The following is a 104,194-nucleotide window of genomic DNA, read 5'->3' as shown; positions in this document are numbered from 1 at the left end:
TAATGTTGATAACACACTAATATTTTAGTTGTTGCTAGGCGATGTTTACACCAAAGTAAAGATTTTTAGCTTCTCATACTGCCCTGCCAGGCTCGTGCACAAGAAACTGGGAAGGGGCATGACCAGGACAGCTGGCCCCAGCTGGCCAAAGGGGTGTTCCATACCATAGGGATCTTCCATACCATAGGGATCTTCCATACCGTATGATGTCATGCTCAGTATATAACTGGGGGGAGTTGGCCGGGGGTGTGACTGTGGCTCAGAAACTGGCTGGGCATCGGTCATCAGGGATGAGCAATTGTGCTGTGCATCACTTGTTTTGTACATTCTTTTATTATTATTATTGTTCTCTCCCTTATCTGTCATTTTAAACTGTCTTTATCTCAACTCACGAGTTTTACTTTTCCCCCCGAATCTCTCCCCATCCCACTGTGTGGGGGCTGTGTGGTTGTTTTAGCTGCCAGCCGGGTTAAACCACGGCAGGGGGCAAGGGAAGGAACACCGCAGCAGTGTGAAGGGCGAGGAAGGGGAAGGGAAATTATTACAGTCTGCTCTTAAACCCCCTAAAACCCGTGTTTCAGACACGCAGGCAGGTCTGCCCAGCCTTTGCAGCCTCCAGAGAGCCAGCAGACACTGGGGCATCATCCTTTGCCGAAACCAGCATCCCTGGTGCCCAGTGCGGCTCTCCCACTGCCGGGTCCAGAGCTCTTCATCGCTGCTCATCGCTGCGTTGGCTCCTTGCTGCTACGGGCTGATCTCTTCTCCCTGGAGACAAGCCCACAGCTCCAGCCTGTCCCACCTTGCTCCTCCTACTCCCCTGCCAAACAGTTATTACCATCTTGGATGATCTTGAGATGGTATTGAGAGGGATGTTTCCATATAGAAGTCTCCCTGTGATTAATCAATTACGAGATTTTGTGAAAATTAAAGCCTTTCTTCATACTTCACACCTTCAGCTCTTCAGCTGTTGATTTTTCCCTTCTGCTTCTGCACAGAAATCCCCGTGGGCCTTGCTTGCCCCATCCCTTTTGCCGATGTTTTCTCCCCACAGTGACCTGGAGACATGGCTGGCAGCACCTACTGCTCTTTGCTACCCAGTTTCCCAAAAGCTTCACCTTCAGACCCTGCCGCTCCTGGGCCAGCAGCTACAGAGAGGAGGGTGCTGTGAACACGATTTATTTATACACAAAACCAACCCAGGAGAGGGGCTGTAAATGCCTCTTTATTTCCATATTTATCATCGCAGTTCAGATGGATGAGGAATCCGATGGAAAGTTTAGGCGAAACAGAGAGGAAATGAAAAAGTGTCGGTAAGCGGCAGCTCAGCCAAGAGACTGGCAGCCTCGAGGGTTTCCAGCAGCAAAAAGGCTTTCAATTACCATGCCGCGCTGCTGCTCGATAACATCTTCATTTCCCCAGCTGTGCTGCTGGGATGGATGGGCCAGCGGGTCCTCGCTGCACAGCACCCTGTGCCCTGCTGTCGTGTGATCCCAGCTGTTTTCCCAAACCCTGCAGCCTGGTTGTTATGGGGATACAGAGCTGAGACCCTAAAAAACCACCAAAACCCAAATCACGTTTGGTTTTGTTGATGTTTTACAGGTCTGTGTTCTTTCCGGATGTCAGTAGGTGCCCCAAGCAGCAGCAGAATGTGATAAATATCTGCAGGTAACGAGTGTCAGGGTCACTCACTGGCACCATGGCAGAACGGAGCCGCAAAGGACAACTTCAGAGCATCCAGCGCTGGGCGTTGGCGATTGAGGATTTAAAGCCCATTTTTGCAGGGAATAACGGCTCATAACCGTCCCCTCTCCTTTAAGTGTGCAACACCGCTGAGATTTATGGTCTCGTTTCCACCTGATGAGAAGTGTTTTATTAATTGTCCCTGCACTTGCTCCCGAAGCCGCGCGTGCTGCAGTGTGGGGATGCTTCAAACGCAGCGAAGAGGAGGTGGCAGTGTGGGATGCAGCCAGGTCCCTCTGCCCTTGCTACGGGCTTTAGTCTCTTTTCTAAACCATTTGCGCATGGCTTCCTAGGAAAGCAGCTTTGAATTGATCACCGTTGCCACCTTATCTAATTTAATCCAAACCCGATATCAAACGGGAGTGAGGGAAGCCCGGTGGGAAGCCTGCGTGTGGCAAAGCACTTGGCTGTGATGAAAGGCGTCGTTAATAACCTGTAATGAAATGCTGGAGTCATCTGGCATTGCCGGGCTCTCAAAACAAGGCAGAGCCTGCCCTCACTCCCCCAGCTGAAGCCGCCAGGCTCCCACGAGGGCCGAGCCGTCCTGCGGATGTGTTCCGGAGGGAGAAGAGTTGTCGCAGACTGATACCTGCCGGGATCCTGACCCTGAGCTGTGCCACCGTGCCGGCAGCAGCCTACCCGGAAACCCTTGTGCTTCAGCGCCGGCCCCGCTGGCAGAGCCTCCCGTGAGCAGGGACAGCCCCTCGGCTCATCACATCCATTTACTGCTCTGGAGCCTCCGAGGGATTGATGGCAAAAGCCCTCGGAATGAGTCTTTTTTTCTTTTTTTGACAGCAAATGAAATAGTATTTGGGCTGGTGGTGATGAAAAGCTGCAAGTGGGACCCATCTGATTGTTACGGCAATTCGGAGAGGCTGACGCTGCCATGGCAGAACTGGTCCTGCAAAAGCCCCTGCGTCCCAGCATCCAAAATGGGTGAGAAAAAGCATTTTTAAAAGCAAGCGGGGTAACTCTGCAGCTGTGATTCCACCCCATCTCAAGCCTGGGGTTCACCTCTGCCCTCTCCAGATGCATCTGCAGTGCAAAAATTGTCTGCTCTGAACTCAGACTGGGTCGTGACTTGCTGCTTGAGTTGTGAAGATGTGTTTCATCATCTCAGCGTGGAAAGCGGCTGCCGCCAGCTCTCTGGCAGCAGCGAGGCCGGCCGGGGCAGGCTGGGAGGCGATGCAGCACGGCGCCGGAGCTGCAGGTCGTTAAACAATTACACCCACTGGAGCCTGGATTTCATTTAATTTTTTGGAGCTACAGCATGACACAAAAGGCTGAGTGGAAGGAAGGGAGGAAAGGCCAGAGGGGAAAGGTATTTCAGGCAACAGTCCTCTTCCCAGTGATTCTCTGGCCACAACTCCATCTGTTTTGGTGTGAGTGTGGAGTGCAAAGCCCAGACCTGCCACCTGGAAACTCGACCTAATGAGTGTCCTGCAGCCTGTGGAGTTTATTATCTGGGCAAACGACACTCTTCATCCCTCCTCATCGTCCTCCCCAGCCTGCCCTGGCCCAGGAAAAAGCTCCCCTGGATGCAAGAGATCTCAGGGGGAAAAGGCGGATCAAACCCTCCTGGTGACAACAACCTGGCGCAGTTGCACACGTTGCCACGGCTGAGCTGCTGGAGAAGCCGAACGGTCCCGAGCAGGGGAGGTGGCTGCAGCCGAGCAGGCGGCAGTCCCAGGCACAAACCCACACACCTTTCCCTGGGGAAAATCTGAATTTCTGATGGCCAAAGAGTCACCTCAGAACCATCCCCGCAGTGACGGCACCATCTCACCTCCAGCTCCTGCCCGGGAAGCAGCAAATATTCCTCAAAATCAAGTAATTAGGGCCAGTCACAAAGGCAAGGAAAAGTTTAATCGACTTTATCATGACAGTGTGGTGTCAAGCTATTGATCTGAGCTTGTGCTGAGCAAGGGCAAGTTTTCTATCATCCTGCTTTGCTGCTGCTTAGGTGTAGGACTGGCCCAACTGTTCCAGCCCCTCAGCCTAGTTCACTGTTAAACTTGCAAAGCTGTTGGCCAAGAAGACATCAGTACCGTTTTGCAGGGAATAACCCATTTCTGCATCCTCAGCTTTCTGATTTCTTCTTTCAAACAGCTGAGTGCTACTGATAAGGGAAGACCGAGGTCCCCATTGCAGGTTTTTGGGGATGCCAGCGGCTCTGAACTTGCAGGCAGCCCATGGGAGCTGGGCAGCGGTGCCTAGGGGTCTCTGCGTGGGAGAGGGGAGCGGGCAGGATGCTCTGCCCAGGGGGATCAGCCCCGAATCCCACCCTGAGCTCAAAGCCGAGCCGCTTTGAGCAAAGCCTGCCCTTAAAAGAAGGTATTTAGACACAAGGAATCAATTGCATTAAATGCAAATTCATCTGCTGACGCTGCTGTCCAGGGGCAGAGCGGCCGTTTACTGCGGAGCACGATGCTGCAGGGATCAGCGGCTCTGCGCTCATTAATGCTCTGGGCCACTAACGATGCCCACAAGTGGCTGGAAACAAAGACAACTGAAGTCTGATGGATTAATGCTGCCTCCCACCAATGCAGCCCGTGATCCATCAATTACCTATCTGCTTAGTCCTTTTCTTCATCCTTTTACAATCTAAATAGCACATTTTATAGTCGCTGCTAAGTGATGTGATCAACATCAATTACCTACTAAAAGAGAATCAAGTCTTGATTTAAAATTAAGTGCTGCATTTTGCCATGTTCTTTATATGTAGCCAACAGAATAATTGCAGCGACATAAAAACTAATTACACAACTCCACAATTAGGCCTCCCTCCTAGTGCTGCGATTGTCTTTAAGTACATTGATGAAAAATTACTCCCAGCCCTAAATTACTCTCTCACACCCATCTTCTCCAATACCTTTGGAAAAAACCCTCCATTCCATCAGATCAAACAGAAGAACTCAAAATGCAAAAGATAATACATGCAGAGCGTGTTTTCTCATCTCTTTGATGTGCGAGCGGTTTCAGACGGCGGGATTAGGCTGGTATCGCCCGAGGATGCGGCAGCGCTCCTCTCCTCGACGACAAAGCATCTCAGCAAGACTTCCCAAACCACCTGGGGCCGTCGTGGGGCCGTGAGGCTGCAACCGAGAAGAAGCTCCTTTTCCCTGTGCCCTAGCTGAAGTTTGGCTCTTGGGCTGCAAGCAGAGGAGAGGCCAGCCCTGCCCCACTGCCAGCCTTGGGTTTGGCTGCACGGAGGGGTTTTATTGCTCCTCCTGTGCTTGAAAGAGAGGGTTCACCATGGCTTCAGAGGGATGGCTGATCATCCTGTTAGTGCTGTTCCACCCGGCAGAAACAAGGGGAAGAGCTAGATCCAGCCCACCTGCCCCATCGGAGAGACCATGGTGGGGTTTGGACAGATACGGATGGATGAGCCCCATCCCGAGCTGGTGTCAATGCTGCTCCGAGAGGGCCCAGAACCCCAAAAGGAGGAGAAGGAAAAGGCTGGAGTATAGCAGGGCTTTCACGCATCCGAAGGCCAGGAGTTACGACTTGCCAGAAATCATGTAGCTGCCTGAAAAATCAGGCCATTAAACCCCAATAAATCTGTGGAGGGCTGCTGGTGGGCTTTGTGGGTTTTGCTTCTGGATTCCGATTTTGAGGTTATAACCAACCTGGAAAGACTGAAAACATTTCATTTACTGGAAATGAAAGCTAGCATTTGCTTACAATCAGTCTCCTGCCTCCAGGATCTTTGTGGGTGCCAGTAGCAAAGCACAGTGGAAGCAAAGCTCGGTGAAAGAGCAGAGCCGTGGGGACACCGGCCCAGGGGACAGAGTGGGCACGCAGTCCCCTTACACCGTGCTGCTTGCTGTCCTTGAGCATTCTTCGCTGGATAATTAAGCATTGCAGGTTTACTTTTGGGGCTGGCAGAGCGGTTTTGGCTGGTGCGTGGTGGAGCCCACGGGCATCCTTGTGCATCAGCTGCTCCTCAGCCGCAGCCCAGCCCTCACCGGGGAGGAGGGTTGCATAGCTTGTGGCTGGGGCTTTTCTGTCCTTTCTGCAAAGCCATCACTCACTCACTGGCTGGGAGAGGGGTGGCAGATGCTTTGGCACCCGATTTTAATCAGCACCGTGCTGCGAGCTAATGAGGCAGACGGAACCCCCAAGCAGCCCGGCTGGCCCTGTGCCTTCCAGTCCGACTTTCTCACATCTTCTTCAGCACAGTCCAGGGGACGTCAGGTGCCAAGGCTGTGAATTAACACCCTTGTATTTACCTGAAACTTCACTACCTCCCTCAAAAGGTGTGAAAAATAAGGGGGGGGGGGTGCCGAAGCAGCCAGCGGCAGGGAAGAGGAGATGGCTCAGGCCAACCACACCTCAGGAACCTCGCAAAGGTCACCTCCTTTTTCCCCACACCCATGTGGCACAGGGCACAAGCAGAGCTCGGCCCGCGGACCCAGGGCCCCTTCCCTGGCTGCACGGCGGCTGTGTGGGGACTCGGGGCTGTCCCCGTGCCCCTCCTGTCGCTACCCCAGCTCCCTCCCTCAGCGTGACCGGCTTTCCTCAGGGCTTGGCACTGCCTCGGCGGGGCCGGTGTCCGCTGTCCGGGACAGGCCGTTTGCCCACAGCTAGGCCGGCTCTTGAGCGCCCGGTGAGGCCCCGCTCAGGCCGCTCCCGCAGCCCCCAGCCCGGGCCAAACGCAGCCCCGACCGCTGCGACCGTGGCGGAGCCGCCTGACGGGGAGCGCGGGCGGGGCCCAAGGCGGGGCGGAGCCGTGGCATCGGCCAGCGCGGATTGGCCGGCGGCGGGGGCCGAGCGGAGCGTGCGCAGTGCGGAGCGGTGAGTGGGGGGGCGGCCGGGGCCGAGGCGGGAGGCTGGTGCTGTGACAGGCCCCAGTCTGGGCCGCTGCTCGGGGCCGGGGCACCGGGCGGCACACGGGCCCTGCGGAGCCGGGCAGCCGCCTCCCGCGCCGGAGCGTGTCCTGCCGGTGCCCTCGTTCGAGGGGAGCCGGTGGTGAGGCCTTGCCGCGGCGGGGGCGCTGCCCGCCGCATTGCTTTCCCACAGAGGGGGCCCTGTGAGGCTGTGAGGGCGCAGGGCCCGGAGAGCTGCTGCTGGCGGGGGGGGGGGGGGTAGCGGCGTTTGCCCTAAGCCCGGGGGGTGGCGGCCTGCCTTGGGCAGGCTGGGAAGTAAAGGCAGGTGCCTGGGCTGCTGTGGTCTAGAAGTGACCGAAAATCAGGGCCCTGTGGCGGGCACGTAACCCACAAAGAGCGGGGCAGGATGCCTGGGCAGGCAGGGATCCCTGAAGGGTTTCAAATACAAATTCAACAAAACAGGAGCAGTTTGGATGCTGCCTTGAGCACGAGGGTGGCCTGGGTGACCTTGGGCCCCCTTTGTGTCTGGGCTGTTGTGGAATAGAAGTGTCCTGGTATCTTTGGTGTAGCTCTGGGCCGTTAAAGTGGATTTTTCTTCAGGGTATGCACTCGGTAACATGAGGCCTGAATTTTAAAACTGTTTAATTATTTTGGTACAAGCTTGCATATGGCTCTCTTGCCAGAGAACTAGTGAAATTACATGTTGCACAAAGCCAGAGAGTGAAAACTGAGCAAATGGGATTTTGTATATAAACACTATTTGGAATGTTGCCTTAAAATGTTTAACTTCAGTGGTTGACTAACACTCGCATTAGAAGTAATCTTTGACAAATAATCAACACTACCCGCCTCTCAAGATGGCCTAGGTTTACACTAAGAAGTTCTGTAGACACAGTTTCTTAGGGGCAAGTTATTTATTTTACAGTGTTTTGCTGATAGAACTAACCTAGTACAAATATGGCTTAGAGGCAGAAAGTATGACTCCAGTGATGCTGTTTAATTTCCTTGCCAAAGGAGTATAATCTGCACAGGCGTTTCTGTTGGTAGAGCTGTCTGCACAAGGAGGCTGCTCCAGTGTACAGCTGTGGTAGGAAACCTTTTTAAGTGCAGATAAGTCTCTAAGGCGTTAGAAGCCAATGACACACCCTGTTGTTTACCAAACATGCTACCACAGTGTTTCTGCTCTGTGTAGTCCTTTTGAATTCATTTGTGCTCTGGGATTAGCGCTATTAAGGGATGGACTTCTTTCTTTCTCCCTTTCTTTCCCCAGACTCTGCCTTAAAATGACCAGCCTGAATGGTGTTGGTATTTTTTGGCAGCCTTTAAGGTGTTTCTATGGTGAAAGCATCCAAAATCTTGCCCCAGAAACTTTAATGTAGAAGTGCAGTTAATGGAGGTGAGAGCAGTGTCTTCAAGTTCCTGGGGTCTGCCATCTGTGTGACCACATATTTACTAGGTTTGAAGTGATACAAATATATTCCTTTTAAAGAAATAAGCTGGAAACTGGCAATTCCCGATAAGTTGTCAGAACAGCCCTTCCCTTGAACCCACACCACCGTCCCCTAAAGCAGTGGAAGACCAGCTCTGGTGCTACCGCTGCCACCTTCTTTTTCTACAGTTGAGAATTTCTTTAGCCTGAGCAATAAACCACCTGAAAAACTCTCCAGCACCCCCAAACCCTCTTTCTGTCTGCCCTTACCTGGCAAGGAAATGGAAGACTAAATACAGATGTGGTCAAGCAGGGCAGGTGTGGTTGAAAGCATGTCAACTACACCCTGAGACTTTGCAAGGCAGTGGATTATTGGGATAGATTTAGGGATAATAGTCAGCCTTTCTATGTGCTAATCCTCTGCTACTGACTCCCTCTGTGGCTTTTATAACCCACCTCAGCTCTCTTACCTCTCAGCTTTCCCCTCTGAGAAATAACGTTTAACTTGCACTCGTGAAGTAAGTGAATCAGCTTTAATTAAGATTTGTTGAGTGCTTTGTTGATAAGTTCCCTATAAAGCTAGTTATTATTTTTTATGAACACACAGATATTCTTAGCACCTGAAGTGAAAAATGACACAACACTGGGGATCTTCTGGGAAAGAGGCCTGTGAAAGGAGACGGTGCGTGCTAACGAAGGCTTTGTCAAATCTCTTCTGGCTGCGGTTCGTGAGGCAGCTTGCTCTTAAAGCTCTGACTCAAAGAAACCCAAAATCCTCTCAACTCACTGGGAAATGTTAAATGTTCCTGGAAGTTAAGCCCCGCTTTTACATAAGATTTGTTGATCTTGCCCCCTTGCTGGATTTCTCGCAGAGGCTTGGGTCGGGGTTTGGTGCAGCTGTGTGCATATGGCATCTCACCCACTTTGAAACACCTTGTTTCAATGATTTTAATTGCTTTCAGCAATCATTGCCTCACATAATTCTGTCTGGGGTAGGAGGGGCTTGCCTGCTCAGCTGGGTGGTAGCCCTTAGGGGCTACAGCTTGTCGCACGGGTCGGTGGGGCTGTTTGGGGGTAAGAGGGGAGGAGGGAAGCCTTGTCCTTCCCTACGGGCAGCCCAGGTCAGTATCTCTCACCCTGCAGCGTGTGGGAAGGCCGTCTTCACCACCACAGTAGCTTGGTGGCAAATTGAGCTGAAGAGCTTCATTTATGAAGGGTAATGAAGACGTGAATTGAAACGGTTACGGCTGCACTTGTTCTGCGTTGCTGTGTGGGTGCCCTTTCGGCAGGATGAGGAGCTCTATTGTATTTTGGGGAGGAGAAGGCTGTTAATTTAGCTCTAAGATGTCACCGCTGTAGTGGTGTAGGAGTGGCCAGATGGAGGATGCTAAAATGAAATGCAGGGCCGGAAAAGCCTCCTTGTCCATGCCTCTGTCCTGAGGCTGAGTGAGATGGCTCCAGACTGAACAGTGGTGGACGTTAGTGCAGATTTGGACAGGGGACAAGTTCCCTCTGGGACGTGATGAAATCCCGGTCTCAGAGCACCTGATACATCATCTAACTCGCCTGCGCAGCAAATTAAGCGGGCCGCTGTGTCTCTTGCCTTCGGAGGACGGTGGGCCCAGCAGATGGTTGTCCTCCTTGTAAACAGCTGTTAAATGCCAACCAAGAGCAGATAATGACCCCGGAGGGGAGCAGGGATGGAGAAACTCTTCAACAGCTGCTAAGGGGCTGTGCGTTTTACACTGCCAACTGCTCCACTTATATTCCAGTCCCAGTCTGCGACTTTCTTGGGAGTGATACCTAGCACTGAGCGCAGCCTTCCAGCCTGGAATTAGGAATTTTACGTTACTAAATCCCAGAATGATGTGTAGTTCTTTGCAGCTGGAGCTGTGGTGTTCTAACGCTGACACACATCGCATTTTTAGTCCAGTCCCCGATTTTTTTCAGTGTTACTTCTGCCCAGAGAGCTTTCCCTCATGCTGTATTTGTGTGCTTGATCTCTGCTTTTGCTGTTTCCAAGTGCAGTTCTTAGCATTGTTTTCCTTGCTTTTCTTTTTATTGATTTGTGGGTGTTTCTTTAACTTTGCTTCAGTTTATCAATTCTGATCATGACCTCCAGAGTGCTTACAGCTCTTAACTGCTGGGCAACCTTTCAGGTTTTATAACAGTACTTTCTCTTTCATTGTTCAGGCCATTAATGAAAAGGATGAATAGAAGCAGACCTGGACTGAGCTCCCAGTGCCCACGCGTGAGGTTTTCTCCCGTTGTGACAGGGGATCGTTGATAGCTACCCCTAAAGTGTGTGTGCAGGGGAGTTGCTTTGTTGGTTTTTTTTTGTTAGTTAGTAATGAGCACTGTGGCTTGTTAAGGTGAGCTCGCCTAGTCCAAGTTCCTCTGGTTTGCCTGAGAGTGTTGGATGGATAGAGTAAAAAGCCTACTTTAACACCATTGTGATGGACAGATATTTGTAGAGGGGAATTTCTGTCCCATTTCTGAAGACTCGGGTGATTTTTCAAGAGCTTTCATGAACCTTATTTAACTGGGCCTTCTCTCTGGAGTAGCATCACTCAGAGGCAATCGTCCAGTTGCTCAGCCCTGCTTTCTACCGGGAGCTCCCCGGGTGTCTCTGCTTTGGTAGCAGAGGGGTATGCATGGGGGTAATTTGTGTTTGTAGTGTCCTGCTCCCCTTTGTTTCTCCGTAGGTCTGTCCTCAGGGAGAGTTAGGCTTCTTTGTATGTGACTAAGGTAGTAAAAATACATTTTTCTCCTCAAGCAATTCAAAATTCCTTGTGTGGTTGCTCTGCTCTGGAAAAAAAAATTACTTGCTCTGGAAAAATTAATTACACTCATTTTTATCCCTGAATAGTGTGTCACTGTGGGAGCAGTTGCAGGATACCTCATTCCACCAGGGCTCTGCCGGTCACCTTCTCAGTACGAGCTAAGCTTAAGGAAGAGGAGTTACCTCAACTGAAATACATTTAACTGGAGAAAACATCACTGTCCAAACAGGACCAGCTCTAAGTGCCCCCGAGTTCTGTAAGTACTGAGCTGCTGTGTTCAGCTTTTTGAATGTTAAGAGGTTGTTCCTTTTCTGAAGTGCACTTCCACCTACTATGCCACCTTTCTTTGCACATCGGTGTAACTGTGGGGTGAAATTTGGGCCCTGCTGAATTCAAGGACCACAGAGGCTTCCTCTGTTTTTTATCTCTTGCACCTCTCAAGGCTGGTAACTTGAGGCTCAGGCTGTGCCTCAAGGACGTCATCAACGGGATGAAGCAGCTGTTCCCTGATTATTCTCCTTTATTGGTCCATGGCTAATGGTGGGTGCCCTGACCAAATTTCAGTTCCAGGGGAGAAAATTCAGCCTCCCTAAAGCATTCCTGTGGTTTCCTTTGGATTCTTCCTTATATCTCTCCAGAGGTGCTGCATGCTATAGTTAAATACTGATAGAAAGGTTGTGTTCCACTCTGGATTATGGTTGAATCTCAGAGGTGAATAAATTGCATCCCAAGTCCAGTTTGCAAAGCCCTTTGGGCTTCGTGGGATGCAAGAAGCTGTATTTTATTCTAGATGTGTGTTTGCTGATAATTCTGTAGGATTTTCAGTGAGCAGGCTGTAAGAGTCCTGATTATACTGGTTCTCTGCGCAGTCAGACTCTTTGCCCAAATAATGCATAAGTCTGCTGCAGAGAGAGGCAACGGAAGATGGGAGGATGATTTAGAAACCTCTGGGTCACTGGAATAGGTGGGAAGAACACGCATATGTTGATCTGAAGGAGATACCAAGCCAGGTATATACCTTTAAGCATCTAAAGAAAAGTCAGGGTATTTTTAATGGCTGCCTACTTTAAACCCAAATAATTTCTTTAATGAGAGTTTTTAAAGGTTTAACTGTTAATTTTAGAATTTTTATTTCAAGCATGCTTCCATAAAATTAACTTTTTGAACGCAGAAGGCTCTTTAATGTCTTCCGTGTTGGTGCTCATTTGCAAGAAATCTATGCGCAATTATTTCTTATGTACCAGTTAAATCTATCAGCCAACAGATGTCAAGTGTAGCAAAAATGCTATAATAATATTATGGTCTAATAATAGTTATAATGATTCTAATTACCTGGTGCAGCTTTTGAGAGAGGCAGACTCAGAAATTAGTGCAAATGGGATGTTTAACCTTGAACTGCAGAAGTAGGGCACTTTCAGGGGTGTTTGGCTGTACCCCTTCTTCCCTGTTGGACATCCCATTCCCTTTATTTGCTCCAGCAAACCAGGAGTAACAGTCCGGTCTGTTTTAAATGTTCAGACCTCATTCTTGGTATGTACAGAGGTGGAAAAGAGTGCTGACGAGCTGTAGACGAGCGCGTTTCTTGAAATACCTGTGAATGTGAAGCCCGATCATTTTTAACCTCGCACTGCAGTCTAGGCGCCCCGGTTTCAGCGCACTCCCGCTACCTGGTGATGACAGCGCGCACAGATTGCTCTCACCTCAGGAAGGCTGCGGGAGGCTCGGCAATCTTCATCTCTTATGCAAGCTGGTTGTGCTTTTAAGTGTCAGGGAGGTTTTGCCACAGCCTGGAAAGCACAAAGCCAGCCTGAATCTGAGTGCTGCCCGGCAGCTTTCACACTGTCCGCTGATGGGAGAGCAGGTGTGGGGATGTGCAGGCGAGCGGACGGGAGGTGTTGATCCCGATGGAGGCTTTGGTGTGAGAGGTAAGGAAGGCGTGGCAGCAGGTAGGAGCCAGCCGCCGTGCTGGTGCACGAGTGCTGCGCTTGCTTTGTCTTAGACTGTTTGGACCCGCGCAGCCTTGTTGAAGTCTCCATCCCCAGTGCAGGAAGCATGCTCTGTGTGCCAGCTCTCTTGTGTCACTCCCAGTGCCTCTCTACCACCCTATTTTTCCTTCAGGAAGGATCCTGGGCTGCATTTTCTATATTCCGGTGGTTTTTGCCCAACCTTGCTGTGTGCAGTGTAGTGTCTTGAGGTCCCAGTGCTCATTATTGTTGTAGGGCCGATAAGACGATGCATAATGGATCGCCCCTTGCCGCAGCTGTTCATTTTAATTTTGTGACATGAAGTTGGTGATGAGTCCTTGATTCACAGAGAAGGATCCTTTCCACAGAGGAAGCCCCGCATAGGCTGGAAGTTGACAGCTTTCAATGATTATATGCCAGGCCGAACGTTTTTCCTCTAAATAATAGATTCACATGCTGACGAGAACTCAGCGGGACCTATGGGAATTTGGCTGTCAGTTGCTGATCCCTGGCATGGGCAGCAGCTGTGAATCTTTTACTGTCTTCCCATAAAACGGATCCAGAGGTGCCCTTGCAAGGATGTCTTCTTCCTTTCCAGCCTGCCATAGGCCAGCATGCTGCGCTTCTCGCGAAAGCCCTGCCTGCCAGCACCGCGCATGCTTGACGCACGCAGCCCGCCTTTCTCCAGGCTCACGCTGGTGTGAGCTCTGCCGTCTTCAGCCTTTTCTTTGGGGACGTTTGCCTTCTTGCTCCAGTCGGTACCTCCAGTCCGTTGGTGCATTGCCGTGGAGATGAGGCCGCAGGACCCATAGGGTGCAGCCTTTTCCAGGCTCACGTAAAGAAGGATGCAGTAACGGGTTACGCTTGTTTAGGGAAAGTGATTTCTCGGGGTAAATAATTTGTCAAAGAACGCTTGGCATCGCCCCAGATGCTATTAAGCAAAAGACAAATCTTGGATCTCTTCAAGCCTGAGCTGTAAGGCTCATGTAATATTCACTTGCTTTTTAACATGCTGCTTTGCTTTGCTCAACATCAGGCATGTTGCTATGACCAACACTGACTCACTAACCTGTTTGTGCTTTTACTTACCCTGAGAAACCAAAGCTCCCTTTGTTTTCTGCTCCTGGTAAATATCAGCAGTGTATTTCTCATCCTGCCACAAGAACACCTTTCTGCATCCCTTTCCTCAGCCTGTTGAGAGTCTGGGTTTTCACTGCTGTGAGTCGGTTGTAAGGGTTTGCTTCCCCGTGACCAGTACAGCTCTGGCCGGGTTTCCAAAGGACAGATGGACAAATGCGTAGGGGCATTGGGCTCTCCTGCATGCAGAGGAGCGCAGGCACCTCCCTGGCTTGGCAGACTGTGCCAGAGCACCCCAGACCCTGAACGAGCTCATGCTGAAACCTCCTTGGGGGCTTGGGGATGCTGCCCTTTCTGCTCGCCTGGCACTGGCGCACTCTTTTTTCATCTAGTTTCTGGTACACAGAGAACCGTCTCAGCAAGGTCTAGAAGAGCCCTCCAGCACCTCTGCCTCATTGCCTCCATGTCTCATTTCAGACTTCATCTGTAAACATCTCTTTGCCCTTGCTAAACACTGTGTCTCTTAATTTCTCTCTGTAAGAGTATTATTTAATTTGTAAATGTTTTAGGATGTTATTTGAAAAATACGATATGAAGCTGTATTTCATTTACTGTAATGATCCACTAATGCAGGCATATTTCAAAGGCAGGCTATGCAGTACTGTGGGGTTTAATTAAATTTTGTTTTTCAAGTAAGCATCAATAGACAGACAGTAACAAATGGTGACAATATACACACAGAACAAAGTCACTCCATTTTCTTTTCCAAGACTGTGGAAGTGAAAATGTATAGCCCATAAAATGTACTTGGCCTGCTCATGACTGCTGCTTTAGTGCACTTACTTTAGGGGGAGTTTTGTCATCTTACACCGACTTAATTTTCTTGATCTCTTCCTGCCCACAAGACAAACTATTACATTATGGCAAATTTCCAGCAGGAGCCTTGGGTAAGCTAGGTTCTGCTGCAAGCTCTGGACTTAATTTTGAATATTGTGTTGTTTAATGCATTATGGCTTATAGAGATGGTCCTTGCGAGGGTTCCAAAACTGAAGGACTGGGTATGAGGTTCTCGTTCCTTCAGTGGGAAATGCCTGTCTCCGGTGGCTGGATGTGGTGTGTGCCAGCGCTGGCGCAGGGAGGTTACCAGCAGGTAAAAATGATGTTGTTGCATTCGACATTGTTGTACCCAAATCAGGAATAGGCAGGTGGCTCTCGAGTGCATTTCATTCCTTTTCTTCCAGCAAGCGTGGGGTGATAAAGTACAAAATGTATGCAGAGAAGCTTGGAAAGTCTGTTCAACGTCAGCAGGAGGCTGTTGGAAATCATAATGGCACTCGCAAGTGTGGCACTTGTACAAGTTTTCTAGGGGTAAAGAAATTCATTGGTGATGATGTAAATGGACTCCTTTGTTTGGGTTTGTGCGGAGTGTCACTTGAGGAGCAGAGTGAGATTGTTGGCTGGAGCATCGTTGAGTTCTGGCTGGTTTCTGGTGGCTAACGTGGGTTTTGTTCTCTCTTAGCATTTGGGAAATTTTCCATTGTTTAGAAACATAACCAGAATCTTCTGAAGAAGTCAGTGTGTGTGCCCTGGACTCCTGCAGCACTACAGCCCTTTGATTTCTCTGTGAAATCTCTCCAAGTCAGAGAGCTGAAGACAAAAGGTAATTTTTTCAGAGGAGGAGCCCCTTGTCCAGAGACGTGAGTTGAAGCCATGTCCTGAATTGATGCCTAAAGCTCTGTCTGCAAATGGATCCCGGGTTGCTGGGGGCGAGGGCTGGCTGTGCCTGGTGCTGGCTCTGCTCACCGCCAGCTGACCTGGTGTGGGTCACCGTCCAAAGGGCTGTTGGGTGAAAATTGGAGCATGTAAAACCTGGGAGAGGCTGTGGGAACCTGGCTGTCAACAGGCATCTCTGCAGCTGTAAACGCCTGAAAAGCATTGCTGTAAATGACAGACTTGTGTCTGCTAACCTCCTCCTCCATGAGATCTCGGTTTAACACTTCCTGCGTTACAGTAACAGCCTGTGTTTTGCTCCTTGCTGGAAAGCAGCGCCACGAGTACTTTACAGCTCTCCTGGTGCACGTACTGGCTGATGGTGTTTTCTGTGCTGCATGAGATGCTCGTAGGAAACAACAATCCTGTCCAAGTAAGGCTGGCAAGACGGTGTCCTGTGCTTGATGCCAGTCCCTGTGGCTGGAGAGGAGTCCTGATACAGATAAAATGGTGTCTAAATATAACTTGTCATGAGGCATCAGATGCTCTTTAAATAAATTCTGGAAGAAAACCCACGCAGCTGAGTTTTGTGCTGGTACTGCCAATACCAAGGGGAATGCCCTTTGCCTGCCACCTTGTTCTGCCCTTGTTCCATGCTTTAGGCTGCCAGGTTTTGCCTTTTCTCACTTTTTGTTGATATGCAGTGTCACCTGAGGCTTTGTTGCTGAGTTTTGGGGCAGGCAGTTGCTTTTTGGTGACTTGAGGCAGTATCTTCTACTTCTCTCATCCTTTCTTTGGATTTCCTGCCCTTCTCCCATTCGCTCTCCCTTTGTGGTAAGCTAACCTTCTTTGTGGGCTGGTCGAGCTTCCCATCCAGGAACCTCGAGCAGACAAAGTTTTCTGGGACCATTATTGATCTTCTGTGGAAGATGGAGTAGATGGAATTTTCCTGACCATGGTGGGGCTCAGCTGGCTGACCCCAGATGAAGCACACCGGCCTCTGGAACATCTGGAGCTGGCGGCTGAGCCCTGGGTTGCGGGATTTGCCCCCTGTGCAGACTAGTAAGCACTTAAGCCTGGTCTTTGCAGGAGCAGGTGAGTGCTTTAGGTTCCCCACGGTACTAGCTGGCATGACTGAACCTTGTAGGTGTGTGCAGAGCAGGTTTAGGGGCTTGTTCTCCTACCCTGCAGGGTAACAGAGAGAGAATGATGTGCCCTGCAGCAGAGCCAGCGCTGGAGAGTCCCAGGTCTGTGCTTTAATGGTTCTTGCAGGACCATGCAGCCAACGGAGGACCTGCGAGGTGCCTTGACACGAGGTCTGGAATGACACAAGCCCAGGGCATGGGAAGCTGTGATAGCATTTGGGAATGAACCAAAAAAAAAAAAAGCTTTAGGACTATTTAAAAAGAAAAACATAATCTGTAATTCAATTTTTGGGGACTTCATTTCTAGTGAGAGAGCGCGACGCTGGCTGGAAGGAGAGGAGCGCTTGCTCAGATGAATGATAATCCATGGCAGCACGTTACGGCACCAAGGCTCTTTGACAAATATTAGCCTTAATGCTTCCCTAGGATGAGCGAGATGCTGCACCACTGGATGAGGAGCGTGAAGTTTCTGGACTATGAGTAGCTTCAGCCCAGAGTGATAATTTAAACACTGAATTCTTTTTAATAATGGATATTGTTGATGGCTGCCTCGCATGGGAGTGCTGCACAGGAACAGATTGCGTTGTACTGATGTGTTTTAAAAATGAAAAGTGTGCTGATCTTTGTAAGCACTTGGGTCTGACACCGGCCAGCTAGGCTTCTTGGATTTCTCCTTTGGAGTTTGGCAGCCGTCTGCTTCAGGGAGTACAGTGGTCTCATAAGAGTTTATTTGATCTGACACATGACAAATTGTTTCTGCTGGCGGGTACTTCAGGCACAGTCTATTAGCTGGCAGCCGTGGCTTTGCGGGCACCAAGGAAGTTGGGGAAGGCAAGCCTGCCCTCCTCCTCCTCTTGGAAAGTGTGAGCGGAGGGAGCGTTGTTTTAGCCCACCTCCCATTCCAGCCTCCTTCTTGCCGGTTGTTAAATTGTGCTATTTGCATAGATTATTAATGTTGCTTATGTGCTAGGTGTTTCTGCAGATGCTCGTTGTGTTTCTCGTTGCACTTTGGTGTGCGGGGCAGGAGAGGAGAGCTTGCGTTTCTGGAACCGGACCCGGTTGCCATTAAAGATGCTTTGTTAAGTTGCTTTTTTTAGGACACCCTTTTAACTCTGTAATGAGGAGTGGAATATTACATTCCTCAGCAGAATAAAAAGTACACGTCCCCTGTGAGATATTGTAAATACATTTTATCTGTTCTATTACCTGCAGTTTCAAGAATATGTCCCCTAAGCATTTTAATCTTTTTTTTCCAGAGTTGTCTGAGGGTGAGGAATTACTCCTATTTGCAACTTTGGGAATAATTACTATGTCCATTAATTTCTTCTCTTTCCTGCTGTCCATCTATTATTGCTTCTGAGAGGAAAAAACCTCTCTGTAAATCTCCACTGAAACAGGACTGACTGCTTGATTAGAAGGAGAGTTATGCGTGCTAGAAATGATGTTTGTGAGAGAGCATCTTGTAGCCATGCACGTGGATGGACCCACCGGTGTGCGCTGGCTCCTCCAGCTTAGGAGGAGCACTTAGCCACGCAGAGCCTGCCAGATGCCCAGGCTGGCTTGGCACTCCTTACCCTACAATTAAAGAAGAAAGCACCGCAGACAGCACATTCATGGGCAGTCGTGGCACACCTGGACCACTGTGAGGAAGCAGGAGGCTGAAGGTCAGGTCTGCTCAACCACCCAAGCGGTGCTTTGCTTCCTGAAGTGCTTTGCCTGCAGTGCCTGGCTGCTGTTATGAAATAGAAATGAAACAGGACAATAAAGGAAGCGGTTCATCAGCTGGCCCTCTTTTGTCCAGCAGCTAAAAGCCAGTTCAGAGATTTTTGTGGAAGCGCTGTTTGGTTTGGTCCTTTTTTGCTCTTTAAGTACAGACTGAAAGAGCTGGAGACTGGAGGCCACTGTAATTATTATTTCTTCCTGAATAGCAGAATAAATGTGCCATTTAATGCATAAATGACAGGGTCCTTGCCTCGGAAAAAATATGCGGCCTGGCCCTGATGCTGCAAACCCTTCTACATGTGAGTAACTGTCCCTGCCTGGTGCTGGGTGCCCTGAGATTTCTCACTCCCTGGATTAGGGTTGGTGCCAAAACTTGTCTTGCCGTGTGACGTCTGCGGTCCCTGGAAGTCACTGTGGAGGCTGTCATTGAAACAGCCTTGATTCGCCTGGCAGCTGTATTTAGATGGCAGCTGATGGAGAAGCTCTGCAGCATAGTTTGGTCATTGTGATAAATTCTGCTTGCAGGAGGGGACGGCTAAGTCTGTGGTCTTCATGGGAGAAGCCCCCACTGTGCAAATGGGACCTGGCAGCCCTGTGATGGACTTGCCATCTCCCCACCTGATGTGGCAAGAGGAGGCAGTGGCACCACCAGGATGCAGAGGAAGCTGTTCAGGATGCTCTGCTGTCTGAGCAGAGAGAAAGGTGCTGCAGATGCATCTTTCATCAGAGCCTAAAGAGGGTGAGTGGGTAGCAGCCTGCTGTTAGCTCTCGCAGCAGGCAGGGAGATTTCGAGAGTCCTCCTTGACTTCGCAAAGAGTCGTACAGCAAAGGCCAAGAAACGGAGAGAGAAAGTCACTGTATTCTTTGCCTACTGCTTCCCACTGCTTGGCTGCGTTGTGCGGTGTTTGCAGAGGCAGCAGATGCAGTGACAGCCAGGACTGCCAAAGAAAGGACCCTTCGTGGACTGGTGCTGCTCAGCTACTGAGATGTGCCAGTCCACAAAATGGCTCTTTTTAGGGTCTGCTTTAACAAATGGATGTTCCTTTTAAATGGCTGGGTCTCCTGCCCTTGGTCCAAGCTCAAGATGAGAAACAGTGGATCTTCTCTTTCTGGACTGAAAGGTGCTAAGGTTACAAACACAGTTGTTGTCCCTTGGAAGAGAAAAATCACAGAGGAAAACTGCTTACTTCTGGTCACATCTCTGTTCTCCTTCCCCAGTCTAGTTTTTGGGCTGCTGGAGCCTGCCTTTGCTGTGGGATGGAGCTAAGGTACTGCTCCTCATTGAACCCCACAGCTCTGAAGAGCAATGAGCACAGTCACAGAACTCAGAAGGGACCTGTGGGCTGAGAGCAGTCCTACTGCTCGTAAGGTTTACTACTACTTGCAGTCTCTCTCCATGACCCTTCATTGTACGCACCTATAGGGCCCAGACTCGCAGTTCAAACGTCTGTAGTGAAGCGTTTGCTTGAGCCTTTCCTGCGGAGAGGAGCTGTGCAGACCTTGCAGCCCTCAAGTGCGGTGGCCAGTGTGACTGTGATGGCACACGCAGGCTCCCGTGGTGGCTACAGCATTTGCAGAAATGGTGTTCATAACCTCTGCTGGGATTCGTGAGACATACAGAGGCAGGTTCCCTGATTTGTCACCGTGTCATAAGAATTTAAGGTTGAGGAGCTCTTTGAAGCACCAATACAGCCTGTTCTGCCATGACAAGATGGAAATGAGCGCCAGCATGACTTTTCTTCCCCAAGGAAAACGCTCTTTTGCACAGATCAAAAGCGGTGGCTCTGCCGCTGTTTGAAGAGACCAGACGAATTGCAGAGACGGGTGTTCTGTGCAACATCAAAGTCTGCCCGTCTGAAGCTGAGATGCTCAGGAACTCCAGCTTGGCGTCCTTCATATCTAGGAGGCAAAAGGAAAAAAGGTCTCTGAACCAGGAGTCACTTGGGGGATCAAAGCTCTGCTTAGCGGAGGCTGATGAGGGAAAAGGCAGGATGGCAACAGGAAGGTCCCAGCCCATGCAGATGACTGGGGCCATCTGATAAGAGCAGTTTGGGGTTCCAGAGGGGTCAGTGAAACCTTCTCTGCTGGAGGACTCAGGCCTGCATCTACCCCCGAGGAAGTGGACGGTGCAGTGTCCAGTGCCTGCGCTTGGCCGGAGACATTCTGCAGTGGCTGAGAGATTGTTTAACTAAAAGGATGCTATGCTGTCACATTTTCAACTATTTTTTCTGTATGTTGCTACAAGTAACATCTAAAATAGCTCTCCCTATCTGACAAGAGATGAGAGAAGAAATGTATTTTTCAGCTGTGCACTCCTTGCATTTGATGGTGCTTTGTGTGCAGGCAGTTTCCTTCTTCCCTGATTTTTATTAAGCTTAAACCAGTGCCCAAGGACCAACGAAGACTGGAGCATCTTGATTCTAGGTGCAGTGTGAGCACATGTCAGTCTGTAACCATCTCACAGGCAGAAAGGCAAAAAAACACTTCCCAAAGTAGAGGTGGCAGGTCATGAAGGACGAGAGGGAAGGAATTACGTTCTCTTTCAGCTTCCTGTATCTGTGCATTTACTTCTGCATTTGCAGCCCTTGGAGTTCTTTGCTATTTTAAATTTCCTTGAGTAAAACCACTGCTGAACAAATGCTGCCTGCTGCTGGCTGTTCTGCTTTGGCTTCTGTCTGGGGAGGCCCTTGTGCTTGAGGAACAAGACTCGCTTTTTAATCTTAGTGGGAAATGCCTGGGTAGAAGAATGGAAATCATGGTGAGAGTTGCTCCTAAATGATTGTACTGGTAGTCTCTCCTTTCTCTCTTCATACTCATTTCTGTCCCAGGGCTTTTTTAATTGCTTATGAAAAGCATCCTCTGAGACCACTTTAAAAGTACTGATGCAGTGAAAAAAATGAGCAAACTCGAATAATGCCTCTCATCCATGCACGTCAAGATATTGCTGCAGACCTTAGTGGAAGGAGCCCCGCGATTCCCTTGGTTATAACCGTGATGTCTGTGTTAGGAGTGGGGCAACTGAGCCCCGGCGTGGGGAACGACTTCCCTGGGTTCCTGCAGAGAGTTGGGGCAAAGCCAGGAGCAGTCCCGAGGGAACCTGTTTGCAATAAGTTACGTTCATCCCCAGAGAGTTCCTTATTCTCCTTCAGAGAGGGTTTGAAATTGTCTGGTTGGGGCTTTATTCTGGGTTTTTGCAGTCAGCAGCTGATCTGGCAGCTCCTGGGTGGGTTTGGCCTATGAGGCGGATCCCAGTGGCTTTTCAACTGGGAACTTGCCACAAAACTGGAAGCGTGGGTGAGCCCAGCTCTCTTGGAAGGGAGGCACTGAGCTGGGCATCCTGTGCAATTAATCCCATGGGTTGTGATGCCACGTTAATCCTGGCCACGTAGCTGGAGCATGCAGCGGGCAAGCCACACATTTGCTGTTCCCTGCTGTGACCTGTGCCCGTGGGTTGTCACGCCAGATAAGAGCTGTCACTGCCAGCCGGTGCACGGTAGAGAGGTGAGGAGATGCATTTTTCATAAACTTAACAGCTCAGCATTTCTGGCGGATCGATAGAAGTGCTGGAGAGGCCCTTGGCTTGCCTGCCGTCGGGGCACCTCTGTGCTGGGCGCTCTGCTGGGCTGCAGCAGTGGGTGCCCTCGGCTTGGGAGGGATGGCAATCCTGATGGGAAGCCTTGGCGCTGAGCCGGAGCCGGCAGCGAGGGTCGTGGTGGGGGCAGGCTGAGATATAGACATGGGGGATAGATGCTTGTACCGGGGCAGGCCGTGTGGTGTGGATGCTGCTGTGGGAGTTGTGCGCCTGATAGATCAGCGTCGGATTTCTGTAATACTGAGCCCAAATTTTGCCTGTTTTTTTAACCTCTTAATTGAGCCTCTTTATAGGGAAACCGGCACCTGACAGGGGAAGGATGTTGTTATTCGATGTGAGAGCCACAAGTGAGCAGCAGGAACTTGGAAAATACAAAAAGCTGTTTCCAGAGAGTCTGGGAGTGTGCCAATTAAATCTTTGGCTCTTTGTGGGCCCAACTGCAGTGGGAAGTCAGGGTGCCCCGTGCCCTGGCTAGTGTGGTGTGCGCTTTCTTTCCTGTTAGGTTCTCCAAGCCTGGGAAAGCAGAGGGGGTAAAAAAAATACACTGAACGCTGGCAGACTTCCAGGTTAGTCCAAGCCAAGGGGTCACCTTGCAAATAGGGGCTGCTGGAAATGATAGACACACGTGGGGGGAAAAATATCACTCAGTTGTACGCGAATAGGTGCGGGCAGGAGGAGAGCTGTTTTCCACTGGGGTATGGGGCAATGGGGAAGGGGAAAGCAGTTTCTGTGGTTGAGGTCAGGCAGCGTGGCAGCTTTCAGAAAGATGTTTGTCCTGAAGGTCTCTGCGCATCTCTCATCTCCAGGCAAGTCCTAAATTGGTGCAAATCAGCCCCTGCCCTCTGATACAGACTTGAACGTGCTTGCAAGCACCCTCTGCAGAGCGAGGGTGTCGTGTGTGTGCAGGCGGTCGCAGAGCCCTGTAAGAGCGGCTGCCAGAAACTCAGATAGATGCATCTTTTATAAATAATAAATGATAAATTCAGTCCTCTGATCTCTGAGGCATGCTCTGCTTTTGCATGCTCCATCCTGAGTGGAGCAGAAGGTCCCCCTATCCTGGACCCAGGGCTCTCTGGCGTGGAGGGTCTGAGAACTGCAGCCCCTGGAATTGGGGATCTTGCTGAGCCACGGCAGAGGCTGGCCCCTCTGCCATCGCCGCTGATGAGCAGGTGGAGAGGATGACGGCAGCCTTGCTCAGACTTCAAACCACCGAAGTATAAAGCTCTGCTCTTGCCCTCTGGAGAGCAGTGTTTTCTGTGAATGCTGCTTTCTGAAGGAATTAATTAAGTAAACTTAATTGATAGACTAAATGATGTTTAATGTTAAACTGCACCAGGTTGTTTGTATAAACAACAGGGTTGGAATTGCTGTGTTTGGGTAGAAGGGGCTTTGTCCGTAAATGACCCGCAACAACCCACTGCTCTGCCCCTGCGTGGAGCCGTGGCCAATGCTGGTGAAGCCACCGGGTGCCGAGAGCTGCCATTGCCGTGCGCTGCTGTGCTGCCTCCTGTCACCGGATACATCCACGCTCTGCTCTCACTTGCGTCGGCACCTGGCAGCGCTCGTAGGAAAGGCCAACGTTAGGTGGTATCGTAGCTGAGCTGCTGTTAGAGGGGCTGATGTTAGCTGATGCCTGAGCAGGTAGCCTGTAGGGGTTATTAATATTTATTGTTATTATTTGTTAGTGATGGTTATAAAAGTTGCATGATTACATGGTAGATACCAGGCTCTGTAAGCACATTTCTGCCGTGGTTATCCTTCTCGTCCTGCCCCATCCCCACTGCCCCATGTCAAAATTTCTCCCTGTGCACTGGTCCCAGTTCAGAGTGGTGCTTCTGCTGCAGATCGGAGCAGGACCTGCTGCTTGGGGACAGGCTGTGCCTACCCAGCAGAGCTCGAACCGTGATTTATTCCTGTAAACCTAGAAGTGTGGCCTCTTTGCTGCGTGGGTTCTCCGTAGGCAGCCAAATACGGGAAGGTGTTCCCACAACTTTTCCCTTGTGTAGGAGTGTTTTTAACGTGCCAGAGCAGACTCCTGGTAGGAGTAAATGATGAGGAGCAAGCAAGAAGAATAAACTTTTTTTAAGCAATTTCCTAAGTGGCATCAACAGGACGGTCTGTATTGTAGCTGCGCCCTCTCCGCTGAAATCTTAGTAGTGTGAGGGTGTTTGCAGACATGTGGTGCTCACTGTCCTGTCCTTCACCCATGTGTGTGGGGGGCTTTGTGCCCAGGTGGGACTCTCTGGCTGGGGTTGGGGGCTCTCAGTACAGTAGGCTCCTGCATGGAACTGGGGAATCCTTGAGCGAAGCTGCACAGAGCCTGTGCCAGCCCAGTGAGGTGGGTCTGAACCTGGAGAAGTCTGTTCGTGCCTGGTTTGTCCTGGGAGAATCGAGGCCAAACAAATTGGGGCTCCATGGGGAACATTGCATGTGTCCCTGAAGGAAGCTCCTCATTATATTGGTTTTGCCATTCAGGGCTCTTCTCCTGCTTTACATAAGGTGTTAGGTTGGTTATTATTATTTTATTCTGTTTTTATTATTAATTTTTATTCGGATCCAGTTCTTTGATCAGTCAAGTGTATTCAGTTCTCTTCCAGGATCTTTGTAGTTTTAATATCAGCTTTAATGAAGAGGAAATTTCACTCCTGCCTCCTTTTGGAAATGTCGCTGGTCAGGACCTGTCCGTGGCAGCAGGGAGCTCAGATACATGGAGCAGGAGGTCCTGGGTGCTTCCTGGGTGTCTGTTGACCAGCCATGTAGAGCCACAGCGGCTCACCTGGGCACCACGCTTAGGGCAAGTGTGATTAATTTCTAAGCCTTGTCTTGGGGAAGAAAAAGCCTGAAAAGAAGATGTAGATGGTTTTTAAGGGGGGTGGGGGTGGGGAAGTGGGATCAGAGACTCACAAGTCCTGCTCTTAGTGAAGGCAGTAGGGCATGCTCACGTTGTGCAAGATTTGGTAGCTTGGTGTGGTTCTTGCAGCATCTTGCCTGTTGGTTCGCATCTTCCTGCTGGATCTTCCACATTAAAACATGCTGCAGGTAACCATCTCCAGGTAGACATGTTTGGAAGGACAGGGCCTGCGTGCTGTCTTAGGAGAGCTGTTGGGTTTTAATATGGACAAGTTGTTTTCTCATGGCTCAAATTTCCAGAGGAAATCCAAGAAATCCTGCGCTTCATGCCAGAAGCCATGGTGCAACATCCGAGTGCTGTCAGGGCATGGAGACCTGACGTGGGTCTTCAGGATCGAGACCTGCTAAGCAGACACGTGGTCATCTAGGCCTGTGTCCACCAGAACATGAGTATTTCCAGGCTGGCTTTTCTTAGCTTGGTTTGTACTTAACAGGAGCCTTTGAGTCTCTGTGCCTCTGGGTAGAAGAGAAGATGATCGTATTTGCAGGTTGGTCGTGCTCGGGGTTGTGCAGACCTGACTGCGATGAACAGGGAAGGGCAGAGTGTCCTGTGGCCTCCTAGTAATCCTCCGTTTGTCCACCAGCTGTTTCCTCTCTTATGCACAGGCTGAATTTCAGATTCAAACCTCCCCTTTCTCCTGTCGGTGTAGCTGTACAGTCATCGGAGGAGGACGGACTGCCGGCCGTGGGATGTTCCCAAGGCATCTGACTGACGCTGCACTGCTCTTCAGTAGCAAGTCAGCAAAAAAGAGTGCTCATTATAGACCTGGGGACTCTGTTGCACAGAGGAAGAAAATTTCAGGTCAGATCAACTAAATTTCCTTCTCTTTCTCTGTTGTGTTGCACATCACTTAGCACGTCATGCTGGTCTCGGCCTTAGATGTGAGCGTCATTAAAATGACATTGTGTTCGAACTGGGATCTTGACACTGATTGCGGTATGTGTCCTGAGTGCATCTCTTCAATCAGACAGCCCAATTTACACGTCTATCTTTAAAACAATTTCCTTAACTGTTATTGCCCATCAAACTTTGGCTTCTGCCTGAGAGGCTGTAAGTGCTTGGAGGTCTTTGTGTCACCAGTTCAGCTGAAGGGTGCTTGGGCTGTGTTTCTCAATGTCTTTCATTGTTTGGTTGTTCTCCAGTGGTGCCCTACACTCAGCAAGGGGAGCTCTGTGAATTATTTGTGCTCGTAGACGCACAACGTGCTGTTGGCACTTTCATTAGCACCGGCCATCTCGACGAAGGGTGACTGGACAGATACCCTGCCTGAACCAGTAAATTCGCACACAATTTTGCAAGACTTGTAATTCCTGTACTGCTCCCTCGATCCTTAGATGAGAACAAGGATTAGCTTATTGTTATTGCTTCCAGTTGGCTGTAAAACCAGTACCTGGCAAGGGGGCTGGGGAGCTCTCCAGGATGTGCGTGTGCTCTCCCGGAGCAGCAGATCAGAATTCAGATGAGGCTTCAGATGGATTTATTGGAGTGGCACAGTATACGCAGCGTGGGCTTTGAGTTAAGACATGAAAGAGTGGTGCGTTCCCAGCAGCAGAAGGCATTAATGAAATATGTTCTTCGTACTGACTTGCTTTGAACTGTCACCTATGACTACGGCAACTGCATTCACCGGGCTGTGCAGCACTTATTGATGCACAGCTAGTAAAATCGGTGAAAATGTCCTGGCTGTTAGTGAACGTAAGGGCAATGCTATTGTTTCTGTGGCTGCCAGCGCAGACGGGGTTTTCTGGAGCCACGGAACAGAACCTCCCAGCACTGCAAAGCCCAGAACATCGCCTGCTCGGACGGGAGGACTGCTGCCAGGAACGGAGGCTTCTTTGAGTCTGACCCTTTGCTCTTTCCCTAGTACATGATTTTCTTTGACAAAAGATGATTATTGGGGGGAAAAAAAACCCAGCCCACTCTGCACAAGGGGAATTTGTGGTCCTCCCATAGCAGTTCTGGTGCTGACCAGCTGCAGCTGTATGTGGGTGCTGCTGGATCCCAAAATGATGTCCTTAAATCAGAGCAAATGCTCCCCATGCAGGTGGGGTCACAGCTATCACCCTTTCCACTTCACAAGCTGCAAGGGTCGTTTCTAAAAATCCCTTGTATCCACGTAACATTTGGTTTGGAAATCCTCTCACACCCTCTGTGTACGTCTGTCTTGTAACGAGATGTCAGGCTGCACAGGCTTCTCTCCAGGAGCTTCAAACCCCCGTGTTTCACATGTTGGCTCCTCCTGCCTACCTGGGACCTAAGCAAACTGCTAATTGTTGTGCAGATGTCATCTTCCAGGCAGGCATGAGGTTGTAGGCTTTAAAGAGGCTGTACTGTCATTTGCTACCAGCCTTCTCGGTACACGTGAGCTCTATTTTTATGGGAGCGCGCGTTTTCTTTCAGCCGCTGCTTTGTTGAATTTCTTTTTCTTCTTTTTTTCTTTTTATTTCCAGGCTTGCAGGTAAAGTTTTAGGGATACATCTATTTTTCATTATCCCAGTTTTGCTGCTTGTTTTATAACTAATAAAAAAAAAAAAAAACAAACCCCCTATTTCCTATGTAAAAAGAGCAGTTTGTTCTGAGATGAGGGGGAACTGTAAGTCATGGTCGAGCTGAGGTCCTGACCATGGCATTGGCCAGAAGGGCACGTAGATCTTCTGGGAGCAGATGGGATTTGAGCCCGTAAATTCTGCTCTGGGTTTTCCAGATCAGGATCCTGGGTGTTGGTTGTAGCCTGGTTGTACTTGGCAACGCCCCAAGAGAGAGGCTTTGGCCACAGGGTGTCTTTGCCTGTCTTCTGAAAATAGAGAGCTTTTCTTCTACTCCGGTTGTAGTTTAGTAAGGGTTTTGTGGGTCCTTGAGGTGGTTCTTTGACCCTTTAGAAAAGAGGAGACGTGGAAGGAGGATATCAAGCACCAGCTCAGAAATGCAAGGTGATGCTTTCAGGCAGAGTGTGAATTAAGCAGGGGGTACTCATTGCTGAGGGATGCTGTGGGTGTCAGAAGTCCACATCTACTCCAAAAGCAATTAATGGGAAAAAGAAAAATCCAGTTGATCTGGATTTGAGCTCAAAGGTAGAGGCTGCTGTTCAGGAAGACCCTGGGTGAGGAGTTTTTGGAAGATGCAGAAGTGCATCAGATGTATTACTGTTTGTGCTCCCTGCTCTGCTGCTTTTTCCTAGATGTTGACCACTGGCCAGTGTGATGTGGTTTTTTTTTTGTTTGGTGGTTTTGTTTTTTTTTTTTTTGGCTAAAGCAGGAAGAGGAAGAAGTAACACAACGGAGTGGGGAGACAAGGTAGCAGTAAAGGGGTGGAAGGAGAGGACTCCACTCCTTCCGTGTCCCCAAAGTCTTTTGGGGACAGAGATGGCAGGAGTTGGCACTAGGTGTGCCTGTGAACGTATTTTCTGCTTTGTGGAATAGAAGATGGTTGCTTCAAAGAAGGAGAAAATCTGCGATGTGCTATCCTGATGGACAACAAAGGCAGAAAGAAAGATATTTAGGACTGTGTGTATGGGAGGAAATTCTTTAAAACCTGGATAGGAGTAGGAGCAGACTTGATGGAGGGATGAGTAATGAAGGAGTGTTTAAACGGAACTAATCAGTCCCAACTTCTTTCAAAAGACCTCATTTAGTTTAATTTAGCAGCATGTAAATTTAGAGCCAATCAAAGGAAATACTTCTCCAGCCTGTGTGCTGGCAGGCTGCTCCGTTCCCTACCCCAGCGTGAGAAGCAGCGAGCTGAACACTGTAGGTGGATTTAAAGCCTTGCGTTGCGAGGCAGTGGGGGCATGCACGTGCGTGAGCGTGGTTACGCACGTAGCGGTGAGGATACGAGCTCCATACCAGGGTGACTGGCAGCCACAAGAGCAAGACCCTTCTTATTTCCCCCCTCTTTAGTTCAGTAGATGGTCTGTGGTTGGTCAGGGCGGCTGTGTGCCACGGGACTGCTTTATGGGCTGCTGCAAGCATGGGCAGAGCCGGCTCATGGTCTGGAGGAGCTGGGTCTGAGCAGCAGGGAAAGCCTCACTCTGTAGGAACCGCCACGTAAACCTTGTTCACCTCTGCAAAATGTTGTCTTCCTCAAGCAAAGCCTAGGTATGGATTTAGATAAACTCCTGATCCTTTGACGGCTGCTTTTGTTTAAATTGACTTAATGCAGCTACTTCTGTGCTTAAAATGAGGCACAGGCATAAAAAGCCTTCCCAGGATTGGACTGATTTTTAGTTTTCCCTGTTGTTGTCATCCACGGCACTAACACAATGATTTTAAACAAGACTTACAGGTCTCTTCATGTTTTCTGGGAGAGATATAAGCCCTTGTGGGGTCAATATAAGCTACTTTGTCCTTACCTGCCATAAACTCCATTAGCAGTAAAATCGACACCCCTTGCTGTCAGCTGCCCCCGATGAGACCCATGTGCTAACACCTAGAGGTGTTCTGTGTCTTGTGGTGTCACACCCCTGAACCCATGCTGCGTTGCAAAATGTCACATAAAGGATGCTGAAACCTGTGAAAATGTGGACTAAAATACTGTTGGTTTTGTTTTCCTTTGCATTTCAGGCTGGTGGCAATGTCTCACTGGGTCGGTCTCCTCTCCACTGCTGCCAAAGTCAACCTGCTGGTCTTGGTGGTTTCTGCAGTGTTTTCCCAGTCAAGCCTAAGCGACAGAGTTCCTGTAAGTGTTGGCCACTCTGGCTGAGAGCTGCGCTCGCAGAGGGCTGTCCAGCCACTGGAGTTTCCAGTGGGGTGACAGCCCCTGTAGGGCTGAGCAGGGTGTTGCAGTGGTTGGTGAATCACCCCTCCTCAACAGTGGGTCTTCAATAACAACATTTCAGAGGGGCTTCTTTCTTAAGACGGCTTACCTCACCCCAGAAAATCCAGAATATGCTCAATCCAGAGGGTTTGCAACAGGAAGAGTGCGACTTGGGCAGCTCTCTTGTTTGCTAGATATCACTTTTTCTATTTAGAGTTGCCACACATTCCCCCCATGGCAAGAGGCAAAGCTAATTATGTGGTCTAGTGGCAAGAAATGGGGAAGAGGTGGCCTTGATTAGGTTCTTAGCTGTGCCTCTGTTGAGTCACTGCAAGTGAGTCAGGCTTAGAAGAGCATCCTCTCAGGCCTTTGTGTCCCACGTGTGTAGATTTTGCTACTTGCAGGGTTATTTTGAAAGTTTGGATTCTGCTGCTGAGCCCCAGGTGCCAGGCCCTGCTAGATTAACAGATCTGGAAAGCTTCCTTCAGGAAGTTCAAGCAGTAGCAAGTAATTAGTGTAATTAACGCTGTGGCTTAAAAGAGGGGGGCTCCCAGCAACACTGGCACGAGGGGATCACTGGACCCCATGTCCCTGGACACTCGCTCCTGCCTTTGCGTCACAACTTGCTGGTCTGTTGGTTGTGTGATGCAGCTGTTTGGGGGCTGTGCTGTTACCTGGTGCAGATCCAAGGGACAGATTACAGTCTAAGCATTGTAAGACAGTGCCTTGGGCCCACCCAGAGTCACTTAAAGAAGAGATAATTTGTCTTTATTTCAGGGAGGGAGAGGAGGAGGCTGGAGATAAAGCATAGTCAGCTGGAGAACGAGCACTGGGACAGCCACCCGGTGCCCAAACTGGCAGGCAGCCTGACACCGAGGTTCAGACAGGATTCGTGCAATGGGCGGTTAGCTCTCCCATCACCTTTTCCTGCACTCCTCCTACAGCAGCTCCATGGTGGCCACGTCCCTTCTTTATTGCAAACAGACTGCAGATTGTCTCACACCCTCCCCACTGAGGCTTTCCAGCTTAGAGCAGTTTATTTCAGACTCATAAAGCAAGGAGGCTTTTTGCCTGTAAGGAAATTTCCATTGTTCTTTAGAAAACATCTCTCTTTCTACTATTTTAATTACGAAAACAAACCAAAAAGGATCCTACCTAATTTCTATGTGAACGAAGAATGCCCATTTTTGCCAGAAATGTTAATGAAAATGGGGTATGGCAAAACAATTGCGGGCCAAGCAGTGGCAGTAACGTTTAAATGAACCGAGTTACATCCTTTTACCCTTACCGAACATTCAGACCACGACACTTCTCTTGAGTAGAGCCAGTAAACATCAGCCATCTCCATTATGTGTTTCAACAGATACAACGCTCAGAGGGCTGTTGGTAAATTTACAATGGCCTGTATCGTTAAGTCCCTCTTGGATAATAATATAGCAGCGTAAATAAGCTTAGTAATAACTGCTCTGACTCATTTATTTTAGTCCTGTTGGGTCTTGGCTCAGAAAATGCTAACATTGATTTTCATCTGCAGAACCTGGCTTTTTATGTTTATGATTGTTACTGAGCTTTAACCATTTGTCATAATTTTAAAAATTTCAAGCTTCTGATGCACTAAGTGAAAGCAGGAGTTAAGCTCTGTTTTTCCATGCGTTTCTGAAATTTCAATCCCTTTTGACAGATAAAATAAAAACATTCTATAGGTTTGTCAACCATCTTCATGTGTTACCACTGTTGTTGGTAACTGTACGTGTTTTGCTCAGGCTGACGTTTCTCTCGCTCAGAAACTCTCTCCTCTGCTGGATAATGGATATTTATATGCAAAGCACCCAGATTCTGCCAGAAAATATGCACGCTTTTTTTTTCCAAGAAGTGGAAGAAGTGAAGACAGAACATGGCCTAAAATTTCCAGTTAACCTCTTAATTGTCATCTTTTTTTTTTCCCCCGTGAAAACGTTCTAAGGATGAATATCAAAACACTTCATGAACTGAGCTGTAACTCTTATTCTAATTGCCAACAATTAGGAATAATCTTTCCCTATAGGCTGGTATTTGAAATTATTCGGCAGTGACGTTCTTGGCGATATCAAAAACTGATAATACTCCCTGCCACAGAAAGTGAGCTGTCTGGACGGTTAGCCTGGACCAGCTTACCTGTTTCCTGTGAAAACCAGAATAGCAAACAAAGACCTGCTTCCCAAGCAGTTAATAGCCTGGTGTGAGATAGTACAAGGTCGTTACTTACTATGCCCTCTCAATAATTTTATCCGTTGCAGTTTTACATGCCTCCCACCAGCTCCCTAGGGAGACATTCCAGTGAACAGCGAGGTTTCCCTTGCAGCAAGGATTTTTTTTTTTCCTGCTTTTCATCCTCATTTTTTCCTTTGTGTAATGTCATACGGCTCGTGCTCGCTGATCTACCACACCTCTTCCATTCGCGTGCTGCACTTGCAACGTAGGTGGTGATTAAATCGCTGCCTCATTGTTTTAAAAGACTTGGAGGACACCAGGAACGGGTAAAGAAAAGGATGCTCATGTTTTTATCATGTGGGCAATTCGATGTGTTTTCCCCATGTCCTATTTTGGAAATAGCTGAACTATTTTAGCTGAAATCTTCTCCAAGCCTGAAATAAGTGCATTTAAGAGAAGAAAAAAAAAAAAAAACCCAACAAACCAACAACCAACGCTTGAGGCGTTCCACTCGTGTGGAAAATTTCAGCTGAAAAAGTTTAAAGTTTGACATATTTTTAGGCAAGGGAAAACAGGGTCTTACAATGTTACACAATCCTAATAATAGTGAGAGCTCCTGGCTCTGAGCGTAATATAGGTGAGGCTCTGTGAAAGCTTGTTTTAAACCTGCAGCCTGCACTGGAATAGGAAATAAGCTGCATTGCTTTGTTCAGCACAAATGTCATGGTAGTTATGCATGTTTAACCTTTAATATACTTTAAATCTAAATTTAACCATGTGGAAAGAATCTCGGATGTCAAAAAAAAAAAAATCTGCTGGCGACGGGAAAAATTTTGTATTCTCAGCCGGCACTAAATTACCCAGATGCAATTGCTAATGAGCTGAATCTCTTCTATCCGAAAGGAGTTCGCCCTTACAAAAATAGAAGAGAGTGACATAAAAGATGACAGTGGGAAAGAGCCGATAACAGAAGATGATGCTGATCCTGAAGACCTGGAAGTGTTTTACCCCACACATCAGTGGCAAACCGTCCGTCCAGGTAACATGCTGATGACTAATTATAGCATCCCTCTGAAAGCCCACCTGACAGCACTGACATAAGCCTTGTAGGAACTCCAAATACCTGTTTGTCCCATGACAATGTGTTCTTTTGCTGGTGTTCAGACAGAGGTACGGACCCAGTGACCCAGTACAGGGACAGGAGACCGTCGCCAAACCAGCTGGCAATGGGAACGGTTGCTAAAGTGCTTTGAGTTCACTGGAGCAGGTCGAGCGGGCTGCCAGTCATGCTGCGGGTGGTGATGTGCCTCTGTCACTAGCTCGGAAGCCCTTTCTCTCTTTGTATGCTTGTCAAGGGACAGATTTTATAACATTTGTTGGCACGTGGCATCCCAGGTCTGCTGTGCTCCAGTGTGGGCTGGTGAAATGCTGCTCGGTGGCAACCTGATTAAGGATTGTCAATGTAACGCTACACAGCTTTTTAACAATGTTCCTTTGAAATGCAGCTTTTATCCCTATCAGTACATCCCACAAAAACATCTCTTCCCTTTTTTTTGGGTTGGTATCTTTCATTAGATGTGTATGGGACACATATGGTAAGAAAACACCAGCTGAGCAGGCTGGCTCTGCTGCAAAAACCCGTGCACTGGGAAAGGCTCTGGAGAGGATAAGCCCATTTAAACACACACAGATGCATGTGTGCACACATATTTCAGCAATTAGGATGATCAGTAAGCCTGCCTCTGGGGTCTTGGACGAGGTATTTAATCCACTCGTGCTTTGGTGTCCTCATGTATATGTAGGTGTTATACCTTCCCACCTCAGAAGGGTGAACTAAGTAGTAATTAATTTTTATAAAGTGCTCTGAATTTAAAAGAGCTTTATCCTCTGCTCAGTATTATCATTAAATGAATAAATACGGGATCCATTTGTCTTGAAATTTCTGCCAGATATAGCAGAATGACTTTTCCAAATGTAAATCTTTGTATAACATAAAAGTCTAGCAAAAGCCCCTAAATTTCAGAAAGCTGCAGTATATACTTATATTCCATTTTTGTACCATTATGTATGGAAGGCGTGTGGTGTCCCTGCTTAGTATTCAGACTGGCAGATCCCCACCACCCTTGTTGATGCAGAATATGTATATACTTGCAGTCATTATAAGCGTCGTTGCTGGTTTTATTCGGAATCACCTTCTCCATTGCTCGAGTGTCTTGTTCCGCTTTATTTTTGTAGCGATTCCACGTTGGGCGTGTACAGGGAAGGGCTTGTGGAAGTGGGGAGCTTTTCAGCATTCACAGCGTGCTGTAGGAGAAGAATTTCAGTTACTCATACTTTTAAAGGCTTAAATGGTGGCCTGTCTCATTGTCTGGTCACTGCAGATCCCCATTCCAGGTGCGTGTGCAGATTTGGGTGGAAACATGTCAGAAAGATGAGTCTTCCTTACTGTCCCCCTGGCAGCCTGAGGTTTTGTCTCCTGTGGGTTTCTCTGAAGCGAAATCCTGTGCGTGGACCGTGACTCGCACTTTTAGTGTGTGTATTACCCGAAGCAAGGCTGGGGAACCCGCCGCCTCCACGAGCCCATCCCTGCAGCCTCTGACCTGGACAGTTTTCCCTTGCTAGCACAGGTCCATGCTGGGGAGGCTGTTCACCCACAGGACAAGGAAACAGCCAGCGTGGCTGCGTGAGGGACGTGCCTTTCTGTCCTTTAACAGGCGTTGGCAGCGTGTCTAATCCGGTGGTGCTGCATCTTCCCATGTCTTCTGATGTGATTTCACTCGCTCATAGCCGAGCAGAGTCCTGGCTGGCGTGTGTCCAGCAGAGGCCAAAGTGAACCGCATCGCAGTGCTCCAAAGTTTGCTTTCTGCTGCCTGCCTCTCGGGGATGCTGCCATGCCGTCTTATGTTGTATGCCTGCAGCAAACGGGGCCAGTCTCTCCTGGGGAAGCAAATGTTTTGATTTGAAATCAAGATCTTCAATTCTGAATAGCGGAAGGGAGCTCAGAGTTGCGTTTCCCCCCGTCACACTCCTGTTTCATCTTGTTTCTCTGCTGACCTCAACACAGGATTTTTATGCTTCTGTCCAGTCCCGTGGTTGCTCATCTTTTATACGTGTATTTCCAATTTTATTCTGCTGTTTTTTCTAGTTCCCTGTTGCTAATTGCATCAAACCGTGTTTCTGCCGAGACTGCAGCAGTGTCATCAACCTGTACCCTGTCAAATCCCTCCACCAAATCCAATTGTTATTGTATATGTAAGGCAGCTTTGTGTGGCTGTTCTCTCGCTGTCTACAATGTGAGCTGGATTTTGATCAAGTGCTTCCTTGCACTTTGAGCACACTTCAAGCTGCTGGAGGTAGCTGGATGCAAACAGAGAGAGACGGTTACCCTAAGAGCTCTGCCGCCTGTAATCTGGAAGCAAGGAGATCAGTTGTCTCCTCTGCCAGGTTGATGAAACTTCACAAAGTCCTTTAACACTTTGTTAGGCATTCACTAGTTTCTCATTCAGCACTAAATAATGCACCAGGCATGGCTCGGTTAGAAAGGATATACGTTACTTGGAAAGTCCTCTCAGCGCTCCATTATTTTACTTTTTTTTGTATCATTTGAGGAAATGATGAAGACATCTGCAGGGCTTTTTGCTCTGTTCTTGGTTGGCATCCATAGGAACTTCCAGGCTACTTGGGTTTTAACGAGTGGGATTGCACGAAATGGCTGTTTATGCCCATGGTCACGTATCTGTTCCTCCACAGATGCAGAAATTTTTTTGAAGTTGTGCTTCCTCTGATGTTTTTTTTCCTTTTTGAATGCACTTTTACCAGGTGATAGCACCCTTGTGAGTTGGAAGTTCTCTGGAGAAAGATAGCAGAGGTGACTTGCTTTTGTTACTGCTTACGTTAAGCTCTTGCAAGCGCATGGAGGTGAGTCTGTCAGCACACAGAAACATCCCACCGCTTTTCAAGGTGATCTTTGCCTCTTGGTTATGGCAACCAAATACTGATTCCTGAGTCTTCGGGATGACAGAGATGAATAGAAGGATTGGACGGCATTGATGGTCTTCTCTGTCAAATTGACGGTTTTCTTCGGGGTTCTGCATATAAAAGCATTTTTTCCACGTCTGTAGGTGACCTCAAATCTGCCACGCAACATCCTAGAGCACATGAATGCTTCATTTCCCAGGAATTACCTCCTTTTGTTATTTGGGCACCTTGTTTCCCTCTGTTCATTTAGCATTCATGATGATGATCGAAAGTTGGATTGCTCTGACCATTTAATCACATCACTGACCAGCACATTTTCCACTCGACATTAGGGTCAGAAGTGGCTCCTCTGAGAAGACATCGCTGTGAAGATTAAGAAAAAGGATCTGAGAGGCAAGGGTTTAACTGGGAAAGAAAAAGAGGGTTAATCACCTCCTCGGCAGCGACCAGCACTGCGGGGAGCCCAGGCTGTGCAGTGCATCTGCAGACAGGCTCTGTCCACCCCCGTGGCAGCAGCACTTTCCTGCTCCCTGATGTAGCAGAAACTTGCTGGCAGGTTTCTCAGCTGACAGGTTGAAGCTGGGAATTAACGTGTCCAGTTTCCAAATCTGGATGAAGCAAGTGAGAACCTCATCTCCCTGAAATATGAAAATATTTACTATTTGCTCTGCATGCTTTCCGTTTGAGAGGAACCAACAGTGGGGCACAGAAAGGCTTCCTTGGTGCAGAGCAGCTCCTTGCAGGCCAGAGAAATGGAGCAAAATCTTGCATTGGTGATGGAAATGTTGCAGCATTGGATCTCTCTCAGATTTGGATAGCATGTCTCAGTATCTAGCTGGGCAGAGCGTGCATTACAGGAGCCTGACTGGCCTGTACCTTTAGCTGTGGTTAAGCTTCTGGCTTGCAGAGCGCTGTGCTGATACCTGCCGTTACTCTATAGCATTTGTGCTGTTCAGAGTCATTTTCATAAGTGCCTAATTATATTGCAGTTAAAAAATAAGAAGCCATGACTGCCGCTGTTGATCAAACTGCCAGAGCGAAGTTGATGTGAGCATGCTGTTGTTGCTGCCTCTGCAAAGATGAAACCATCTTATGTTCAGCAGGGAGCTGATGATACATTGCTTAGCATTTCAATATCCAGGGCTGCAGCTTCCAAGGGTCCTCGGGCTGCTTTCTCTGTCGGTAGCTATCTTTGCTGTTCATCCTTGTCTCAGGTCTTCCTCTGTCTCGTTTGCTGCACAAACAAGGTTTTACAGATATGAAACACAGTTCATAAAGCATTCACGTTGGGGAGGTAATTTCAGAAGCTGCTTTGAAGGACCTGCTGTGGTTTTGGAAAGAACAGGCCTCAGGATGGGGATTAACTCGGTCCAGTTTCGTTGCCAGTCTTTGTCTTTCAGGAGACTTGAGCGGCTGAATGAGGCAGCGCTACTCTAAGCCCAGAAGAGGGTTTTAAAGCTGGGAGGAGAAGGTAATGGCAGGAGGAACCCCTTAGGTCAGGAGTCCTGTGCTGGGGCCTGTCCCACAGCCCGTGTGGGTGATGTGGTGGCCAGCGAGGATTTCCTTACACCTTGTCGGTGGGTATCGTTCTCCTGCCGTTCACCGGCATGTCCTGAGCCGCGCTGACTCCTGCTAATTGCTGAATTAATGATCAGTCCAGACCATTGACTTCTGAGTGACCTAGACCTAACTCAAACGGTTGTGAGCAGGTCTCCGAAATATTTATGTCAGCACAGGCAACAGAGGGCTGTGAAATACGGCGTTAAACCACCAGGGTATGCTCATTTTTGCAAGGCTTGACGTGTGTAATCCAGGAAATAGGAGCCTCATCAGATCAGCACAGATTTGCATGAAGAAGGAAGGCAAATGGGATTTTACAAACCTCGTTTATACCAGATGAAATGCTTCTTGTCCAGTTTTTTTTTATAAAATTACTTGTTAGTGATGTGCAGAGGGGAAAAATCTCAGCTGTAGAATTATTATAATCTTCTCTGGCCAGCAACAGGGAGAGCTGCAGGGTGATTACAGCAGGTAGGAAGGCCCAGGCCGTCTCGAGAGCAATTGCAAACGTTCAGTGCTTGGAGGTAGAGTTATGGCCACTAGTAGCTCTCCTTCTGCTTGTTTTCCACCTGACCTCTCACATATGAGGCTTTTAATATCTGAAACGTACCTTGTGCCTGTCCTCCTGTTTATTACCGTGTGTCTTCACGCCCTCCTCTCTCAGCTTCCCCATCCCCGTGGGCTTCCCTTGCCTTCTCACCTTCGCATTGCAGGATGCGTGGTCTCCCTGACACTGGCTGGTGCTTAATTCCTCCTTACACTGAAAGTCTTCTCTGGCAAAAGTGCCAGGGCTGAAGCTTCATGTGCTGCTTCTGGCTCTGGTGTGGGATGGCAGACATGTAAAACAAAGGAAATTCTCTGTGCTGTACTCCTGATGCGTGTAAGAGGGATAACGGTGTTTCCCTGCCTGTTCTTGGTAAGAGGCAGGACTGAGCCTGCTCGGGAGATGCTCGGAGAGCGTGCAGACAGGAGGTATCTCAAACCTCTGTTTGAGTGGGGAGCGTTTGAAGGATTCAGCTTTTGGATGTGGAGATACTGTCTGTACAGCATCTTTCCCTCTGGCTCAGCTGTGCAGATGAGGGCAGTGCTGTTAACTGTCTCCAGCCTTGCTCTGCGTTATCCGTTTGGATTTTCCCTGAGCTGGGAAGTCAGAGGGCGCCCGCCGGGGATGCACACCTGGTCCTTGTCAAATTGTCTCTTCGCTGTGCAGACAAGGGCGCTGCAGCGCTGCACGGTGAGCAGGACGGAGCTGCTGCCAGCATCCCAACGAGATGCCAGTGTAAGTGATGCTGGGAGCATGGTAGGCTCGGAGCCGTATGGTCGAAACACTCGTGAAAGAGTCGTGAATGTTAGTGAGCCCTTGGACACAAACCTGACCTTTTCCAGGAAAGGAGAGACCTGCAGAGTCTTTGTCATTCACCCTAAGAAATGGGAAACTGTAGCAAATAACAGAAATTTATAGGCCAGTAACTGAACATGCATGTTAAAAAAAAAAAATACTCCCACATTGTAAAAAACACTCTCCTCTAATTTGACAAGTGTAGTAATGCAGTTTTGATTATATATTTCGTAGAGTGTTGTAAATGCAGTTATATATATTTTTAAATTTTAATAATGTGAGACCTCAGAACTGTATAGTTCCTGGTACTAAATCATTCTTGGGAACTGGGCAGAAATGGATTGTTGTGTGTCAGTACACTTAATTTGCAGGTTTTAATGAAGCAGAATTGCAGGGGTTGGTGCTTAGTGGGACGTGTTCAGCTTGGCCAGGCACCGGTCCGACTGAGTGTGTTCCCGATGTTTCCTCTCTGCTTCTTCGTGACCTGGGAAGTTTTGCAGTCATCATTTTTCCAGCATGTCCGTGACAACGTCACACTGAGCATTTGTGAAATGAACTGGGAGCCAGTTGTTTTTTTTCTTTTTTCCCAAACCCAGAGAAAACTTGTGTTGTCTTCTGTCACTTCAAGTACTGCCGGTATCCTGGCAGCAGCAGTGTTGGTGAGAAAAACTCTAAATTTACTACTTGGATTGCTCAGGTTTAGGAGCACAGTGGGGCTGAGATGGGTTTTCAGTGACACATGATGAATGCTGTCCCTTACTGGCTGTGGTGTTACTGGTTTCATTAAACAAACTGGTTATAAAAGTCTTCTGCGGTGAGGTACATACTGTCAAAACCTAATTATGCTTCTGAGCAGCCGAGAGAAAAGTTTGCAGCTTTGCTAACACGTAGCCGTGGGCTTGGATGTTGGGCATAACCGAAACAAGGGTGTAATGCTGTATTTTCACATGAGACAAGCTGTGACTCCTGCTCGCTGTGCATATGACTCCGTGCTCCGCGGTGTGTTACAAGTGGTTATAAACCGGGTGAGGGAGGTGTTTGAGAGTCAAGGGGATTTTTTGTGCAACAGGAGGAAGTTAGGCTGCATTTTCAAAATATTTTCAAACGTGGCTTTAATGATGCTCCGGTGGTGGTATAACGTTAAATGTAGCATTAGCGAAGAGAGTAAGCGTATCAGCTGTATTGCAGTAGTCGTAAGCAGTGGGAATCATTCATATGGTTAAATTTACACTGTTCGGAGGGGAAAAAGTGCTTTGAAAGAAGAGAGACGGTTTTCCAGAGACATCTCTCATTCCTCTCCTTTATCTTCTTCCTGCCAAGCCAGGGATGCTGCTGAGAGATGCTTAAATGTGTGCTGGGTGATGAGGAATATCTTGCTATGGTTTTTATGTGCAAGCATGCTCTATTTTCTGCAATAACGTTAATAACTTTCATGTGACTGTTTAGAAGGATGAACCTCATTAAAGAAGAGGTATTTAATAACAGGCCTATTTTAATCTCTGTCTTTATCTAACAGTCTGTGCATTTATTTCAAGCTTGTAACAGTGCTTTGGAAGAAAAATGTCTTCCCTCCTGGAAAACATTTTGGGGAAGTGTATATAGCCTTGGTTATCTTGAATTTCCAGTCTGAATATCTTCCCTCTTCCCTCCAGAGCAAGCAAGCCATACCAGGACCTTGGCTCCAGCATTTTTACCAGTTGTTACGGGAAAGTGTTTTTCAAAAAGTGTGCCTTGGGTTCCAGAATCACTTAAATAGTTCTGGAGGTTTGACCAAATATAATCAGAGCGACTCCCTCACACTTCAAACACATGATCTTGTTTTGTGGGCATTGCAATGTGGGCTTGCTTAGCTGCGGGTCAGATCTCCATCCCCATGAAACTCTGGAGGTTGCTTCCATGGCCAGGAAGGCGCTGAATTTCCCCCAGAACACCATCATGGATGCTGGGCATCAGGCAAATCATCCAGCGCCTGCTGCAGCCATTCAGTGGAAAGGTTGCTGCTGCACACCGTGAGCTCTGAGCTGTGGGGGAAGCTTCCTTGTGCCAGCAGAGCTCAGGGCCTCCTCATCACCTTTGGAAAGTGGTCCTTCTCTCTCCTTTGGTGACAGAAGGCTCCCAGAGCAGTTATTTTGCCGGATTGGGAATTATTTTCCCTGGCCGTGGTGTGACGGCAGAGCAGCGCTGCTCCTAGGGCGTGGGGCTGCGGCACGTGTTTGACCACACGCTCATGGAGAGGTTGGCAGTTAGCTCTAGAGGTCAGGCCTTCTGCAGAGTTCATGCTTTTCTACATTTGCAATTTTATTATGTAATTTCATAAATTAATCCCTGACCTATTGATGTAATGCAGACCTTGTGTTTTCAGACCGCTCTCCTGTATTTTATCTCATTTGCTGATGCACCGTCTTTCCAGTTCCTTCCACATCCATCCCTTTAGCATCACTGGCTCTGCATCCAGACTGCCTGCTTTCTTTGAAAGTTTCTGGGAGCAGAAGTGCTGTTTAGCCCACACAGAACAACAGTGCCGTACAGCCTGGGGCCAGAATGACCATTTCCGAACCCTTTTCCCAAGACACACATGCGGCCGTACGCTCTGAGAGCTTGTGTGTTTGGTCCCTGGTGTGTATTGACAGCTGTTACAAAACGCATGGCTCTGGGAGCTAAACCCTCCTTTTCTCTGGAGTTCAGTCTAGATCGTGTACATCACTAAGACACAGTTTCACAGTGTTATCTTGTTCATAATTAGGAAGAAAGTATTTTTCCCCATGGTCTTGCTCTGGCCATTCCTTCCTGCAGTCTTAGCTAAGACGTGCTTACTAATATTTCTACAAAACTGATTTTAGGTGGGTGAGCACAAAGTGGGATATTTTTTTCTTTTTTTTTTTTTTTCAGGCTGCCAGTGTGCAGTCAAATGGCTCCTGTGAGGACTATTTCACAGTTCATGCCTGCAAGTTAGTGCTCTTACTCTGATGGGGCTGCAGCTTTTTTGTTTGTTTTTTAATTTTTCCATATATTTATAGGGTCACACTAGCAACAGATCTTTTTCCACAACCCCTTTTCAGAGCCATGTGCTCTGCCTCCTCCATTCTGGCTTAAAAGCACCTTGTTCTTCTGAGGCAAACTCTAAATATCCATCATGCTGTCCTGATTTAGTGAGACATTGTCTCTGATCTCTGCCCTCCATTCGTTTTAGAATCTGCAATGATTTGGGGACATAAAGTAAAAAAGCTGTTTGATGTTTCTTGAGGTCTAGAAGCTTGTTTTGCATTCTTTCTTACTGGAACGCACACTGAAGCAAATGTCTCCACTTTACTGAAACAGCTTCCTTTAGCATCTCAAGGAAGCTTCTGAGTTAAAAAATAAATATATCTCTGTTTTTTCAGCTCTGCTTTACCAGCATAAGCTTGGGAAAGAAATGTAATCTCCTTGGGTCTGTCTTGATGTTCAGTGGAACTAATTCCCATTTATTGCAAGAACTCTTACAACACTATATTCAAGTTTAATTTTTTATTACGTGTTTACATTTTGGAAGGAGTAGGCGCGGTGGTGTTGGAAATTCTAATTAAGGATAACATTTCTGATTCAAAAGATCTTTCTTCAGTCCAGAGATTCTTTTTTCCTCTCTCCTGATTTTCTGCCTGCTCCTTAAGACTGCAGGAAGTTTTGCTTGGGTCATTCACTTGCAACAGGATGTTATTTGAATACTGAATTAATGTATGCAGTCTGTCACTTGGTATTTCTTCTGTTCTTCTGCTGGAGATCTCCCAGGGTTGCAAAGACCTTGCAAGCGGCAATAACAGGATTGTGCCTATGCTCCTGCAAAGTAAAAGAAAAAAAACCCCGAACGTTAGGCTGTATGTCTCTCCCGTCACTGCAGGGTGTGAATAAATAGATCTAATCAACAATTTACATTTTAACCCCAGACCAGGTTTTATTTTTAGGATTTGTCATTCAGCCCAAGCGAAACCTTTCCATTTCTGTCTGGCGGTGTTTCTAAAAGCACCTTTAAGTTATCACTGAGACTATTTTAAGATGCATTTACATTTTGATATTATCTGCTGCTTTTCTTATTTGAAACAAAGCCCAACTGTTCTTCATTAATTATACTATCATTTAACCTGTTATCCAGGTTGCTCCTAATTACAGTTATCTCACTGTTCTGCACTTGATAACATACAGAAATGACTAGACCTCTCTGTATCTCAATTAACTAGAGCTGTAACGAGGTGGCAAATTGCGAAGGCTTAGTATTTACAGACTGTATGACACAAACCTGGGAGGAGTGGCTGCTGTTCAAAGGGACCTTGACAGTGAAAGCTAAAATAGAAGAAACTCTACTTAAACATAGAAAAAACTGGTTTACTATAGGGTGCTTGAATGCTGGAGGTCAACTCCACCAGAGAGGTGGTAGAGCCTCCATCCTAGGAGATATTCAAAACCCAGCTGCACAGAGTCTTGGGCAACCTGCTCAAGGTGACCTTGCTTGAGCAAGGGTTGGATGGGATGATCTCCAGAGGCATCTTCCACCCTCAACCAGTCTGTGACACTGTATGGCAGTACCTTTGTTAAGACAGAGGATCTCGTGGTGGGCTCCCCAGGGAGCTGCAGACCTTGGTGGTGATGCTGACTGTTCCCCCTTTGCTAACATCAGCTGAAACCTGAATGGAGCAAACATGGGAAGAGTTGCTGGAGACTTCTTTGAAGAGAGGCAGCAGAAAGTGATGACTGAGACCAGCTACTGGGGAGTTGTGTGTCCAGCAGGGCTGGAGTGAAGGTGCCCTGCAGGACCAGAGCCTTTGCTGGAAGATAAGCCAAGAGGCTTTTCACTTGAACCCTGTTTTATCAGCTTTCCACCCACTTTGATCTCTTCAGATGCTCTCCAAACCTTTGGATTGTATCCTGAAGTGGAAAAGACATGTCCTGAAGGAGGAGCAGAGGAGAGCTTGTACCTCACCCTGCCGTCTGTGGGGAAAGCCCAGTCTTGCTGGCAAGCAGGAGAGGAGGAAGGGCTGTGTCAGTCAGAGGTGTTAATGCAACCGCTTTATGAGGAGGAAATGTATGTGCTCTCCTTTATCCACTCCAACAAAGATCCTCAGGCTGGGTGAAACCACCTACACTGACTATTTTTACTCTTTGCTCTCTGCTATACTTGATAAACTGATCTCTGTGTGTGAGGTTTTGTTTTGGTTTTTTTCCCCTTGAAGTGGACTAGAGATGGTTCATGTGATTTCTTTTGTCCCCCCTGCAGTGCAGGTGATGCAGACCGGGGTGGGACAATAGCATCTTTATCCCTGTCAAGTATCTATCCGCAACGCAAGGCACTGCCCGTGGACAGCATGAGTGCCAAGGTGATTTTCTTGCAGACTTAGGAATACTACACAAACAGGTAAAACAAGACACTCTATGAAGACCACGCTTGAGAAAGATTGTATCCAGGGGCTATGGGATCACTGGAGTGCACATCGCAGTGGTAGCTGAGCTGGGAACCCTGGAAGGGGAGATTTCCCACAGTTCTGGCATGTGGAACCAGAGGACCTCTGGTTCAACCTGGTTCTCCACAAGGATTTGCCCAGAGCTTGCTGCAGCACCGGGCAGGAGCTCGCTGCGGGGCTGCTCTGCCAGCACAGGCTGTGGTGCAGCACTCCGGCGGACTGTGGCAGCGATACTCGGCTGTTCTTGCCGTGTTTCTGCTCTGAAACATGGCTGTGTGTGAAGGTTCCTTCCTGCAGCGGCTGCTCCTTGTCTGCATCGCTTCTGTTGGCAGAGGAGTGACAAAAACACCCTCCTGCTGCATCGCAGTGAGCCCTGTGGAGCTGCACACCTGAGAGACGAGGAAGACACCGTGCCCTCTTCTGTGCATCGCCTCGGTGGCGTTGGTTTAATCATTTATCCCTGTTCATGCCACCAAAGCTTTATATCGGGTGGAGATGTGTGTATTTGGGGGGGGTGAACCCCAACCGTTAGCTTGTCAGGTGTCAGGCAGGATTTGCAACACTGGCAGCTGGGGAGAAAAACTGTTATTAAGTGTAATGCTGTACCTTGGATACAGAAAGCATGGGGAGACAATAAATACACACTTCCATAATGTCATTTTATAGTGTCACTCTTCAGAATTTATTAAGACTTAGTTGCAGCAATGCCTGCAGCTTCTGGTTGAATCAGTAGATTCTGTTCATTATCTCCAGCACTTGTTTTGACCTACTGTGTTTTTAAAAAAAAGGAAATATTGGAGGCATGGGGGCACCCCAATTACTTTCTTTGGCACCTGGGTTTTTTGGTGTAAATCCAGCTTTCCTCAGGTTTGCTGCTAACACCCCAGTCAGTGCTCATCTGGGTGGATGGACCCGAAATGCGAAGCATTGCTTGATGAGAGCACTGAGAAACGCAGGCACTGATGACCTGCCTTAATCACCGCAGCCTCCTGCGGGCAGTGTGCGGCAAGGGGAAAAGAAGAGCCGTAACGAGGAGGGATGCGGCTGTCATCTCGGAGCAAGTTTGCATGCCTTGTCACCCCAACCCGGTACCTGCTGAGGATGGCTGAAGGTGGAGAAGGATTCACAAGACTTTCCTTAATAACAAAAAAGGTGGTTGCTGAAGCTGCGGGCTCAAAGAATAGTTCACTGTCGCTTCTCTGTGGGTGTTGCCACTTGTTTGCTGTCGGGACCTCGTTGCCTTGTTGGTGCTGAGAGCGGCACCGACATTTTTCAAGAGTTCCTCAGTCTACAAATGCAATTGTGTCCGTTCGTCCCATTTTTTTGTCAAGCACAAATCACGGCAGCAGCGTGTTTGTGTACCTTTACCCCAGTCCTCAGCATTTAGCTCTCCAGGATGGAAGAAAATAAGTTCAAGCCAAACCTTCCAATAATTTATTATGTTCCTTGTGCTTAAGGGCAAAATTTAAGTTGCCAAAAGCAGATGTTTGCTTGCTCCTTTTTTAGCTCTCAAAGTACTTTCTGTGTGCTTGATTGACGGACGTCCCTGTTACATTAATAGTTGGGCTTTGCAGAAAGCTGTTATTACCAGGAAAATCTGGTGTGGGTTTCAGTTTTTCTTCTTGCATTGAAAATCCATTATTAATGTCTTTTTGAGGAAAAAAAGGCTTCAATTCAGGCATTTCGCTTTGCTTTCTCAGGCTCCTTCGCAACTGTCTTCTCTGAGGCACTTTTAAAATCAATATTACAAGTGGTCTTTATATTTTACTGTGTGGTTGAGGGTTTCTGCGTCTTGCTATTGATTTCTAATTGTGTCACGGGACATTTGGGTGCACGCAGATTGCCATGTGACGGATTACTTTGGATATGTCTTCCTGATCATCGCCGAGCTGGCTTTTTCGCACGTTCCGTCTTGCAGGATGCCGCTGCTGAGCCTGGGAGGTACCACGAGGGCTTTGCTGGCTTGTAGCCTGTGAGTAGTACAATCTTAAGACACCGAACTTGTGACCATTCATTTAATTACGGTTTTGATTTTGCTTTTATATCGGACACGGCGGCACACTTGTGAGGTCTTCTCTTTTGTGTTGCCTTCGCAAAGTTGTTCTGCCACAGCTTCTTGGGCAGCTTTGTGTTCTGTATTGTAGAAGTGTAGTGGGTTGTCCTGGTTTTGTTTGGAGTGGTCATAATGCATCTTCAGCTCTTTGGATCAGCGTTGACATGAGCTCCGACGTTGCCCCTTGGGTCGGCTTTGTCAACAGATCAGGTGCAAAGTCCAAGTCTCATAGAATTGTAGACTGGTTTGGGTTGGAAGGGACCTCAAAGATCATCTAGTTCCACCCCCCTGTCATGGGCAGGGACACCCTCCATTAGGCCAGGTTGCCCAGAGCCCCAACTTGAAATAGTCTGGAAACACCAGTAAGTGCTGTAAAGTTGGATTTGCAGATATAGGCGCTCAGAGCACGTCAGCGTTGATGGAGCATGGGCACATCTATTTGAGAGCTGCTTGGGACCAAAGGAAGGCGTGAGGAGTGCCCAGCACAGGCACTCCAAAGTGCATCCGTTACTCCAGGTGGGTGCAGCAGGGGAAGAGGATACTGAAGAGGACAGAGAACCGTGTGTGTGTGTGCACGCACATGGCAAGTCCTAAAAGCACGAAGGAGAAAGAGCAGCAACAGAAGTTTTCTGTGTGAGGAGGGTTTGCACGTGCCTCAAGCTCTTGTGAAGCAGGGTGGTGAGCAGTCCCACTCCATGGATCTATGGGCAGGTACGGACATGCTTGTTGCTTGACCTGCTTGCAGGCGCGCTGCTTCCAAGCCTGCTGTGCATTGGCAGCGCAGGCTCCCCGTCTGCTGAGGGCTTTGGTCGCAACAAGAAGCGGTGTGAGGGTGGTCTGGGTATGCAGTAAATTGCTGCCAGCTGAATTGGGGTGTTGCATTTCGGGCTTATCTGCAGTAAGGTTCAACTCCTAGACACATAAAACATGCTGTGCTTCAGGGAGGTCAGTTTTAGCTTCTAAGGGTTTAGTTGTTGTAGTTTATCCATCCATGCTGGGGACCAGAGCAAAGAGGTGACAGAAGCACTGGTACTGTGTCTCAGGAGGAGCAGCACAGAGTACAGGTGCTCTGCACACGCTTGCAGAGGACACGGGCAGCCTGAGATATTCCTGGGTCCAGCGGTGCCGCTGCTTGCTGGAGCCGGCAGTCGGGAAGGCGATGGCATGCATAACTATGGGCAGGCTTTGACCTTGCCGCTGGAACTTAGTTAGTAATTCTGTTGATGTTCTGGAAACGAAAATATAATTCAGGCCACCTTCTCCTCCAAGCTGACCCTGAGAATCTGGGAGGAGAACAACTACTGAATAATTAGGGTCCTTTTTTTTTTTTTTCCCCTCTTTGCCAGAGTTACTGCTTAGCATTGAACTGCGCTGTAAAGTGTCATTAGTTTCCTTGAACTTATTGGTCCAAGTGTACTTTGCATTAATATAATCACGTAAATTGCAGTCTCATTAATCACAGCGTGATGCGGCGGATCACTGTCTCGCCTTATTTTGCAGCTGGTTTGGCTGGTGGGAACCCCTGTAACCCTGGCCAGGGGGTGAAGGCTGTGGCTGTAGCACTCCCCCCTGTACTCCTGTGCTCGTTTTAGCTCACGCTTCATATTTGCACGTCTTGTGAGATCCAGGAGCGTTTGCCAGCTCTGCCACGACTGCAGAGAGCAGCCACGCCGCTGTGGAGGAGGGCAGCTGGGACGCAGCTGGGGAAAGGTAGGTTCATCGCGAGGGAGCCTTGCCCTACCACATCCCTGCTGCTGCGGTTCGTTCTGGGTCTGTAGAGGTCCCGGCACGGCAGAGCCCAGGCTCCTGGCGTTGCAATAAATACCCAGAGCCTGAGCTCTTGCGCAGAGGATCGCTGCAGGGCCGTTTGATGCTGCTGTGGCTCTGTCTCCGTGGCAGAGCTCTCAGCCTTCCTGGCAATGTAAATTCTCCTGTCTGCATGCTAAAATGACAGCGAGTTATTGATTTATCTTTGAGAGGATTTCCTTCCCGAGGGACATTTCTGGCCGTTGTAATGATTTAGTTCCTCTGTGAGTGCAGAATCCGTAGCAGAGCAGAGCCACCCTCCTGCCCACGAGTCCGCAGCCCAGGGTCACGCTCCCGCAGGCTTCCTCTGCAAGCCGATTTCTGTTCCAAAGCCAAGGTTATAGTGCTGTTACTTCTGAGTGACAACTGCAAATAAAAGAGCATTTTCAACTTTGCAGTGAGGAAGCTGCAAGTCTTGGACTCACTTTTATGCCACGGCACCAGCGTTACTATCTTGGACTTGTTGCAACTCTGAGGCTGGCATGTGGGAAGCGTGAAGTCGTGCCAGCATTAACACACCCAGGCTCCTGGGAACGTTTTAATTCTTTAAAGTGAGTTATGATGGGGGCAGGATCATGCAAACAGTTTTTTTTCTAAAGACGCAGGGTACAGCCTCTCTTTTCTTCACTTTCTGCTGACTCACCCATGGAGCATCTCTCAAAATTGGGCCAGGCAATTTCGATGTCCTACCTAAACCTCTGAGGAGTCAAAGCCAATTCTCTACCTCCACCGCCAGTTTTCTCCCCTTAGCTGTGAAATTGTAGTCCACTGGTTGTGGCTCAGCTGGTGAGCACCGTGAGTAGAAAGACCCAACCCTTCAGGATTTGGCCCAAATCTTTTTCTGCACATCTGTGGAAGGGAAATGACAAGCTCTGTGTCCCTAGGCACCCATCTGCAGCGATGGCCCATCTAAAGCACCTCCCCGTGGGTTCCCTTATCTAACCCCACGGTGGATTTGGATCCGATCTCAGCTGCAGTATGTGCACTGATAAAATGTGAGGCTGTCGCACGCATGGTGTTATAAAACAGCGTCCCCTGATTAGGCCCAGGGAGAATGTCGATTTATTTTCCTGTGAACCGAGTGTGGCACAACTACTTTCTTTCTCAGTGATCTATCTGCAAGATAAAACAAGTCCTTAGCATCTGTCTTAAATACTGCAGTGTTGACAAGTTCTCTTGACAAAAATTAGGCTAATGTCCCTTACGGCTGCATTAGCTATAGAAACGAGGCTTTAAATTGAAGCTTAGGAAAGCACTATACCAACGCTCTCTCCGAGGCGTCTTCGTGTTCCAGCTTTTATTATTCAAATTCGTTCTTGCTATAGCTTGGCAGGGTAGCTAGCAGACAGGTTTCTCCAAAACGTTCTGCTGTCTCGCAGCCAGGCGGTTCGGATCAGGCACCTTTCAGCTTTGCACTGCAGAAGTGTTGTCCAACCGTCTGCAGACCTGGGCTCTCCTGGCTCTGGTGGGTGCTCTGGGCTTGGGAAACATTGGTGCCGGGATGTTACTGTGGCTGCTGGTGTGAAAGTGTGCAAGGAGCCAGCTGGACACACATCGAGTAGAGATGCGATCCGAGTCAATAATGCACGCCTTGCCACCAGTACAGCATGTCCCAAAACACTCCTGGTGATAGCCTGAGCTGGGAGAAGGGAGTTTGGGTTTCCTCTGTTGTACATGTCTTATCTTTCCAGTTCCAGCCTTGATCGAGTTCTAAACACAGAAGCTGAGGACAGGAACAGAGATCACTGAGACCTGGTTGTGAAGTCCCCTTCTTGAGCTTCCCAGCCCTCCCCTTGATAATAGTTTCTTTTTTTGCCCCTTTTTTGTCCTATTGCATGGTCTTAGGCTTCAGCTCCTCATTTCCAACCACAGATTAACCATGGCCGGCTTACACCTCCTGGTTTTCACGCTGGTGTTGGTCCTGACGGATTATCCCTCCCTAGGGAGCAGTTGCGTCCTTTCCATGTCTCCGTGTTGCTGAGTTCTTTGGGGGTGCTTTTCTCTGCCCTTAGTTTCATCTGTGGTGGTCGTCTCAACAGTCACTGGAGAGAGGAAGAGAGGCTCTTTGAGGGCAACAGATGTGGAAGGCACCTGTGGTTGATGATGTTCTGGAGGTTAATCTCTGTCATAGTAAAGAAGCCAATGGTGCCTGGCTCAAAAAGGTATTAGATGCCTAAAATTTGGCAGGATAAATGTCATCCTCAGTTCCTTTTGTCAGGTTCTAAATTCTCCTGGTTGTTCCCCTCGTCCTTCTCTGCCTATGTTCTGCATTGATCTTCTCTGAACGTAGATAAGCCTTCAGCGTCCCAGATGGGCTTTCTAGTGTAACAAATACACCTGTGGGATGACAATTATTTAATAGTGACATTATGAACTACTGTAGGGTTGGGGATAAATAACTTAGTGAGCCAGAGAGGGATTAAAACTCGCTTTTGTAAATAACGTTTCTCTTGGATCTTGACTTGACGACATGGTGAGACAAAGGTCACTGCGGTGTCCCTGCAGCCCAGCATGCCGTTTGATAGCTGAAATAATCCGAGTGTGGCTGGGCACCTTCGATCTCCACTTTTCTTCTGCTGCCCAGACCTTTGTGGGATTAAACTCTCTAAACTGCTACAGTTCACAGAATCGAGCCCAATATCAGAGGAGGAAATAAATTAAGTGCTTCGTATTGAATCACTAAGCACATGCATCATGCTGCAAACAACGGTCTGTGGTAATGCATAAGAAATGACTGGCTCAAAGCTGGAGATAAAGCTTTGCTTATAAAGTGAAAACATGTGTTTTTGCCAATTTTACAAAAGGGTAACCCTTCCTCCTCATTCCACACTATTATTTTTTTTCCTGGTGTATTTTCTGCTGTTGCAGCGCAAGTGAGAGAGAAGCCTTCGCAGAGAGGGAGGTGGAAGGGCAGAAGCACTTGTTGCAAGGAGCTCTTCACCATATGAAGCTTTTCTATATTGGCAGCAGCAGAAGATATATCAACAGATGCTACAGCAGCGACTCCCGTCAGAGAGGCACCATATGTCCTCTCCTGAGCCTTCCCTAAGAGTCTTCCTCCCCAGGCACCTCGCTAGCATCCACCTTCGCTTCCATTGCTTACTATCTCAGAGCACCCCGGAAGGTGGCAGACACTTCGCAGGGGGTATGTGCTCTGCCCTGCGCGTGACAGCCGGCTCTCTTGTCCTCGGTGGTTGCGTTACCACGAGGGAGTCGAGGTTGGGTGGGTTTTTAGGCAGGCAGCTAGCTCAGCTCTGTGCGTGCCCCTGCACGAGGCTGGGCTACGTGCAGAACAATCTGGCCGCTTGCGGTGGTAGGTGTGAGTTAAACGGATCTGTTCCGACAGCGTCAACCAGGGTCCGTCGCCTGTCACCGCCGGGTTCGCCTGCCTCTGCCGGAGGCGAAGCCAAGCACAGGCAGCAGGTGGGTTTGGCAAGAGGCGTTAGGAGCTGTGGTCCTCACGGGGTGCCGCCGGTTTGAATAACTGGGCTGGCGGCCCCCGGCGCTTGCTGATCAATCGAGAGAGCATAAATACCGGTGCTGTGGGAGAGCGCTGGATTGGTTTCAATTGGCATTTGTAAGGGGTTGTCCAACCGAGTGTCCAAATTTAACCGATGCTTTTGCATGTCTAACCAAGTATTACTTAGTGGAAAGCCCCTTCCTTGCGACGCTTTGTTCTCCGCTAGCTGCAGATCAAATCACGGAAGGAGGGATTTGATTCTGGAGTAATTTAAGCAACGTTTTCATTATATCTGCCGAGGGAAACAAATTACAGAGAAGACCTCTCAGCACTAGGACAAAAGAGTGGCTCTGAAACCCTTTTCAGATAAACAAATGTTTGAGCTGTAGGCCTGATGGATGGTGTTTAAAGACATTGTTATCACTGCAGCAAGCAAGCAGTTGGCATTAAAAATCATAGGATGCAAGAAAGAAAGGTCTCCCAAGGTCTCCTGCGGGCATGTGTCTCCCTGTAATCCTGGTTGTGAGGAGCCCTTAGCGCCCTGAGTCCACGCAATGATCTCTGTGGCATTGGCCGTAGGAAAACCGTAGCCCAGCAAGCACTGGTAAGTCACTTCTCTCTTGCTAAATAAGGAACTGGAATGGAAATGGCCCTTTCTCTGCACCCCGTTCGAGTAGGGTTGAAGTCCAGCAGAAAGCAGTGCTGCTTCTTTGGGACACAGGAGGAGCCTGGGCGGGAGCAGAGATGGTGGCACTGTGTGGGGGGATGTATCAGTGCGGTGATTTGGGGGTTTTCCCGGGGATGGCTTTGCTGCCAGCAGCAGCGCTGGGTGTGGAACTGAGCACAGATTGGCTCTTGGCGAGCTTGAAAGCGTTTCGGGTGGCTTCTGTCCCTGCTCTGCCGCAGCGTGGAGCAAAATCGGTGTGGGAGAAGATGTCATTTAGACATCACCATTTTGACAGGTCAAATTGCAGGATATTTATTGGCATAGCGTGGAGTATTATATAAAAGATTTGTCAGATAAACTAACCAACTAAAGTGTCTTACGTGAAACATCCTTGACTTTGAGGGGTTTTTTTAACTGTTCATTCCGTCTCTTGACAATTCATCACATTTGGGCGTTTCTTGAAGACAGTGGTGTGAGCTGCTGCTCAGAGCTGAATATCTAGGGATCAGGCCCTTCCTGCTCAGTATTTGTCTGCGTGCTCGGGCGGGCAGAAGAAAACGGCAGTTTGAGTGTTTGTCTGTGCTGTAAGGACAAAACTTCTCTCTTGTGGTTTCCTCTGTAATCCCAGGAAGGGAAGGACGTCTCTTTATCCTTGTTGGTAGGATCTTTGTCCATATGGAGGGGCAATGATAAGACAAAATAACAGTGATAAAACCAGCCTGACACCAAGCAGGACTTTCCATTTGCAGGCAGAAGCAGTGTGGCTGCCTTCAGCCCCGAGGCAGGCAGCAACTGGGAGAGGTGGCACGATGGGACTGGCCGCGGTGGGTCACATCAGGGGTTCATCCAGCTTCTTATCCCCTACAGACACTGCGAGCACATGCTTAAGGAACAGTTCCTGTACATGGCAACCGTGCAGTGATTATAGAAGAGTTTTCTCTATAATTAATTACAGTAGGTAATTAGAGCTCCTGCTGTGGCTGATGGTGTGGACCTGCGAAATCCAGGAGCACTGGGCAGTGACCAGGACGGTGCTTCTCCAAGGATGTGCTGCGCTCGACAGGCAGCTGTGGTTTCCCAGCAGAAGTCAGAGATGAAACAGAACTAATGGCAGTTGGAGATGCACACAAAGTGGCTTTGTAAAGCATTTCATCAGGCTCCTAGGAGTTTCTACTTGAAATGTGGACACAGGGGTCTGAGCTTCCTCACCACCTGCACTGCGGGCGAGGTACGGTGGGAAACACCGGGGGATGCTGGAGCAGCTTTGCGGGGGAGCTTCCAGGCCTGATGCTGTTAAACCTCTCCACCAGCTGTCTGAAGAGGTGGTATATAGCATATTAATGACCTTTTCTGGTGGCACTTAATTGGGAGGAGCAGTGAGTGCCAGAAAGACTGGCAAAAGACTGTAGATGAGTGAAAAAGGGGCAGGAAGTAGCAAAATGAGATTCAGGCTCTGGGCTTCCTCTTCCCATCAGTAATCCATCTCTTCTTGACCTGTGTCTTCTATGCATCTTCTCTTCCTTTTGTATGTAAAAATGTTCTGTTTTGAAATAACAAGCAATCCAAGGAGTGGTATGACTCACCCTTATAGGGGGAAAAAAAAAAAGCAAAAAAGAAGCCAGGCTTTGCTGCTTCCTTGCTCAACAGCGCTAACCAGAGAGTCCAGAGTCAGAGCACGGCTGGTTCCTCTCTTTTCCTCCAAGCCCAGCATTTGGCGTGAGAAACAGGCGGCATCTTTGTGCAGCCAGAGCGCCATGCTCATGTGAAATCCCATCCTCTCCCCAGGCAGAGCCTGCGGCAGGAGCCGGCAGCCTGGGTGAGTGCCAGGGCAGTTGTGTCCCCCTGTGCACGCCCAGCACGTGACGCCCCAGCGTCTCCCATTTACCCACCCGGGGCACTGGTGGCTCCTAGAGTCAGTGGTGCCAGTGATGTGGCAGAGGGGAGCTCTGCTGTCTCCTGGGATTTGTCTCCTCGTGTTGTTTTTTTTTTTAATCATTATTTTATTAGAGGAGTAGGTATGGTGCCATCAGATAACTTTTTGTGGATGCTCTGTCAGTTTTGTGCAGCCTTATTATTTTTAATATTGCAGCATTGCCGGTTTGTTTTGCTGGGAACATTCACGTATCGATTCGCAGATTCTTTTGTTGGCTGTGTTAGAAAGAAAGTCCCTTTCCCCTCACTCCCTGTGCCGAGAGAAACAAAGAGTAAAGGAAGGTGGATGCTATCTGACGCTTGCTCGGATACCAAGGTGACTTCTGAGAACTGCAAAGCTGGTTACTGACTCCTATCTGGGGTTTGTGTTCACACCGTTAATAGCTTTTTTTTATTTTTTTTCTCAATGGCAAACGAGGACACTCAGGGAGAAACCAGGGGTTCTGGATCACCCTTTTTTCTGTTTGCAGAAGCCTTCCTGGGGGAAGACTTCTCTGCCATCGGGGACAAAGTGGTGCCAGGAGGTGTTTCTGCAGGGGGAGAGTCTCATGTCCCTCCTGGGCTTCTCTTGCTGGGCAGGGTGATGGGTGGCAGCTCGGGTGTCGGAGGGGTGGCTAGGGGATGGGGAAGCAGCAGCCAGGAGCAGTGAGTTGTTGTCTGATCTTCGTATGAGATTTGCATGTCTATGTATGATGTAAAACTTCCCTGGTTATTTTTAATGCCTGCCTGTTGCTGAGTAGTGAGCTGGGGCTCAGCCTTGTCCCTGTACAGAGATGCAAACCCCCTTGTGGCCAGTACTAACTGGAATAATGTACTGGAACGGGGCTGAGCAGGATGAGACCTTTCTCATTTAGTGAGGAAACATGGCTGGTCATTTGGTTGGGCTAGAAAAGGAGGAGAGAGGCGGTTACTTGTATATTACTACATGATGCATATTCAGCACAGCAGCTTTTAGGTATCCTGTATATAACACGCTTGATTCTTGCCTTAATTGTGAGTGTGGTGGAAGTGTGGTCTGTTTTCCATTTGTTTATTTATTTATCGTCTTGTTTTCAACCTCTGTGAAGCTTGATATAGGTATAGAGCTTTAGAAACGTACGCATAACAGAATAACAGATAACTGTGATTTGGTTACAAGGCAATAATTTAAGTCGACAGGTTTAGCTGATAACATAAAACACAAGAAAGAAATAGGATCAGTTTATAAACGTCAGCAGAACCCCTGCAAGTGAGTTGCTGCCTTGAAGCTGACTCTGGTGCTGTTACTCCGTCTAATATATTACAAGAAGAAATAAACGGATGTCTGAAAAAATCTGGCTGACCAAGATTAAAAGAATAGGGCTATAAATTAAATTTTTCCTCAGCATCACTTTAAGCAACTTTCAGGACAGACTGAACACATCCAAATAAGACGAATGCTAATGCACCGGCAAGACCTCCAAAAGACCACGTGTTTGTAGGCTGCGGATGCTTGGATGTGTGGCAGCACCCAGGCACGGTGACGGTTTGTCCGGAGAGCGGTCTAAGTCAGAAAGCGGTCGTGCTCCAGCTCATGCAGGAGAGCAAAGCCCATCCCGACGCTTCTGCAGCTGCAGCGGGCGCCGATAAAGGGATTAAATCGAGAACAGGAATAACATCGCCATAGCAGCACATTGCCACAGGATCAGCTTGGAAAATAAATGCTGTCGCTCTGCTTTGACGTTTATTCCTGCTAATACCTTGTCATACGCGTGGTGGCAAAGGGTTTGTTATCCCCTGGAAGTATTTACCTGTTGGACACTATCTTTCTGGCTGCACGGCAAAGGACTATATGGCTGGTGGGCGGCATCCCCCGTCAGGGATGCTGGGCGACCTGCTTAAACCCCGTGGCTTCCTCTTGGATCCATCAATCCCAGTTGATGCAGTAACGTGTACTAAAATCAATTCAATTGCGGTTTAAAAAATTCCAAGCAGGAGATGTTTTCTAGGTGGTGAAGAATACGAACCAGTTGTGGCGGAAGGAGTTTGCTGGCTCCCTCCTCCAAGGGCTATAGCCTTTTCTGCAGGTTCAGGAAGGGGGTTTCGCACCTATTTCTATTCCCTCAGTAGATGATTCGGAGCTGGGATATGAATTAGAATGGAAATTCTTCTTTCCCTTTCTAAGGAGCGAGGGAGTAGGACAGGGTGAGATCTAGCGGCTGTAGGATTTGATCTCTGGAGAGTGAGAGTCATTCAGTAACGCTGACATACAGCACATACCTATTTGGATAGACATCATTTATTTTTCTAAGGTGTCAAGGAGAAAAAAAGGTCAGAAAATTGCTTAAATGTAAACTTGTTTTTATATTTTTTTAATTGAGTTTCATTTCTCAAATACAATTTAATACAAGCAATAAGTAAAAAATTAATTCCTCTAGGAAAAAAAGCTATTAAGAGTATGATTCTGTATCAACAGCACGTGAAGCTGTGTAATTGCTTACATGTGTATCGCTTTGGTGCGTGCTCCCAGTTGTTGAATAGTATCAAATTATAGAAATCAAAGAGTATTAACTATTTTCAAGGGAAGTGTCTAGAAGCTACATATCGAAGCATGTTTAAAATTCAGGATTTCCAGCTTGCTCATTTAAATCAGCAATTTTAGCCACCCTCAAACACACTTTATAAACAATGCTTCAGAATACCCCAAACTAAACAAGACTGAAGACCTCATCCTGTCTCGAACATCTGGACTATTTTAAGTGACTCCACCAATCTTTTTGCTGAAAACAGAGACGTCTGTCTTGGTTTATTTAATAAAGCAGTATGTTTGTCCTGCTGTGGCATGAACCTGCGCTGCTGTGCACAGTGGCGAGAAGAAATCCCTGTAGCAATGAAAGCTGCTTAAATACATCAGGACTGAGATTTCTGCTCTGGGGTTTGGATGGTCTCGCTCAAATCTCGTTTAGGAAAGTGCGAAGAAGCAGGAAAGGTTTGTGTCTTCTCCAATAGCAACCTCCTTAATGTGGTCGTGCTCAGTTTGTGAGCTTGTGAACGCCAGGGTTCATGTTTTCTTTTATTTACCGCTCGCTGAAAATAGAAGCTGGGAGGACTGGTCGCACGGAGGTCTGTACTCTTGTAACGAGGACATTTTTTTCTGCCTGCATCTGACAATTCAGGAGCTGCTTCAGTGAGTGCTGTGGTTGTAACCTGGGCTGTCCCAGCACTTGTGACCCAGCAAGGAAAGCCGCTGGCTTGGGGAGGGGAAGGATCCAGCTCACCCCTCGCTTTCCTCTTATGGAGGCGGAAGAGTCCTCGTGCATCTGTATGTTCCACACACAATGCCATTTTATAATTATTATTTTTTTCCGTTGCTGGCAGCCCCCTGCCTCGGTGTCTCCTGAAACAGAGAGAGGAAACCCGGTGTTGTCCTTTTCGTGGAGATCTTACAATCTCCTTTTCAACCAGCATGTCCCGGCTGTGTTGCCTGCGAGGGGGACAGCTCGACTATCGCAGTGAATTTCTGCAAGGCTCAGCTTTTCCAAGTGGGAAGATGCTCCTCTAGATAGACCTACAGATTAAAGCTCCCGCGTATCACAAGTAAAGGAGCAGGAGGAGGTTTGGGTCTGTTGGTGGAAAGTGTGCCAAGTGCGGAGGAGGCATATCTAGTCTGTGTTTGCATAGTTGAAGCTGGGAAGATAATCACATCTGTCCCCTCGCATATCCGACCAACTCAACTTCCTATGGACGGGGTATGGTAGAGAGAAAGAGGAGCTGTTCTAATAGGAAATCCTCCAAAATGCATTTTCCTGTTTTTTCTAAATGCATTTATACCTGCTGGATGGCTTTAGGCTTTGAAATGTTTTTGTCTGAATTGTGACAAACATCCCAGTCTTATGTAGGAAGCACCGGGTCCTTTGATCAATGAAATGTCTCTTTGGTCTTGAAGAGGGAGAGATCAATCCGGTCGTTCCCTAGACTAGAGCATTTTGTCTTTGAGTACATGTATTTATTGTACGAAATAATTATCCATGTCTTCTCTTCCTTTTGGTAGGAGATGCTACCTGTCTCCTGCATGCTGTGTTATTTTATCCTAGGCGTCTTGTTAGGTAAAAGGAAACAGATAAAGGAAAGGCTGAATAGGGAAACCTCATTGAGAGAGGAACGTGAGCAGCTGTGTGTCTGCCCATCTGTGTGCAGACCTCTGTATTCATTCAGCTGCAACCTCGCTCTCTTAAGCAGGCACAGTTCTTGCTTTAAAAGAAGCAGCAGCAACAACATCAAGAAGAAGCAACTAAATGTTGCCACCTCCATCCCAGTGCAACAACAGGCCACTGTGATGTGTTTGTGGTGAATCGTGACCAAGAAAGAAACGCCTTGCGTTTTCCATTTTTCCTGCATTTAAAACCAAAGCTTAATGTATTCTGTATTTTTTTTGTTGGCAGATAGTAGTGATCATATATTCCTTTTAATACAGTATTTCCAAACCAACACAGCCTCGCCTTGGTATGCTTGATATTCAGTGTACCTGGCTGCACTCTGCAGTGGGCTTTGATTTCACTTTGGCAGCTGTATTTTATGCTGTCTCCCCCAATCAGCAACCAATTCCCCTTTCTCCAGCAATCTCCAGATCCGCTCCTGATGCGGAGTTTTAGTGCCCTCTTAGGAACTGGCGTGGGAGAGAGAAGGGAGCTGGTGCTCTGCTGGGCTGAGGTCCCTGCTCCCCTGCGGCACAGAGCCAGCCCGGCTGCATGGGGACGCGGTCGGTGGGTCAGGGTGGCATCTCTGTGAGGTTAAAATGGCCCTTGGATCAAAGGGGCATTGCTGGAGGGGAGAGTAGTGGGCGGCAGAGAGCCTGCTCGTGTTCACCATGCGGGACAAGGCTTTCCTATCTTTCGGGTAGGAGTGTGCGCCTTCAGCTCATCCGTCTTGCTCAAAGCTGAAATAATGCACGTGCTCTAAAATGATCTGACCTTTGTTTGTAGGTCAAGCTGTTCCTGCAGGGTCACACGTACGATTAAATCTGCAGACGGGAGACAGAGAAGCCAAGCTCCCAGACAGCGAGAATGGAAGAAGTGACATGAGAGAAGAGAGAAGAAGACAAAGGTACAGTGATGCAAAGCATCAGGAGTGGGTGGGCTGCAGGATTCATGTCTTTTATTAGAGGCTGGGTTCCCTGGTGCACTTAATCGCTGCCTCTTCCCCAGACTTAATTGCTGGTTTAAGAGTTCAGCAGTCAGAAAACGGAGTCTTGTCCTTCGTGATCCCTTCAGGATGGCAGTAGAAGTGCCCTGAGTGCATATTCAGAGACGCCTTCATGGCTTCTCATGCCATGACACCAAAACTAACTTTGCAGTGTGGCTTCTTTGAATGGCATTTAGTCCTTGGAAACATCTGCAGCAATCTGTCTGAAACTACATTCAGAGCTTAAACCATCAGAGCAGTCGTGAGGGGCTTTGTGTTGACCTGAGCCAGATAACGTTGTTTTTAACTGGGTGCAGCATTCATTTACGCATCAGTTATTGCCGACGTTCTCCTTCGATCACACCGCTTTCCCTGTACCCACATTTTTAAATGTGTTTTAAAAGTTGCACTGCTGCTTTTCCGCTTGGCACCCTCCTAACAAAGACAGATTTAGTTATTAGGGGAAACTTTCTTTCCTAAGGCATGTGGGATTTACCACTGCTTCCCTCGCTCCCCCAGTTCCTCCTGTTCAGAGCGTGGAGAGGCTCTTCAGCTTCATGATGCCTCAAGAGCTGGCTTTCCCTTCTGTGCAGGAGTGTTTGTGGCCCAGATAAACACCCTCTGAACCAATGAGATTGTCATAAAGAGCAACACAATGTGCTTTTTAGCATTTCTGTGTAATTTCTGCTTGGACTTGCCCTAACTTTGTGTATGATGATCATCAGCGCTTCAGCTCTAGATCTCCATGTTAAAGCTTGCAAGTCCTGGTCAGTGATTTGGCGGCACAGCGGTGCTTTTTTGTTGCTTCTCTGAAACGTTTCCTGCTTTTCTGTACTGCTACAAGAAATTCAGAGGCATAAGTTAATCAGCTACTTTTGTTGTGTTAGGACTTGAGATTTTGAGTCGACATGCAGATTATGGAGCCTTTTATGATTGTCAGGCTGAGGTATCTGCAAAGCACGTGCAAAATGTAGCACTTGGACTAATCTTTTCTTGAACGTAGAGGTTTTTTGTGTGTTTTAAGTGAGATGCATGAAAACCTAGTGCTCTTAGTTCCTTTCCTCCTGATATTATCCATTGCTAGTATATCACATTGAAAATATTATAGATACAGTTGTTCAATCATAACACGTTATGTTTTGTTTCCCCCACAAGGCTGGGCAAGGTGGATGTCGACTCAAATTCGTTCACATCCCAGGAGCTCAAAAAAGCGTTGGCTAAGATGAAGGAAACCGAGAAGGCAGAAAGGAAGGTGAGTTCCCTGTTTCTAAACCATTGCACCGTACACAGATGTGAACACACTACCTTACACGTCTCAGAAACACACTGGTTAAAGTAATTGCTTGAGAAAATACTGTGCCGATTAATCTTCTGGTGAATATGGACCTAAAATACCTTTGCTGGCCTGTTAGCAATATAGTTCCCTGGGAAACTCTCACCCCTTTCTGTACTAATCCTGAGTTTTCTGTAAAAATGGAAAACTTTTGTTCAGGTCCATTTTATTCATTTCAAACTTAAAAGCCTTGTGTTGCAAGCTGCTTATAAGTACTTACGTATATTCTCACAGTTCAGGGTGTTTCTCGGTAGTAATTATCCTGCGGGCTGTCTGGGGAGAGGGGCTGCGGTGATGGAGTGGGCTGGGGTCAGCAGGTTAGCGGTGGATCAGCCCTCAGATGCTGCTGCTTTCTGGTCTTTACTGGCGTGGGGTCTGAACCAGCAAACCAGGTACACGGTATCCACTTAACTGTCCTCGGCACCCATCCAAACACCGAATTTCTTACCACCATTCTTGGTGTACCAATGCTCGAGTGAAGCTATGGGATCTTTCCCGAGCCCAAAGCCGGTATGGTCAGTAAGCTCTCTGGTGTGAGGCTGCTCTCCTAATTTTTGAGATACCAATCTGATTAGACCTGAATTTATAATGTAAAAAACATGTGTGACACTTGCAACTTGCAAACACTTGTGTGAACCCATGGGCTGATTTTCTTTCCTCTGTTTGGGTGGTATTTTTATCCATTGTTTTGATTTATTTGTTCAGCTGCCACTTGGTTCATGAAAATGTCTGCAGACCCCCAAAGTGGAATGGTTTGCAGGGTGACGGTATTTGTAAAAGCAGTTACTTTGCTGTTCGCCATCCTCCTGGGCGTGAGGAAGTACAAAAAGTGTTGGGCAGCTGAGGTGCTTCTGTTCTGGCTTTGGTGATGGTGACAAACCGCTGGAGATAACATCCCCTGCCACTGGCACAGCTGGATCCAGAAGTGATCTCATGGTTTGAGTTTCTAATCTCATGCCCTGAGTAGTAAAAACCAAATGGGTGTGGTGAAGCCTAGGCTAAAGTTTCCTTATATAAACTGTAAGTTTCCCATTTAGTTACAAAGAGTCCACAATCCAAAGTAAAATAGAATTTAAGTGCTGCTTTCAGCTCTCTCCAGGCATGGAGCTGGTCCCCAGCCGCTGGCACGACACCAGCGGGGTGATATTTTCCCCTCTCTACTCAACCGTATTTCCTCGGGCCGTGCCTCCTCCTGCTGCCTTGATGTTGTCTCAGTTGAAGGAAAACTGAAGTAGGAGTCAAGCCTCTGAAGTCTTGAAGTCGCAAAAAATCTTTTTTTTCCCTCTATCTGGCACGAGGGCATTATTTCGTTTTCTATAAGATTATTTATGTAGCAGCCAGCATTACTGATAGCAGGACTTCTTGAAATGAGTGTCATTTGAATGCAAAAATTAGTGATACTCTATTATGTGAAAATAAGCCATATTTTAAAAAACCCTGTTAGAATAGCTATTGTCCCAGCAACTGGGCTAAAACCAGTTACCTCTAATGGACCTAAAGTACTCCATTTAAAATCGCTCCTGCAGGGAGCAAATTAATCCTTGAAGTAACTGTGTCAAAGTAAATTGAGTTACACCAAGCGTGTTCCCATCTATGCTCTTGCAAAAGCAGTTCTGTGCGGTTGGGGTGGGGATGTGTTACCCATGGTATCTATAGTAATTAGGCCAGTAGTCATTAGCGCCAATTGTATGGCTGCCATTAGATTGACAGTGCTTTCACTTCCATCACTTTTTTTTTTTTCCTTTTTCTTTTCTCTGATGGCTCCAGCCCTCGGCTTCTGTTCGCATGCGGGGGAGCGGGGCAGTGCTCACAGAGGGGAGCACGGCACGTGCAAACCCTCTAGCTGGGGGTCACTCCTGTGTAAAAACATCTTTTGGTATTTGTGTTTGTGACAGAATCCCTTTCAAAAGGGACTTTCTTGCTTTCTCCTGCTCTTGGGGCAGCCCATCTTCTGTCTCACCTCTCTGCTTCCTCTGTCCCCTGCAGCAGCAGGCTCTGTCCCCGCCTGTCCCAGTGCCACCAGTGCCGATGCTGGAGAATCGGTTCCTGCCAGTTCTGGGGCTCACTCAGATCTCTGGCGGAGCCCTTTCCTTCTCACCGCACACCTTTCCGCAGCTCTCTTGGTTCGTCGCGGCCCTTGGGGTTGTGTTTGCACGAGGGAGGTGAGCCGTGCTGCAGGACGAGCTATCTCCTGGCCGAGCCCCATGGCATGGTGCTTCAGCTGCCCCCATCTCACAGCTGTTCCTCCTGCCTTCCTTCCTGACAGCTTCTGTCCCCAGCAGCGAGTGCGTACGTTTCCCTGAGAAATAAAGCCATCCTGAAACACGTTAAGCGATTGGGATGATGAAAGCTTCTTCGTGCACACCCAAGGAGATCTCCGTGATGTCACTGGCACAGTGTCACTGAACGGTTGAGGCTGGATGGGACCTCCGGAGGTCTCCAGCCCTGTCTCCAGCTCCAAGCAGGGTCAGCTGTGAGATCGGGGAGGTTGCTCAGGGCTTTTTGCAGTCAGGTCTTGAGAACATCCACTTGCAGGCCAACAGAGAACAGCAGGGCTGCCTGCCTCTGGGCTTCACGTTGTTTTGGAAGGTGTGTAGGATGTAGAAATGGTGTACAAAGCTCTAAGTACAGGCTTGGGAAGTGCTCGCTGGTACCCAAGGCAAGTATCTCACAGATAACTGGGTTCCTGCGGTTCTCAGAAGGACCCTCCAACACTGCCTCTGCATCTCTGATGCACAGCAGTAAATCCGTTTGCGTAGGCAGCCAGGTTGCCCTTGTAAATTTGGGCTGGGGTTTCTTCTGCATCTTTCTTGGCTTTCTTTATCTCCTGCCTTCATATCTGGTTTCCTCCTCCTGCTTTCAAGGCCCACGAGGAAGAGGTGAGGAAGAAGTTCCGGCCCATAGAGCAGCTGAAGGAGGAGTTTGAAAAGTTGAACGTGAAGATGGAAACAGATTATGAAATTATGGTTAAATTAATCAGCAAATTCAACAGCTCTGCCTCCACGCTGGATGAAAAAGTAGCGGCGCTTTATGATCTTGAATATTATGTTCACCAGGTAACAAAAATGCATTAGTAACTACCATGTAAAATCCAGGGGATACGGTGTCATAAACCTGGTTTTATTTTTCTTATCGGTATCAGGTAATACAAATTGCTTAATTAGCATAATCCTGGGACAATAACAGACAGCAGGCTATTGCAGGCTTATTTTATATCCAAGATTGAATAAATCATTGCTCGTGCCAGTAGTGAGCAGTTTCCTAGGGGTTAGTGTTGCCTGATTTGTTGTCTGTTCTCAGGCTTTTTTTTCTTGCCCTCTCTTTTTCTTCTTTTATATGCTTAATACCACGAAATGGGGGTTTATCTGCCGTTTTTGGGTAAATAGAGTGGTGGCTGCTAAGAAAGCAATTGTTTTCTCACTCCTTCCATGGAAAGCCTCTGTGGTTGCAGGTAGGTGCCCTTACATCAGTTCGCAGAGAATGTCTTTGTACCAGGGAAGATGACAGCCACCCAAAAGCCTGTATTTTGTCTCGGTGTGAGTCAGAGGTGACACGTAGAGCCTCTGTCATGGCTGGGCCGGTGGCGACAGTGACTGAAGGCTCGGGCAAGTGGCAAGTTGCTGAGCACCAGCTGAGCCGTGTTAATCGGCTCGGTGTGAGATAGAATATATTTCCTGAAATCTCACTTCCTCAGGTTTACGCTCACACTTTTTCCCCCCTCCCTCTGGTCTCTCTTGCTCTGCTTTCAGCTCACATGTTGTTACCTCCTGTTGGTTGCGGGCTCTGGGCACACTGCTCTCCTCCCTTATGCTCGGTGCCTTCCCACGCTGCCGCAGCAGCTCGGGTGGGCATCTGGGCCTCGAGACTGTGTTCTGCCTCATGAGAGGGGACTGAACTTCTCCCTCCCCAGCGACTGGGAGAGTCTGGAGCGGACTGGGAGTTTCTGGTGTCGCTCTCAGTGACTTTATCATTTCAGAGAGTGAATGGGACAACTCTTGGGAGATGCCAGTGCAAGACCTTTTGCTGGAATGGCACTTCTTAAAACCAAACGTGGTGTTTTGGGGGAAGGTAGCTGAAGGGATGTGCTGCTGAGAGAAGGAGTCCATGCGCCAGCTAATAGAAGTGTTATTTCCAGGGCTCTTTGTCTTGAATTTCCACATTAAACCTCTGTCGTGCGCATGCAGAGGCTTCCTTGCTGTTTGTTCTCGATGCTTTTGTTTCACTGACGGCATCTGTCTGACTCAGAGAATAAGTGTGAACAATGGGCACCCAAAGAGCTTCATATTTATACTCAGGGCTAATTCTGTCTGGCTAAGGGTGCTCTGGCATCAGGCTAGCATGCTAAAAAGCAACCCCCAAACGCCCTGGGATGCTTTGGATTCCAGCATAACAGTCTGGACTATTCCAGTATAAAATCCCGCCTGCTTGCAGCACGGGATGGGGCAAACAATTTCAGAAAGGCGAGAGGAGCAGGGAAGCGGTCCCCGCTCCCTGTGTGGGGACTGGAGCATCAAAGGGAGCCACATCCAGCATCAAAGGGGTCAGAAAGGGGGAAACGGCAGGGAGGCTGGCAGGGAGCACAGAGGGCTCCTTTGTGCATCCATCACAACGTTGCTCTGTGCCCGCGCTGTCGGGGCAGATGGCTGGGCAGCACCTTCTCATCAGGCAGGAAGCTGATAAGAAATATGACTTGTCTCTAAGCCAGCATGGCTTTTCCTCCTTTTTCTTCTTCCAGCCAGTTGAATGCGTCCAGAGTATTATCTCTGCTTGGTACTGACTTTAGCAGCACTGGCTTAATGTAATTACTGAATAGCAGCCAAATACGCTTGTGCCGCATAACCCTGGAAGGGCTGAACTTGTCAGGAGTCCTCTGCAGCGAGCCACAGCCATGGCTGGAGGATGGAGATCCTTGCAGGTGTGGGTGGCCCAGAGCAGCGTGCACCCACGTGTGGGACCAGTGATGGCTCTGCTGCTCCCTTTTCCCCCAGCATCCATCTGAGTGGTAACGTGCCATGGCTTTTGATAATTGTTCAGCTCCCGGCCGTCCTGCTGCTGGCTCCGGGGCACAAAATGCCCTGTCGAGTGGAAAATGCTGTGCCTTGCGGGTTTTGCAAGCAAAGGATGCTCTCTGCTCCGTGGCATGGTCACAAGCGTCCTGGAGCACTGGGATGTGAAGCAGAGCATGCCTCCGAGCTCGCTGCGAGGGAGAGGAGGGGAAGCTGTGGCCGGTGCCGAGCCGGTGGAGAGATGCTCTTCCCTGCTCTTGGAGGGTCAGCCCAAGGGCTCTGTGTTTGCTCAGCTTTTGGTTGCCAGCTCTGCTTTGCTTCTCATCAGTCAGGATTCAACTTGGCGTGTTTGGGAGCCCATCCTGGAGAAAGAGCAGGAAGGTTTGGCTTGCTAGGTTATCTGTAATGCATAAAAACCAAATGCAAATGTGAAGAGGCCAGAGCATAACTCATTTATAAACAGAATTCATGGTGCTTGCACAGCAACGTGCGGAGCCAAGACCCGTTCTCATGCTTTGCAGGCTCTTTCTCTCAATTATTTACTCTCCTTATCGTTCTCTCTCCCCTCCTCTGACATGCTACACCATTTCTCACTGCTAATTTCCTCTCCGTTGAATACGGTTGACATCCTGCTTTTCTTTCCTCTCCTTTTCTAACATTTTCTCTCTTGCCTTCCCTCCCCGTTTTCTTTCTCCTCTGATTCAAAGCCGCTTCCTGAATAACTACTGTCATAGTTGCTCTTCTCCCATCCCTCTCCTCACCCACTTCGCATGTGTACTTTACTCAAGAGCTCTTTTGATCTTTGGCTTTCTTCTGTGCCGATTTCAGTGGACTGAAGCGATGCACGAGCTGCTGCCTCACAGCGTCCTCCGCTCCCCAGAGAGGTTAATAGCTTCAAGTTGTGGAGTTTGGGGGGGTTTGTTGGTTTTAAAATGGTGAGTGAGGGAAGGAGCTCTCACAACAGACTCCAGTTGAGAAAAAAGCAAACCAAAACCAACGTTCAAAATAAGCTTTACAGCACAACTTATATACTGTGGTTGAGGTGTCTCACTGATGCTGGGGCTGGCCTGAAGGACTCCAGTGCTGATGAGGGTACAGTGACGGTTGGTTTTACCACAGCTGATGCTGGATGCAAACTTCTGCCTGTCCATGCATTCCCTCTTGAGCAGAAGTCGAGGTTTAATGCCAGTGTTAAAACAGCCTCAGAGTTTTTTACAGAGGCTGAGCAATAAAAGGACCCACTGGTACCCGAAATTGGGTTGCTGCATAGATTTCTTTGTAGACAAAGATGAGCCTGCAGAAAAGTAAGAGGTCTGGCAGGTCCAGTTTATAGGGACAGCTAAAAGAATAGGATCTGAAAGGATACAAAAGCTGCTGCAGATCCTGAATCAGCCCCAGCAGACCTGCAGAGATCTGCTTTCTGTTGCCAGCTTTGCAGAGGGCCAGCAAGTGGTGGGTATTGTCCCACAGCGGAGAATAGATGAGCTGTAGCTCCCCAGGTCCTGCTTTGGTAAAGGCATACCTGCAGGACATAAAGTTAAATAGCTCCTTCATTCTCTTGGGTACCTAAAATATCCGTCTTGTGGCCACTTTTGGTGAAGGTACACGGTTGAGATAAATATAACACTAAGCATGAAGTCACTGTCAACTAAAAGAGCGTTCAAGCTGGAGCGCGGTGCCTTGCAGTGTTTGCCCCGTCCCACCCCATCAGTGGGGTCAGCTCGCTGAAGCCGGGGAGGTCGGTTTGCAGGGTTAATAACTTGTTTTTATGTTCTATTTCCATCCGCCACCATAAGCTGTTGTCTCCTTCTCTTTCAGGGAGGAGAAATGTTGAAATTCTAAACTCCATTTTTTGCGCACGCAATTCTGAACATTCATCAGATACCCTTTTAAACTGCAAAAAAAAAATCCTTGAAAACCAAAATGCATCGATTTGACTTTGGACTGAATTTTGTACTTGAAGCACTTTGTGCTGTTTCTCTATATTTTGTTTGCCAGCCACTCAGAGCCCTTTTCTAATCTCGGCTCGGAGAACAGATGCCCACTGTGATTTGTGCCTGGTTAGCCCCAGGTCTGGTTAAAGTCAAACACTGATGAATCCCCACTAATGTTTAAACTTTTCCCTACCGGCAGTTAGTGCAATATTGTCTGTTTTAGAAAAATCTTTGTTCAGGTCGTTCCGAGGGAAGGCTCCTGGCTGACCCTTCCAGGCAGGGGCTGGCTTTTTCTTTTCACGTCTGCATGAAGTTGTTGAAGGTAACTCATGAAAAACGCCCAGACCTGCCCATTATCCTCGCTTCGAGCAGAGGTGATGCTGCCCATGTACCATTGCTGTTGACAGGCTCTTAAACGTCCCTAACTCCTGGTGCTACAATTAGAGCATCAATTAATTAGTTGCATTTGCAAAACATACAGTTCCCTGGCTTCCCAGTAATAGCCTGCTGAGGTGAGAGAGCAAAGAACTGGGGGTTTTTTGACATCATCGAATTTACTGAATTTTTGACATCACCTGAATTACCAAAATACATGTCAAGAATAGTTTTGGGAGCTAATCAAATATTTGAGTTTTCAGCGATGCCTTCTGTGTGTGATAATAGCCACCCGTCAGTAAACTGTGCTTCTGCAACCATGACATCCTCTGCTCACAGACAGTGTTGTACGAAATTCAAGCCACAGTCGCTCCTTCTTAATTTTTAATTGCTTTTAAAACTCAGCGCTGGTTAGACTGGGAGGGAAGAGATGGCTGTGCTTTCTGAAGCAAGGCGTTCTCAGAGAGTTGTTGAGTGGAATCTGGCTGGGGGGTTTGTACTGATGGGGACCTTCTCTCTCCCAGGTGGACAACGCGAAGGACTTCCTCTCCATGGGTGGACTCCAGCTTGTGATCGACGGGCTGAACAGCACCGAGGCCGCGCTGAAGGAGCACGCTGCCTTCGTCCTGGGATCCGCGCTGTCCAGGTGAGCTCTTTCCCTCCCAGCCTGGGAGGGTGAAAACCTTGGGAGACCAGACGGGCTCTGTGCTTCCTTTCAGCTCTCTTGATTTATTTCTAATAGCGGGAGCTGAAAGCTGCTCTCATCCTGCAACACACCAAATTGTCTTCTCCCCTGCCTAGCCCTTTTCTTGCAGCACCACTTGACCCTGGCTGTCTTGTCAGTGTGTCCTCACCCTGCTCGTTAGACTTAGCCAGAAGTAATTCAGTGTGGAAGCTACGATTGTTTCTGGATTTCCCCGGGCTCCTTGTTTTTGCAGAGCCTGAGGGGAATAATTCTGCCTCCCCACCTCTCCCCTTGGCAGCCCTCTCCGGGGCAAGATCTGGAGGACAGTGTGGTTATAAACACCTCAGGGAGCACCTTTCTGCCTCCGATTCCTGCCTCCTAGGCCGCTTTAGGATAGCGAGATACTGAATTCAGAAATACAGCAACTCCTGTGGTCTTTGGTGGCAGGTTTTTAGCCTGACAGAGATGTGTCTCTGACACCAAAGGGGTGTCGATTAGACACAGGGTTAGGAACAGGGTCAACAGGCTGAATCAAGAAGAGACTGGTGTGAAGATTGTTTGTGGTTGACTGGAAGGCGGCTGTTGCCCGAAGGAGCCCAGTCGCCCTCATGCTAGGGCAGATAGCGCGTCGTGCTGCACGTGGTACCCTGTGGGCTCAGCGGGGTTTATTGGCGCCTTTTTTGTTTTATGGGTTTGGGGGCTTTGTGGTGTGCGTGTTGTGCATGCACGGGTGCAGAGGCTTTAGAAATGCGTTGGATGAACCCAAACTTCAAGGTCAGAAGTGCAGAGTGAAGATTGAAAGTCAGGACTATTACATCTGCATATTTCTATACGGTCACCTTCTCCTCCATTATAAATTATTTATCACTTAGTCTAATATGTAGTCTACAAATCTGCATTTCTTTTGCAATCTTGTATACGATGCAGTTGGTCCTCAGCATGTGTGAAGTAATGTGGCCTCATGGACGGCAGCAGGTATCCAGATTTACACCAGGAAAATATTCAGCTTATAGTCCGAAACAGAGCTTGACTTACCACGATAAATACAGTCTTTCACATCAGAAACACAGACCCGCTTTTCATATTCTGGTGTATCTTAATGTATGAAACACACTGTAATTGTTTCCTTAGGTTCTTTAATAGCATGTAGACTCTTAATTTTATGTTTCATAAACAGAAAATCATGCAGAGGCTCTGGAAACATTTGCAGGTAACTTGTGAAATGATGGGGGCTATTAAGTCACTTCTTTCCTGATTTGGCTAATGTGACATGATCAAGACTCAAGAAATTCATTGTCTAATGATACGAGCATGTAGCAGCGGCCACGAAACTAATGCTTTTGTGTAGTATTCCTCACTTAATTGCAAATGCCTTTCTTTGGACAGAAGCAATCTCTTTTCTAATATGATGATATTAAAACACCGTTTTGGAAACTTTTAGACCTTTTTTCTTTAAAGGACATTCTGACAGATGGTAATTTTGAGTGGCTTGGATGATGTATTGTCAGAGAGCTCAGTTCCAAAATGTGAGGAATATTATGCCTGGTTTTTGGGTCTGCTTTTTTCCCCTTGCTGTGCTTAAGCTTTCTCAATAGGCACCTACGTGCCAACTCGTCTGCTTTGTGCTATCTGCTTAATTTGTTTGTTCATACATTTTCTCAGCTTACTCCGTGCTCCATTTAAACTGCCGGGGGCATTTCAAGTACTTCACGCTAAGCGTTTTCTGATGTCTTATGTTTTTCTGAGGGGTTGTTCTTTATTTCCTTCACTCACGGTTGTTCCTAGGGGTCTCAAGTGGTAGGACTTTCCAGTAAATGCCCAGAGGTGCCACGGCCCGCTGAGCTGTAGGGATGTGATCTGATCTGTACTCTTGTGCCCGGGGCAGGAGGCGATGCTCTGCTGCTCACCAATGGGCCTGTGGCCACCTCCCAGGTCTCTTCAGCCAGGTTGGCTCAGGCCAGCGGTTTCAAGCCAGGCGGACCTTACCAAAGGAAAATCAAGGCGTGATGACAGCAGCTCCTCAGCCCAGCCCACGAGGTCGTTAACTCCTGGCATGGCTGAACCTGGAAGAGGGAGTTTGGCATTGTCTGTAGGCAAGTTGGTTTATGCAGGAGAAAGCCACTGGACACTGAGCAATCTCAGACGTGCTTGGGTCACATCCAGAACTGTTCAACTCTTAAAAATACCCAGGTCTTCTCTGGATCTGCGTTGTCTTTAACTCTGATCAGGTAGTGAGGCAGGTAAGGGATGGAGCAACCAGCTGCCTCACCCAGGTCTTGCCTGCATGCAGTCCGGCTGGGACCTGGCTCAGAGAGCTGAGCTGTGCTTGAAAACCAGTGTGGGATAAATGGGTTTTCAAGTGGATCAGCAAATTGAGCCAACGGGCTGGCCAAGACATTGGCTTAGTGAAGGCAGGAGAAGGCAATTCAGTGGATTTCTCCCTCCTGATATCACTTCTATGTATCAGGCTTAAACCGGACTTGAAAAGCGGCCTTAGCACAGGAGAGTTTGGTCCTCAAGGCAAAGGGTGCCAGGGTGCTGCCTGGATGGATGCTCTCCTCCCGGCATCCATCTGGCTCTGTCTGTGAGCCTCTGCCATGCAAGAGGGTGACCTGATACGGAAGAAATCAAGATTTCATCTCTTGTCTCTCTTAGATGTCCTTCATTTTAGGCATTTGGCTTTTAATCGCTGAGTCTGTGACCAAATCAAACATCGTTCCATCTGGTCGAGTTTTCGGAGCGGTGCCCTTATTGCAACTCTGCAACCTCATCACAGTCTTACTGTTTTTAAACCTTTAACAAAATGTTTTCCATTCAGCAGTTTGCAAAAGTAAACTTCATTTGAACAATCCTCAAGTGCTCTGATTGCAAATAAAAGTTAAATGCACTAACAAAAATAATTGCTAGGCATGTGGGATTGTACATTTAGGTATCCATAATTCACTAACACTATATGCCAATACACAACATTATCTGGATTTTCAGTGATTGCATTAGCATAAAAGCATGTTAGCATTTATCCAGTGGTACTAACATTTAAATATATATAAGTATGAAATATTAAGATACAGCATTTTGGAGGCAAGTAAAACTACTGTCTGTAAAATGTTCTTGCATATTTTTGAAGGTACACTCTAGTATCTTCGGATGACAATCAGCTTTCGCACGATTGGGTCCAAACATTGCAAAAATGTCAATGTTTTATGCAAAGAGGAGCTATATTAAGCTAAAAAAGATTGCTGATGAGAGAAGTGTCTTCTGATGTCCTCTAAGCTATTTACAGGCAGCATCTTCCTTTGTTCATAGCACAGCCAGGCCTCTGCGCAATTTGTATCTAGATGTTTCACAAGACTGGAAACATTAGCCAGAAAGGATTATGCTTGTGATTAAAACCTCAATTTTTAAAAACTTTACCTCCAGGAAACGTTTTTCCACACCAATAATTTGAACATTTTAATATTTTGTAATAAAAGGATTTTCTTAATCCGTTTAGAAGGGGCATAATAATTTATATCGAATGCACTCTTGAAGTTTTATCCCAAATGCTCCCTGTACGCTTAGGGGTGAATTGGAGGTGAGGATGGAGAGAACCTAAGCCATGGGACCTTCAAGGTGAAGTGAAGCAGTTTGCATTTCATGAGGAGAGGGCAGAAAGCTCAAAAGGTGGGATTTTGGCATGGCCAAAGTGGGGAGCCAGGAGAAAAGTCACTTGTGCAGCTGCATTGAGAGATTTGTGGCATTTTGGCCAGTCCTTTAAAAACCCATGCACAGTTCAAACTGGGTAGCTGGGGACAGGATCTCAAACTGGTGGTCCCAGCTTGCATTCGCTGTGTGTCCTACCTGGCAGTCCCCAGCACAGCCTCTTCCATCGAGCCTGGTGCTGCTGGGATCTCGCTGTTCCTTGCTTTGGCCCTGAGGGAGAAAACAAATGGTACAGAACTTGGTAAAGACTCGGGAGTAAACTTGTCGCAGCTAATAACTGGAGCATCATCTCGCAGCAGCACTCAACAGTTTCCTAGAGATGGCTCGCATCGGGGTATTGCTTATCTTAACCATTTCCTATGAGATTAAACCCTTAAACTATGACAGTGTGCATCACGAACATCCCATCACCATTCTTCATGGGGGAATGCTGTCTCCCCATCCCTGCTCTATCCATCGGTATTTTGGCAGTGTCCATTCTCCTAAGATTCGCAACTTCCGTGTTTTGTCGGAAGCACCAGCTTCTTCAGGATGTCTTTGTCAAGAGGAGAAAGCCTCCACCAGATGAAACGATTCTGCGTTAAGTCCAGCTTCACAGTGAAACTGGTTGACGCTCGCTGCTGTTAAATAACGTTAAGGCCCAAGCAATAAACCCAGGAAAAGTAAAATTAAAGACCTTGCTTCAGTGCTGTCTTGTAAGGACATAAGAATTTCTGGGCAGAGGAATAAATCTAGTTAGCTTAATAAGCACTGTCCCTACCCATTTATTTCAAATCCATCTTCATGTTCGTCCCTTCCTCCTTCGGCTTCTCCTTTTACGTCTTACAGTCTTTGCCTCTTTATCCATTTTCACTGGTTTTCTCAGTGGCCCTGTTTGCCACCTGTTTGTCGTGTGTTTGCCACCTCCCAGACGCAGTAATTCCAGATCAACTCCCCACCCTCTTGTAATTTCTTGCTTTGTAGAATGTCTCTTCTATTTTTATTTGAACTCCTGACTTGTGTGGAGTTATCAGCCTCACTGCACTTAATTTCAAATTAATTTGATTGGGTCACCTCAATTTTTTTCTGTAACGATAATGAACTCAACCTATTTAGCCTTTCCCCATTATGAATAACCTTAACAAAAACTGCAGTGCGGTATAAAACTGTGTTTCATTATTATGGTTAATTACACAGAAGAATAAATCCCTAAACATTTTTCAGCATCTGAAATCTAACAAAGTGTAAGTAACAATTAAATAGTAAACCGCCATCCTTGTGCTCTCAGGAAGACAAGAGAGCAGACCCCGTGAGAAAAATCTAGAATCCAAGGTTTGCTCCTGGGTTTGTTTTCATAAATGCTTTGGTAATTTAAATGCTGGGGAAATGGTGGTTTCTGGGAGCTGGCAGGGTGCAGTGGCCGAGGGGAGGGTGCTCGTCCTGTGCCAGGTATGTTTTCCCCAGGTGCCTGCAACCCCTGGAGAGTTGGCAGGGTGGGATGGACGGCTTAGCCTAACCCTGTGGGACTGGTTTTAGGCTGAGGATGTTGTCACCTCTGTAAAGCGTGGGAATTCTGGAGTGAGTTAGCCCACCCAGGGGGTCTGGGTTGGTCTGGCAGTGCGAGAGGGGAGAATGAAGGTGTTAAGCAGTGAAGATGCAGATTGCTGAAATGAGAGCGTTTGGCCTCACATCACACTTCAGCAGTGAGCAAACCCACACGATTCCCTCCCAGCAGTGAGTACCGTTACATTTTATCGGTTATCACGGGGCTCAGCCTCGACGATGCATCTGGTCTCTTCCTCGCGTGCCCTTCACACGGAGGTGAGTGCTCCCAGAGGCGAGCGGGGTCTTGCCAGTCTCCTGCCGCTCGCTGTTCTAAGACCTGCGTGAGGTGGCCTGCCCTGAAAACACGGCCCTGCAGAAGGGCTGTGGCAGGGGTTGGGAACGCCAGGAAGCCGCTCCGGTGGTGCTCGGCAGCACCCTCTCTTTAGCAGGGAGCTTGGTGACACAACCTGCAGGAAAAACTCATCGTAGCCAGTTCATGCATTATATAAAACACATTGTTTCTGTCTCTTCTCATTTAGTAAATGCTCTCTGCTAAAGCATTTGAGTTATTGTGGTGGTTTCCATGTAAAATATGTATTTGGACTGGTTACCTAATCACTTTCTGCGAAAAAGAACAGCCCAGACTTGCTGTTTCTCAGTGCGGACCTGGTTTCATTGCTGGACGCAACGCGTATTCCTCTGTCTCTTCGGCCACTATTTATTCATCATCCATGTTCTCTGTTTATCCTTTTGACTACAGCCTGTGCACTCAGCTAATGGCTTCACAAGCTTCAAAGATTTTCTTACCTAACACCTACGTTATTTTCCTGACCTGCTGTGACTTTCTCATGTCGCGTGTTCTCCGCATTCCCTCCGAGTAATAGGTGCAAAATGCTCCACAAAGAAGAAGCATCTGCGTCTGCTCTTTAATCACAGTGTACAGGAGGCTGTAGCAGCCCGTTGTTAATGTGTTTCAGAAGGAAGGTTGAAAAAGTGCATTGAATAGAACAAAGCAGCGAAGAATGGGAGGAAGACGAACAATGAGAGCAGGAAATGCAGGATCTAGCCTCAATTACGTACCTGCTCCCAGCAGGGTTTGGGGTGGACAGAACCGACCCATTACGGCTATTGTCTGAGCTGGTATAGGAGGATCCAGATCCCATCTCTTCCTCTGTAGGTCCTGCTGTGTGCACCCTCCTACCCCTTTCCTGATTGCGGCTTTTGTTGGATTTAATTGCTGGCAGGCTGTACGCACTGAGCATGCAAAGGCAGATCCAGCCAGGGGTGCGGGGGAGTGGTGGTGGCAGAATCAGGATTTTGGAGGTGTCTTGGGGGGCTGCCCTTAGCTCTCATCGGCTCTCTTCTGGATTTAGCCATATTTACTCACTGGCCCTCTGTTCTTCCCCTACTCTTCCCCTTGTGCCAAGGAGAGGAAGGCGAGAGCTGCTGGACCCCCAGCTTGCGTACGAGGCAAGATAACACAAGCCAGCAGACTGGCCCTTGCCAGTCCTGACTGAAGACAGATCATGTCCCAGCAAGTGACCTTGTTCCCAGGTTGGCATCTTCTGGCCTACCTGTTCTCCTGGTACAGTGTTTTGCTAAATTTTTCCTCATCTGTCTATTTATGTGCTTTAATATTCATTGAAGGAGTTGCTTATTCATCCGTGAAGACAGTTCCTCAGGTCTTCCACCAGATTGCTGCCAACCTCAGCCCCTTCAAGGCTCTCCAAGTGTTTGAACGCAGTGATGTTCTGTGGAGAGAGAAAACAGCAGCTTACTGGAAATAATCTCTTGCTGAAGAAACTCATCCTCACTGTTGGCTACTTGCTCTTCCCTCAGGTGCTGATATTCTGTGTCTTCTCGTGAGCTGGATTTTGATCTCTATTTTAGATGATCCTATTTCTGCTTAAAAGGAGATGTCCATCGGAGACCCTTGGAGCTGCCTGGCATGTTTCGGAAGGGGATGACTCACTGGCTTGGCTGTCTAAGAAGCCGCAGACCTCTGAGCCCTGCCAGCCAGGGCAGCAGTCTGTGGCCAGAAGACGTCTCCAGGGACCTGGACCAGTGGGCAGTCCCCTCCCTGCAGGGTGGCTTGGAGTCATCACACAAGTTGGAGAAACGCTATCGCAGCCGCTTCCCACCGAGTCTTAGCCCCTTGACGCCACTGCATGAGACCTGAATAGATTTGAAAACTAATTTGCTGCTCAGAGCATCAATAGATGTACGTCACTTGTCCTTTCTGCAGCATTTAATGAGTTTCCAAGGTACTGCAGCCAGTTCCAGAAGGCAACCATCAAAGGGTTGCGTCTTCGCTTCCATCAGAAGTGTCTAGCTTGTCCCTCCGGCGCACTTCAGTTCTCACAGATTCTGTTTTTGTCTCTTATGAATTTAACGTGGAGTGCGTCGTATAATTTCTTGCAACCATCCTTTCCAGACAGTCTTGCCTTTTTTTTTTTTTTTTTTTAATAATGCCCTGAAAATAGGGGCTGGGAAAGAGAAAAGACTCTTTATACAGTCAGATGGTATTAGCCGGAGCCCAGGTGATATGTGAGTCATGGTAAGTGTCCTGTCACGCTGCTACTCTCCACGTTCACGACTCGTTCTCAGCTATTCTGTCCTGTGGCCCAGCTGTACCCGTTCCCTTCTGTTAATCATCCTGGAGCTGGCCTGCGCTTTGAGCATCCCTGCCTGCGTCAGTCTCGGCTGTTGCCCAAGCGGGACCGCATCTTTGCCTGGGTGAGGAGTGAGTGAATGTGCCGGTGCTGCTGGACTGACAGTCAGGAGAGAGCGGGCACAGCTCCGCAGCGGCTGTTTCGAGGGACAGGTCGTTAATCCTTAGCTCTTCTGCCAAGATCAATAATTAGGGCTGTTGTTTTGTATAAACCACCAGATCAACATAGGAATTGCCTTATTAAAGTGGACATGCAGGCCTGGCTGGTCGGAAAGCTCCCGTGGCTGAATTTTGCAGAGGTAGGAACAAAAAACCTGGGGTGGTAGCGGTACAGTAACATTCAAATGAGGTTTCCCTAAGCCTTAAGCAGCTAAAACCTGCCATACGTGATGAACCACAAGGGTTCTTGGGTTTTTATCTATTTCTGTGAGCGTAACGGAGAGGCTTGAAAAGGGTTTCTGGATTCTGGTCCATGCCTGGTGCAGCAGGGTGTCTGCTGCCAGAATCCCTTTGGTCGGTGGCTGCACACGTGAGCGTTTCTGATCTCCCTCTGCATGTTCCTCACCTCCCTTTGCATGCAGATTGTGTTACGTTTCCATACATACTCTGTCATAAAAGCCCATAAATATGATTTTAGTGTGTTTGCATGTCTTGCAACGAGCGGGAATTCACCTGAGTTGTTTTCCAAATTAATACCCCGCTGCTTTTACTTAACAAGATCTTTTTCCAAGCTGAGAATGGTAAGGACACTGAAATTTTCTTTTTAAAAAAATGCATTTTCTTCTTGAGCACTTCATATTGAAATCTGTCTTAATTTCAGTTTAGCTAGTGTGTGAAAACACACGGTGAGGCATTATTAGTCCCTGAAGGAATAAAGACAGATGGAGCCCAAAATGGAATTGGCTTTATGATTAATTGAAACCTTCAAGAGTGGAATGGAGTCAGGGCTTGGTCCTACCCGATCAGTGTCTGGAGATCAATTCAGCCAGCGTGAATCTCCACGAGCACAGGCTGACGGGCTCAGCAGGAGAAATATGGATGTCACCCGGTACAGCCAGCCCTGGGTTGTCCCCTTCCAGGTGGGACCTGTTGCTGGAGGAGGGCACGAGGAGGACCGGCTGGCGGAGCGGTGACAGCGGTGTGCAGGTCAGGGTGGTGGGTAGGGGATCGAAGGGCGTACCGGGGTCCTTGGCGTGTGATGACGTGCTTTAGTAATGAGCTGCTATTTCTGGCCTCGAGCTTCCCACAGCTGTGCATGATGGCTCTTGTGTGACTGCCGCGATGGAGAGCAGAGCTGGGAGGGGGGAAGTATTTTGAGGCATGCTCCAAAAACCTCAGGAAGGGGAAAGTGGAGGTGTGGAAGTGGCATGGGGGGGCAGCAAGTTCTGGCTCTGCTCTGGCCTCCTGCTCCATATGCGACCTGAGCAATTTCCTCGGGTCTGTGGTTTCACATCCTTGCCACCCTTGTGGAAAGTGGACCTGCCCCTTGAAAGTGGGTAGTGGAGAAATACCAGGTGGTGTTATCTGCACTGGCTTTGGCATGACTGGATGTTTCTGGAGTCTGTAGCCACAGACCTTACAGCATTTCTAACATACCTGCTGGAAAGGAGAAAGAGAAGATGTCTCCATCGTGTTTTGGGAGCAATTCCTCCTTGTGCAAACTGGCTTTACAGCTCAGACCACGCTTGCATGGTCAGCAAGTTCTGAGCAGCTACGGAGTTGGGAAGAATCAGCGAGTGAAGGCAAAGCTACTTTGCAAAGGCAAAACCAAGTCAGTTACGGGGTTACGTCAGCACATCTGGCCGGAGAGGCTACGAAGGGCATGGTTAAGCGCAGTGGTGGCAGCCCCAGGAGATGGTCCAATTACCTACCCCATGGCTCTGCTCGCAGCTGATCTTCCCTCTGTGCAGGGGATTGTGCTGACATGGGGCATGCTTGCCAAAGAGAGTGTTGTGGGTTCTCCCACCTTAGAGAAAGAGGCAGAGGGGTCTAAAATAATTTAAAGAAGGATTTGATGTAGAAAGTTGATGTTGCCTATGGAGATCGTGGTTTAAGGTATGCAGAGTGGCCAAGGGGCCCATGTCTGTGCTTGGCAGATCTGCACTCCCGGCACCCTTGCCATACCCTGAGAGGAGGGGTACGTTGAAGCCATCTTCCTGGGGCAAAATGGATGAGGAGCAGCGTCCACGGGTGCACATCAGCTGGGAAGAGGCTACAGATGGACACATCTCCTAGGTCCAGCTAGGACAGTCTTTTCGCAGGCGCCAGCACCCCTTCCTGCCCTGCGGTAGCAGCACTTCTGGGCTGAGAACGTGACTCAGCCCTTGCTAATTGTCCTGAGGAGCAGGAGGGCTGCTGCCAGTGAGCTGATACTGCAGATCAACGGGGAGCTGAGCAAACACGTGAAGCGTCACGCCCCGCACCTCACAAAACTTCCATTGCTCACTTATTCTGACATGTGCAATTTGATTTTTATTATCCCTGATAACCCCTAGCATGGCAGCAAATCTGCCAAAGTGTATTTTGTAAAGGGAGGAAGGCTCCGTAGCGTGAGCTCTTGCTGCAGGACCTGGCCAGGAAATCTTAGAGAAATACTATAAGGCTGCTGTGGATTTTCTTTTCTTTCCCTGGGGACTCTGGGGATTGCAGATCAGCGGATTGTGGATTAGCGGATCAGGAATTAGAAATGCATTTTTCATTCTTATGTTACACACTAATGAACTGACAAATTTAATTTCTTTAAATCCAGCTACTTCAGTTAGAGTAAGTGAAGTCATCTTCTGTCTCTTTTGGTAACTTGGGAAAGGCTGAATCGCGATCTCTCTGGGCGTCACATCATCCAAATTCAGTTCTTTGTCTTTAGTGTGTGGCTGTTAACGAAAGTACGGTCTTATTTGCAAGAAAGAGCTCATCCGTCGTAGGTGGTCTCCGAGGGGTGCGATGGCGTGCTCGTCGGAGCACTGTGGGGGGGGCTGCAGCTCTCCACCAGCCACGTATCGCCTTGCCAGTATAAGGAGGTGAACTCAACCCCAGGGGAGCTCCGGTCTCGGTGCCCGAGTCCCCTGGTAGGGACTCAGGCGTCCCTACCAGCTGCTACTGGGCAGGCGCCCTTTTAAAACCCAGTGCCGTGGCTCTGCTGAGTCTCCCCATGGCATGGCACCGCATGTTTGCTCAGCTCCAGGCATGAGATCTGCTTGGCTGATGACATCTAATACAGTTTTCTTGCCCTTCGGCTTGTTTCTGTGAATGAAGTTGAGGTCTTCCACCTTCTTTTGGATCCCTCTGTGGGGAGGGTCCCGATGCCTTGGGCAACCCCCTCCACTGTAACGGGCTGGGATTTGGGAAACACTGGTGCTGGTGGATGCAGCGGGCTCCACGTGCCTCTCCTTCAGCTGCACTGTTCTTCAGGTCTTGTGGTACGCACCTCCGTACCCAAAACCTGTGCCAGGGATAACACAGAGCAGAAAAAGGCATTTATGTCGTTAAAAGCCTAACGGACTGCGCTGTGGGACCTGATCTGCAGGGGGAAACCAGCTCCATCATTACCCAGTCACTCTTCAGAGCTTTAAATGAGAGCGAAACAAAACGGCCTTGGCTTTCCGGAGCAGGTTTTGTTCATTCACTTTGTGATGCTGAAAGTGGGTCTGAAATGCGACCGCCTCTCGACGTGAACCACCGGCACCTCCAGCAGAGCCGTGGGCCGGCGCCTGCCGTGAGAGCCGCTCTCGCCCGCCGGGCCGGGCACAGCCCGCGCCGTGCAGGAGGAGAGTGCTGGGACATCAGTTACTCCCCCTGACTGATGAAGGGATTCTGGGCTGTGCCCATAACATCTTGATTAACAATTAACATGATGGAACTGGAAAATACATCTCATTTCTTCTCCTGAACCCGACAGGTGAGGATATATGTTTCCTGGTTGATTGCTGTGCCTTGTTATAGCCTATTTACGATTGATTGAAAAGCAGAGGCTTTGTATGAAGAGAGACCTTTAATCTCCTGGCAGAGCCAAGTGCGTTTCCCTTCAGGAAACGTTCCTTCTCTTCTGCTTATCTCTAACCCCCACTTTAAACCTGAACCTGGCAGAGACCAGAAAGAAGGCAGGATCAAAGCAGAAATAATTGGGATCGCTGGCTTCTGTGGGCAGTCTGAACCCGTTATTCCTACTTACTAACTAGTTATTCCTAAATAACTCTTGCGAGAGACAATTCAGCAGTTGCAGCATCTTCTTGATGAAAAGCACTCAAATGTAATAACCATGGCAACAGTTGCTGAGGGCCGCCGCAACAAGGGATGGAGATGTGCTCTCTAAAGGACAACGGGCCCAACTTTACTAACAAATGATGCTGTAAAGCACCAAGGAGGGGATGTACGGTGAGGTCCGCATGCTGGCTGTTGTCCTGGTGGGCATCCGGTGCTGTGCTGGGGATACAGGTCGCCCTGGTGCACCCCGTAACGAGTCGTGCTTCATTAATGGTGGTTGTCTTCCCCTCTAGATGTTGGGGAGCTCGTAACCTGAAAGCCAAGTGGGAATCATGGGAACACTTGATCGGGAGGAAAAGGCCAGGGAGGGAACCTCAAGGGGAGACACCACCTCTGATCCCGAAGTCACAGATGATTTCCCAGGGTTTGGCTGCTCGGGGAAAGACTGCGTCTTTCTGCTGTTGGGTCTTCACCCAACTTCATTGGTGTCACAGACAGGTATCGATAGTAAATACTTGACATGTCTAATTTCAGAGCTTCTTCTTTGTAAGACCACGTTTGAAGCTCTACAGGAGAGGTGACAGAAGCCACGGGGTGTTGCAGGTGGAGGAGCTGGTAGGAAATGGGGCGTTTTGACTTGAAGAGTTGGCCCTCAGTGCGTGGCAGGGGAGAGTGCAGGAACCAGCTGAGCCAGCGGCACCTGGGCTGAGCCTGGAGAGAGTTTGCTGCGAGGGTCCTTCATCCCTGGCTCACGCTCTCCCCTTGCCCAGGGTTCTTCTGAGGGCTCAATGTTAGGACAACCCTTGAAAGACCTCTCCGAATGCTCTGCTCTAAATCTTAGGTTGGGAGCATCTTAGGTTATGAGATCAAGGCCTCTCAAGTAGCTTTGTGGAGATCGTGTTATTTTTATCAGGCAATGTTCTCACTCTGTTGTCCTATTGAATTGGACATTTTATAAGCCTGAAAAGTAAGAGAAGGAAACTCTGTAATGTTCACTAGAAGAAGAGAGGACCCTACTGAAAGACAGCATTTTTACAGATTTCCGAGAAGGAGGCAGTAAATACTCCACCTCTGCTTAATAATAATAATAGGCAGTCTAAGTATCTCTAAAAATATAAAATAACGTGGGCCTATTTGGAATAGTCAACATCCTTATCAGCCTGCTGCCATCTCTGCAAACAAGTTTTGCTAGAGATTCTGGGCATGATTTTCAATGGCTCGGAGCAGCTGTAGCTTCTTTGACTTCAGTGAAAAGTCTGAGTGCTTGGCACGGCAGCAAACCAAGCCTCTTCCTTTCTGCTTCAAATTGGGTCTTGATTCTAAGTGAGATGAATTTTCTCCTCCTGATAATTCTGTGCATCTGAAGTGATTACAGCTCCGCGTGAGTGCTCTTTTAGGAGATTTGAATGCAGCGTTTTCTTCCGTCTTAAAAAGGTTCCTTCAAGCCTTATGATTCTGGAGAGGGGGGAAAAAAAATAAATCCTGGTGGAAACCGTCACATCTTCCTATGCAGATTAGAGATTAAAACTTTTATTTTTATAAAACACATACGGGGGCTAAATCGGAAAACTTCTGTTCAGGCGAGCGGGTTTTGGCTGGTGGCAACGTGCTGCTAAATTCTTATCTGGCGATGGAGAGGCAGAGCCAGAGAGTGGTATTATTTGGAGTTCTTAGAGAGTGAGCTTTAATGTTTGCTTAACTCCACTAAAAATAGACGCCACCCTCTTTTCCTAATAGGCGGCATTTGTCACACTTGATTCATTTCCTCTCCCAAACTGAGTTCCTTCATGAATATTCATCTCTACTCCCCAGGAATCTGCCTGTCCTCAGAAGTTGTACTCACGGCGACCGTGCCGTAACAATGCGAGTCAACCTTTCAAAGCTCACCGAATACCCGGCCCGATCCGGCAAAATGTTGCGATATCAACAGCTCTCACTGATTTCTGCCTTCTCTGTGAGCTGTGATTGCTCGTTATCCCTCTCGATGAGACCCTTAACAAGTCTCCCGTTCCTGTTGTCATAGCAGCACCACATTGCCCAGTATGGCGAAGTCTCTGTCACTGTTAATTGTGAGTTGGGAGGATCGACTTGGCAGTTTTTCTAGTGGGGATTAGGCCAAAAGGTCCCTTCTGAACCGCAATGAATGCGGTTTCCTTCAGAAAATACTAAAACGTGGTACTTAGAGCAAATTTCTGAAGAGGGAAGCTTTACATAGCGAAGAGAGGGACAGCAGTCCTTACAGAGCTCTTCCCATTCATGCTCAGCCACCCCTTAAAGCAGAGAAGAACAACCAGAAATGCCAAAGGAGAATACAAAATGGTTGATTTGTGGTTAAGGAAGTCTGTCAGTACCTCAGACCTTCTAACCTTGGAGGTCCGAAGCGTGTCGAAGGTCCCTGCTACTGTCACGCTCCAAGTTGCTGCTGGAATGGGAGAAATCAGCTGCTAGCTGGTGAGCGTTGAGGAAGCAAAGGGCTGACGTGATGCTGGAGGAACGTGAGGCCAGCACAGCTGCTGGACCACGGACCCTGGAGCTCTTGGCCAGTGGGTGTATGAGGAGGTGTGCGTGGAAGGGCATCTGTAGGACCTTGTGATAGGCGACCGTCTGTTTCACTCAGCAGGGACCAAGGAGAAGACTTGATGCATCGATTTTTAGGGCCCTGGGGTGAGTGCTGTGCCAGTGGTGCGGTGACATGCCCGGTGGCCGTGTGAAGGGGTGCTGGTAGTCACCCACACCTGCGTGGTGCCTTCCAGCACATCAGGCTGTGGGTCTGCTGCCCGACCATCGCTCCATCCTCACGCCGTTTGCTCACTGTGTTAACACACCTTTCAACCTTGCTCATTGTTAGTTCAAGGACTAAGATTGATAATATCTCAGCAGGGTGTTGTCTGGGTTTGTGAGGACCACCCAGCGGGTGGACTTCTGTTGCCAGCGGGGTCTTTGCCGTCAAGGAAGACAATGTTGATTTTCAGCAATGTGCTAGAAGAGTTTTCTAGGGGTTGCTCTGGTGTCGTGGGTGAGAAACGTGCATAGCAGAAAGAATGATCTCATCACAGCTTTCATCCTGCAAGTCCTAGAGCGGCTGCATCGCCCCGCTGCAGTGAGACGTAGCCATGGTTGGTTGAAGAGGGCAAAGAGAGGCAGCGTGCTGTTTGCGGCTCAACCCGAAGGTGTGATTTATTGGCGAGGATGCTATCGTTAACTGGTAGGACCTGTCCCAAACACTGGGTCAGCATCTCTGCTCTCGCGCAGAATAGCACCGCGTGGTCGGTTGCCCAGGAGCGGTAGGGCCAGTGGTTGTATGTCATCTCCAGGGGTGACAGCTCATCTGCAGGCTCGCTGCTGGCTCAGCGCAGAGGCAGGGAGGAAGGGCTGTCTGTAAACAATTCACTCTGTTTCCCGTACGCCGAGGGATGGGGATCAGCTGTGCTTGTTCCCAGAGACCTGCTCTCTGAATACTGTCCTCCGTGCCTGTCACTGGGTTTATTCCAAAACGCTGAAACGTAGCCAAAATAATCCGTGACCTAAACGTAGGCATGAGTGGTGTTTTTATAGAATGAAAAAAGAAAAAAAAAAAAAAATCCTTGCCCCCCTCAACCTCCCCCCCCACCCCACAAAAGGAAAAACCTCGCTGGCCAAGCCCTGCAAATGAGTTTTTGTTTTTTCATTTGCGCAGTGAGGAGCCAGATTTCTAAAGTCTGGCTTTCAATTTTACAGGCGTTTATTATAGGCATGAATAATTGCTGGCACTGTGCTACCACTGTTGTTTGCTCTTACGGTTAGGCCAATTACATATGTAAGCCCCTGATTTACAAGCAAAAGCAGATCTAAAGTAGCTTTGTGGCCTACATTTCAGGAACGAGTAATGTGTCCACAGTCAGCTGTAGGTCCCCAGATTTGTGCTGTGAAACACAGAGGTCCGTTGCCATAAATATGTGGACCCAGATTGTCCCAGGCATTATGCGACACGTGCTGTCACAGCGCAGCGTGAAGGACATAAAACACGGATGAGCGTTTGAGGACAGGGATCTTGCCCAGATTCACCCCGTAGCAAGCACGCTAGAAGAGTCCTGCTGCGTTTGGGGAATTCGCAGAGAATGCACGCTAAAGGGAGAGGATTTGAACAGAATGGCAGAATGGTTCTAAACAAAGTCTGTCCAAGTCCTATTTCCCAACGTGGTAACTGGTTTGTGTTCAGCTCTTACTGTCCAGTGAGCCCTCCTGGGGAAGAAGAGTAGATGACATCCATTACTGAATTTCAAATTGATCGATTGAGGTCAAACTGAGAATGTTTACTTGCTTTTGCACAATAGGCAGAAGAAGGGTGGGAAGGAGATAGGTCAGTGTGGTGAGTGATTCTCCGTGGGGTGATGGTTTCCAGACAGGTCACGTCAGCCACGATACCTGTTGACCTGGACTCTGCATTGCCCAGCCTGGGGAAATGTCTCACCTTGCTGTGCTGGTACCGCTCGATACCATCAGCTCTGGGGTAAGGTGAAGAGCCAGCCCATGCGGTGGGGGAGGATGGAACGCTGTACTGATCCTCCTTGGACTGGTGGGAAGCTGGTGTCCTTGCTGCTGCGGGGAGCAGGGAGGGAAGGATGTGAGTAAGGACAGAAGAAGGCAGGATGTTTGTGGACGCTGATCTCATCGTCACAAATCGGTAGTGGATATTGTCTGCGGGAGGTAATAGTGGCTCCGCTTGGGAAAGAGGCCAGTGTTTCACGCTCCAGGGGATGGCCAAGGGAGGATGATGCACTCGTGTCGTTAGTCATTAGCGCAGAGCAGGCTAAGGTTTCTCTTCTTTTTGTGTAGGTAGGGTTTGTGTACTCAGCGGGAGGTTGTGGCAACCTCCTTTGTGTAAGTGGCCCGAAATCAGTCTGACTGTGTGCTGAGCCGATGGACGTTGGCAAGGAGACGCTCTACCCCGGCTCAGCGCAGAGTGCTCCCAGCTGGGTTCACAAGTGTCCGTCCAGGCAGGAAGCATCGGTTTAGGACCGTTGGTTTCTGAAGTGATGTCCTTAAACATCTACAGCTTCCAAAGGCAGACGCAGCACCCGGACACCCCCGGGGCAGGCAGACCGCCCGGCAGCGTGCACCATGCCCTCAGCAGACCCACTGGGCAGCGGCTTCCCCCTCTCCTCAGTACGAGCAGATGGGAACGCCGACCCAGATTTGTTTACTAGGCTGTGATCGACTGAGGTTTTACGTACCAGCAATTACTGGCGAGTCTTCTCTCTTCCTGCACCTTCGCAGCACATGTGTGAACTTCTGGTTGTGTCACCTTCCCGTCCTCTCTTAACGAAGTCTAGCAGTGGGAAGTGATCATCACAACTAACATTTGCGTAGCGTATGTCTTTCCACAGTTCCAGAGCGTTGAATAAATTGAACCCCGCTTCCTCCTTCACCCTTCACATTCAAGCTGTTTCCAAATCCAGGCATCTCAGCTTCCAGAACCACTCTCAGCTCTCGGAGCTTTCTTCTGCCCTGGTGATTAAGCCTTTATCTCCTGCCTCGCAGAACCTACCTCTGATGCCGTATCACTGCTCTCCATTACAGAAACGGTGTTCATCTCAAGATCTTTCTGGCTTTTCCTAACCATTTCATTGCCAGGCTAAATCCATCTGTTGGCTCCCTCCTCCACCGTTGCAGATGAGGGCTTTTTCTCTTTGCCTTTACGGTCATTAAAACTTAATTGGCATGTTGGCTGTATCCGTTCTCTCCATCCGTCAGTGATGTAAGGGAGACTGCTGAAATTCCCTTCTTCTTGCGTAATTACCTTATTCCACTGCATCTTTTATGCCGAATGTTCCCGTCTGAATGTGCTTCCTCTCCTTGCTCCAGCCCTTTCGAGCATCCAGTTTGGTTGTGGTACCTGCCATGGCTTTGTTTCTTACGTATGCACATAAATTCATTGCATTATTGCTGTATTTTATTAGCTAGCTTGGTCATTTTAGCTCCTTGACAGCTTGATTCAGGCATTTGTAGGTGTTTCATTCACCCTCTTTCTGAAGATGGGATCCACATCACCTAGCTTCAGTCTTCCTTCACGAGTGTCGACCTGAGCTAACTATCCAGGCTCCATCTCCAACCAAGCAAGAGAGACAAAAAGACCTCCAAAGAGACAGAGCGAGCCTCCAAAAGACAAATCATCCCATTGTAAGACAAGAATCAAAGACATCTCCCATCACCCATGGAGCAAATCATCATTTCTGCTTGCTGCTGGTGACCGTGAACTCCTCAGGCACTTTTCAAAATAGATGCAGCCTCATTAGAGCGAATCTAAAGCCTTGAACCGTTGACTTGCCTTTCTGGATTAGCCTGGGCAAGTCCCGTGGAAATACAGAAACGGTGGTTGGGTCTTCAGGGATGTGCAGACCACAGGTTGGAACACGTCACCGAGGGAGCCCAGGCAGCCCGTCTGAGCTAGATGTCTTAGTTTTAGGTGTCTAATGTTAAGTGAGATGAATCTGACGCTTAAAAAGGTTTGGGGAAATGTTTCCATCTTATTTTGTATTTAGAAAATATAAAGGTATATAGCGAATGTTTAAAAAACAACAACAGTAATAACATTAATTACAGGTGAGTGCAATTTGCCTTTATCTTTTAACTGAAGCTGCTAGAAAAATTACTGCTGTGCTGATATTTGGCAGGGATGCCGATGCGAGTACCCACTTGTTTCTGAAAAATGCTATTGGATTTTTAATGACCATCAGCAGCACAACCTTGATTTTTAAATGTCATACTAAATGTAGCGGTTCCAGCCTCCTCTGCCGTGGCACGTGGGTGTTTGAGTAGGGATGAATCAGAAAGCAGAAAGAATTGCTGGTGCTTTCTGTGGCTCCCAAGTTTTCCTTGAGGGCTTCCCACCCAGGAACTGGCTTGAATCGTCTGTGGGTTGTGTTGCGGCATCACAGTCCCTGGTCCTGTGGCGGCACTCCTGCTGTTGCTTTCTCCTCTATTAATGCATGATTAAGTCGCTTGATGCAGAATGAGTTCGTTAGATTTCTCCAGGAGCTGGTGTTCCGCAGGTCATGCTTTCTGTTGATGAAAACCGGATAAATAAAAAAAAAAAAGGTTTCCCAGCTTTTGCAGATGCAGCTTTTCCATTCTCTCTCCGGCTGGAAGCGTTCCCCAGGCTTCGCTTTTAGAGCTGCAATCTGTGCTTGGCATTTGCGAGATGGTGATTTGCTTTTGTAAATGGAGCAAAGTCTCATTTTTGAATCATGACTCAGTGAAACAAATCTACTTTTCTAGTCTAAAATGATTCTAATAGCACTGTTAAACCCGGTGGGACTAGGAACAGCCAGAGTTTAAAAGATGACATTGCAGTGGGTGTGATTCTCCCTGTGATCCAGCATCTTCCCTTCCCTGTTAGAGGAGTGGGGTGGATTGGGATGAGGCTCGTAAGCGATGAGCACATCGGATGGTTAAGAGCAATACCTTCCGTCGTGGCACCCAGGGGTGCTCCAGGGCACGTCCGTAAGCAAAATGGGTGGGAGATGGTAGAAAGATTTGCTTGATGTAATGCGCTGCCTTGCTCGGTTACGGGAGGAACGCAGAGACTTGCGAAACAGATGGCAGGGTTAAAATAGGACGGAGCATCACGGAGATGCTGCTGGAAGGGAGAGGAGTGAAGTGCCTGTTCTCACACTTCGCTTTGTGTCTCGTGGAAGAGCTGGAGAGTGCCTGCGCTCCGCTGGCATTCCCAACAGGGACGCGCCAGGCAAAGGCTTTTTTTTTTTTTTTTTGCTTTTTTTTTATATTGTTAGCACTTGTCTTAAAGAAAAATCAGCTCAAATGAGCAAGCAAACAAATAAAGTGAATAACAATCGAAGGTCTTGGCCTGAGGCCACCTTTTAATGTCTCTCAAGATTATTAGTGGGATGCGTTAGATAGGCACGCGCTGCCGCTGGAGAATATAAACCAAAGTGTTAGGAGCCCGGCGGTTAGCACGAAGGCTTTCTTCTTGCAGTGCTTTCAGACAGCTTTTTGCAGTGTGTTCATGTTACCTAAGGCATGTGAATAGGTTGTCGGGGGTTTTTTTGAATATCTGAGTAACTTTGCATGCCTTGAATTATGCTCGGTGTGTTACGGCAGACCTCGCGGGGATGCTTCCGTGCAAAGCTGCCCCTCTGTGAGTTCCTGTCGCAGAAGGGTCTTGTTCAGGGGTCCTGCACCAGCAGCAGCAAAGAGTTAGGCAGGGCCCTGGGTGTTCCTGCGTTTGCCACCATCCTCGGCCAGTTGAGTTTTGGAGCCAGGAGGCTGGAGGCGTGCTGAGAAAAGGAGTGTGAAGAAGGGGAGGAGCGGGGAGGCAGGAGCCCAGCACTCACGCTTGCGCCTTGGTGCGGCTGCCGATGCTCTTGGGAGCTCTGCAGTTTCCCCATCTATAAATCAGGGGGTGCTTTGAAGTCTGTGTGATGGAAAACACTGGATGAGCTCAAGGACGCGGCATTAATCCTGCAATATTGTTCTTCTTCCTTGCTGTGTTGTGATTTTTGAAAAGAAATCAACACAGTTTTTGTGGGCTATGGCTAAAATGGCATGGAAATAAATGAGTTCTGCCTGTACTCGTAGAGAATCGCTTGCTTTTTATTAACGCAGCTTCTGATGAAACAGACCCCATCCTTAGGCACCGATATGCATTTGACCTACGGTAAAATAACAGGCTTTCAGAAATGCACAGGGAGTGTTTCGTAAGCGTGGCACATATAGCCTTAAGGTTGATTTACGCCTCGCAATAAAGCATCGGTTTGGGTGATTGAGTGCTGGGGGGAGTTCCTGTGATGTCCTTTTCCATGCACCGTGGAGCGCTTGCTCATACCTACCTGGAAGGATCAGTCATTCAACACGTTGTGCTGGAAGAGAGCTCGTGCAGTTCCCTTGATCGTTGCGGATGGAGCATGAGTCACCCCGTCCAGCCCTTAAATCACGGCGGGCTGACAGACCCTCCAGAGTGGACTGCATGGGCCCATCCTTCACCGTCAGAACGGAGAAGATGAGCTAGCCTTGACAAGGCTGTTTCATACCTTTTCCTTCACAGGCTCCTCCGGTTCCGTGCTGACGGGGTGACGGTGGTAGCCCCAAGAATCCAAAACCCTTTGCTTTTTAATCCTAAAATGGGTTGTGGGTCTTTGGTGAAACTCATAGAAGCTGAGCTGGGGTCTAAGGCCCTTGAGAGCTGCACCCCTCCGCTTGCCCTGGCGTCGGTGGGAGCTTCAGGTGCACACCACCACCCTCCAAAGCAGACCAGCGAGTCACCCGGCCGTCAGCACTGACGTTCACATAGCTGGGGGGTACCTGCTGGCACCAGAATAAAACTCGGAGCTGGCGAAGCCGAGGGTCAGGAGAAGAGAGGGGCTCTGGGGTGTCCTCGGGAGCCTCACGCGTACCAGGACAGTGGGATTCCTGCCTGGGCTCGCTTTGTTACCATGTGCGATCTCCAGCCCGTTTTCATGGTACCTTTTTTTCTATGATATAAATACAGCCTGTCGGTTTGTTGTTTGTGTGCGTTCAGCAGAACAATCTGGCGTGGTTGATTTTGTTATGGCACCTAAGGTTTTATTGTCCAGAGCTGGTATTCGCTCTTCTACTCCGCTCCGCAGAGAGGTGAGGAGGAAGAGGGGTTTCGCTTCAACTCGGTCCCTCTGCTCACATCGCTCCTCTCCAAAGCAGTTGTGCTTTGGCTGACAACTCGTTTCGGTTGACCCAAACGAATACCCCGGCTCCGCTGGCCGCTCTCTTGCGGCCAGGACGCTGGGTCCCGGCTGCGGGGGCTTTTTTGCGCCCCTGCGAGGTGTCTCGCTGCGGCAGATTTGCTGTTCTGTATTTTTATTTAATTACTTACTTTTACAGCTCTTCATATAAATCTAATTATCCATCTGTTATGCTACATTACAGCACTGCAGCTCGTCTGATTTTTTTTCCTGTTCCAAAATATTAACCGCGTTAGCCTTGCCCTCTCTGGGCTTCAGCGAGCCGGGTCCCCTCCCCGCAGGGCTCTCGATGGCTCTTGACCGTGGCCGCACCGTGAGAAGTAGCTCTGCTCTACGCTTCCAGCTCAGAATCGTTGTGACTGCAAAGGGCCAGAAAACCCGGGGTAGGTAATTCCGCTACATCGCATATCCAAGAGCAGAGTTTGCCCTGGTTAAACCCGATGTCACTGTGTCCCCAGGGAGCTCAGGGCTCGTCCGTAACGGGACGTTGTAGCCATCCTGCTTTCAGCAGGGACATTGCAGAGCTCGTAAGAAGCTCAACTATCTCTTGGTGGCGCGTGGGACGCAGATACATGGTCGAGAGCGAGCCCAGGTTCCCCCAGCTTTGCCAGGCAGTCTTCCACGCTATTTCTGCCGCTCTGGGGTGACTCACGCTCCCTCGGTTTAAGTATCACATTAGCCCATCAAAATCACAGAATCACATACTCAGCTCCAACTTATTCTCTGCAGTTCTATTCTCTTCTTAGCGACAAATAGTCAATAACCTAATTGCTCATTAAAAACCACACTTGCATCTATGTAATCCATTATGTCACGTTGAGATGTGTCGCTCTCACAGGGATGCTGCCGCTCCCCCGCTACTGTGATGAGCGCCTGGCTTGGTAGAAAGTGAGAAGGCAGCATCGCATTGAAGTGGAGATTTTCATCTTCTCGGGGTTTTTTTTTTTTTGTGTCTCTCCTATATTCTGTGCTTTTGAACATCTAACATCTCTTTTATGCTTCACATCTTTCATACGAAATTGTTGTATTGTGTTGCCTATTGAAACCTAGTTTTCCTTTTGTCAGGTTTTCCCCTCTTACCCCCACTTTCTTCTTCGTTGTATTTTGATCGGCATAACTACTTAGGGCTCCATTTTTCTGGGTGGTTTTTAATATCCTTAAGTCGTAGCTCTGAAGGCCTTTGTCTGTGATAAACTCAGGTTTGAGCTGATGCTCAGAGAAGAGGCTTTCTAGGCCAGCTCTGCTGCGTGCGGACCTCAGCGGGGGCTTTGGGGTTATCTGTGCTTCACCCCTCCTCCTCCTAACTCCAAATAGTCGCAGGCAGCTTCTTTGGGTTGGGGTTACTTTATTATTACCCTGTACGTCTCATATTGCGGGTGCAGATGTCCCATCTCCTTTTCGATAGTGTGAGACTGCAAGAATGGAAAACCTCTGTGTTAAACATAGATTTTCGTAAGAGATTCACCAACTCTGCACTTAAGCATCATTTGCTGGCATCCCACAGCAGAGCCAGGACGGCTGTTTCGGAGGACTGGCGGGGGCTGGGAATTGTTCACATTGAGTTGTCCCAGTTGTCCCCTTCTCAAGCCCAAAGTTTGGGAAGAGATGTAGCCCACCGGTGCGTACCTGGGTTCAGAGCCAGCTGGGCTCGCTGCGGCTGCACTGCAGCCGTTTCTGATGGGGACGGTTCATGCGGCAGCCAGCGCTTTGAACGCAGCGGGAAACCATGTTCTCCGCGTGTGTCACTTCTCACGTGGACTGTTTTAATGTTGGTTGGTTGGTTTTTTATTCTTAAACCTGCAATGTAAAATTCAATTGTGCAAGTATTAATGGGCTGCTGATCATCCTGCCTCTTTTTTCTGCCCTTATTCAGAGTCTCAGATTTACAGCTATTGCTCAGGCTGGAATTACCGAATTCCAGGCAAACCTTTAAGCATTGACATTGTAATGATCAGTTTTATCTTCCTATTATTTGTCAGATAATTTTAACGTGAATATACTTACAAGAGCTGTCAGAAGTCCTCCAAATACAGAGGCCTCTGAAAAAGTTGTTGGCCTTTTCATGTGTGACCCTGCTTGTGTTGCTTTTCGTGTCCAGGACTCACAAAAATGACCTTTTCCGTTGCCTTTCAAATTCTTACCCAGGTGTGAAGGTTTGAGAGGCACAAGAAGCCGGGCAAGGCTTGGAGCCGTGTTTCAGGATAATGCCGTCACAGGCACATTTTGGGCTCGAGCCGCTTCACTCTCCTGCGAGCAAAGCGTCAGTGCGCTCTCATTTTCTTCGTTAACGGATTTTTGGAGTGAAAGCTGAGGAGGGGGGCTGAAGGGAGGGGGAGGGAAGGTAAGCCATGCTGCCTTGCTGCCTCTTTCTGATCCTCAGGTTATAGCACAAGCTAAATAGACTGTGCTAAATTTTTTAGGCTGTTTCACAGACTTACAGACTTTGATCCCCGGCTTTGATTTCCCACGCGGCATTGCAGACCGCTGGTTCTGACGAGAGAAGAGACCCATTAAGTCCTGTCTAGCCCGGTGATTATCATGCCTTTTCACCATCACGCCGGGCTTTCATCAAAGCCCGATCTCCAGACTTACCTCCCTGCGCCCTGGGGAAGATGCTGGTGTAACTCAGCAGCCGGTGGCCACGAGAGCGGGTGCGCGGCCACCACCGCAGCGGGACACGCTCCAGCCAGGACAGGAGAAGTGCCGTGCTCATTGCATGCCCCCATTGGCACCTCTTTTTGGTCCTTCTCTACCTGGCTTCAGCAGAGCAGTAAGGAGGTGACCCTTTTTTTCCTAGGCTCTCGTGTGGTTTGGACAACAAGCAGGCCAAGAAATAAATGTTCTGTGTGTGTCCTTGCCGGAGCAGGAGCGACGAAGCCATTTACCTGCCTGCCCTGCTCTGTGCTTCCGAGTCCCCAGGTCCCTCCGTGCCGCTCGGCTTTCCTTTTTTTTTTTTTTTTTTTTTTTAATCTAAATCTAATTTTGCTGCTGTATTGCAAGTTCCCACTTAACTCGAGAGCCGCTGTTGCCTCAGGGCTGTGTTGCTGCTTTTCAGTCTTCCCACGCCCCTCGCATGTGTGGTCTGGAAAAAAGCTTTAAAAAGTCTCTTCTAAATTTGTGTACGTGTACTTGGGGTCACCGTTACCCTATTGCTCCTAGGATATCTCTTCATGGAGCTCTTAAAAAAAAAAAAATCCCTTCTTCAGCAAAACAGGAGCTGCTTCCGTGCAATGAGTTTGCCAGTGAAAATGGCAAAGGAGCAGCTGGATTTGCAGGAACAACAGCCGCTGATCCTCCCAAAATGTGTCCAGGGAGAAACAGCAGCCGTCCCACGAGCAGGTCCCTAACAGCCCGACGGCAAGGTGCAGGGGACCCACAGCACGTGGGGGTTACAAGCTACAGCGCGTGGAGAGGCAGTTTGGAGGGCTCTGATCCCAGCTTGAGAGACCGCATCTCCTCCAGGAAGCCTCCATTGTGCTGGTGGGTCCTCTGGCCGGTCATCCCCGTCCTAAAGGTCTTGCTGCTTCCACAGAGAGCTTTAACGGAAGAAAAAAAGGAAGGAGGGAGCAAACATCTCGACCTGGCAGCTAGTGGAAGATGCTGGGTCCCATCTCCGCCTTCACCACCCGCCCAAGGCAGGAACTGCCACCGGTCACGGGCGCTACGGCAACTTCATTTCAGTTTTGCTCTGATAGCGCTGATCACAGCGCGTCAGCCCTTGTTTTTATTGCTTTCGCTCCCCTCTCCGCGCACTGTTGAGGCTCGCGGTGTTCTGGCAAACAAGCCTTGACTGTAATAATTTCTGGCCCCTCGTGGGAAGTTGTAACTCCAACGCAGTGAAATACAAACTGGCAGAAAATGGAGTGTTTCCTTCTGCCATTGCGAGCTGCAGCAGGCAGGCTCAGATGGAGGTTTTCTGTTGGCTTTCCCTCCCCCGCTTTTGTTTTTGCCCTCTCTGCCGAAGGGCACGGTCACCCTCCTCCAGTCACCGAGAGGGAAATGTGCTGGGCTGATGAAATGGCACATTAAATTTGTGCTCGGCAAAGTCACAACTCCAGGAGCTTTGGAAGGAGGCAGCAGTGGAAAATGGAAACGTTGTTTGTCTTGGGGTCAAAGTGATGCGTCTTTGGGGTTGCGGTGGTCCCTGGGAGAGATGGGGAGGAGCAGGGAGGTCTGCAGGGAGCAGGGACATCTCGAGTTGGGTGGAGGATCAGCCTGGTTTGGGATTTGAAAGCACAGAGAGTAGACCATAGTCTTACACCATAGGAAAGAGGGTATTGTCTCCAGGATCCATATCAAGGGGGTCTGGTGGCCCATGTCCAGAGCTGTTCAGTGGCACAATCTGGGATGGATGACTGTCTCAAGAAGTTCAGAATCTTCTGCCCAAGGACAAAGCCCGCCTTGTGAGGGACAGAGATTTCTCAGGAGCTGCTCAGAGATGATGGCATGGGTACTTGTGAGCAGTAGAGATTCCTGCCGTTCTCCCCGAGCTCTTCACCCCTGCTCAATGCATCTTGACCAGCAGGAACACCAGCAGCGTGCCCGTTAACCCCAGCGCATCCCAGTGCCCAGGCGGTTTCTTGCATGGATCAGTCCCAATGAGCCTGTCCCCAGGCTTCTTTTCTGCTCTTCAGGTACAGAATGAGAGAGAGATGGATCTGATGGACATGGGCCACGGGACTGGGAGGCACAAAGACCTCAGACATGCAGTGAGGGCCACATCTGGAGGGGATGTGGTGTGACCCCACAGTCAGGGTGGGTCCTCCCAGGGCAAACTGGGGCTGTTTAACACACGAGGGTGTCTCCTGGGAAGCTGCTTGAACCCAAGCCGGGCGCTTGTGTCGAGTCCCTATAGCGCTGTGCCTGTTCCTCACCCAGGTTTGAGGCTGGTTGATCTCATGCGCAGAGCACTCTCAAATCTCTGCCATCATTGTAGCATCAGCGATGTCATCACAGGCTGTATTCAGTCTCTGTCCCAGCCTCAGAGTTTCATTTCAGTGAATTTCCTTGCTGGTGCCACCATCCCCTTATCCGTTAGCAGATTAGCACAGGTTGAATTTCCCATGCGAGCACTCCACAGTCTGTCTCATTGTATTTATTTTGTTCAGGCTGCTTTTCCCTGGGCTTGACAGCGTAATTTGTACAGATCTGTGCTGAGTTTTCTAAACCCTCAAACGAGCTTTTTTGTTAGTGTGAAGCCCAGACTATTGATAGTAGAGACATTAAACAACAGAAACATTGAGAAGTGAGCATCCAGGAAGGCTTCCTAACCTCGGGAGGTGCTCTTTGGCAAAAACTCCATGGTTCAAAGATTTTAATTAGATCTAATCCTCCAGGTGACTAACCAAGCACTAAAAGGCATACCAATTTTTCAGTTGGGTCCCTTGCTGTAGAGTTTTTATTATTTATTTTAGATAGATGTGACAAAAGAACTTGGATGTCCCGCACTTAATGTTTTCCTGGAATGGCACTAAGAGGTCTCTGGTGTAGGAGAGTCTCCTCTCAGCGCAGTTATACTCAGAAAAGTGCCTGCCTGCAAGCTTGTTCTGCACTTACTCTGGTCTCCCTTGCCCAGAGTGACTTGCACATGAAATTTGGTCGAGTTCTCAGATCAGAGGTTGTATTTTCTGTGTGTTGGAGTTGCCAGCTCCTCCTTGGGGGCCAGAGATGCAGCTGTGGTTTCTCTGCCTCTCGTTCGCACCAGTCACGGAGCCCCAGCATTGCAAACGTGCCTGACAGCGTGGCTGATGACGTGCCAGGCAGAGCCGAACCTCCACGCCGTGCCTTCCCCTAGAAAAGCTCGAAGCAGAAACAAGCACGACCCAACTGTACACAGAGGAAGGCAGAGAGCAAAGCTGGCATCGCTGGAAAAACAGAGCTGGAAAAAACTCTTTGTGCCCCTCCTGCTTGGTTTGCAGCAGAGCTTGTCACAGCAGGAGGGCTGTGTCTGAGCATCTCCTGTAGCGGCTGGGTGGGTTTCGGAGATGCTCAGGGCTCTGGTCACGGCCTTGGCGGCTGCGCTCGTGTTGCCCAGCCTCTGCAGGAGGTTTCCTGCGGTTGTGGTGAGCACGGCCGTGCTCAGCCATCCCAGCGCAAGCTCTGGCTGCGCCCACCTTGCTGCCGAGGGCACCTTCAGTGACTTTGGGACATGGATGGCTTCCCGCTGCTGCATCTCCTTCCCATCAATGGGTCTTGTGTCTCTGGACTCCTAAAGGGGTCTACTCACAAGACTGGCTTATAAAAATCCTTCTGGACTGAAAGGAGATGCAGGATTCATTCACTTCTCTAGGATGGATATTACTTATCTCTGGCTCTTTTGAGGTGAGCGTCACACTTAGCGCCTTTCCGCCTGCTGGGGTACATTAGAGGGGTCTTCAGCCAAACCCTGGGTGCTCTGGGAGCTGTTTGTCTGTCCTCCATCCCACCATTCTACGCCTCTTCCCGTCCTTGCCCTGGGAGAAGTTGCTGAGGCTGGACAGGGCGCCGTGATGCTGCGGGGCTGCAGCACTGTCCCTGTGCTGGAGGGGCCCTGGCTGTCCATGTGGCTGCAGGTGTGGCTGGAGATGAGATAGCGGTTGTCATCTGGGGGGAGATTGCCTGGTGTCCAGGGGTTGCCTGGGGACAGCTGAAGGTTTTGGGGCCAATGCTGTTTGCTGCATTGACTCCTGACTCTCCAAAATCAGAGCCTAGGCCGTCAGAGATGCCATCACTGCTCAGCAGGAAGAGGGGGTTGGCCACATGGGTCACTTCCCACCACAGTGAGGTGGAAAATAACTTTTGGTGCAGGAGACTCCGCTGCACCTCTTGACGTGGTGAGGATGGGGGATAAACACATCTTGGTATGTGCATCAGGTCCCACCTGGACCCAGGCACTACCAGAAGCTGGTTTGCTCCCAGGGCCGCCGGGCTGCCGCTGTGCTGACACACGGGGGTCTGCAGGTGCACTTGTGGACCACGCTGCGAAAATCTCTTCTGCAGGAGGATCCTGAAGTTCCTGGGTTTGTTCTTTCTCCTTCCTGCACTGTCTGGGCAGGTCACAATGTCGTCATCCTCAGCAGGGTGCCTGCACCGTGACTCTGCCTGGGTGCCTGCCACAGCAAGTAGGTGAGGAAGGAGAAATCAAAGGTGGCTTTCAGGAACCCCCATTGTCCTGCCTTGAGGTCAGCCTGGGAGTTGGAGCCAGGAGCCCGCACACCAGATCTGCCACCTCTGAGCCGTGGATGACTCCTAATGGTGCGAGAAGCAAAGCCTGGACGGAGCGGGGAGGGTTGGGGACGTTGCTCGGCACCTTGGTTGACAGAGATGAGCTCAGGGTGTTGCTGTATTTCTGGGAGCCATGGGTTTAATTCAAAGCTGCTCCCTGCCCAAGTCCATTTGTCTTCTGGTTTTTATTTTTTATGACCCTGTCTGCCTCTGTCTCTCTTATTTCTTGGATGATGCTTGGCACTGGCTGCTCTATCAGCTTTCTGGTAGCAGTAAGAGCTGTGGGTGTTTTGCTGTAGCAGGGACGTGTGACCTTTGTCTGGCCGCAGTGCAATTACTGCTTCAAAGTCGAGCAAAGGCTGAAGTGCTGGAGCTCTTCCTCAGAGCACAGGAGACCCGGGATCAGGGATGTAGACAGCCAGTACGTTGTGCTCCGACTGTGAAAGCCCTGCCAAAGAGGGAGCCTGTAGCGTCTGACCTCTCCGCCACCTTCAAAGATGTACTAGAAGTGGGTTTGCAAAGTGTCTGCGTGGCCGAGGTGCCCCTGCCCAGGCAGCCGCTACCTGGGGGCAGTGCGGACGGCGGGCAAGACTTGTCTTCATCTGCCTGCACCGGGGGCAGCTCTTCACGTCCACACCCGAAACTGTAGCCTGGTTCTTGCAGACAGAAGGGTGGATTTAGCCATTTGTAGTCCTTGGAGAAAAGCACTCGCAAGAGGGGTGTGCGTGGTGAGACCAGGCGTAATTTGTGTTTCAGAAGCACTGGGGACGAGCAGGACCTTCCTCCAGGTGAGCTGGAGGGCCGGTGCTGCAGCGATTCAGTAAATCAGCAGGTTAACAGCAAGTGAGGAGCGGGCGAGAGGGGGAAAGTAAGAACCGAAATATAAAAGGCTGTTAAGGAACAGATGCCATGCGAAGTGAGAGGATTCATAGCTGCGAGGGAAGCACAGGGGAGGGCTCCTTACCAGGGGAAGAGGGGTAGGACGTGGTGGGGTGGTGCGGGTGGCCCGGTGTGCCCTACTCCAGCCCCGTCGCCTTTGCTTCAGGTTTCATCGGTCATGGGCTGTGTTTGGGGTGGCCCGCAGGGCTTCACAGCTTCTCCATAACCATGAGCCACAGCCAGTGGGAGCTGGGGGGGTTTTCTCTGGGGTCAGGCTGGATCGACCCTCGTTCGTGTCCGCGGCAGGGGTGCTGCCCCAGACAGAGGGTGGCCTGTCCCACCCTGCCCTGCCCCACTCTGTTGGTGACCTGCCTTTTACTTCTGTCCCTGCAGCAACCCCAAAGTCCAGATAGAAGCAATCGAGGGGGGCGCGCTGCAGAAGCTCCTGGTTATTCTGGCTACGGAACAACCCCTGCCTGTCAAGAAGAAGGTGAGCGGCCAGGGATGCGCCTCTGGGTAAAGCTGGTTTTGTGCCCAACTCGATGTAAGCGCTCCTCGGGACATGGCCGACACCGTGAGAGTGTGGGACCCTGCGCTGCTCCCCATGCTGGGTGGGCTCCATCGCACCCCAGGGTGCTGGACCACCCCCCAGCAGCCGTGCCCCCCCAGTGCTGTGGGTCTCGCCCCCGCTGCCGACAGTGGCACGCACGGCAGCCCTGCCAGCCCCGCAGGGGACGGGGCTCGGTGCTGCGGCTCCTCTGGGGTTCCTGTGGCAGGCGTAACCATCAGAGGCTAACAAACATGGGAACCGACGTTTGGAAGGAGCTAATTGCTGGAGCCAGCCCCGCGTCCCGCCTTTGGCGGTGGCTTTGGAGCCAGCCGAGCAGCGCCGAGAGCCCCCAGCCAAATGTGCAGCGCTGTCCGTCGGGGTGGGGGCTTCCTCGCCGCTTCCCTCTCTCCCTGCTCACCGTACTCCCTGGAGCATGAGATCTCATTACCCTCGCTTTAGCGTGCGATGCCGCCTCTGTTTACGGGCCGTAAAATTATCTGGCTGCTCCTGAAAACTCAGCCTCACCGTTTAACACGGTGACCTCCTGCGAGAGGGGGTTTGGCGGGGCGAGGGATCCACCGGCTCTTTCGTTCATCTCTAATGCACCTGCTGTTATGCAAACAGCGGTGTGCTGTGCTGCCGGTGTTTTAACAAGCTCCCACAAACACATTCCCCTTTAGTCCATGGTGAGAGTCCTCCAGCGAGTGAAAGGCGTGGGAGAGGCTGGGGAACCCCTTCGCTTTTGGCCGCAGGTGGGACGAGGTCCCGGCTGGAGAGCTGCACCACAGGATGCTCTGTGCTCAGAGACTCCTCCCAGGAGTGCCCGTGGCTCCATGTGCAGCTCGTGTTTGGGTGGGACGGGACGGCTGGGCGTGCAGAGGCCCTCGCCGGCATCACCTGAACCCCTGGGGGGTGGGTGCAGGACGTTTCTTTCCAGTGAGCCTGAACGCTTCCCGCTGGCAGCCCCTGGAGAAGAGCGAGAGGGATGAGCTCAGTGTTGTTACATTTACACGTGGTCTTACAAGAGCCTCCGAGGGTCAAGGTCCTCCAGGAGGACAGAGGCTTTTCATTTCCAGTTCCCATGCTGTGTACAGTCTCTCGTCTCTCCGGGACAGGATCCCAAGAGCAGGTTGGTGCCCCAGCCCCTTCCCACGCGGGGCAGCAGCCCACGGCTCCTGCTCAGGTGGGTTTTCTGACAGCGAGGCCAAAAGTGCATTTCTTGCCTTCCCTGTCCTTTGGCCTATGGTTAAAAAAGGAGAAAGATCCTCCGAGTCACCAGCGGCAACTCGGAAGATGGAAAATAGAAACAAATGGGACTGGGGAAGACACGGCTGTCAGCTCGGATCTGTCCACGGAGAGCGAGGGATGCGTGGTCCCCCTTGGTGCATCCCAGTCCCTGCTCGGGCAGCAGCCCTGCCCCGGGCGGAATCAGCCTGTCCCCTCTTTGAACTGCGGCCATCAGAAGCAGAGCGGTGTAAAACGCAGCGGTTGGCCCCTAATTGCCTCCTCAGCGTTAACCCTGCGCTGCTCAAGGCCCAGGAGGCAAGTGCGGGTGTGCTGGTGTCTCTAGCTGGTGGCATCTGATGCGCTGCCGTGGTAGACCTTGTTTTGGGGCCGTGTCCTGGGAAACAGCGTGGTCTTGCCCTTCGGCCGCGTGGGTGCAAGGGAGAGGATGTTCCCCAGGCGTCCAAATCATCTCGAGGGGATCGGGCTCTGCTGAGCGGTGCTGGACCCCCCCCTTTGCCCTGTCCTTAGCCCATAGCTAGGAGCCGTACCGAGGACCGGCGGGTGTGAACTGCGAGCAGCGATGGCATCGGGTCTGTTCGGGTGCCGGTTGGAGCGTGTTTCTCCTGTCCCTGTGGGAAGCCACAAAGAGAAGCGGTGGCCGTGGCCACCACACTGATGGACCTCTCTCCTCACCAGGCCCTCTTTGCGCTCTCCTCCATGCTGAGACACTTCCCCTACGCCCAGCAGCAGTTCCTCAAGCTGGGCGGCCTCCAGGTGCTCAGGAGCCTCTTCAGGCAGAAGGGGATGGAGACCCTCCATGTCCGTGTGGTGACACTCCTCTACGACCTCATCGTGGAGAAGGTGAGGAGCCGGGAGGGAGGGAACGGGACCAGCCAGGCGCTCCCCACCCTGACACCCTCGCCGAGCCAAAGGGGCCCTGGAGCATCCTTGCAGGACGGGGGTGAGGAGGGGCCGATCCAGCATCGGTGCTGGTCCCTGCCGTTGGGATGAGTTCCCTCCAGCCCACGGGCCACCGCTGCAGGGCATGAGGGCCTGGCAGAGCCCAGAGCCAGCTTAACCCTTTATTTTTCATTAAACCGCTGCCACCATTTCCACCTGAGGGTGTTTAAATAACAAAACGGCGAGGACGCGAGCGGGGTACGTAGGCGCCGGGCTGTGGCGAGCTCGGCTGCGGTGTCCGGCTGCCGGCCGAGGGCCGGGGGACCTGCCGCCGCTGCTGTGCCCCTGCTGCTGGAGAGGCCCTCGCTGGAGCCGAGCCCACAGCGTCCAGTGTTTTATTTTCAAATACCTTGGATTACTGTTGTAAATGTCAGTTGAAAACCCGTCTTTCCTTGCCATCGCTTGTTGTTTAGTCTGTGCGTTTCTCTTACTCCAGAGAATGGAAATTAAATCCACTTTCGCTCAGTTTATAGCCAATTTGCCCTGCAGATCATTACTGCTGTAATACTGGGGTTTCAGGCACCGCAGAGCAACGTCTGCGGTTTAAAACAGTTGTTTTCCAGGAGACTTTGTAAAGGTGCGAATTATTTTAGCGGGTCTGAAATCTTATCAGGTGCTGGCTCTAAGGCGCAGCGATCCTGTCTGTCTGCTCGCGTGGCAAGGGAGCATTTGGCCCCAACCGTTCCCGCTCGCTCCTGCTGCACGTTTTACGGCCGCCCCATCTGTTCCCAGCTCCGCTGTGGCTGGGGGCGGTCCGCAGGCCCCGCAGATTCTCGGGTTTATGTTAAAACAATGATTTTTTTTCGCTGCCCTTCGGACTGGGAACGCCGCGTATCAATCCCAGCCCCTTCACGGAGGAGATGGCAGAGCCCTCGGTGCCCGGCAGGGAGCAGGGCTGGTCTGAGCGGGGGTGGCACATTTGGGGTGGGCTGGGTGACAGATCAGTTGGTTTGAAAATCGTAAACCACCATCAGCAGCTCTCTGCGCTGAAGCACAAATTGCTGGGACTTTTGACGGCTTTTTCTGCCGCCTTTGTTCCTTTTCACCCCAAATCTTGCAGGGTCAGCGGGGGTTTAGCGGGCAGCCCCCTCGGGGGACCGGAGAGGTCTCCTTGGCGTTGTCCCTCCTTGTCCCTTGCCGTGTCCCGTAAATCCGTGGGATAAACCAGCACGACCGAGCTCCCCACAGCAGCCCCCCGGGAACGGCGGGCCGCCATTGCCAAGCTGATGAAGAGGTCAGAGAAAATGTCACGGGCGCCCGTGGGGACCCAAGCGGCCCCTGGGGACGGGGTCGTCCGATGGCTCCTCATGGCAGCTCCTGGGCACGCTGGGTGCCCTCTCCCTTCCCCAGGGCTGGATTTCTGCTCAGCAGCCTCGCAGAAGCCCTCGTCTGCCTTCAGCAGTCCGAGGCAAGCCAGCCCTGCGTTATGCAGAACTAATTAGTGAAGGGCAGACATTGTAATTATCACAGGGGGCCACCAGCCAGGCTGGGGGGGATCCATTTGGGGCATGGAGCCTGTTTGCGGAATTTCACGCTGTCGACAGCCGCTCCACCACCCGATCCCCAAAGGGTGTCGGGGCGGTGGGAGGTTTCTGTTCCTCCCCCTGGCCTGGCGCTGCTCGGGCCGGTCTCTGGCAGGGAAGGGAGCAGGCAGCCCTGCCTGCCCCGGTCCCGCGGGCACCTGCGGGCACCTTTCTGCTCCCTCCCTGCGGAATTTCACTATTCAGGGTTTTCTGGGCCAGGCTGGGAGGGGAAGGTCTGGCCGTGGCTGGAGGAGACCAAGATCTCCATCTCTTCCATAGAGCAGCACGAAGGTAAGCAGTGATGTCTGCTGGGTGCTGAGGGAGCCCAAAGCAGCAGAGCCAGAGGTTTACAGGTCTTCTGCTGAACTTCCTCCCCTCCCCGAGTCCCCGTTCAGGGCTGGGTGATACTGAAACTCCCTGCCACCAAGAGTTTCCCAGGGTGGGCAACCAGCCCCTGTGGCCAACTTCATCCACAGGCAGCGGTGAACCAGGACACAACCTCGTCTCAGTTTTCCCTTGCGAGTCACCTTCCACAGGAGGTGTTATGGGACGCACATCCTACTCCCCCTACTCCGTCACCTCCTGGGAGCAGCTGCTCTCCAATGGGGATATTAATCCATGTTCCACCGCTTCCCACAGATGCTGCTTGAGGACTCGCAGCACGGAGACCAAACGGAAGAGAAAATCCAGCAGTACCGGCAAGTCAAGCTGGTCCCGGCGGTGGTGGAGCAGGACTGGTGCGTGGTCGTTTCCAACCTCCTGGCCATGCCGGAGCACGACACTCGGGAGAAGGTCCTCAAGACGGTGGGGGTGCTGATGGCGTTCTGCAAGGAGCGCTTCCGGGGGGACCAGGCCCTCAGCACCACCCTCAGCCTCCTGCGCAGCGAGTACGAGGAGCTGGCGGCCGAGGAGCAGAGGGAAGGTGACAAAGACGGCTACTTCAAGGAACTCCTTGGCTCCGTAAATACCATCATTCAGGAATTAAGATGAAAACAGCTGTAGATTCGGTTCCATTCCAGATAATTCAGGGCAACAGCGTGAGTTTTGATGTCACCAATGTAAGTGCACTTTTGAATAAACTGCTGGACTAAGTGAGATCCCACCACTGGGCGAGTGTGCCGACGGCTTCGTTATTACAACACGCACATGTCTGGGGGCACGTTTCTTTGGCGTGGGGTGCTGCTGGAAAACCAGAGGTGTGGACCTTAGAGGGAAGGCGGTGGAGGCTCAGCCTACGCCGCCTGTCACCCTCCTCCCGTGATACTTGAAGCACGTGGCTGAGCGTTCTCCGTCCGTCGGCGGGGCGATTTGGGGTGGGAAGGACCGAGGGACGTGGGGCTGTCCTTGTTACGCAGCTCTGCCGCGCAAAGGGAAGCATTTGTTCCCGCAGCTCTGATCTGCCTTTGCTCTTGCCTGGCGATGACCCGCCGTGTCCGTGATCTTTTATTTGCTTGGTGTGATGATCTCGGCCCTCGCACAGCACCGTTTGCCTGGGGATC

The 104,194-nt window shown here is 49.4% G+C and overlaps 1 protein-coding gene across 7 annotated transcripts; it reads left to right on the top strand.

Annotated features, from left to right (window-relative positions):
* The first annotated feature begins 6,497 nt into the window (after positions 1-6,497).
* SIL1 (SIL1 nucleotide exchange factor) lies at positions 6,498-103,802 on the top strand. Of its 7 annotated transcripts, none has more exons than XM_054841856.1 (12): positions 6,565-6,708; positions 10,868-11,037; positions 25,552-25,703; positions 29,462-29,576; positions 32,748-32,883; positions 59,009-59,129; positions 60,363-60,459; positions 63,405-63,596; positions 68,380-68,501; positions 98,829-98,925; positions 100,909-101,073; positions 103,335-103,802. In XM_054841856.1, exons 4-12 carry the CDS (start codon positions 29,472-29,474, stop codon positions 103,683-103,685), a joined length of 1,386 nt encoding a protein of 461 aa, XP_054697831.1. In that variant the 5' UTR covers positions 6,565-6,708; positions 10,868-11,037; positions 25,552-25,703; positions 29,462-29,471; the 3' UTR covers positions 103,686-103,802. The 7 variants fall into 7 exon arrangements, with proteins under 7 accessions (XP_054697826.1, XP_054697827.1, XP_054697832.1 ...); XM_054841854.1 differs by lacking the exon at positions 25,552-25,703 and adding an exon at positions 15,342-15,482; XM_054841851.1 differs by lacking the exons at positions 6,565-6,708; positions 25,552-25,703 and adding an exon at positions 6,498-6,537.
* The last annotated feature ends 392 nt before the right edge of the window (positions 103,803-104,194 follow it).

This window comes from Grus americana, chromosome 14, assembly GCF_028858705.1.
Source record: "Grus americana isolate bGruAme1 chromosome 14, bGruAme1.mat, whole genome shotgun sequence".
Lineage (NCBI taxonomy): Eukaryota > Metazoa > Chordata > Aves > Gruiformes > Gruidae > Grus > Grus americana.
The sequence above is the reverse complement of the archived record's forward strand: the minus strand, read 5'-3'. Positions and strand labels throughout refer to the sequence as shown.

Bases quoted from the DNA above. Each gene is read 5' to 3' on its own strand.
- SIL1 (XM_054841851.1), top strand. From the start codon at position 29,472: ATGTCTCACTGGGTCGGTCTCCTCTCCACTGCTGCCAAAGTCAACCTG. The intron at 60,460-63,404 runs GTGAGTTCCCTG...CCTGCTTTCAAG, and splicing joins CCGAGAAGGCAGAAAGGAAG to GCCCACGAGGAAGAGGTGAG. The intron at 98,926-100,908 runs GTGAGCGGCCAG...TCTCCTCACCAG, and splicing joins CCCTGCCTGTCAAGAAGAAG to GCCCTCTTTGCGCTCTCCTC.